Source organism: Hippopotamus amphibius, chromosome 8 (assembly GCF_030028045.1).
Source record: "Hippopotamus amphibius kiboko isolate mHipAmp2 chromosome 8, mHipAmp2.hap2, whole genome shotgun sequence".
Lineage (NCBI taxonomy): Eukaryota > Metazoa > Chordata > Mammalia > Artiodactyla > Hippopotamidae > Hippopotamus > Hippopotamus amphibius.
In genome coordinates, this window is record NC_080193.1 from 8,336,967 (window position 1) to 8,456,574 (window position 119,608).

At 47.3% G+C, this 119,608-nt stretch overlaps 2 protein-coding genes across 2 annotated transcripts; one reads left to right on the plus strand and one right to left on the minus strand.

Annotated features, from left to right (window-relative positions):
• The first annotated feature begins 1,092 nt into the window (after positions 1-1,092).
• Positions 1,093-4,522, plus strand: LHFPL7 (LHFPL tetraspan subfamily member 7). The gene is made up of 3 exons (XM_057744104.1): positions 1,093-1,293; positions 2,064-2,202; positions 4,260-4,522. Exons 1-3 carry the CDS (start codon positions 1,093-1,095, stop codon positions 4,520-4,522), a joined length of 603 nt encoding a protein of 200 aa, XP_057600087.1.
• A 6,091-nt stretch (positions 4,523-10,613) lies between these two features.
• SGSM1 (small G protein signaling modulator 1) lies at positions 10,614-94,748 on the minus strand. Its single transcript, XM_057746884.1, has 26 exons — positions 94,702-94,748; positions 94,548-94,591; positions 68,086-68,161; positions 64,968-65,130; positions 62,405-62,557; positions 59,459-59,526; positions 59,038-59,183; positions 58,774-58,905; positions 55,546-55,670; positions 50,850-50,917; positions 49,575-49,738; positions 49,313-49,445; positions 44,055-44,219; positions 42,024-42,162; positions 39,614-39,678; positions 37,553-37,698; positions 34,178-34,306; positions 28,982-29,164; positions 27,647-27,715; positions 25,704-26,291; positions 24,090-24,214; positions 21,619-21,701; positions 17,871-17,980; positions 16,455-16,551; positions 15,208-15,375; positions 10,614-12,734 (listed from the first exon to the last, which is right to left on the minus strand). Exons 1-26 carry the CDS (start codon positions 94,718-94,720, stop codon positions 12,646-12,648), a joined length of 3,447 nt encoding a protein of 1,148 aa, XP_057602867.1. The 5' UTR covers positions 94,721-94,748; the 3' UTR covers positions 10,614-12,645.
• Positions 94,749-119,608: the final 24,860 nt, after the last annotated feature.

Below are 119,608 nucleotides of genomic sequence, written 5' to 3' on the forward strand. Positions count from 1 at the left end.
CTTTTGACCCTGGGTGCCCTTGGGCCGCCTCAGCCCTTCTGGGCCTCACTTCTGACCATCAATGACAATGTTGGCTGTTAGCAAACCGCCTTCCTGCCTCAGCCTCCTCATCCAACCTCTATTATTATTTTGGTAAGACCAGACTTGAAATCAACTCGCTTTTTCATTAGAATAAATTTTAATTTTAAATGGATAACCCATGTCACGCCGAAAAATAGAAGAAAACCACCACAACAAATACAAGGAAAATCCAACCACATCCCCAAAATCTCACTAGACGCCATTATCTGCTCAAGGCTTTTTAAAAGAGGAGATTGACAGGTGATTGGGAAGTGTTTAAGACCCATTAGCTCCAACAGAAACTTTCTTCTTGATATAAAGAGAAAAATTAAAGGAGAATTGAAAACTAAACAACTCAACATTTTATGATTTAGAGACGTTTAAGGCGGGGTCCAGGTGCCCCATGACTATCCCTCAAGGGTCACCTAAAACAGCAATATATAAAACAATGCAATTTACATACACGAAAAATCCACATATACTGAACAATATCAATTTTGCAAAAATACCTCCAAACAAAAAGATACACATTAAATAACGGTCAGGGATTGGGGGGAGTTAGCTGATGTGCAGGGTGGTTGCTAGAAATACAGCATCTGTGTCTGATTTCGATAAAGGTGCCCCCTCTGTGTAGAATCAGACCTTTTGGAAAGTGCAAGGCTTGATGGGCAGAGCGAATGAATGAATGAAGGAATAAATGAATGAGTTAATGAAACATGAGAGGGGGCTTGTATGGACCGGTAATGATCATTTCCCATGAGGACTGGTTGTGTTCAAAGGTCATTTGAAGCACTAGCATTTATTCTAAAATTTGGGGTTTCGACTTCCAGAGCTCGTTAGGGAAAAGCCTCACGCCACCCCAGTTATTAACACCTCTCAGTGCATCCCAGGCTGAAGGGAGGCTAATGACCTGGGATCTGAAGACAGGACCAGATCCCTGGCTGGCAGGGTAAGGGGGACACCTTCGCCAGCCCCTGCTTCTCTCCTTCCACTAATCTTGCCCATTGTCCCCTAGGTCACGGACATTCCCTGATGGTGGGCAGTGTGGGGGCAGCTCTGGGGCTTTCCCTAACCTGCATCTCGGCCCTCAGCCTCATCTCCCCTGCCTGGTTCCAGACTACCACCTTCTCCTTTGGTGTCCTCACCTACTGCTCCTGGCCTCAGGGTGACAACTCGAACCAGAGCTGTGGGACCTTCAGGTCCCTGGATGATATTCCTGACTTTGCCTGGAAGGTGAGACGTGGGCTTTTCAATTCAGTTGGGACCTCGGGGAAGGGAGGCACTCCTAAAGCCATCAGAGCAAAAAAAGAAAAAAAAAAAAAAAAAAAAGCCAAGTTCTGGCCATCTCCCCCTTCTAACCCCTGACCCTGTAGCTGCAGAGTGGGGTCTGGCTATCTGCATTTCAGCAAACACCCAGGCTGATCCTAAAGCCAGCCTGTGCATTGCCTTCAGGACACTATACTGCCATCTGCTGGAAAAGTACTGTAATCAATATGCATTTCTGTGATGACTCCCAAATAAATGCATCTCCTAGAGTTGTGCAGTGCACAACCTGTACACACCTACCTGGTCATCCTCGATCTACGTACTGCTGGGTTTGAAAACCACAGCTAAGATGTCGAAATTCTCTGCAAATTGCCAAATTCAACAATGGGGGCAATGGGTCAGGACTCCCAGTTCAGCACCTCTAAGGAAGATTACACAGCTCTCAAAACCAATGATTACAAAGGTGCCTCTCTTGGTGACCCTGCTGTATAGCAGGTACTCAGTAAAGGGTATGGTGGTTGATCTTAATTCTGACTCTACCTCGTAATTAGCTGTGTGCCCTGAGGCAAATGACTCCAATTTCTTATACCTCTGTTTGTTTATATGTAAAACAGGGATGATAATAACAGCTCAGACCTTGTGGGGTTTTGAGGCCTCAGCAGCTGATCAGTTAAGTAGAGAGAGCACAGACTGCCCCCACCCCAGTCAACACCCTCCCGCCTTTCTCTTCCTGGCAGGTCTCAGCTGCGATGCTCCTTGGAGGCTGGCTCCTATTGGCCTTCAATGCAGTTCTCCTCCTGTCTTGGGCTTTAGCCCCCAAAGGGCTGTGCCCAAGGAGGGGCAGTGGCCCAATGCCAGGGGTGCAGGCAGCAGCAGGTGAGTCTGCTGTCACATGTAAGTGTTCCAGACATGTTTGTGGGATGAATGAATGGATGGATGAACGCGCTTGTAAGCAGAGTCTTGCCTCCTGATTGAATCTCAGAATTAAACTCTAGAATTGTAGAACAGTCCTGATCTTTTAACAAGCCAGAAATTGGGGGGTAGGGAATGGTATCCTTAACACCCTCTCTTGCCCTTATCCAAACCCGGTCCTAATAATCTGTCCTCCTTTGTTTCTCTCCCAACCATGCACTTTGCATCATTTTTATCAGGACCACCATATACACTTGAGCAGGGTGTGGACTGCACAAAGGCATCCAGCTGAGGACTGAGAGCTGCTGAAATCTAGCCCATGCTCCACTTGCCAAGCTGTGAAATTGCAAGGCTGCAACTGCCAGAAGCAATGATTTTCTCTAATTCACACATTGGCTTTGGATGATAGAGCTCAGGTCTTGATTGGAACTCTCATCCCATTAATTCTTTACCATCTCTCACCTGGATTAGAGGTGACCACCTCACTTGTCTCCCTGCTGCCACCCTTGCCCCCTAGAGTCTGTTTGCCACACCCTGGCCAGGTGGGTCCTGTTAAAACTGAAATCAGACCATGTCACTCGGACTGGCTTATCTGAGTCAATGACTTCCTGTTACCAATGAGGCTCCCTCACTGACCTCACCTCTTCCCTGCTTCGCCAGGCTCAGCATGCTCCAGCCACACTGGCTTGCTTTCTGTTGCTCATAAACACCAACCTTGTTCCCTCTGCCTGGAATCCTCTCCTCTCAAATCCTCACGTCTTGCTCCTCCAATTTCATTAAGGGTTCTGCTCCAATATCCCTGCCTCAGTGAGGGTCTTCCATGACTTCACGGTAAGGGAGCTTCCCTCTCCTTGGAGTCTGCCTCCTCTTACCTTGCTTTCTATTTTTCACAGCACTTATCTGAACTATCTTATCTGCCTGCTGGATTCTGTGCATCTCTCTCCACTAGAACATCAGTTCCATGGGAGCAAGGACATCTGCTTTGATATCACCAGCATCTAACATGGTACTTCACACATAACAGATGCTCACTAAATATCTGTTGAATCAGTGGATGGAGATACAGTCCCTGTCCTCCAATGTCTAGTGGGGGTGGGGTGTGTTAGGCAGTTGTAACTCTGTGCATATTTGGCACGATGGGGTGAGCAGAGGATGCAAGGAAAAAACTGCAAGAGGTACCTGACCCAGTGTGTAGAGGGTGTTAAAGAACGCTTCCTGGAGGAGGCATCCCTGAGATGAATCTGGAAGGATGAGTTAACCAAATGTGGAAGGAGATTTCAGGTGACGAGAACATCAGGGGCAAAGGCATGGAGACAAGACAGCAAGGCATGTGCAGGGAAGTCCAAGTGGACAAGTGTGGCTACAGGGAGGCTGGATGTCATGTGACTCTTCTGCCTGGGAGTGCCTTCAAAGGGAGGAGGTGTTTGGCTCATTTTCTTAGTATCAGTACTGCCTTTGACAGAGCCCCTAACAGTTCTGATGAATGAATGCATGGATGGAAGGGTGGGTTGGTGAATGGATGGAGTAGGGTGTGTAAGTATTTAGGTGGGTGAGCTGATGGATAGATGGATCAGTAGATATATTACTTGGATGGATGGATGAATGGATAGATGGATGGAGGGATGGGGAAATGGGTAAACTGGAATATGGATGGATGGATGGATGGAGGGAGGGATGGATGGATAGATGGATGGATGGTGGATGGGTGGATGGATGGATGGATGGATGATAGGGGGATTGGCTAAGTGGGTGGTTGGATAGATGGGTGGATAAGTGAATGGATGAGAAGTGGAGAGAATGAGTGGGTTAGAATATGGTTGAATGGATGAGTAAGTAGATGGACAGATGAGTGGAAGCCCAGTTGAGTGACAGGTGGATAAAAAGACAGATGAGCCAATAAGTAAGTGAATGAACGGATGGATGGGTGAGTGAATAGGAGGGTGGATGAGCGAGTCCTGGGATGGAAGGTCAGCCCAGAGCCCCTTGACCAACACACTGGTTTTCCTCCCTGCTGTCTCTAGCCATCACCACCATCGTGGGCCTGCTGGTTTTCCCAATCAGCTTGGCCTCCCCATTCGCCAAGGAAGCCTGCATAGCCTCCTCCATGTACCACAGTGGTCAGTGCCAGCTGGGCTGGGGCTACGTGACCGCCATCTTCAATGCAGTCCTGGCCAGCCTCCTGCCCGTGATCAGGTGGCCCTGTGTGACTGAGGCCCAGCAGATGACCATCTTCTTCTTCAGTGACACTGAGAGCATCATCCTTGTGCCAGAAATAAGCAAATAAAAATATCTGAGGAGGAGCAAAGAGAGCCCACGCTAGGGTGGTATGAAATCACCACGCACCCAGGTTCAAATCTCACCTCTCCTGCTTCCTCGCTGTGTGACTTCAGGCAAGACACTTCACTTCTCTGGACCTTGGTATATACTTCTGTAAAACGGGAGGGGAGTGTGTGAAATAATGCCTACCTTGTAGGACTGACATGAGAATTAACTTGAGATACTGTGTATAAATAAAGCCCTTAGCATGAGGTTAGGCACTAGTACTCAATAAACTTTAGCTACTATTATTCTAATCCCTACCTTACAGGACTGTGGTGAGAATAAATCTATTCACGAAAAGTGCCCGGGGCAATTCTGAATCCGTGGTCATCAAATACCACATCTTTTAATAGGTATGTGCATCTTCTCTCTCTCTTCCTTCGCTTTTTATCACTTCTCCTCTGAGAGAAGTTGAAAATTATTCATTTTCTCATCAAACATGTAGTGAGTGCCCCTTACAGATGAGAGTTGGTCCAGTCTTGGGGTGGGGATGCAGGGGCGGGGGGGGGGCGGGTCAGGCATTAAGGACCTGTCTCACCCCTCCATGCAAATAATCCCACTGATGTGGAAGCTTCACTGTTACTTGGGGCACATGCAGCCCCTCATGATCCAGTCCCAACCTCTCTCTTCAGCTTCTTTCTTGTCATCCACCCAATCCCATGCCTCTCCCTCCAGCCACACTGAATTCTGAGCCCAAAGTAGTCTCTTCGCAGCTCCACCTGTGTAAATGCTACTCTCTCCGCCAGGGATGCTGGAGTCAGTCTGTTGCTTTTGCCTATCATGACCCCTTGCCCTTCTGTTGGGAGCAGCACCACAATCTTCTCTTGGGGAACGACCCTCAGCAACTCTCTGACCACTCCAGGCTTTAGGAAGCACAAATGAGTCCTTCTAGCCAATCAAGCCCGGTCAGGATGATTGGTTGAGAGATGGGCATGGGAGCTGTATAAGCCAGCATGGAGGAGAGTGGAAGCATGAGACAGACAAAGAGGGAGCTCTAAAGACTTCATTGGAATAGCTGGATCCAGTCATGCCTGCTCCCCTACCTGCAAGAGACATGGTTCCAGGCAGCTCCAGGCTGGTATCCCTCTAGGTAGGCTGCCCCAGAAGAAACAGTGAAATGCTCTCTTCCCAGGGAAGGAATCTGATGGGCCAGGACTGAGTCATGTGCCCATCCTGGGGTGAGGGGTATGTCAGCAATCTCACTAGACTTTAACTATAGTTCTACTGTAGGAGATATATTTCCCCAGAAGGTGGGAGAAGTTGCTGGTCCTAGAATGGGGCAAGGTTGCTGGGCATTAAAAACATTCGTTGCCCAACTCTCTCTTTAGGGGATGCTTTATTATCCCCATTTCACAAAAGTGAAAACTGAAGCTCAGAGAGACAAAGTCACTTGTCCAAGGTCACACAGCTGATCAGCGGTAGAGCTGGGATTGGAATCCAGGTCTTTCAGACCCTGTGATGGAGACAAAATAACACCTGAATTTGTTATCTCTGCCCCGACACAGCTCATCAAACTCTTTCAGCTTTAAATGTTCAACTAATGTATAACAAAGGGAGTCCAACTCGAGGATGGAAGATGCCTTAGAGGACTGGGGCAGGGAGGGTGGGGGGGACTAGAGGGGGGGCGTCAAGGAAGGGAGGGAATATGGGGATATGTGTATAAAAACAGTTGATTGAACCTGGTGTACCCCCCAAAAAAAAATAATAATAAATGTTCAACTAAGAACATCTGTAAACAACATTATATTATTAGAGCGATTCTATTTGAAAACAGACCACAGAGAAGGCAGCTTGCACTCATCTTTCAGGAAAAAAACGCAATAAGGACAACAATTACTTTAAAAAAGTAATAGAACAATGGAATAAAGCAATAGAAAACCTAGGAAGCCACCACAAGGTGTCCAAATAGACTCAAAGATCAGTGGTATGTTTTAAATGTTATCAGAAGCACTTTGGGGACTTCCCTGGCAGTGCAGTGGTTAAGAATCTGCCTGCCAATGCAGGGGACACGGGTTTGATCCCTGGTCTGGGAAGATCCCACATGCCGTGGAGCAACTAAGCCCGTGCGCCACAACTACTGAGCCTGCGCTCTAGAGCCTGCAAGCCACAACTACTGAGCCCACTGTCCACAGTCTTTATTTGACAAGAGACAGAAGGATCTGTCTGTCTTATTTTCTCTTCATCATAATAGGAAGCATTCTTTGCTTGCAGGAGCACTGCACCTACCAAGGCTGGAAATCACTGTGCCCATGAGTCTGAATAAAGAAAGCCAGGAAGATACTGGAGGATTCCTGCCCAACCCCCTGATGTAATGGAAAGTCTCCACTGAACTGCATGGTTCTGTGGGTCATTCGGATTCTGCTAGGTTGATTTAGCAATGGCTTGGCAAGCTGGCACTTCACAAAGGATCAAACTGTGCTCCCTCTAGAGTCTATATCTATCCTAGGCTCAAGCTCTCAATGTGTCCAGCAGCTTAAAAGCCAGCAGCACAGAGACCCGGCAGCCTTCCCTGAGTCAGCAGAACCTGATGCTAATTACAGAGTCAGCGTGGGGTTTGCTCCTGCCAACAACGGATGGCCTCATCACACCTAACTCCAGTTGCTCTGTCACAGCCCAAGAGGGATCCCTCAAATTTAAGTATCTGTTGAAAAGGAAAGAAATCTAAACCACTTCCTCCCACTGCCCTCGACTGTACCCTTACCTCCCTTCCTCACCGGGCTGCTGGGACCTCAGGCCTCGGAGAGAAGGAGGGAGGGATGAGAAGGAAGATGAAATAGGGTGGCATACGTGGCTGCCAGTCCTTCTGAAATGGGATGGTCGGGGCCTCCCAAACTCTTTGCACAAGTGCTTCTCAATTGCCCCATGGCCTCTCCTACAAGCCAAATGGGAAGCTCGAGGTGAAAAGAAAATGGAGCGTGGTTTAGAAGGGAAACCTTAGAGCGGCCAGAGAGCCTAGACCCAGCAGTGTTGTTCTGAATGGAAACAGCATCCTTTAGGCAGGAGAGATGGTGACAGACAGTATTCACATTCATGGGACCTCATGAAACTTAAAAGCTTTTGTACAGCGAAAGAAACCATAAACAAGACTAAAAGGCAATCCTCAGAATGGGAAAAAATAATTGCCTATGAAACAACAGACAAAGGATTAACCTCCAAAATATACAAGCAGCTCATGAAGCTTAATACCAAAAAAGCAAATAACCCAATCCACAAATGGGCAGAAGACCTAAATAGACATTTCTCCAAGGAAGACATACAGATGGCCAACACACACATGAAAAGCTGCTCAACATCACTAATCATCAGAGAAATGCAAGTCAATGTGGTATCACCTCACACCGATCAGAATGGCCATCATCACAAAATCTGGAAACAACAAATGTTGGAGAGGGTGTGGAGAAAAGGGAACTCTCCTGCACTGTTGGTGGGACTGTAAGTTGGTACAGCCACTATGGAAAACAATTTGGAGGTTCCTTAAAAAACTACAAATAGAACTACCATATGATCCAGTAATCCCACTCCTGGGCAAATACCCAAAGAAAACCATAATCCCAAAAGAAACTTGTACCATAATGTTTATTGCAGCACTATTTACAATAGCCAGGACATGGAAGCAACCGAAATGCCCATCAACAAATGAATGGATAAAGAAGATGTGGCATATATACACAATGGAATATTACTCAGCTATAAAAAGGGATGAGATGGAGCTATTTGTAATGAGGTGGATAGACCTACAGTCTGTCATACAGAGTGAAGTAAGTCAGAAAGAGAAGGACAAATATTGTATGCTAACTCACATATACAGAATCTAAAAATGGTACTGATGAACTCAGTGACAAGAACAAGGACGCAGATACAGAGCAATGGACTGGAGAACTTGAGGTATGGGAGGGGGCGGGGGGTGAAGGGGAAACTGAGACGAAGCGAGAGAGTAGCACAGACATATATATACTACCAACTGTAAAATAGATAGCGAGTGGGAAGTTGTTGTATAACAAAGGGAGTCCAACTCGAGGATGGAAGATGCCTTAGAGGACTGGGGCAGGGAGGGTGGGGGGGACTCGAGGTGGGAGGAGTCAAGGAAGGGAAGGAATACGGGGATATGTGTATAAAAACAGATGATTGAACTTGGTGTACCCCCAAAAAATAATTAAAAAAAAAAAAAAAAAGAGGCCAAAAAAAAAAAAAAAAAAAAGAAGAGATGGTGACAGACAGTATTCACATGCTCGTGGCTACAAGGAAAAGAGGCAGAAGGAGGAGAGAGGAAGGAGAGGAGAGGGATAGGAGGGATGGGGGAAGGAGAAGATAAAGAAGTGGAGGAAAAGATGGAGAAGGAGGAGGAGCAGGAAGAAGAAAGGGGGGGGAGGAAGAAGCCACAGTGACAACTATGTGTGCCACACACACTGCAAAACAGAGCCCTTCTCCGTCCCTGCTTGGGTGTCACGAAAACATGCCTAGAGGCCCGAGACTCATCTTCTCACATCTATGCAAGGTGCAAATGCACGTGTTTAGGAAAATCTTTACAACAGCAAAATATTCTCTTAGGATTTTTTTCCCATAAAATATATCGCCCTTTACCGTAAGTCAACAGTGCATGTAACCGCACATTTGTACACACATAACAGGATGCTGGTGGTACCCAGGTTTGGTGGTGCCAGGCAGCTGCAGGAATAGTGGGGTCCTCCAGGAGGAGCGCCACGGGTACCAAGCTACAGCTGGAGTCGAGGAAATGAGACCAGTGGCTTCAAAGGACGGTCAGAACATCAGGACTGGTCTTTGCTCTCAGAAGCTTCTCCCAGGAAGAAGCAGACCGTCCCACTAAGAGAGCCCCATGTGGGCTGGCAAAAGACAAGTCCCCCCCTGCCCGCTGCTGTGTGGCTTCGGACTTACCTTTGCTGGCCATCTTCCAAGAAAGTGGTGACTTGGGCTCAGCCAGGCCACCAATGCCACCTGAAACTCCTCTACTTTGCTGGCTTGTTTGGAAACTAACTTTTCCTATAGAAAACCTGCAATTTTGATGTGCGCTCATTAGATTAAATCAAGGTGTGCTTCTACAGCGGAAACCAAAAGTCTCCCTTGGCCCATGGCTCAAGGCTGCTGGGGGCAGAGATCCATGCGAGGTCTCCATTGCCCAAAGACTGTGGTTCAGAATGGCAGCCATGAGTGGGAATCGTGGATATTGAGGGAGATGAGCTGATGGTTATGGAAACACTGGAGGTGAGAGAGGAGCCATCTCAGCAGTGGGGACACAGTGAAGCACCAACTTAGAGGTATACCCTCGAGTCCAATGGCTGACCATCTGGGGACCCCTCTTGTGCAAGGACCTTGGGATACATGGTAGACTGTTTACAAAAATAGACTCAATTATTTCCCTGCCTGTATTTATAACCCTTTTCAATGTCACTTATCAAAGCCACCTATCAACTGGTGGAATCTATTTCTCCATCCTTTGAATCTGAGCTCAGCCATATGACTTCTTCTGACCAAAATAATATGGTAGAAATAACTTTATGCCAATTCTAAGCCTAGGTCTTAAGAGGCATTGCACACTGTTGCTTTCTCTCTTAGAAACCACCATCATGACCATGTAAACAAGTCTAAGCTAGCCTAATGGAGGCCCAGTTTCTCCCACTGTCCTAGCCAACAGCCAGCTAACTGTCTAAAGCAGAGTTGCCTGGCTGGCCATCAGCTGACCACAGACACACAAAGAAGTCGAGCTGAGACCAGAAGGACCTCCTGGTTGAACCCAGCCCATATTTTTGGCCCACAGAATCATCACAAGCTAAATAAACAACTGTTTGAAGCCAGTAAGATTTGGGGCAGTTTGTTATGTAGCATTACTTGTGGTAACAGCTAACTGATACAAAGGATGAGACAAGATTCACCAGCCTGGACCGGGCAGCTATCATGAGAATCTGTCCCTCTTGGTGTCTGGGTCACTGAGGTGGGGTAAAGGGTGCGATGGGAGGACAGTCTTCAGAAGCAACCATTTCTTTCTTTCAAATTAAAAAGAAAATCCCCAAACACAGAAACAAAAAATAACCCAGGTTCACACATTTCTGTTTATATATATTTTCTCTCTATATAGACACAACTCTTAATAAACAGTAACAAGATATGTTGGCAACACTGAGAAAAGGAGGGCACTCCATAGATAAAACAACTCCCACACATTCGATTCAAGGACGCGAGGACACACACAACGTACAGAGACCCAAATAAACACAGTAAGCTGAATAAATAGGAGTTATTCCAAATCACAACCACGATGCTCTCTGGAACACCACGAGAGAAGGCAGAGAAGAGATCTTGTGCTGTACTTTCAGACTGGTCTGTCAAAAAATAAGTAAGAATCGGAAGGCCTAGGACCTGGGTCTTGCTAAAATAATATCCTCTGTAGTGAACAGCTGAATGGCAAAATAAACTTTTATCTGGAGGGGACTTTCATACATTTTCTCCCATCTTGGGAAGGTGGGGGACCAGGGCGAGGAGATGCAACTCCCACAGAGCATCCTTCAGAAGCAAGGGCCATCTAGTCTCATCCATCCTGCCCAGGAGACCCCACTCGGGCGGAAGTTCAGATGCAGCCAAAAGTGCTGGGTCCAAGGGAAGTGCCTTCACAAGCAGCCAGGCAGGGACTGCACCCCCTCCTGGTTTGCTCAGAACGGGAGGACTAAGGCACCCTCTGTGCGAATGCTTCAATGTATTTCACGAGTCTCTTCCCCTCTCCCAGATCCTACCTGTCATTCTTGGGAGGAGCATCCGTCCCTGACTCCCACTGTTTCTCCTGATTCGGGTACATTCTCGAAGAGAAGGGCTGGCAGGACCGCTCTCCTGGGAGGACAGGTAGGCACGGTAAACTAGCTTGCTTGGGGTCTGTTTGGGGATGGTGACCCTTTGTGTGAACACACGGAGGGGACCGTTTCCAGGCTGGGCTGTGACCCTGATGACAGTTCATTGGCTGTTGTTTTTTTTCCCCAAGGAAAACACCTGCCACACCCTACTCGGGCCAACCTCTGTCCTCCTTTCCCTCCTTTGTCCTGAGTGAGCAAGTATACTTAGGGAAAAGCCAGCCTCCCTGAACAAGTGGCTTGCACCAACACACACCTTCCAAGCTTCTGGAACACCAGACCCAATGTGTGGAAGGAGAGGCGAGGTCTTCCCTAGGAAGAGAAGAAGGGGATGTGGACTCTGCCCTCCTTGGGGGACACTGAACAGGACCTGAAAGAGGCCTATCTCATGCCTGTAGACACTTCTCGTAGATAGATACTTCTTGAAAAGAAGAAAAAAAGTCTCTCCCAGGGCCAGGTGGAGGAGAAAAAATGAGGAAAAAATTAGACAATTGGAATCCCGGACCCCAAGAGAGATGTGCAAAGGGCCCCGTGTGCCTTTTCTAAGTGGGAGAAAGTCTCAGGACACAGGTGGCTCAGGAACAAAGAACGTGGGGAGGGAGATCTACTTGCAGCCCCTCCTTCAAGCCAGTGGTTCTCAAGTGGGGCTATTTTGGCAATGTCTGGAGAAGCTCCGGATGTACAGGGGGGTGGGGAGGAGGGCGCTACTGGCATCTAGCAGGTGCGGCTCAACATCCAACAGTGCCCAGGGCAGCATCCCTCAAAAAAAGAATTAAATGTCAGCAGTGCTCTGCTCCAAGCCAACCTTCCAGCCACGTTCTGAGATATCTCCAAAGGCCCCCTTCAGAGTACAGAAGTAGCCCCACAGACCTCTCCCACACCACTTTCCAAAAAGCTCCTTCCCCAGTTGGGAGGGTTGGGAGAGAAGAAGGAGGAGACCATTCTGGGGACCATGAAAGACGTTCCCTTCACTCACACCAACCCCCAACTCCCGCAAGGGAGAAATCCCAGACTTGGGCGATCTTTGGTCAAACGGGAAAACATAAGGCTGAACTGAAGGGGCAACCCCTCGACCCCACCTGCCTGGTGGCCAAAGCTGGGGTACTTTCTCTTTGCACAGAAGTCCATGCTCGGGAACAGATGCCAGAGACCTCGCTCCGCCGGTGATTGGGAGGCGAAGCGGGCAGGACAGGCGGGCGGCGGCTCGGCTGGTGCTGCCTGGGTGACGTGGCCTTCACTTGTTCTCAATCAGGGTCTGCACCTTGTACACGAGGTCCCGGGCCAGCTTCAGGACCTGTTTGGTGTTGTGTCGCTCGGCCATTTCTGAAAGAGCAGAAGGCAAAATCTCATGAGCCTCCTCTGTGTCCATCCTTGGGATGCACGTTTAGTGCCCGGAGGGGTCTCTGGGGCATCCCCATCATCATCTGGCATGACCCCCAGAGCAGCTCTGGACGCAGAGACTCTGGGGAAGGCTTGCATCTCCAGACCTCGGTTTCCTCATCTGTAAAATGGGAACCGTAACAGCACCTACTTCACAAGGTTACTGTGAGATCAAGTGAGATGAAGTTGCCTCACAGTGTGTGTGTTCAGAAAATGTTAGCTCCCCCCACCACCCTCCTACAAACACAACGACTGGGCACCTTTTAAGAAAGCAATGCTGGCCACATGGTGCACACTTAAAAGCAGAGAAGGAAGGAAGCAACAGGAGGAGAGGGTAAGGGAGGAAGCACAAAGAATCATTTTGTCAAGAGTGATGCAAAATGATCAGCTCTTTAAAGCAGAATAATCCTGGCACTTCCCTGGCGGTCCAGTGGTTAAGACTCTGCACGGCCACCGCAGGGGGGCATGGGTTCAATCCCTGGTCGGGGAACTAAGATCCCACGTGCCGCAAGGCGTGGACAAAAACCAAAAACAAAAACAAGCAGAATAATCCTAAACTTGACAGTACTCACAAAGAAATCATTTGGTAGAAGAAAAAGACACTAAAACCATGGTCCCCAAACTGGGTGCCGAGCAACCCCAGGGTGCCACCGTGAATTCGTGGAAATTTTGAGGGAAATACAGCAATCCCCCACATCTGCTGAACACCACCGTAAGCTGCGAATGCGAGTGAGTTTGCAAATTGCATTACATTCCTATCCATGGCTTTATAGCTTTGCAAAAAGCTAGGTTGTCAGCAAGCGGTTGCTGTGGTAAAAGCAAGTATCACGTGAACATCACTGTGGAACAGGAAATGAAGGTGCTGGGGTTCAAACTGATTCCAAGATTTGAGAAGCTGTGCAAAGCCCACCAGGTGAGCACATCCATTAGTAACTGTACTTATTTAAATATAAAATAAAAGTACTATTTTCTTTTGACTTTTATGTGTTATTTTTTTCAAATGGCTACTAAGTTGTTATTACATGGGCTGGACCTCACTAGTTATGGAATGCAACTTTTGATTCAGGGTGCCACCCACCCAGAGACACCGGGGGTGCCATGAACTGGGAAAGTTTGAGAACCTCCAAGCTAAGATAGGAATTGCTTTGAATCCTCAATCACACCCTGAAACCAAAACCAACCTAGACGCTCAACCAGAAGGGATGGTTCAGTAAGTTATGAACCATCACTTGAGATATATTCTGCTGTCTTAAACAATGATTATATGGAAGATGGTTTTAAAAACATTAAGTGGAAAAAAAAATCTAGATACAACCGGATTCTGTGATGGTAACAAGATAAAAATATACATTACTTTGGGAAAGACTGGATGGAAAAAACATCTTTAAAAAATGAACCCACTAAGTGCAATGTGGTTTCCTGGACTGGATCCTGGAGCAGAAAAAGGACATTTGTTGAAACCAAGTGAAATCAAGTGAGTCTGTAGTTTAGCTGCTAGTAATATATCAGTGTTAATGTCTTCACTGTGATAAACGCGTCAAGATCAAGTAACATATTAACATTAGGGGCAGCCCGGTGAAGGGTACTGGGAACTCTCTGCAACTTTTCTCTGAATCTGAAATTATTCCAAAATAAAAAGCTTCTTTAAAAAAAAAAAAAAACTAATAATGTTTCCAGTGTAAGGTCATTTCAGGTGGCTTTTTTCTTCTTTTGCTTTTTCCAAAACTTTCTTCAGCTTAAGAAAATGTTTTCATAGTGATAGCAGTAGCAACAGCTTCTATTCATAGTGACAGCCATGGGCCGAGGACCACCTGATTGATGGACTTTATATCCCCGTGGTCTCATTTAATCCTCCTGACATCTCTGTGCGGGAGGTGTTAGTACCATTTTATCCCCAAGGACTCTGAAGCCCAGAGACGTCCAGTCACTTGCCCAAGGTCACACAGCTCCCGGGTGGCAAGGCTGGGATCAGAATCCATCTTTGTCTGATTTCAAAGACTGTGCCTTTTTTTATGCCATTTCAACTGCCTTCCTGTATTTGCTTTCCCTACACACGTCATCCCTCCGAAGCAGACACTGTTGCTCCATTTCCCAGATGAGGAAGCCAATGTTTAGAGAGGGGGGAGTGATGTGTCCATGGCACAGCTGATTCCTGGCAGCGCCAGGGTGGGCCCTTGAGCCTGACTTCAACACCCAGGCTCCTTCTGCCAGATCCCGGAGAAAAACACACGGGGATCACTCAGCATTGCAAAACGTCAAGTCACCCATTTGGAAACAGCCACAGAAACAGACAGAACCCTCCTCCATCCCCTTCATCACGCATCAATCTCAGAGACCCTCCACTCCTCCCCAGACTCTCGGAAGGTGCCCTCGAGAAGCCTGCACCCCTCAGATGAGACCCTGGTCATGTGGGTACCATTAAAAAATTTGATGATGTCTGTGAAATCCATGTTGTTCTCCAAGATGATGTCACGGTAGACCTCCACCAGCGCCAGCGCAATGAACAGGACATAGTGGGCCGAGGAGACGTGTTTGGCTGCCCAGATGGTCTCCCAGACAGAGAAGACATCATCGTAGACGAGTTCTGCCGAGACACCAACACACACACGCGCAGGGCGAGTCAGCCATTGAGCTTATGGTGCTGCTCTCCCTCAGGGAAGATTCCAGGCCAGCCGTGCTCTGTGCGTCTGTCCTGGGGCAGTGGACAGAGCTTAGGCCAGGAGACAGGCGATCTGGACACTGTCATCTGACAGAAGCCTGAGTTTCCCCCTTCTGTAGAATAGGCTATGCAAACCAGGTGGGTTGTAAGTTTCCAGCTCTGACATCCTGTAAGTGCAGATTTGATTTACACTGACCTGTCCTTGCTCCGCCCCTTGGCCAGTGTCTCCCTCTCTCCCTGCACCCTCATCTCTTTTAGCACCCATGGAGGGTATCTCCCCTTCCCCCTGCACCCAGGCAGATCTGGCTGCTGCCTCTAGGTCTAGTAAAGAGATAGAATAGAACAATGATGGAGAAGAAGGCTTCCTACGTCCAATAAACTCAGTCTGAGTCCTGGCTCCATCACTGACTAGCAAGGGGACCTTGGGCTAGTTACTTCTCCATGAGCCCTTCTCTTTCCCATCTGTAAGTGGGGTGATACTGATGGTAATAAAGAACTGAAGAAATAATACATGGAAATGGCTCAGCACAGTGCCTGGCCCTTAATAAACACCTCCATACAGGTTAGACATTATTATTAGCATCACCCCAAATTTGCATGATAGCAATGCACCATGTCCGACATCATTTCTAAGTCACTTGTGAAATATGCTTCATGGGCTTCAGAGTTCTTGGCCTCTGATAAGCAGCTTAATAGAATGGAAGGGAAATGGGCTTAGGCAGACAGAGGCAGGCTCAGGTCCTGGCTCTATTACTCCTAGCTCTGAATTTAGTTCTTCTCAGCCTTAGTTTCCTCATCTGTAAAATGGGGATGGTGACAACACCTACTGCATAGCGTCTCTGCAAGATAAGGTGGGTGAACTGATAGTCAGAACTGAACAAATGGGCATTACTCTCTTCCACGGGCTTTGTTCCAACATCCCCGAGCCTCATCTCCGTGGTTCTTTCCCCCTGAGATTCTGTTACAAAGAGTCTGGGAACAAGATCCCAGTTTGATGTCTGTACCTCGCTTGAAATCCAGCAGGAACCAGCGGTAGCAGAAGTAGAAGTGAGTGTAGTCCCCATTCTGATGCATCAACTCAAAGAGCTCTGAGTCCAGGATCTGTTAGAGGAAGGAAAGACAGACATCAGCCTCCTGGGCAAAGGCCAGACCAGAGGGACAACTGAATAAATGATGCTACATCCCCATACCAGACACCATTCAGCCCTTAACAACCAGGTGGAGTTTAAAAATGGGCAAAGGATTTGAAGTGGCAATCAACCTAGCTCAACCTAACCCTGTCATGTCCCTAAGGAAGATATGCAAATAGCCAACAAGCACATGAGCCATGTTTACCATCATTAATTAGGAAAATGCAAATCAAAACCATAATGAGATACCACTTCACGTGCACTAGGATGGCTATAATAAAAATGACAGACAACAACAAAAGTGTTGGCGAGGATGACGAGAAACTGGAACCCTTATGTGTTCTGGTGGGAATGCAAACTGGTGCAGCTGTAAAGCCACGCCTAGGTATATCCCCAAGAGAAATGAAAGCCCCCGTCCATAAAAACTCGTACATGAACGTACACAACAGCGTTATTCATAATAGCAAAAAAGTGGAAGCAACTCAAATGTTCATCAGTGGACGAATGGATACACGAAATGTGGTCTATCCATGAAATGGAATATTCGGCAATTAAAAGGAATGGTGGGCATATATATGCCATAACAGGGATGGACCTTGAAAACATGATGCTAAGCGAAAGGAGCCAGACACAAAAGGCCACATGTGGTGTGACTCCGTTTATATGAAATGTCCAGAACAGGTAACTCCATAGAGACAGGAAGTAGATTCGTGGTTGCCAGGAGCTGGGGAGAGGGATTGACATTAATGGGTGTGGGGATGGTTTCTGGGGTGGGGAACGTGTTCTGAAGTTAGACAGGGGTGATGGTTTCACACCCGTGAATATTCTAAAAACCACTAAATTGAATATTTTAAAAAGGGTGAATTTTATGGTATAGGAGTTGATCTCAGTAAAGCTCTGTGTGTGTGTGTGTGTGTGTGTGTGTGTGTGTGTGTGTGAGAGAGAGAGAGAGAGAGAGAAAGAGAAAGAAATATACTCAAATATTTCTTTGCAGAAAAGGACCAATACATTCAAGCATCCTGTTCAGGGCAAGGGCCATGTCTTGTGCATTAGTGCAGGCACAGTGCCTGGACCAAGTAAATGCTCAGTGAAAATGAATCCAGTGGCGTTGACTTGAGCTGCTGAGTGAAGGTTGAGTTGAATTGAACTTTTTAGTTTAACTCAAGTGGGCTGAGTTCAGTAGGACTGAGTTACTGCGTCCAGTTAAACTAGGCGTGGCTGTTAAGTTGGCCTGCGGTCCATTGGGCTGAGCGGGAATAAGTTATATTATTGAAAAGCACAAGGTCATACCTGGATTAGTGACCTCATGTTGGCAAAGTGCGTGTCCATGGCACCTCCGTGCGGGAAGTTCTGGTTCATCCTCTTCATGAGCTCCGTGAAGCAGCTGAAGGCAAGGGCCTCTGGGGACAGAGCACAGGAGAGACAGTCAACTGCACCACTGCCCGAGGATCCTGCGGTCCCAAAGTGATGGTCCGAGGGCCTGAGCTGGTTTACAAAGTCCGCCGCCAAATGAGAAACGTAAGGACAGTGGAGTACCCACGTATATACTATTTCAAGGAATGCTCTCCAACTAATTTCATATTCCCCACCTTAGAGGTATTGGAATATTTTATTTTAGGAAACAATGGTGACAGCATATGCCCTGTTTTCAAGATCCCTATTTGCTATAGTAAAAAGTTGACAATGTTTGATTTCCAAACTTTTTGGAAAAAACATTTCAGCAGGATTCATGAAATCCTCATGTCTGGGAACCACTGTATTAAAATAGAAGCTGTCAATACTGGAAGGGTGTTTGCAGGCATTGTGCAAAGAAAGGGTCAGACAGCATTGGGGAATGCCGCTTAGAGAGCCACTATCTATATTAAGAAAAAAAAGGCTCTGAGAAGTCCTATAATTTAAAACATCTGCTTTCTATTGTTCAACCCAGTGTTTGAAAAATGTATTTGAAAATGGTGCTTTTTTTCTCTCAACACCTAGTAACTCTGGGGGAAGTTATGAGGTTTCCCGAGGCACAGTAGGATCTCATTCATTTTTTAAAAGACTTTATTTTTCAGAACAGTTTAGATTTATGGAAAAATTGAGAAGAGTGTAGAGAGAGTTTCCATATACCCCACACCTCGTTTCCCCGTTACTAATACCTCCCATTAGTGTGGTACATTTGTTACAATTAAAGACCCACTGAAGATACATAATTAACTCAAGTGCATAGTTTTTTTTGTTTTGTTTATATCTTATGTCCTTTTTCTGTTCCAAGAACTCATCCAAGAACTATATTATATAGGGCTGTCATCTCTCCTTTGGCTCCTCTGGGCTATGTCAGTGTCTCAGGCCTTCCTTGTTTTTGATGACCTTGATGGTTATGAAGAGTATGGGATGCCTCCCTACTGGAATTTGTCTGATGTTTTTCTCATGATAAGACTGGGATGACGGGTTGTTGGGAGAAAGACCATGTGGGTTATGTGTCATTTGCAACACCTTATATGAAGGGTCTGCAGTGTCAACGTGATTGAGGATGGCTGATGACCCTGGCCACCTGACGGAGGCAGCGTTTTCAGGTTTCCCCACTGCGTATTTTCTCTCTCAACTCCCACCCCCTCTACACGGAACTTTTTGAAGAGTCGGGATTTTTACTTCCCATTTTTAAACAGTCTTATTGAGGTTTACACACCATAATGTTCACTCTTTTAAATGCATAATCCACTGGTTTTAGTATATTCATATCTGTGAACTGAAATCGCTATCTAATTTCAGAACATTTTCACCACCCTCAAGACATTCTCTCCATATCAGCAGTCATCACCTATTTCCCTCTCCCCACAGTCCCTTATCAACCACTAGCCTCTTTTCTGTCTCTATAGATTTGCCCCTTCTGGCAGCAATCTTATCTGAATGTTGCTAAAATGCCCAGCTTATCAAATGCTCTTGGAGCCAGTTTTCTTATCTTACTGGTTTCCTCATTAACAAGTTGAATACAATCTTTGTCGTGTGTGTTCATTTTATTTGTATGAGACAGTCATGTAACCTTTTGGAAATTATATTTTATCAGTTCTAAAGGTCATCCACTGAGATATTTGAAGGGATTAATCCAATGGAGACAAATTAAATCAATTGGCCTACACATCTTTTCTTGGCCTCTGAAATGAATCTTAGGTGGCAACAGAATTTTACCTTTTCTGACAATCTATAGTTCTTTTTTAATTTTTCTAGTGATATTATGGTATTTGTTTTTATTTCTGGTTTGTACACCTTCAATATGTTAGTCTGAGTTGATGGCAGCAATGACTGGGGATTTACTCTTATGGTCTGACTATGTGGTGATCTCTGCTGGACGTATAATGGCCTGGTCTCTGTTGGGTGAAAGATGACAGAGAATCCAATTTCATAGGCTTTTTTCTTTTTTTTTTTGAATCTATTTGCAACCTCAAATCAATTAGGGATTACATGCTCACTTGGAGGAAAATAACCCAAGTTTTTGAGTTTCTGGCTCACTGCTTTCGGCAATGTTTTATAGTTTTTGGTGTACAAATCTTGTACCTCTGTTAAGTTTATTCATAAGTATTTCATTCTTTCAGATGGTATCACAAATGGAATTGCTTTCCTAACTTCATTTTTAGACTGTTCACTGCAATTGTATAGAAATATAATTGGTTTTTATATAGGTCCTGTATCCTGCAACCTTGCTGAACTTGTTAATTAGTTCTAATATATTTTTGATTCTTTAGGGTTTCCTACACGCAAGATCATGTCATCTGCAAATACAGATGGTTTTACTTCCTTTCCAATCTGGGTGCCTTTTATTTCTTTTTCTTCCCTAATTGTCCAGGCTAGGGCCTTTTGTGGCAGAAGTGGACATCTTGGTCTTACTTTTGATCTTAGGCGGGAAGTGTTCAGTATTTCACCACTGAGTATGATGTTACCTGTGGGTTTTCCACAGATGACTTTTAGCATGTTGCGGAAGTTCTCTTTCATTCCCAGTTTGCTGAATGTTTTTATCATGAAAGGCTGTTGAATTTCATCAAATGACATCTCTGTCAACTGAGATGATCGTGTGATTTTTGTCCTTTATTCTACGAATGTAGTGAATTGATTGATTGAATCATACATTGATTGATTTTTATACATTGAACCATTCTTGCATTCCTGGGATAAACCCCATTTGATCGTGATATATAATCCTTTTTATATCTTCATGGATTCAATTTGCTACTGTTTTGTTGAGGATTTTTGCCTTTGACTTCATAAAGGATATTGGTCTATAGTTTTATTTTCTTGTGATGTCTTTATCTGGTATAGGTAACAGGTAGTACCAATGGGTCCTCATATAAAGACCTGCTTCGTAGGATGAGTTGGGAAGTGTTCCCTCAACTTCTCTGTTTTGGAAGAGTTTATAAACTATTGGTATTCATTCTTCAAGTGTTCGGTAGAATCTATCACCAGTGAAGCCATCTGGGTCTGAGTTTTTCTTTGTTCTCCTTCATTTTTTTAAATTAATTAATTAATTTATATATTTTTATTTTTTATTTACTGGCTGCGTTGGGTCTTCACTGCTGTGTGCAAGCTTTCTGTAGTTGCAGTAAGTGGGGGCTACTCTTCATTGCAGTGCATGGGCTTCTTATTGTGGTGGCTTCTCTTGTTGCGGAACATGGACTCTAGGTGCCTGGGCTTCAGTAGTTGCAGCGTGTGGGCTCACTAGTTGTGGCACATGGGCTTAGTTGCTCCGAGGCATGTGGGATCTTCCTGAACTCGTGTCCTCTGCATTGGCAGGAGGATTCTTAACCACTGCGCCACCAGGGAAGCCCTGTTCTCATCTATTTTTATACAAAGCCTGGCTGAGTGTTGGGCACCTGGAAATAAGTGCTAGTCAACATGGAATAAGAGAACTTTTTATTTCCCTAAGACCTTGATGTGTTCACCAGACAGGTCTTCTGAGCACCTATACTGACCCACTCCATGGAGTCACAAAGTGAGGTTAAGCCTTCTTCTCTGTAGTGGGAAAGAAACTGCATCCCCAGTCCTGGGGCAGGGAGGACACACTCACCGTCATCCAGAATGACCAGCAGTGGGGCCAGGAGGTCACACATACCCTGGACATAGCCGATCTCGATGTGCTGCCAGATGTAGCTACAAGAGAGATACAAGACGGCCAGTGATGGCACAACCTGCCTCAACAACCCACTCCTCCTTCACCTCTCCCCTGGTCTGGTCCCCCTTCTCTCACCTGGACCACTCCCTCAACTTCCTGCCTACATCCCCATCCCCAGTCTCGCTCTCTTCAAACATCCTATGCTCAGTCACCAGGATGACCTTCTTAAAGCTCAGCACAAAGAGACCACTGCATGCTTAACCACCTTCACAGGCTCCCCACTGCATGACAGGACAAGGTCCAAACTCCTTTACTGGGGGTGCAAGGCATTCATAGTTTCTTCCCAATCCCTCTTTACAATCTCACACATCACTTCCCAGTACTTCTTCCCTTCCAGCCACGCTGAGGTATTTACCTCAGTACAAATAAAACATACATTCATGGCCCTGTGCTTTTGCCCCAGCAGTTCCCTCTGCATGGAATTCCTATCTGCCCCTTAATAATAATAACTAATATTTACTGAACATTTACCATATGCCCACTCCACTATACATGTATTGTATCATTTAATTCTCAAAATACTCATATGAAAAAGTTCCTGTTATTTTCCCATTTCACAGATAAGAAGAACGAGGCACAGAGAACTAAGTGACATGCACCAAGTCATACGTCTAATAGTAAATGGTAGAGACAGGATTTGAACCCAGGTGGCCTCACTCCAGTGTATGTGCTCTTAACTTGAATGCTAAATGATTTCTTCAGTGTCTCCTCATTTTGCCAAAATCCATCTTGAAGGTCACCGCCCCTGTGAGGCCTTCCATGATTTCTCCTGGTGCCATAACTAGGTAAAAGTTAGCCTATCCTTCTCCCCCAGCTTTTTAATTTTAGGGTAGCATATCATATTAAAGTTAATTATATCTGTATTGCTTCAACTACATTCTGAGTGGCAGTAATTGCTTGAGCGACTATAAGACAGAATGGTTAAGAGGTGGTGTTTATTAATAAGAATAAGTTGGGGAAAAAAAAAAAGAATGAGTTGGGGGACTTCCCTGGCAGTCTGGGGGTAAGACTCCACACTTCCACTGCAGGGGGTGCAGGTTCCATCCCTGGTTGGGGAACTAAGATCCTGCATCCTGCGCCGTGTGGCAAAAAAAAAAAAAAAAAAAAAAAGAATGAGTTGTAACAGGGTTTGGCAAACCTTTTCTGAGAGGTCCAGATAATAAATACTTTCAGCTTTGTAGGCCCTATATTCTCTTTCTCAACTACCTAACGCTCCAGAAGCAGTCACAGATAATGTGTAAACAAATGCACATGGCTGAGTTCTAAAAAAAAACTTTATTTACAAAAGCAAGTAGTGGGCTGGATTTGGTCCACGGGCTGTAGAAATAGTTTAAAAACCCCTGAATTAGAGTAACATGGAAAGAAGTCCAGGATGTATTGTGGAGTGTAAGAAGCAAGTTGCAGAAAAATAGTTTATAATATAATCCCACGCAGGAAAAATTTTTTAAAAATTAAAACACATGTACATGCATATTATACTATATATTACATAGTATAACCATATATTATATAGTATTGTATGCTATATATTTATGTAGTTATATAGCATTATATTACATTAAATATTAATTACTATCTAAATATCAATATATTATGTGTATATTCATATTATATTATACTATATATCATGTGGTATAATTATATACTACATATGAAGCATAATTATATACTATATGTTATATAGCATAATATATATTATATAATATACTATCTATATATCTATACATATGTGTGTGTATATATATATATCTTGGGAGGGTAGTCACTAAATTGTTAGCAGTAGATTCTTCTTCTAGGTGAGTGGCACTGATGACTGGATATAAAAGGAGAAGTTTCTCTTTATACTTCATGCACTTCTGAATTCTTTGGATGATTCAGGTTTTTTTCATAAGCACGGGTTACTTTCATATATTAAGAAATAAAATATTTAGCATTTAATGAAAAGTAACAAGCAGCCCCAGATCCTAGCTTACAGAAATAAAGCCCAAATTCTAGAGCCCAGGAGACATGGGCCTGAGTTCCCATTCAGCTGCTGCCCAGGCGAGCTATGCAGTACCCTCCCCCGGGCCTCCACTTCCTCACTACCGGAGGGGATAACACTTACCTCATAGGCTTGTTGTGAGGACCAAGTGACATAACATTAGCAGAGGGCTCAGGATAGTGCCTGGTATACAGCAGGTGTTTGATAAATGCTCTCTATTATTATCATTCCCATGACTGTTACATTATTGTCAGCATGCACTGGAGTAAGATTTGAGGTGGGCATAGTGCCAGCTGCAGTGTGTGGTTCTGACTGGGCTCCCAGTAGCCCACACCGGTGCCAGCCCCTCCTGATCCCCGACAGGTCCACCCCCGCACCCAGCCACCTGCACATGATGTTCCGTAGCTTCTCCAGGTTGGCAGGTGTGAAGTACCAGTAGTTGCGGTCACACCTCTGCACGTCCTTCTCGATGCGGTGCAGGTTCACGGTGTACAGATCCAGCAGCTCGGGCTGCGGGCCCCCAGGAGGGGAGGAAAAGAACAATTACACCCTGACTCCTCACAGAGGCTGTCTTCCAGAGATTCTCTCTCCTCCCAGCCCTCTCCGGTCATCAATTAAAAATACTTCCTCTATTGAGACCAGTTAGATGTCTGACTTTATTTTTGTTGCTACTGTTTCCTGAGAGAGCCTCTTTTACTTTGCGTGATGAAAATTCTCTTTATTTTTCTCCTTTACAAAACAATACTATCCTATAAGGTGTATAGAATTATTATGTCCATTTTATAGACAAAGAAAGTAAGATTGATATTTATTTGTATATATATGTGTATATATATATATATACATACATGTGCTAATTAAAAACTAATTAAAAAACTAATTAAAAAAAGACAAAGAAATGAAAACACTTCTGGGAAAAACAAAATTTTTTGCAGGAAAGAAAAAACATGTACAAGTTACTACATGGATCATGCTTTATATTGTTATGATAATAAAAACACCAAACAGTCATTTAACTACAACTATTATAACCACAGTGGATGGATGAGGACTGGGACAGTTTCACTTGTGTGGTGAGGGGGTGGGGTGGGAAAGGAAGAAGACTGAGTCCACTTCCTCCATAGTGGGGAGTCGACACCTAATGTCTAAAACTGAAGAAAAACAAAAAAAAGATCAAGAAGTAGCAATACAAGTATATTATTTACAGGCATGAGGGTGAAGACCAGATAATTTGGGCAGGATAAGTAATTACTACTGCCTCTGGGGAGAGCTCAGTGGGCAGAAGTAGGGCAGACAACTTCCAGTTTTTGGATCTAGCCTTGTCTGACTGTTGGACTCTTCGTGATGGAAATAACAAGTTCTTTAAAAGAAAATGGATGCAGGGAATTCCCTGGCTGTCTGGTGGTTAGGACTCCACAACTTCCACTACAGGGGGCACAGGTTTGATCCCTGTTCAGAGATCCCACAAGCCATGCAGCACAGGCAAAATAAATAAAATAAAATAAAATAAAATTTAAAAAAGAAAATGGATATACATTGCTTGGCTCAGAAAACCTCCCTTTCAGTTGATGTCCTTTGCTTTGGGCTTTTTGGCAAGAAAGTAAAGCCCAATATTTAGAAGATATTGGACCTGAGTGTAAATCAAGATGCTCACCATTAAGGTTGCTACTGATCACTTTGGGCTGAGCACAAAGGACTTGATCACTAATTCTGAAACCAACTCAGGAAGGAAGGTACTAGATAGGTAGGGAAACTGAGGCTCAGAAAGATAAAGTGATGTACCTAAGCTGGGATGTGAACCCAGCACTGTCTGACTGCAAAGCCTGTGTTCTTTAAGTATTATATTACCTTCTCTCCCAAATGGGTTTGTACCATGAACCCTCTGTGATGGGGAAAAGGCAATGAACCAGTAGTCGTTCTGGATAACTGAGGTTTGTGGGACACTCCCCCTCTCCTGCAGCTGCAGATAAGCGAGTGGAGGAGAATCCTGGTAACTTACGGAGTAAGTGACACCACTGGAAGACACGGGGGACACCTCGTTGTTGGCAGACGTGGTCACAGCCAGAGAAGTGAGTGCAGGGAAGAGACTTTCCATCTCGGGCTCCTCTGAGAGGTCCTCACTGTCCACCTGGCTCTGCTTCTCCACCTCGATGCCCCTCCAGCCCTCCAGTGTGGGGCCCTCCTTTTCGGGCAGAGCCACGTCCATGCTGCCACTGACGGACATGAACTCGTCCATACTCTCATTGGCCAGGAAGTCGCTCTCCAGGCTGTCTTGCACGGCCAGCTCCTCACGGGGGACCTCGTCCCGGGAAGTGGTGGCCTCGCTGCTCTGCCCCTCATCTGCACTGCCGTCCCTGGGTCGAATCACAGGGTGGGCAGTGCGCTGGGTGTCCATGACACCGTCTTCCGTGCTCAGGCTGGGTTCTGAGTGCTCTGAGAGGCCCGAGGAGAAGTTGTGAGAGGAAGGATGGCCGGAGTCTGGGGAACAGGTGCCATTTACCAAGCTCCCGTTGGGGACCTTGGGCTGTTTCTCCTCCAACCTGCTTTCTGCCTCCACCTGCTCCACCTCGTCCACAGACTCAAAGACCTGCAGACAAGGTGCACAGAGACAGATGCATTAGGACATCTGTGGTGGCGCTGCTTCCAGCAACAACCTGCATGATCCGCCCACAGGGAACTGGTTCAGGTATGCACGTGCAGGCAGGGGAACACTACACAGTCGGTAAAAAGACCGAGGCAGAACAAGTTTTAACATATGCCTGCATTTGCAGAAAATAAAAAAGTGCACTACGTGCATGCAGAGGCATAGAATAATTCAGAAAGAGACAAGGAAGCACCGCAGTTGGCTCTGAAGAAGAATATCTTTAGCCTACAAAATTATGTGTGTCTCTCTCTGTGTGTGTGAGATATGTGCACATAATTTTTTAAAGTAAAAAAAACATTGGTTAACCACATAAGGAACAGGCTAAAACAGTATCCGTGTGGTGGACTATCATGGATCAATTTTCAAAATCAGTTAGATATGTATGAAATATTACGGAAAAGTCTCCAGGATACAGTTCGAAGATTTATTTGTAGTTCTCTGTGTCTTTAGGCCATATCCCATCAACGCAGATAGTATAAGATCATGTCCCAAGATCACCTGAAATATTTCTTCTGTGTGGTTATGTCACCAACTTGAGTTACCATTACTTTCATGTGCTTCTGGTTTTAAAGAGATTTCTTTTCGATTAAACTGCTTTCAGTCATGTAAAAAACTTACCTAACTCCAAAGTCAAAAGTAGAAAACAAAGTACATTCAGGGAAATGTAGCTTCTTTCCCTGCTCCCCTCACCCCACTTAGGTAGCCATTTGATCAGTTTCTGGTTTATCCTTCCATCGTTTTAGAAAATAGATGCCCATATACACACATATTAATATTTCCTTTGTTTATGCAAAAGGTGACATACTACGTACATTTTTTCACTTTGCTTTTTCCTCTAATATTGAGTGAGAATGGGTTAACATTTCTTTGCATTGAATGAAATGAAAGGGTATTGAACAATACATCTCATGGTGTTTTTTTGGACATTTTAAAAGATTGCTAAACATCACAATATATTACATACTGTCTATATACTTCTGTGTATGTAAACGCACACAGAAGGGTCTGGAAGGACACACAGCAAACTGAAGATAGCAATGTTATTTCTAGGGAGGGCATGTGGGGATTAGGGATGATCAAAGCCAAATTTAGGTTTCTCGGTAATATTTTAATTTTTTTAATAGGCAAAAGAGATTCATGTGTTATTCGTGTAGGTAAAACTTCAATTTTTAATGCTAGTATAAAAAGCTAGAACAGATAAACCATAAGTGACCTGTAGATGAGGGACATGCAATCCCATTATTCCAGGTTGGAGGGAGGGGGATGGGTGGGAGGGGGCGGGGCCTCCGGGAGGTCACCTGTGTGCTGCTGCTGGAGTCACTCTGCAGGCGGATATTCTGGCGGCCGGAACTGCAGCTCTGGGAGGACTGAGAGAAGAGGGGGCAGGAAGGAGTGTGGGTGAGGCTGCATCGGGGCTCAGGGTCTCCGCACTGAGCTTGGGAAGGAGTGCTGGGCTGGGAGTCAGTCAGTGCGGTCTTATCTCTGTTCCTGACTCGGGCAAGTCCCTTCTCAGGGCCTTAGATTCCCATCTGTCCAACAGAAGCGGGTGGGTGGGGCTCACTCCCTGCTCCCTGCAGCCTCCTCCGAGGCCGCACCAGCCGCTGGACCTCCACCTCCCACCCATAACCAGAGAACCCCACCTTTAACGGCTCTGCCCTTGAGGCTTCCAACTAATATTTTAGTTCAACTCAAAGGACTGGTCGTATGAATGTTCATTTCCTACTCCCTCCCTGTGTACATGCTTTTTGCCCTATAACTTCTAGTTTCCGTCTCCTCTGACGCGAGGCTTGGCCACGTGACCTGCTTCAGCCAGTGGGATGTTAGAAAACTCATAACAGGGCAAACACATAAATGCGTGTGCATTTCTGCTTTCTCTCGTTAAGATCTGCTTTCACCGCAAGAACACGGCCAGGCTAGTCTGATGGAAGATGAGATGTGAGGAGCAGGGCTGAGTCATCCCAGACAGGTGAGAGCCCAACGAAGATGAACAAAGCTTTCAGCTGGGCAGAACTACTCGTCTGGCCCACAGACTCGTCAGTAAAAGATACATGTTTACTGTTGGACGTCACCGGCTTTTGGGAGGTTGTTAGTTTTAGTGTGCCGATTGATGACTAATACGTCACTGGTGAAGGGAACTGACTTTCTTTTCAGCTCCTGCTTTGGGCTGCTAAACTGGAGATTCTGTCAGGACAGATGTGTCTGACCTGGTCACTGAACATTCCTGACATTCCAGGACATTTCTGACAATACCTGGCACACAGTAGGTACTCAACAACATTTGCTGAATAAATGAAAGGCTAACGCTGTGCTGGGCACCTTATATATACTAGCTTGTTTTGAGTTGCACACAAATCTCCCCTCTACAAATGACCATTCCCATTTCATAGATAAGGAAACTAAGGCCCAGAGGTAAAGGTGCTTCCCTGAGCCCTAGAGCTGAGACATGAAGGGGCTGGAGTTTGGAGTCTGGTCTGTCTGACTCCAAAGTCACCTTCCACTGAAAAGCCAGGGGTGAGACTCTGTCCCAAGGTCCCAGACACCCAGCCCTCAGCCTTCCTATAACAGCCTGATGGAGCAGATCCTGGCCCTTCACCACGCCCCACCCCTACTCCCTGAGGGGAGCTGTCCATCACCTCGGTGCTGATGGTGGAGTCCCGATGCAGCATCCGGTGCAGGTGACTGTCCAGGCTGGCTCCGGACGAGCATTTGGCCAGGGCGGCCGCATGGGACTCCCGCTCCCTCTGCCGCACAATCGCCTCGCAGCCCAGCCACTCAGACATGGTCTGTGCATAGCAGGCGTGCATCTGCTCGTCCACCTGCCAGGGCAGATGCATGGTCACACGGAGTGCTGGGGTCCCAGGGAGAACCAACCTAACCCGGAAGATGGGGGCTCTGACCCGGGACCCTGAGCCCTAGAAATGCCCATCCAACATTCATGGAGTTAACGTCCATTAGATGTTAACTGAGCACCTACTATGTGCCAGGTACTGGCTAGGCCCCGGGGATATACAAAAGTGAAGAAGGCAACTTCTTTCTTTCCATTTTCCCCTCCTCCCTTCCTATTCTCCTTCTTTTATTCATTCATTCATACACTTATTTATTTGTTGACAACCTATTCTGTGCCAGGCAGTATATTAAGGCTCGATGATACTAAAGTGAGCAGACTATTTCTTCCCTTCTTTATTACCTTCTTTTCTTCTTTCTTCATTCATTCACTCACTCGTTCATCTAATTTGATAAGTACCTACTATGTGCTAGGCACCAACCTAGGCACATAAAATACAAGGTGAGCAAGATGTCCCATCTGTCCATCTCTCCAGTCACTCAACGCACTTACCAGGGGCTTCCCAGGTGCCCAGCACGGGGGTAGGTGCTGAGAACACAAAGATGAATGAAAGTGACCCTTTCCCTTACTTACAGCAATGGCTTCAGAGAAGGGCCACAGTTTTCTAGTGTTTTCCTTGTGGGATTTCAACAGAGAAGAGGGGACCCTTACTTCATTTCTGTGTTGCACAGCCCAGGTAACTGAGGTTCTGAATCTGCCAGACCTCTGGGCCCAAGTAGGGCAGACAAGCTGAGAGAAGGGTGCGAGGGGGCAGGAAGGAGAAGAGGGAGGGCAGGGAACCTGCCCCGTGCCGGGGTTGGGAGGGGTAGGGCGTCCTTTAGCTAGTCAGGACTTCCAGAGAGAGGCTCCGGGTCCACCCTGCCCAAGCCTGTCATGGTCTGCTCCCTCCCACTGACCTCCTGAAGACTCCTCCAAGCCCCCCTCCCCGTTCCCACTGACATCCTGGGCTAGGCTTCCAGGACCCCTCACCCAGATGAGGGCTGCCTGCTTGTCCCACCCTGGCCCCTCCTGTCCATCTCCCACTCGGCAGTCTTACTCCTGTTTCCTCTCCAACCCCACCTCTCAATGCTGCCCCCACCCTCCTCATCCTTTATGTCCCAGCTTGCCCAGGTCCGCACGGCCTCCCACCCCTCCACACACAAATGCACACAGACACACACACATTGCATCACGCAGATGTCTCTCTTCCTAAAAGCCTTCCTCAGTCTCCTCGCCTGGAAAGCAACCCCTTCAGAGAATTCAGGTAGCCTTCTGCCTGGTGCCTCCTTTGCACTCTTACAGCCCCTGAGTTTGCCTCCATCTGATTTTTCATGAACCACCTAAACTGGCAAAGACTTTGTCTAATGCACCTGTGGGTTCCCAGTCCCGAGCACAGGGCCTGTCACACGGGAATCCTCATGCTGGCACTGAGGTCATTTTACACAGTTCACGGCACTGCTTCAGCATCAGGAACCACAGTGTGAGAAAGTCTCCACGTTCACCTTTTCTGATTACGAGGAAGGCCAGTCTGGTGCTACTGTGTCTTTAATCCATCCTTAATACTCTATAATCTCCCTTCTTAACAAAGAGAGAGAGACCTCAGGCAGCCTGTGACATCTAGGTAGAACTGAATTATATCATTTTGTCACATTCTGTTTATTTTTTAAGTTTCCTTCTACTTTGGCAAGTCATATTGGTTTTCCATTGATGGCAGGGATATAAAATACCTTTTTAACAAGTAAGTTATATAAATGTTTAAGTGAATCAATTCAAAGACAAATATTTAGTAAACTGTAGCACAGACGGTACACAGGCACAGCATAAAATATCACCGGGTTTTGAAAACTCAGTATGAATAAAAGAGTGTAAAATATCTCACTAATAATTTTTATATTGATTACATGCTGAAATGGTAATATGTTGGACGTACTGAGTTAAATAAAATACGGTATTAAAATTAATTTCATCCTGATAAAATGACATAGAAACACACACACACACACACACACAGGAGTGGATACAAAAACTAATGAAATCCTAGACTGTATTGTAGCAATGTTAATGTGCTGCTTTTTTGTTTTTTTGTGGGTTTTTTTGGCTGTGCAGCTTGTGGGATCTTAGTTCCCTGGCCAGGGATTGAACCCAGGGCCCTGGCAGTGAGAGTGCCAAGTCCTAACTAATGGACTGCCAAAGAATTCCCTTAATGTGCTGGTTTTGATAATACACTATATAGAAAAGTTCCACAAGATGTTTCCACTGAGGGAAGCTGGGTGATGGGCACATAGGACCTCTGCATCACAACTTTTGCAACTTTGTGTGAACTTAAAATCATGTTAAAATTAAAAGTTTAAAAATATTAATTGCATGCTTCTTTTTACTTTTTAAAATGTGACTACTAAAACATTTAAAATTCCACATGTGCTACAGTAATGAAGACTGTATGGTATGAGCTGAAGATTACTGATTATAGTGTGGCATTAGATCAATGGGACAGAATAAAGGATCTAATATGCCCCACAGATTTTCTTCTCCTTCACTTTTTTTTAACTGAGGTATAGTCGATCTGCAATATTACATAAGTTTCAAGGGTCCAACACAGCGAGTCACAATTTTTAAAGGTTATACTCCATTCATGGTTATTATAAAATATAGGCTGTATTCCCTGTGCTGGACAATATGTCCTTGCAGCTTATTTATTTCATGCACAGTAGTGTGTCCCTCTTAATCCCCTACCTCTATCTTGCCCCTCCCCCCTCCCTCTTCCCACTGTTAACAGCTAGTTTGTTTTCTATATCTGTGAGTCTCTTTTTTGTTTCATTCACTAGTTTATTTTTTAGATTCCAAGTATAAGTGATATCATACTGTATTGGTCCTTCTCTGCCTGACTTACTTCACTGAACATAATACCCTCCAAGTCCATCCATGTTGTTGCAAATGTATGCCCAGATGATTTTTGACAAAGATGCAGAAGCAATTCAGTGGAGGAAGGATGGCCTTTTCAACAAATGGTGCTGAAGCAATTGGACATCCAGAGGCAAAAAATAAAACAAAACAAACAAAAACTCTTGACTTGAATGACACACCATATCCAGAAATGAACTCAAAACGGATCATTGATATTTTAGGAAGAAACAGGAGAAAAAGTCTTCAGGATGTGGGGCTAAGCAAAAAATTATTAGACTTGACACCAGAAGCACAATCCATCAGAGAGAAAATTGATACACTGAACCTCCTCAAAAATCTAAAAATTTGTTCTGCAAAAGACCCTGTTAAGAAGACAAAAAGACAAGGTACAGACTGGGAGAAAATATTTGCAAGCAACATATCTGACAGAGAATTAATATCTAGAGCATACAAAGGACTCCCAAACGCAACAGTAAAAACAAATGAAACAATTCAACAAGAAAATGAACAGAAACCACGATCTGACATTTCACTGAAGATTCACAGACAGCAAGTGAGCACGTGAAAAGATGTCAAACTAAGTGTGAACTACCGTTGGACCCAGCAACTGCATTCGAGCATTTATTCCAGAGAAACGACACCTTACGTTCACATGGAAACCTGTACATGAAGACTCGCTACAGCTTTATTTGTAATTGCCAAAAAACTGGAGACAACGCGCCCATCCATCAACAGGTGGAGAACTAAATGCGGTGCATCCAGATCATGGACACTACTCGGCTGTATAAAGGAGTCAACAATTGATACGTGCAGCGACTTGGACGAACCTCTAGAGATTTACACTGAGCAGAAAAAGTCAGTCCCCAAAGGTCATATACTGTACGATTCCAGTTCTACAACATTCTTGAAATGACAAAGTTAAAGAAATAGAGAACAGAGCAGTGGTTGCCAGGGGTTAGGGATGGGAGGCAGTGGGAGGGAGGTGGGTGTGGCTATAAAAGGACATGAGGACCCTGGTAGCTCGGGAAATGTTCAGTATGGTGACTGTGGCGGTGATACACACACGCACACATGATACAATGGTGGAAAACTAAACAGACACACACATGTGAGTACAAGTGAAATGGGAAGTCTGATTAAGATTGAGATATACACACACGTACACACACACACACTTATATGTATAAGGATATACTATACAGCATATGGAATACAGCCAATATTTTACAATAACTATAAATGGAGTATAATCTATACACATTTTGAATCACTATGTTGAACACCTAAAACTAATATTGTTAATAAACTATGTCTTAATTAAAATATATACATATTTATTATAAACAACAAAAAAGAAATGCAATAAAATATGGACTTTAACTTAAAAATAAAGATTGATATGTTGGCAGTATATCCATGTCAATGTCAATACTCTGGCTATGATATTATATCATAGTTTTGCAAGAAGTTACCATTGGGGGCAGTTGGATAAAGGATGAGATGTCTCTGCGTTATTTCTTACAAATGCATGTGAATCTATCACCTCAAAATAAACAAAAGTTATTCAAAGAAATGACATCTGCGTGCAGAGAATGGACTGGAGAACTCGAGGTTTGGGAGGGGGGCGGGGGGTGAAGGGGAAGCTGAGACGAAGCGAGAGAGTGGCACAGACACATATATACTACCAACTGTAAAACAGATAGCCAGTGGGAAGTTGTTGTATAACAAAGGGAGTTCAACTAGAGGATGGAAGATGCCTTAGAGGACTGGGACGGGGAGAATGGGGGAGGACTCGAGGGAGGGTGGTGGGGGAGTCAAGGGAGGCAGGGAATACGGGGATATGTGTATAAAAACAGATGACTGAACTTGGTGTACTCCCCAAAAAATAATAAATAAATAAATAAAATTAAAAAAAAAAAAAAAGAAATGACATCTGCGGTGTGCGTTGTGTTTCTATTGGGCGGCGCTGCCCTCAAGCCTCCTGGCTCCCCCAATCTCCCTGCCCCACCTTGGTCCACCACGGGACCAGAGCTCCCCCAGCCCCACAGTACCTGGCTCTTCTTGTTGCCAAAGACCCCACTGCCCATCAGGGGTAACCAACCTCCTTCCTCTGTGTTTCTGTCATCCCAAACTGGTAGTGGCCCAGGAGGAAAGGCCACACGGCTTTGCGGATCTCTGGCTGGATGCCCCCGTAGTAGATGAGTCGCAGGAGCTCCTGCTCCTCGTAACTCTGTGGTAGGTGGTGGGGAAGCAAAGGATTTCGTCAATGGAAAATCAGGGGATGGACTCTGTGACCCAGCGGTCCCCCTTCTCAGGCCTAGCCCTCGGTGGTCATGCTGTGAACAAGCAAAGCCACATGGACCCAGATATACTTCGTGGAATCATACGATAAAGCAAAACCCCACTTGCCCACCAATAGGGGAATGCTGCATCCCTACATGGGAACAGCACACAGAGAGTAAAAACGGCAGGAGGTACATTTGTGAGAACTTACACAAAGGGATGTTCAGAAAAAACAAGATGCATGATAGGACTAGGGTGAACCCATTTTTGTAAAAAACAAAACCAAAACCAAAGGGCCACAATATAATGAATGAACATTTCTACTTAATTTTTAGTCAGTTTTGTATCCTGTGCTTATTGGGGAATATTATCTTGGAGGTATTAATCTTGATTCAGCACTAAGAAAATTCTTTTAAAGCAAATTAAACCAATAAGGAACCATTTCCAGCTGGTTCTTCATTCACCAATAGCTTTTGTGCACACTAGGATGACTTTAGCAACTGCTTGCTGTGCTGTGGAGTAGATTTCTTCTCCTTTTCTAAAATTCATTTTCAGGCAAAGACTTTGCAGGTACAATTTGTCAAGCAGTTGAACTGGGGGACCAGTGGGTCCTATCTCTGTATTCGTGTGTGTGTGTGTGTGTACATGTGCATGCGCACGGAAAGTGCCAATGACTGCCGGAAGGCTACTGTGAAGGGCACTGGGGTCCTGTTTCCTCCCACCTCTTTACTTCACATTGTAAAATTAAAAGCATATTTCACATCTTAACACTAGTCTTAAATGTACCCAATCACAATGGCAAAATCAGCCATTTTGTTCTTTTGGGGAATTTTGATCCATATTGTGTTGATGGCCTTATCAACACTGTTTGAAAATCAAGGAACTACTGGGGACTGAGGCTGTGAACACTTCATCAAAACTCCGTTTCTCTTCTCCCGGAGTCCACAGCTGGACTCCATTTCCCAGCCTCCCTTGCATGTAGGTGTGGTCATGTGACTGGGTTCTGGCCAATAGGATGTGAGAGGATGTGAGGTAATCCACTTCCTGGCCAGGGCTTTAAAGAAGCAGGTGTACTCCCTTTGCACTCTCCCATTTCCCCTCTGTTGGCTGGAAGCAGATGACCATAAGACCCTGGAGAACTGGGGGATGGGCACACAAGACTGAAAGACCCCTGAACCTCTAGAGGGAGGAGAGATGCCCACCCACCAGGAATGCCCACCCAGGACTGTTAAGTGAGCAAGAAATACACCTCTGTGGTGTCAAGCAACTAAAGCAGAGAGGACTGTGTGTTACTACAGCCCAGGCCACCCTGACTCCATGATGTAATGAAGCAGGTGTGAAAGGGCTGCAGGAGCGTTAGATGAAAAATATTCATTTTTGACTACTGTTTCAGCCAATCTGTCCTTAGAATAGTGCCTTCCAGATTGGGGAGATCATTAGGAGCGTTTGGAGAACTTTCAAAATATAAATTCCTGGGCTCTGCTCTTAGAGGCGCTCAATCAGTAAAGCTGGAGTGAAGCCCAGAAATCTAAAACTCTTTTGAATTCCTCAGGAAATGTGCACTCACTCTCATGGACCACCAGGGATTATGAATGCCATAACCTTTCTTAGAAAGGTATCTATTTAAATTTAAAATTGATGTCAATAAGTTTTATTTCTAGGAATCTACCCTCAATATAAGAGAAGTAGTACAGAAAGGTATATGCTTATAAAGGTGTTGAGTGCAGCACTGTTTGAAACAATTTAAAGAAAAAGGAATAGCCCAGATGTTCATCATTAGAGAAAGATTTGACTAAATTATGGTCCACCCATATGTGAGGTACTATGGTTCTAACATTCAGTATTTCACCTAGAGACCTAAAAGATGTCCTTGATATAAAAGTAAGTTGGTCACTTAAAATACAAACATAATGTCAACTTATTCAAAAGACGAGTTTCAGCTATACCTATATAGATATATCTGTGGATGTATAAGTATAGGAAATGTATAGCGGGGCTACACCAAACTGATACAATTCATTAATTCAGGGGATCAGAACTAGGAGGTGTAGCAGAGAGATGCTATTAAAAAACTTAAAAAAAAATCTGTACACCTGCATTCTTCATTCTTTGAATTGTTACAGTAAGAAGGCATTCCTCCTGTAATTTAGAAAAACAACTATTTCCGGCAAAAAAGGAAAACCACCCTCCTGCTTGACTAGGTTTGGGAATCGGTTTGTTTTTCCCACTGAGTCCCCTGGCATCCGCAGATTAATACACAGAACAGCACCTTCCCCCAACATGGGGAAGCCAGGCGGACCCAGATGCTCACCAGCTTGGCCCTTCCCAGGGCCTGGGAGAAAGCCACCTAGCTGACGGAGCCACTAAATTCACCCAGCATGGAGGAAACGGGTATCTCCTCCATGTGCCTGCTCTTGGGAGCAAACTAGTATTTCTCAAAGTGGATTCGGCCTGTCACCATAGGTGGTACTTTTCCAACAAAGGTCCCTGTGGCCACATACATGGGAAGGAATGTTCCATATGCTCTCCCACACTCCCCCAATTTCCTGAGTGTGACAAGCATCTCAGCATAGCCAAGTCTCTGACAAGTCCTGCAGGATACACAAAGCTGTATAATCTTGTTTCCCAAATTCTTTCACTATGAAACTTCTTTCACACACAAACATTTCCCTTCCAGGGATATTTGTATTCTAATAAGAAAAGCTTAGAAATCTATCTCCAGGTGAAACAGTTAATGGTAGAATTCTCAGGCCCTAAGACAAAGATGAGAGGAAAGAGTTTCAAATAGTGATGGGGTTTTCTTGGTCCGGCTGTCTCCCTCTCACTTAGCTACTCTTATTATTTTAAGTAGCCAACTGGACTGTAAATTCCTCTGGCTGGGAAGTCACAGCACGTCCTACAGGACCAAGCATACACCTGATGCTTAAGAAATGCTTACTGATTCTTTACTCCTTCCAGGCAAACATACGTATTTTCCACCCTCCCTGATTCTCATCCCAAAGGGCAGAAGCAGGCTACGGGTGCTGGAGCTCTCAAGGGACCTTCAATTTGTGTATGGAGAACCCAAGGATGCCACAACATATGAGTCCCCACAGCAGGTGGGTCTGTTCCTCAGATGATATGAGGTCCCCCCATAGTCTCTGGCCCCTCAAAGTCTCTGCCCCACGGCAGGCCAATCCAGGCCAAGCCTTACTGTGCTGTCCTGAAGGTACTGCTCCCAGATCCTGGCCGTCAGCCCATGTCCAGCATCGCACGGCAAGTCTGGGGACACGATCATGTGATTGACCAGGGCTGACAGATGGGTCCTCACGGTGGACAGGTGTCTGCAGTAGGCAAGCCCTGCCAGGAAGGGAGGGTAAGTGTCATTGTCCACCATCCGACAACCCCCTCCTTGTCTCACAGAGTCTCCAAAGAACTGTCCTACTTGCCATCTGGTTGGACCCTCTTGACCACCAAATTCTCATCATCCCCCTTTTCCAGGTAAAGAAGGCGAGGCTCGGAGGGGCGAAGTCACTTGCTGGCTTAACTGCTTAATATAGCCCTGTGACCCTGGAGAAGCCATGTCACCTTTCTCAGCCTCGGTCGGGGTGATGCCACTTCCTCTGCTGGAAACCGAGGCATCTATTTCACAGGCTGGAGGCAGGAAGGGGCCAGTGACTCCACGGGCTCACTGTGCCTTGGGGCACCTCCAATCCACACCAAGAGAAAGAGAATGGGAGAGGCGGACAACTCTCTTCAAACTGCAGCTAGATAAAGAAGGCCCTGGCAAGGCAGGAGCTGGGGAGATGCTGAGGGCACTGGTTTGCTTTCAAAGACGGCCCTGCACCCTTAGAGCAATGTCCACCAACTTGCCACCCTTCCTCTGCTCCACCCTGGGTGCCTGGCCCACAGGAAGTGCTCAGCAAATGCTGGCCTGTGTTTGCTTTGACCATGCCCATTCCTTCTGGCTACTGACTCCCAACTCATCCTCAAGTCCCAGAGAGGACCCTGGACCATCTGGGGCCTGAGAACTCACCCCTACCAGCAACAGGGGTAATCATAATAACGGAGATGAGGATGATGTGATAGCTGACACTTATGTAGGGCACTCACTCTGTCCCAGGGAGCTGTACCCAGACCTTACATAACTTAGTTGATTCTCACTGCAACCCTATGAAGCAGATACTCTTACTATGCCCATCTTACAGACGGGGAAACTGAGGCACAGTCTGCATGCATCACTTGCCCAGGTCATGTTGCTAGGCGTGGAGCTGGGATCTGAACACAGGCCATCTGGCTCCAGAACCTGGGCTCTCAACCACCATCAGGGAGGAGCCACATAATGTGACAACATCAACACCCATCTCGACCCCCACCCCTTCTTCCAGGAAGCTCTACCATTGTGGTTTCATAAAGACTCACCCAATGCCTTCTCCACGCCAGGCCCTGCATTAGGCACTGGGGATGGGTAGTAACAGAATGAGCAAAAACCTTGATCTTGGGGAGCTCACGCTTTTCCTGTCTCTTCAGGCCGATATGACCTGCACTGTTTTTTTCGCAGGCCCATGCAGGATGTAGTAACACTTTTCTAGAATTCCTGAAAATACACACGTTTTGTCTTCCCCATCTAGGTTGTGAGGCAGGGGAGATAAAACCTGCTAAGAATCAAAACAGCAGAGTGGAGAAAAACAGAGCCTTTGCTACCAGGAAGGCCTGGGTTTGAGTCCCAGCTCTGTTGCTGTGTTAACTGTGTGACCCTGAGCAAGTCACTTTGCCTCTCTGTGCCTCAGTTTTCTCACCTGTTAACTGGGAATAATCAGAGCACGTATATTATGAATTTAGTTTTTAAGTTCTTGGAAAGGGATCAGGCCATCTTACTCTTTTGTCTCTGCCTTTCGGAGAAGAAAATTGACATTTATTGAGCACCAACTGCATGTAATGCTAGGTGCTAGGGGCTTGATACATGCTTCCCATTCAGTCCTGAAAACAAACCCTCTAAGGTGGGCATTGGAGGTACAATGGTGATTAAACCAAACCCCTTCCAGCAAGGACCCCCATTGTTCACTGCCTTCTCTTAGGACCAAGGAGAGATTTTATGCCCAATCTGTAAATGAGGAAATTGAGGCTCACAAAGGTTAATATAACTTCACCAAAACTAAATGTCTAGGAAACAGAGGCGCAGAGCCAGGCTCCTTGCCCTGATATTGCTGGCATGCAGGAGGCATTGAATAAATGCTCCCAGGAGACCACAGTGACAAATAAGGCCAATACGCACATCCATAGAAGGCTCTGGAAAGAATCTGGTACTTCATATTGTCACAGAGAAGCTTCAAGGGAGCCCTGCAGGAGGAGGAAAAGGAAGACACTTAGTACAGACCCACACATGGCCCAGGTTTGCTGGAGAGGAGCATAATTCACTGTCTCTAGGGAGCAGATTAAAACCAGCCAGTGGGGTAGACTGGGGGTATTGTTTCTACCCACATAGCATCACTGCCCCTTCTTCTGCTATCAGCTTGGGAGTTACCACCTCCCCAATTCTGTCCCTATGGTTTGGGTGGAGCTGATTGTACCCAGTACATGACTCAGCTTGGAGCCACAGTGATTGGGTCAGAGGGGGTCACATGATCCAACCTGTGCCAATGAGAATCAGCCCTGGGACTTTTGTTGGAACTACTGAAAAACAGATACTCTTCTCTGCTTGAGTTCCTAAGCCAGTGGGATATAGCAGCTGCTGGAATCCATTTTACTATTGCACAGGAAGGGGTTGCCTGAGAATGAAACCATCATAGAGACAAGCAGACCCAAGAGCCGAAGAAACAGATATTCCTGTGTGGAGAATCTGGATCCAGCCATGCCTGAAGCCAGCCCGCTTCTGGCTGTCTCAGTTCCGTCAACAGATTTTCATTTGCACCAGTTTGAAGTGGGTTTCTTTTACCAGCAGAAAGTGTTCTGACTTCTCAAGTGACCCAGCTGTACCAACGTGGAGCCAGACTGGGATTCAGACTCTGGCTGATTGCAAAGGAGGTAATTCCTCAGAGTTTCTCCTTGCGTGGGAATTTGGTGGCGGGGTGGGGTGGGGGTGGGGAGCTGTTTTGGCTGAAAGAAGGCCTCAGAATTGATGGAGAAAACAGAACTGCCGAAGGCAGCATTGTGCATTCTTGGAGAAAACAGAGTAGAGGCATATTACACCCATTAAAAACTCAGGGAGACTGGGAAGGAGGCATGGCTAAATTCCTCCCATTACGCACATGGAGGCATTAAACATTAAAGTCACCTTCTTTGTGCCCTCAGGCTGGTGAGGCTTGGCTTCCTCAGGTTACAGAAGGACAGCATCACACTGATAGCTGCCCCACAGTGGCCTCAGCTGTCTGCAAGGTGGTGAGTTCCCCATCACTACAGGTGAGGGAGCAGATGCTGTGAGAGGGGGTGCTAGGTTAGAACGGCATTTGTCAATGGTCTATGGACCATCAGCCAGAGGATCACTTGGGGTTTCTCCAGCATGTGGATTCCCAGGCCCTGCACAGACCTACTCAATCATCAGCTCCAGGAAGTGGTCCAGGAAGCACTATGTGATCCACAAAGTGATTCTGATGCATATTAAAATGTGAGCATCTCTGGTCATTTCAGTGCTTCTCAGGCTTAAAAGTAACACACGTGATCTTGGGACCTTGTTAAATGCTGATTCAGCCTTAGTAGGTCTGGGATGAAGGGCAGAGAATCTGCTCGGGTGGTGATGCTACTGGTCCACAGACCACACACTGAAAGCCAGGAATTATACAGCTTAATTCAATGCTGACCCCCATTTACACTCCTAGGACTGAAGACCGGACCACCCACTGGGACAGAGGCCCGGCAAGGGAAAAAGAATTCCATTCTCCAAAGCCAGGCCAGGCTGCATCTGTGGCAGACATGACCAGTCTCGTGAATGGGTTGGGTAGTTCCAAGGAGACAAAGCCCCGTGAGCAAAGAGAGAGATGATCTGGGGGCTTAACTTTATGCAATAAATTACAAAGTGTCATTTACTGAACATCCCCACGTGCCAGGTACACACGCTGGCCACTCTAAACCATGATGTGATCTGGCCTTACAACAGCGACACAACGTAAGCTGTTGGAAGAGCAAACTGAGGCATGTTTGGTTGTCATTAAGTGATATTTCTGGTTTCTGTCCTCCAGGAGCATGGTAGGACACGCTTCCTGGTCCCTTGTAGGTGCGGCCAAGGAGGCGTGAGTGAGAATGATAAGTGTTGCATGCGGGCTGGAGCGTTTAACCATTGGATTGACCCCATCCAGCGCTCCCTTTCCCTTGATCACTGTGATTTGCAATATTCAAGATGGTGGTGGCTCCATCCGCCAGGCCCTTTAATGTGGAGAAAGCAGAGCCCCCAGCTGACCCACGATAAACACACAGCATGAATGTACATGCCAAACAATCCTTTGTTGTAATGAGCCACTGAGATTTTTAGGACTGTTTGTTACAGCAACAGAAACTTTTTTTATCCTGATCGATATATGTAAGGAAGCTTCGACAGCTAGGACTTCACAAGGCTAGGATTTAACCCAGACGTGGATGACTCTATAGCCTACGTTCATTCCTCTGAATGCAGTGCAGGGCAGGAAATAGGCATCTGCAAATCTGTCGTCAATCCTCCTGCTCCCTCCATCCACAGCCCAAGCTCCTCGTACCTCTCATGGTTGCAGCCATTGGTTGAGACACCATCAGCTGAACCACTCTGTGAGCAGGATGAGCAGGAGGACTTCCGGGGGCTGGGTTGCCATAGGGATGGCAGGTTGCTCACGGAGTCATCCATCAGGTCCTGGGGGACTGTGGTGGGTAGAAGGGGCAGAGGAAGAGCCCTGGTGAAGCCTATGTGGGTCACAGAAACCTCACCCCACAGCAAGCAGCCCACGCCCAAACCAGCACAGGGATAGGGAAAGACCCTGAATGCCACAGTAGGAAACAGCGACCCCAACCATTGTCCGATCCAGGTCCTTGAGCCCATCCGAGCCGATGAAAGCCACCACCGAGAGCTTGGGCCCCCAGCAGATGGGCAGAGCTGATGAAAGCTGAAGAGACGGAAGGAGAACAGACAGCAAGAGATCAGAGCCAAGGAAACAGGCCCAATCCCAGAGCAGGAGGCCAAGCCTCACCATGTTGTCATTCAGTTGTCCTCACAGGAGGCTGGCAGGAAGAAAGGGGAGCCTGCTGGGGACTTCTGGGGGAGGCTGATGGCCTCGAGTCCCCAGAGGTGGGTCTCATGGGGAGCTCCTGGTGGTGAGATGTAAGGGAGCCTGACTCAACAGATGAGGCAGGGCACCCAATAGCAAGGGGACCCAGTGGAGTCTGATGAGGGTGCCTGCACTGTCCATGGTGCTGGGCCTATAGTGGCTCTACCAAGAGAGCCTCAAACAGGTTGGCAACCCCCCAGAATCATGTGGGGGGCTTGTTAAAAAGCCTGAATCCCACCCTGACCTACTGAATTAGAGTCTCCTGGAGGTAGAGCCCTTGAGTCTGTATTTCAAAAACAGTTTTGATGTAGCAGCCACGTTTGAGAACCAAGAGGGCGCAGATGCTCTCCTAACTCTTGACCGCTAGTGATTCCTGATCAACTGCTCCCAAGGATACAGCACTTCTAGTTTCCCTTACTGTTTTCTTTCCCAGCTCCATGGAAACCACAGCACCTGCAATGGCTGCAGAACAAACATACCAGTGACCCAGGCATTACAATTTCTACAGTTAATTTCCTGACTTCTTGGTGCAAAAAAGTTATTTTCTCTAGGACAGGGCTTGGTAAATATTTTCTGTAAAGGGCCAGGCAGAAAATATTTCAGGGTTTGTAAGCCATTTGGTCACTTTTATAACCACTCAAATCTGCTGTCATAGTGCAAAAGTAGCCAAAACCAAAATGCAGACAAATGAGCATGGGTATGTTCTAATAAAACTTCATTTATGGACACTGTAATGTGAATTTCATATCATTTTCACATGTCACAAAATATCACTCTTCTTTTGATTTTTTTTTCAATTATTTAAAAATGTAAACACCGTTCTTAGTTCATGGGCTCTACAGAATGAGACTGGATTTGGCTTGTGGGCCACAGTTTGCCAAGCCCTGCTGCTTTAGGAAATTAAGATGGGTACACATTTTGCCCCACAAGCCATGCCTCCTCAAGGATGACTGGTAATACCTGGCTTCTTCCCTTGGGCTCTAAGGGGAGGGGAGCTGTGGACCCAGCAACAATAGTCACTAGAGCTCCCTAGCGGACAGCGTCTGCCCCCACCCACTGACAGAACGGAGAGCTGCCTGCAGAATGAGGTTCTTGGGGCCACCGAAAGTGGCTTTTTACCCTACTCCTCCCCATGCAGACTCACCAATGAACTGGCTAAGAAAGACCAGTAAGCCCGCATAAAATGTTCTAGAAAAAGTCCCTGATATTCTAGAAACGTCTCAGCCAATCTCAGGGAAGCACTGATCAGTTTTGCACAGGTGTGGCAAGCGTGCCTCCACCTCCAGCCTCCCCCACCCTGCAGACATCACCAATGGATCCCTCTGCTACTGAACCCACAACACTCCAAGCTGCATCCCGCAGCATGGAGGCAGGACATTGTGAGGGCATCAGTTTTTCTCCAGCCTCCACCTCCCTCGGGACCAAGACTCAAATGACAACATGGCAGAGGCCGCCGGCACCCAGAGGTGGGGGGAGCCCAGACATTACTAGGGGGCTGTGGCTTCAGGCTCGACGTGGGGATGGTGGTGTCCCATCTGGTTTGCGCCCACCAACTGCCCCTGGCCACCACTAACACGGACCGGCCCGCAGGAACCACCGTCCAGGCAGGGCCCACGAAGACAGGGGAAGTGCTGCCCAAGGCGTTGGAAGCAACTTAAGAGACAAAATAAAAAGCACTGGTGAAATGGAAAGTCTGAGGTGGGTGGAACACTGAAAAGGCAAGAACCAGTTCCCTGGGGCTGGAATCCTTCCCCTGTCCTGCTCCGCATAGTTCCCAGGAATTGTGTCTGATTTGAGGAAGAAAGAATGCTGGTATCTATAAAGTGCCTACTATGTGCTGGGTGCCATGCTATGCAGGGAACTGCCGTATCCCTAACAACCCTGTAAGGGATGCATTTCTCTTCCTATTTTGCAGAAGAGAAAACTGAGGCTCAGAATGGTGACATGTTACTCACCCAAAGCCTTACCAGGTAGTCACTGGCACAACTGGTCTTTTTGACTAAAGACCCCCCTTCTCTTCCCAATAAGAACAGCTGTCACTTTCCAAGCTCAAGTCCTATCATTATCCCCTTTTACAGATTAGAAGACTGAGGCACAGAGAGTTTAAGCAGCATGCCCAAGACTACCCAGCTAATAAGTGGTGAAGCCGGGATTCCAACCCAAAGGATCAGACCCCCGAGATCCTATTCATACTCTCAGCTGTTTTCCTATTGGCTGTTGTATCCCCAAACCATCCTTGCCCTAGACCAGCGGTTCTCAACTGGGGTGATGCTGGCCTCCCAAGGGACACTTGGTGATGTCTGGAGACATTTTTAGTTGTCACGACTTGAGAGCTAGATGTTACGAGCCTCTAGTGAGTAGAGGCCAGGGGTGCTACTCAACATCCAACTTAATACATAAGACACTCCTCTCCCCCCCCCACACACAATTATTCAGCCCAAAATATCAACAGTGCAGAGGCTGAGAAACCCCGCACTGGGCAGGTGCTGTCAATACGAATGCAATGTGAGCTGCAAACATAATTTAAACATTATGGTACAAGTTTCTTTTGGGATTATGGTTTTCTTCGGGTATATGCCCAGGAGTGGGATGACTGGATCATATGGTAATTCTATTTGTAGTTTTTTAAGGAACCTCCAAATTGTTTTCCATAGTGGCTGTACCAACTTACAGTCCCACCAACAGTGCAGGAGAGTTCCCTTTTCTCCAAGAACAAGGATGCAGATACAGAGAATGGACTGGAGAACTCGAGGTATGGGAGGGGGCGGGGGGTGAAGGGGAAACTGAGACGAAGCGAGAGAGGAGCACAGACATATATATACTACCAACTGTAAAATAGTCAGTGGGAAGTTATTGTATAACAAAGGGAGTCCAACTCGAGGATGGACGATGCCTTAGAGGACTGGGGCGGGGAGGGTGGGGGGGACTCGAGGTGGGGGGAGTCGGGGAGGGGAGGGAATGCGGGGATATGTGTATAAAAACAGATGATTGAACCTGGTGTACCCCCCAAAAAATAAAAAAACAAAAACAAAAAAAACCATAATTTAAAATTTCCTAGTAGCGACATTAAAAGGATAAGAAGAAACAGATGAAATCAATCAGCAGTATGTGCTGTTTAACCCAATATACCCCAAATGTTATCTTTTTTTTTTTTTTTTTTTTGCCACACCATGTGGCATATGGGATCTCAGTTCCCCGACCAGGGTTGACCAGGGATCGAACCCGCACCCCCTGCAGTGGAAGTGCAGAGTCTTAACCACTGGACCGCTGGGGAGGTCCCACCAAATGTTATTTTAATGTAGAATCAACATAAAATTATTAATGAGATATTTTACATTATTTTTCTTGGTACAAAATCTTCAAAATCCAGTGTGCATCATACACTTACAATTTGGACTAGCCCCATTTCAAGTGCTCAAGACCACATGTGGCTCGCGCCTCCCATGCCAGACAGTACAGAGACCGTCTTGGCGACAAAGAAGTCTGGAAATGCCCTTCTCTGACTGTGAACCCGCCTAAATGCCTGAGAACTTGTCTTTGCCTCCTCTTCGCATGAGGAGCAGGCACAGAGCCAGGTGGTGGAGACAGGGGTGAGAAGACACAGAAAGGGAGTTTAGAACCATCTGTAGCCACATCTTCCCTTCCACAGGGGGAAACTCCTCTCTTATTATTTAAGGCAGGCATCTGCAAACTTTTTCTACAAAATGTCAGATAGTAAATATTTTTGGCTTTGTGGCCATGCAGTCTCCATTTGAACTATTCAACTTTGCAGCTGTGGCTTTTCAAGCAGCCACAGACCATGTGTAAATGGATGGGTGTGGCCGTGTTCCAATAACACTTTATTCACAAAAACAAGCAGTGGGCCGAAGCTGGCCCACAGGAAGGGGTTTGCTGATTTCGGATTTAGGCACTTCTTTAGAAAGGACTTTATAGGCCCTGCAAGGTGAAAATCATAACATGATTGTTTTGTTAACTCTGTGAGGCTCAGGGTCTTAAGAAAATCAACCATGGATGGGGGGGGTCACCATGTCCATGTGGGCTGAACCTGACCTTGAGGATGAAGGAAGTGAAACCACAATGCCCTCCCTTACCCGTCCAACAAAACCATCTGCATGGGGTGGTTGTGAGAGTCACAAGCTCTGGAGCCAGACCAGCTGGGTTCAAATGCCAGCCATGCCAAGGATTAGCTGTGCAACCCTGGACCAGTTTCTTAACCTTTCTGCGCCTCAGTTTCCTCCTCTGAAAAATGGAGAATGGTGATGACAACGGTACCTGCCTGGGAGGGCTGTGGTGAGGATTAAGTGAATTAACACACGGAGACAGCACAGAAGTAGGCTTGGCGCACAGGGGCACTTAGCACATGAGACCCACCATCGCTCACAGGGGATGTGTCACACTAGGTGCTTGATGTGTCCTTGTGCTGATTTCTAAGAATATGATCCTGGGTGGGGGTGCTGTTAGCCCCATTCTACAGATGAGGAAATGAGGCCTAGAGAGGGCCCGTCACTTGGCCACACTGCAGAGGCAGACTCTGAGGTAGTGATGTGTTCTTTTCTTTTCTAAACTAGCAGTTCTCATCCGGGGGCAATTTTGCCCCCAGAGGACACTTGGTAACGTCTGGAGACACTTCTGGTTGTCACCACGCGGTGCTGGTGGTGGTGGCGGAATTACGACTTGGCATCTAGTCAGTGGAGACCAGATGCCAAGTTGTAACCAACCACAAAGAATTATTCCATCCGAAATGTCAGTGGTGCCCTGTTTTAAATACACCGTCTTGGTTGGGGTTTCCTTAAAGGCAGACGAGGATTCAAGTGCAAGTTGGGAGATGTTCCCAAGAAGCACAGGTAGGGGAGAGGTGAAGGGACACGGGAAGGGAAGGGTGAAAGAGTAACACGTCAGTCACCACGTAAGTTACCATTATGGGCAACTGGTGCTTGACGTCGTGGGGGACCTCTAGGACACGTGCAGAACACACGCTTCCGAGTGTTCTCACTCGAGGGGTGAGGGAGCTGGGGCATTTACACACCAGCGCCTGCCGGTCACTGGCTGAGGGCTGCTCCGGGAGGCACTGATTGTAACCCACCCCACCCACGGGCAGAAGGAACCCTGGTGGCTGGGGAAACCCTCAGGCAAAGAGACACCAAGGCTGGCAGCTGGCAGTGGAGCTGCCTGCGCAGAGGGTGTGGGTGGGCACAGCGAGCGTCTGTTCCCCTGACACACGCGGGGCCACGACAGGCTAACGTGGATATTCGCCAAACAAGTACGGCATTCAGCACCCAGCCTGGCTCCCAACAAGAGCCTGCAGGGGATTTGCTGGATGAGGCCCTGGGGCGCAGGCTGCCTGGGAAGGCAGCCCCAGGGCGCTGGCGCCTCTGATGAATCAGCTCTCTGAGGTGGCTGGGCGAGCCGCGGTACCGCGGAGAGGCTGGCACGGCTCCAGACCCTGATCCTGGGTGGGAAGGGGTATGGCGATACACTTCAGGGCACTCTATGGCTCTTAATGACACAGGAACGCGAGGCTCTGCTCCTAACTGGCCACTGAGGAATACACGTGAAAACACAGGCTGACCCAAGATCGTACCACCCAGCCTGCCGCACATCCCAGCTCCGACAGCAATGGATGTGAGCTGGAGCGTTAAGCGGCCTGGCACGATTCGTCCAACCCCGCCAGGGAGGACGTCTCCTTTCAAGAGAGCCTCTCACTGCCCAGCCGTGGTCGCTTAAGCAAAGGGAATCTCAGAGCCATTATCCATCAAATGGGAACAACAGGGCCGCAGAGGGTGAAATATTTAAAGTGAGGTTTATAGAAAGAACCTATAACTTATTACTGATTTGTTTAACAGACATCCACACAGAGCTTAACAAATGCCAGGCCTCCTTCTGAGAACTTTTCAAATAGTAATTCATTTACTCGTCACCACAGCCCTCTGCTAACGATGACCTTCAGAGCAACAGTTTCCATTCACTGAGCATCTGCTTCACGGCAGCCACCACGCAAACCGTAGGGCACATGTTATAATGTCATGTGCCAGTGCCTAGGGCTTCCCGTTCCCTCTGCTGGCTTTTACTTATTTATTTGTCTATTTATTTACAGCCGCACCCCGCCGCTTGCTGGATCTTAGTTCCCTGACTAGGGATTGAACCTGCACCCTCGGCAGTGAAAATGCAGAGTCCTAATCACTGGACCGCCAGGAAAGTGCCCCCCGCCTCTGCTGTCTTGACAACCATTTATTGAGGGCCTACCGTATGTGATGCCTCATTCTATGGGCTTTACATTGACCAGCTTATTATCTCATTGAATCCTTACAACAATATATTGAAGTAGAACAATAATAATAACAACTTCACAGCATGTGAATGTTTCTGTGACGAGTGCTTTATCTCAACTGATCCTGGCAAGAGTCCTATGAAACAGGTGATATGAACATCCCCATTTTACAGATGAGGAAACCGAGGCACAGAGGGATGAAGTGACTTGCTCAAATTCAACCAGGATTCCAGGGCCCATGTCACTGCCACTACCCCATGCCACCTCGCACCCAGGGGTATCTTGATTAGCAAAGTAGAGAGTGGTTATTCGTTTTCATCTGGGTAAAATCAAGGCTGCCAAGATCCCAACTTCCTGATCCAGGTCTCCCTGCTGGCCCCGAAATACACATCTCTTGTCCCCTAGTTCCGCATGGCTGAAGCCAATTTCAGGACCAGCTAACAGGTGGATCCCTGGGTGCAGGGCCAGGGCAGCTTACCAAATTCAGACTGCATGCCAGGGTAGATGATCCTGAACACGTAATCTGTGGCCTCCTCGTCTTCCTTGTCTGAAGACGTGGACTCGGACGAACCCTGAGGGCTTCGCTTGCGCAGTTTGGGAAATACTTTGCCCTGAAAGAACACGTCCCAGTGCATGGTGGCTGGGACTCACCTGTCCCTGCAACCTGCATGGCCCGAGGGGCCCCACGGGACGTGCCCGAGCCCACGCAGCCATACCAGGGCCCCCCCACGAGCACTCACCTTCCCCCGCTGCGACCAGAGCGGCGGGTCCAGCTGCCCGTGAGGGAGCAGCCCATTCTCCAGGCACGAGAGGAACTGCAGGAGGTGCCCCCCCTTGGGGAAGCGGAAGGGCGGCCTCTGGATCCCGTCCTGGCTGACCAACACCACCGTCCCGCCGCTGTCCACTGCCACCGCAAGCCGGGCAGAGGAGACCCAGCAGGAAGTCACTATGAGACAGGGTGATGGGCCCCACCAGGCACGCCCGGCCAGACCCGGCGGTCCTGCTCCAAGGCCCTGGGAAAGGCCCGGGCAGAAGGTCGGGGGCAGCTGCCGCCCCCGCTGAGTCCCCCTCATCCCACCCACCATGGTCATCAACTGGGGAACTACAGGACGAGGTCAAGAAGAAGGTGGTTGGTCTCCCCACAGTCACTCACCGAAGGAAAAAGATGCCCCCAAACACTCGATGCCCCTCAAACACCCTCTACAAATTGACCTGACCTAGTTTTGTATGGAGGCTTTCAGACAGACCCATTTTCAGGGCAGTAATGGACTCTTGCCAGCATGTGTTAAGCATTTAGGGCATACGTGCATCGCACGTTAAAGGCACTGTCTTATTGTAATACTCAAAAGAGCCCTAGGAGGCATATCTATTACTGTCTATTTTGTAAATGATAAAACTGAGGCTCAGAGAGGTTCTGTAACTTGCCCAAGGTCACACAGCTGGTGAGCAGCAGGGCCTGGATCTGAACCCAGGTCTGTCCCATTAAATAACTTAAACCACTGTGTTTTGTGCCTTGGTGAGGTACAGATTCCTTTCTTAATAAAGCAGGACGGTCCTCTGCTTATTCAGAATACACCTTCTTTGAGCTACACCGGGAGAATTCTAGTTATAAATCTTTGATTTTCAGAACACTGACTTTGGAGGGACAAAGGCCTGGGTTCGAGACCAGACTAGGGAGCTTAGGAAGTATATTTTTGTGCCCTGCTGCTTCCTCACCTCTAAAATGGGAATGATGGGCTCCTACCACTGGGTTGTCTCAATGATTAAATAACAAGCGTGTGAATAGTGAGAACTGTGCTTGACACATGGGCTTAATGCTGAGCCCTTAACAAATGCCATTTGATCCTCACAACCCCATGAGTTGATGCTGTTACAATCCCCATTTTACAGATGGGAAAACTGAGGCTCCGAGAGGTGAAGCCTCAGTTGTTGAGGCTGCACAGGTAATAAGGGGTTGAGGCAGGCAGGGGACCCAGGAGGAATACCCCAGCCCCATGCTCGCCCGCAGTCCCTACCTTGCTGGTGGCAATGCAGGTAGACAATCTCCTCCAGGCGGATGGTCATGGCGTAGTCCCAGTAGACGCTGGAAGGGGAGGGAGGGTCAGGCTTGCAGGATGTCTGCCCAACTCACCATGGGGAACCCCACACCCATGCGCTCCTCCACCCTCCTCACCAGGACTGCCTACCCCAAACATCCATGTCCCCGGTCTCCCCAGACTCTCTCTCTCCTTCTTCTGATTCCAGTATCCCAATTTTCCAAGGAACCCCCGCCCCCCCCCCCCCCACATTTCTCTAACCCCAGTCCATGGGGTTAAAGCTGACCTCTCCCACCCTCCCCACACTGAGGACTCCAAGAATGGGCACCTGACCCTGGCTTGGCCAATCAGCACATGACACTGTTTCAGCCACTGTGATTGCTTCAGGGATGGCCCCATGATGCAAGCAGAACCAGTGAGACTCAGTTATTGGATTTATGCTAGAAATCTCTGGGAAAGAGATGCTCCTTTCTGCTAGGAAATTAGTGGTAAGGATGATAGAAGTCTGGAGATATAGAGGCCCATGGTAAGAAAAAGCCTGGCTGTGAACGCAGTCAACAGTCAGGAAAGTACAGCCAAGAGATGGAAAGAGTTCAGATCCTCATTTGAGTCCCTGGATCCAGCCATGCCTGAAGCCACCACCCCTGGATTTTTCAGTTCATGTGAGACAATGCTTAAGGCAGTTTGAGTTTGGTTTTCTGTCACCAGCATCTAAGGTAAGAGTCTTGACTAACTGCAGCCACTCAACAGCCACAGGTCTCAGCAGTGAGACTTGAAGGACTCCATGAACCTGTTTCCTCCTCTATAAAATGGGGCTGATAATAATATCCATTGCGTCGTGTTGCCATGAGGATTAAATGGAATCACATATTTGAAGGTCTCAACACAGTACTCGTGCATGAAAAAGTACTTGGTAAGTGGTCCCTGTGATGATATGCTTAAGGTTTTCCATTTCCAGCTCAACACCTACTGCTGTCTTGAAACAGACTGCCTTTCCCCTCAGAACACAGTGGACAGCGGGGGCCACAGGAGTGCACTGTTCAAGTTTCCTTCAGATCTTGCTGTGGGGAGCAGAGCTGACCAACAGCTTCAGAGACCACCCCTGTGGATCCACCACCACGTCTATGCCAAGGTCACACTTCCCTTGGGCTGCTCTTAATTAGGACCGAGCACATGGTGTGACAGTGTGAGTCCAATCTTGTGGGCCAGGAGACTCCTCCAACAGTCAACTTTAGCCCAGGGATTCCTAAGTGATCTGGCCAAGTGTTCTTAGAACTGCACTGCGTCCGAGATTCTTCATGACCAGTCTTCCTTTCTGTCCCCACCCCTTCCCAGTGATCTGAGCAGCTTCTCCACCTGCCGGCCTCCTCCTGCTCCCCACTTTTATCCTTTGCAGGTGCTTTCCCCATTATGTCTCTCCTGCATGTCTAATCCTGTCTCAGTGTCTGCTTCTTGGAGGACACAAACCAACACAGGTGTCAAGGTCGGTAGGGTTCAAATCCCACTTCTGCCACCTACACTGAGCCAGTCTCTCCCCCTCTCTGGGCCTCAGTTTCCTCAGATTGAAACAAGGAAGTTGGAATATAAGCTCTCCAAGGGCCCTTCCCACACTGGTCTATACCAGAATCAGCCTCGCCAGGATCCATGGAGTGACTGTTGCAGGATGGTCAAGTACACAGGCGTTTTTCCAAGCAGGAGCCTCCTCTGAGCCTCTCACAAGCCAAGTCTCAGTCAGGAGGTCCTTCCCTGGGCTCCCACACCAGGCCCATCACACAGGACTGCAACTGCCTGTTTTCTCCTCTGTCTCTCCAAGCAGTGCTGAACTCCTAGAGAGGGGCTGGGTTTTTTGTTCACTTCTGCAAAATGCTTAGAGAACGTCCATGATGAATGGTAAATGCTGGATCCCGGAATGCCCAGGAAACACAGCAACTCTCCAACTACCACCGATGGCAGCGGGGAGGAGCTCTGTGGCCACAGTTCCTTTGGATCCGTCTAAATTAACACCAACAGCCCTCACGACCAGGATGCCTTTTCAGCTGCCAGGCTTCCTGCTAAGGGCTTTATATGCATTTTCTTATTGACTCTTCCCTGTACGCCTCTTCAGAGGTTCCATTAGCACATCCCCATTTTACAGATGAACAAAACTGAGGCTCAGGGAGGTGAAGTTGATGATCCAAGGTCACAACTGGGAAGGAACAAGAGTTGAGTTTCTGTTTTCGTTTTACTCGTTCTAACAGCTTATAGAGTGGAATTACTGGGTCATGTAGCAAGGGTATGTTACAAGAAACTTCCAAACTGGTTTGTAAAGTGGTTGGACCATCAGCTGTGTATGAGGGTTCCAGCTGCTCCATATGGCAGGGCTGGGATTTGAGCCAAGTCTGGGCTGACGCCAGGGACCAAACATCCACCTTTCTGGTGATATTTCCTCTCAGACATCAAGAAATCCAGCTGGGGAGTTATGATGCTGGTTGTGTAAGAGGGAAGGCTGGCTGGGAAAAGAGGAAAGAGGTCCTGAACCTCCTCAGACAAGGACCATCCTTTTTATTTTCATTGTTCTTTGATCCCCGGGGGGATGCCGGAGCCCTTGGGTTCCCCCCTTTCCCACACGGACACCCACATTTCTGACCCCTGGCTCACAGACGTTCCAGGGAGCCTCAGTTCCAGGCAAGGATAACAAGGATAGACGGGGGTTCAGAGCCCAGGTCTGGGGAAGTCCCCAACCCCATCAGCAGCGACCTTCGAAGTGCAGATTCAGCGGGAGCTAAATACTGAAGCACTTCCAATGTGCCTGTCCACAGAGGAAAAGGTGATGCAGAAGCAGAGCCCCCAGTGATCTGAGCTGGAGGGGAGGGGCTTGGCAACCAAGGGATCCAACGCCTTTTCCAAAACATGAGCGTCAAAAGTTTCCTGCCCACACAATCCTGGGCTTGGGTCCAACCAGCAAACAGGGTCCTTGTGTAGTGGAAAGCTTTGATGTTTGGCGGAAGACACTTCAATGTTTAGGAGCCCCCGCAGACCCTTGGAGAACCCTTCATGTTTTGGAGAGCTCATCCTGTGCAACCCCTTCATTTGCTAGGAGGGGGAAGCTGAGGCCCAGAAGAGGGGAGCGACGTACCCCAGGTCACCCAACGAGGTGAGCGCTGAGCAAGGACTTGGTCCCATCACAATCATTTATTCATTGCTTATTCCTTGTCTCTTCCACTACAACGTAAATACAGAGGAAGCTCTGAAAAGATCGGTTTTCCTCTCCTTCGGTGCATCTGCTATCTCTCTAGGACCAGGCACAGTGTCTAGCACACACTAGGTGCTCAGTTAACATTTGGTGCATGAATCCAGATCCCCTGACTTCCCTGCTTTGTTTCACAAAGATTATTTGATATCTAAAGGGGGAGACAGCCGGACCACCAGTAGGTACAGATTCATTATGATTTTGTAAATGCTAAGAAGGAGATTCGGGGCTCCGTGTGATCTGAACTCAGCTGGGAGGTCAGGGAAGGCCTGATATGGAGGTTTCAGATGAATAAGCTGATATAAAGTTCACGGGCAAGAGCATCTCTTCGTCTCCCACACTGCTCCCCCCAGAGGGTTTTTCCACCCGAAACTCGGAGCCTGGCTGGAGCTGAATTATCTGGCCCAGCCGAGGACTGACCATCTCTGCGGACAGATGGTGACCCTTGCCCAGGAAGTGATCAGCTTAGAGAATGATATTAATCACACCAAAGCCTGGCGTTAACCACACTGAGGCTTAACATTACGCAGAAGACAATGATACTTCTCTGGTCACTGCCCTTGAAAAGAGTCCCTATTTTATATATACATATACACATATTATATATATATATACATATATATTATATATACATACACATTTATATATATAAATACATATATATAAATACATATTTATATTTACAAAAATGTATCTATATATATATTTATAGATGAAATCCTGTAATCCCTGTTTGCTGCTACAGAATAACATGCAGGGCAGAGGGGATGAGGGGATGGCCGTTAGGGCTGCGTGATGAGTAGTTGAGTTCTGTCTATTTTTATGTTAGAAATTCCTCATAATCAAAAGTTTTGAAGAAATCAAGAACATGTACAATGATAAGAGAACTCGATGTGGACTCTGAGAAGCAAAACCCGTCGTTCCTCCTCCCCACCAGCAGCCAAGACTCCCCCAGCTGAAACCACGGGGCTGGCTGCACCTCTGCACGGTGGCGTCCCCGTGTTTCTCCCAAACTTTCCCTAACTGTGTCGCGACACAGGGGATCGCAGGCAGGGAATCCCTGGCCCCTGGGTCTCTTTGGAGCGTGTCTCCAAGGCCTCTGCTGGGTCTTATAACTCACAACCAACGCCTCTGGCCTTCTTTTCTCATTGAGTGATGGGTAAGGTGGCAGGAGACCAGGGAGTATTTGCCATTTGCAGGCTTACGAGATCTTTGTCACGATTTCTCTCCCCAGGTGGTGTTTGTTCAGGACATTGCCTAATTCCCACACCTTAAGATTCTTCCAGTCGGTTCCCAGATCCTCAGAGTTGCCCACGAGCCCTCAGCTGTAGGGAGGCTGGACCGAGCGGCTGTAGCAACCAGAGGAGGTCGGGGCGGGGGCACGGCACAAGGGACAGGGCACAAACGTCCCTGTGCTGAGGCGAGGGGAGGGACCCGGTACCCTACCTCTTCTCGTAGTCCAGGTCCCCCACGGACCCATTCATCAGCTGGTTGGGTGTCCACTTCAAGGTCATGACGTCAGCTGTCTGGTGCAGGGATAGGTACCCTGGCACAGCCTCCATGTCATCCCTCTGCAGAGAGAAGAGGACTCAGGCCTGGTCATAGTGCCGGCATCCCAGTGGACACGGGCCCTGGCCTATGTGACTCAAGGACACGCAACCAGAACTAAATGGCTGGCTCATTCCCTCCAAGGCCATGTCCATTTAGCAGACCCTGAACCTCCCTCCAGGTGGCCTGCTAAGCAAACCCTTCTCAACCACCAGGATGGGTTTGATCCCACAGAGTCCAGTTGTAAAAGCCGCCCACCCCACCCTTTCAGGTGGTTCAGGAGCCCTGATGCAAGGGTGGGATTGGGGGGGGTGTCTTTAGAACCAGGAAGGGGGCTCTGTCTTTTCAACGACACCATTTCCAAAACAGAAGGCATGTATCTACCACCACTGTGGCCCGTCTTAAGGGAGAAAGAGATGGCAGCTGAGTTCTGTTCCACAGATATTACCCAGAACCCGCCCCCTCCCCTCCAAACAACCCCTCCATACTCCTGGCCCAGCAGTCCCATCCTCCGCCTTCCCAATATGTCTGCAGGGCTTCTCACCTGCCCTGCTTTATCCCAGGTGTGCAGTGGTGGAGGGGGCTGTCTCCAAGCCTCACACGTAAGAGGCCGCCCTCCTCCTCCCACATTCACCCCCACAACAGACAACGAACATGTACGGAGCACTGAGGGTGTACCGAGCACGGCTCCACTCCATAAATATCACCTCAACCACACACACCAGCAACCCCCGGAGGAAGTATCCTCGCCGTATGTCACTGATTCTAAGATGCACAACTGTTTTTCACACTTTAGTGCACCTGAAACGGGGGTGCCTGTTACAGTCAGCGGCATCTTACAACTGGGACGCAGTGGTTCCTGCCTGATCTCGTGCAAACTGCATCACAGCTGTTTATACTGCTGTTCCTTCCATGACGTTTTGTGCAATGGTTGTTTCACCACATGCGGAATACAGGTGCTTTTTAAAAATGTCTTCAAAAAGCTTGGACTGTGATGTGATTGGAAAAGTGGCGGTGTGCGTGGGAAGGCTGGGCACGGAGCAGCAGGGTGCTAGTGTGATGCTGGTGCAGCAGACACACCAGGCACCCTGCAGGGAGGCCCACAATTCCAGGTTTTCTTGTACAACAACCAAGTGCACGTGCTTGGAGAAAAGGCGGTACCTCCCGTGCTCTGGATCAGAGGTGGGCAAGCTTCCTCTGCAAAGGGTCAGGTAGGGAATAATTTTGGTTTTGTGAGCTATACTGGTTCTTGCTGCAACCACTCAACTCTGCCATTATAGTGTGAAAGCAGCCATATACAATATATAAACTAATGTGCATGGTTGCATTCCAATAAAACTTTATTTCCAGAAACAGGTGGGTATCTATATCTATATCTATATCTGAACCACTTTGCTGGACATCTGAAGCTAGCACAACATTGTAAGTCAACTATATTTCAATAAAAATTGTAAAAAAAAAAAAAAGAGTAATAAAGTAACAGGAAGAACATAAATAGTAAAAAACAAACAAACAAAAAACGCAAAAAGACCAGGTGGACGGCTGCATCTGGCCCACAAGCTATAATCTGTTGACCCTTCCTCTTGATGGAATAGAAAATTATATTGATGGACAAATAAGGGCAGAGACGACTCTGAGTAAAAAGTGATACAGAAGAAAACTGGAATCCTGAAACGTGAAGGTGGTTTGGGGATTCTCTTAACGAACGTATTTCTATTTTCCCTTTGCGTACTTATAAGAATAATGTATGATTTTACAAAAAACTATTTCTAAATAAGTCTCAAAGATCTGTTTCCAAAAGTGTAAAATTTCCAAGTACTGAGAAAACACTGTATATAATTTAATAGCATTTTAAATTCCCTGATGGTCATGTTAAAAAACTGTGCATCTTGGGACTTCCCTGGCGGTCCAGTGGTTAAGACTCCACACTTCCACTGCAGGGGCACAGGTTCGATCCCTTGTCAGGGAACTAAGGACCCGCATGCCCCACAGCGCACCCAAAAAAAAAAAAAAAATCGTGCACTTTAAATTCATGGCTTCTGAGGTCTGAGGAAATAGGGTCTTACGCCCATTGAGATGGGAACACGGAGGCTCAGAGGGAGAAGTGACTTGCTCAGGGTCACCCAGTGGTGGCAGCTGTGACCGCAGAGCTGGCCTGGCTGACAGCTCTCCCTCTTCTTCCTCTGGATGAGCCCGAACACCACACTGATCCCAACGGCCCAGGGAGGGGACAGCAAAGGAGATATCACATGGGGGTAGGGCCTCCATGTGCCTTGCTCACCACCCAGCCCTGGGGCTGCACCCAGGGCTGGGGCACAGGGGGTGACGGTAAGTGGCACAGACCCTGAATTCAAATCGTGATTCTGCCCCTTATTTCCCCCGCCCCCCTATTCCCTCAGTGTTATCTACCATGATAAGATAATGTGCTTCAGATGGTTGTTGTGAGGTTTAAAGGAGTTAATACAGTTAAAAACACTTAGCACAGAGCCTGATGCATAGGAAGTGCTCCATAAATATTAGCTGTGAAGATATCCTGTCTTGGTATCCTAAGCATCTAGCGCACAGCAGGTTCAGCATAAATGAATGAACTGAATAAGTGACAACAGCAGGGAATGATAGACAGATGGGTGGACAGGTGGATGGATAAATGGATTGGAAAACAAATGGATGGATAGATTAATGATGGGTAGATGGATGGATGAATGGATGGATATAATGATGGGTGGATGGACGGATGGAGTTGATGGGTAGATGGATGGATGGAGTTGATGACGGGTAGATGGGTGGATGGATGGGTGGGTGGATGCGTGGATAAAATACAAGCAGATGGATAAAGAAATGGTGGGTGGATGCATGGATAGAAGGATGGGTGAATATAGAAACTGGAAGACAGTTGACTAGCTGGCTGGGATATTGACGGATGGACGGATGGATGGATGGATAGAAGGAAATGTCCTGTGGATGAACAGATGAAGTGATGGAGATACTGGCAGATGAATGAATAGATGGGTGAGTGGGTGGATGGATGGATAGATGGATGAGCAATCTGGAGCCAGAGGGAACTCCTCCTCTGTAACCTGGAGCCAGACCCCCAGTGGAAGAGCTGGGCCCAAGATGAACTCTCACCGGCTGAACCAGAACGTTGTTCTTGCCATACAGCAGGGTGGCCCGGGAGTTCTGGTGTAGGGACTCTACATAGTCACGGGCGGAGAGGGACGGCCGGTCGTCCATGCTGCCACTCGAATGTCTTTTCTGGATCTGGCAATGTGCAGGGAGGTGGCGGATGAGGCCTGGAGTGACCACCAGGGTCCCAGTCCACTCCCCACCTCCATGCTAAGTCCAGAACTCAGCCGGACTCCCTTCCTGGGCCCCACCATCCACCCCACTCACGCAGAGGGCCGGACGCTTGGTGGGCGAGTCCTGTCGCAGGTGAGAGCTGTGGATGCGGTGCCTCTGGACGAGCTCATCGGCCGAGGGGTCCGTCCAGAAGTGATCAGAAGTCTTCATCTTGGTGTACTCCAGGGCACAGGGCCCCACTGTGGAGCAGACGGGGGCTGGGAACCCATCGCCCCGGAAAGTCCGCCCTCCTTTCTCCCACCAGATAGACCACTTATTTCACCACCCCTCCCCTCCAGGTGCTGGGATGCCCCAGGGTCCTGCTAAAGAGAGACCAGTGCAAGACCCTGAAAGCAGGAGGCAGGGAGCAGTTTTGACGGGGGAGGCTGGAGAGAGGCGGGAGAGGCCCTTAGGAGGCGCCCCCTCAAGCCAAGACCAGAGGTCCAGATGAAGCTCAGAGCACTGGACCACTTACCCAACAAAGATGCAAGGATGGGGCCGTCCACGGGGTCCATCAGGAGAGCCTCCTTCTCATAATACTTACTAGCAAGAGGAAAGGACATGCAGGTTTGGATGGTGACCGGCAGAGGGCACACAATTGACCACAGCCTCACGGTTAAGAGCAGACGGGCTGGGTTCAGTGCCCCTCTGGTCACCCAGCTACCTCTGTGAGCCTCAGCTGGCCCATCTGTAAAATGGGGATAATAATAATACATCTCACAGAGCTGCCTAAGGACGTTTGAGAGAGACAACAGGTGTAAGGCACTTTGCACGGTGCTTGGCTGTAACTGCTTAATACACGGCTGTGATAAAGCTTTACTGAGCGTATCAGGAATAACCATTAGACGGCTGCCGAGGCCTGGCTGGTGCTGCGCTTCTCCTGCATCTTCCATTTCAGACAGGAAGTCACTTAAAGGCTCAGGTGATGTCTGCCCTTCTAATATTATTGAGGCAATAAAATGCTTTTTAGCTGTGGTGTGTCCCCCAAAGCTGTACGAACAGGCCTTCCTATCCAGATATCTAATGCAGGTGATGCTGGACTGACACACTCAGAAACACCCCCTGGCCTCTGACTCGTCAAAATAACATGCGATGCTGTCAGTACAATGTTTGTGCTGAGTGGTTTTGGATTTTGTTTGAGTTGTGTACTGGTCTCTAATCCTTTGCAAACTCATACAGTCTAGAAATTAAAAGAACTTCAGAATTGGAAAAGACCTTGTTCTGACCTCCTGAGGGATCTCAGGCCTAGAGAAGGTAAGTGACCTTCTGGAGGTCACACAGCAGGTGGATCTGTGTGACCTCTAGAACATAGGATCTGGAGTCAGACAGACTGAGTGGGAGCCCAGCCTGGCCACTCCTTCCCTTGCTGTGTGTCCCTGGGCAGATGACTACCCTCTCTGAGCTTTGGTGTTCTTAGCTGTAAAATGGGAAGAATGACAGAACTCACCCGCCCAGGGTTGCTGGGAGGAGTAAATGTCCAACTGTATGTATTACGTTCCGTAACCAGGAAGTTCTCACTAAAGGTGGCAACGTCATTGTAATTCTACCCCAAAGAAATCTTCAATCAACCAGAATATTGTCTGAGGCAGAATGACACGCCCTGGACACGCTCAACATCAAGTTTATACATTTTGGTGTCAGATCTGAAGCGAACACTTCGAGACACCTTCCAGTCCACCACTCAGTTTCTTTTCCAAAAATCAGCACAGTTATGAGATCATAACCTGGAAATAATGCCTTAAAATAGCAGGCAGGTTGAAAGCAAGATGTGATTACAGAGGGTAGTCCCAGGGAGTTTCTTCGGGGTGATGGGTTTCTTTGGAACAGTTCTATAGCCTGACTGTGGTGTTGGTTTTATGAAATTATGCGTGTGTTAAAATTTCATGGAATTATACAGCAAAAAAAGAGTGTAGTTGGGTTAAAAGTATTGTGCTAATGGCAATTTGCTGGTTTTGAGACTTGTACTACAGTTGTGTAGGGTGTTAACCCTGAGGGTAGGCAAGAATCCTCTACACTACTGTTCAGTTCTGTGTGAATCTAAAATTCAAAACACAGCATTAATGAAGAAACAGTAGGTTGCGATTGCTGCTCAAATAACTTACTAAATAAATATGACCAACTTTTTCAGCCGGAAAACACAAGGTCATATGCCAAAGGCAGTGACTACAGAGACCTTGGACCCATAACAAGGCAAGGGGTCAACCTGAGCTAGGAGAGAAGATGTAAAGGGATTGTTATAATTTACTAGAGGGTGAAGAGGTTACCTGGAGCTCCAGAGCCTGAATTTCTTTCAGTTCCTCTCCTGCCTCCGGGCCTTTGCACCTGCTGTTCCCTCTGCTGGGAATACGCTTCTCCACCCCCTTTCTCTGGTTAATGCCCACACGCCCCTCAAATTGAAGCTTAACTGTCCCATCTTCCGGGACCCCTTCCCTGATCACCCAGAGGAAATTAAATACCACCTCCCTGTCTTGGCACACGCATCACAAACTATCACAATTACTATTTGCCTGTTTTCCCTGCTACAGTGCGAGATTCATGAGGGGAAGGATTTTGCTCTGTACTTTTATATTTTCCTAGCAAATGGGCAAAGAATAAAAGATGGGATTAATGATACCCACTGCGTGTGAGGATGTGGCAAAATAGGAATTTTCACTTACTGAAAGATGGAAAGATTCTCAGATACATTTCTTTCTTGCTTCCATCCTCTCTCTCTCTTGCTGGAAAGGGGTGCTGGCCACAAGGAGTCTCAGATCATAGATCCTTTACTAGCTCCCCACTGCTCTCTTCATAATATCCAGGCTCTTTGACATGACAGGCAAGACCATGTATCCCCAACATCTAGGTTAGTGCCTGGCACATGGTAGATGCTCATTAAACATTTATTGGATGAATGAATGGATGCATGGTTGAATGCCTGCCAAGAGAACTTATACTATGAAACCTTTACACCAGGTCAACCTGAGCTAGGAGAGAAAAAGTAAAAAATACCCCTAAGCATTTCCAAAATGCTGTGTACTCACTAACTCCTTTTCTCACCTCTTCTCCAGAGTGGCAGCAATTTCCACCCCGTTCCATTCACCAAAAGAGACAACAGAAGCACAGAGAAGCTACGTGACTCTTCTGGGGCCACACAGTGAATAGACTGCGGGCTTAATTCGTGGGAAAAGAAACATCTCTAAGATTGCAAGATCCTTATTCCCCACCCCAATTCCGAGGACCCTGCATTCTATTAAGCACCGGAATCTTCCCGAGGTTGTAAGCTAGGGTTAGTTCAGAGTCAAACATCCAAAGGTTTCACTTTCAAATCAAGTGTATATCAAAAGGGCAAAGAGAAAGCAGCTTTGTGCGAGAGGATGCAATTCCCAAGGTGGCCAGTAGGCAGAGTCAGAGTGCACCCAGGTGTCTGTTCTTTTCCGCTCACCTGCTGTTTTCCACAAGGTAATGAACGATTCTGTCCAGGACCTTCTCAAACAAGGCTGTGCGGATCCACAGGTGTTTGATGGCGAGTGGGGACAGGTTGGGCAGTTTTGGCAGCTTTCGCACATTCTCCTGGAGGCCCTGGATCTGGTTTCGCCTTCAAGACCAGTAAAGGAAGATAATAGATATTCACAAAAGAGGAAATCTAACAGGATCAGTACGCAAACTGGAACGCGTCCAACTTCTCTAAGAAATCAAGGAATGGCAGTTAGAACAATGAGAGCCTGTATTGCTCCTGGAGAATGGGAAAAGAGTTGAAAAAATAATACCGAGTGGGTGTGAAGATGTGGTAAAACTGACACTTTCATGCACTGCTGGTGGGTGAGCCAGATTCTCACACTGAAATTTCTCTGTCTCTGTCTCTCTCTCTGTTGGAAAGGAGTGCAGGCCAAGAAGAGTCTTGGATTATAGATCTTTTGGTGGCTCCTTATTGCTCTGGAGAAGCAAGCTTTCTAACGTGACAGGCAGGGCGCTCCATGACCTCGTCCCTGTTCGCCTCTCCAGCCACATCCTTACCACTCCCTGCCTCTGACCCCACGATCCAGCCAGACAGAGATATCTGCGGATCCCTGAGGCTGCCAAGCTCTCATCTGAGGACTCTCTGTGAGCTGCTGCTTCCTCCTGGCTTCCCTCCCCACCCTATTCCCTGGTTGACCCCTTCTCACTCTTGAGGTCTCAGCAAGGGCACCTCCTACAGGAAGCCCTCTTGCAGCAGCCAAAGCTGAGGAGGGGCCCCCTCCCCTGTGTTCCCTCAACCTTTGCAGCTTAGCTTCCTGCTCACTTCTCTGTCTTCCCCTCCACACAGTAACCTCGAGGGCATGGACTATGCAAATCAACTGCTTTTTAAGTAAAATATTGAGAGTCTACCATGTGGCGAGCCTTGGCCCTCTTTCACGGCTGTATCTCCAGGACCCAGCACAATGCCTGGCATATACGAGGGGCCCTGTATATATGTCCATGAATGAATGACTGCACAAATGAATGAAGGAGCCCCTGGAAAGGACATCTCTCATTCCTCCATTAGAAAGTCATTCCCAATGTTATGGAAGGTCCATGGAAATCCATCCCTTTAAGAAGTTATCAGAGGGCTTCCTAGGTGGTGCAGTGGTTAAGAATCTGCCTGCCAATGCAGGGGACACGGGTTTGATCCCTGCTCCAGGAAGATCCCACATGCCACGGAGCAACTAAGCCCGTGAGCCACAACTACTGAGCCGGCATGCTGTAACTACTGAAGCCCACGTGCCTAGAGCCCAAGCACCACATCAGAGAGTAGCCCCCACTCGCCACAACTAGAGAAAGCCTGCATGCAGCAAGGAAGACCCAACACTGCCAATAAATAAATGAATGAATAAATAAATAAATTTATAAAAAAAAAAAAGAAGTTATCAGCAAACGCTTGGGAATTTAGCAGATGGATTGGAAGGCACCTAAAGACCAGGTGGCTGAGAAGTCAGATTACAAATGTGAGTTGGCAAGGCCAAATTCAGAGCCCCACCCATCACACAGTTCTGGCCAGCAGCCCTGGGCTGGCAGGGCCTGAAGGGCAAGGAAAGGGCCATTTCTCATCCAGTGAAGTGGAGGAACCGCTCACGGCAGAGAGGGCAAATGCATAACATGCATGCCTCTCTCTCCCTTCTCTTGCCTGGAACAGACATGGCTAATCAATCCACACACTCTTTCCCGTGAAGCCAACTCACAGCTCCAGAATCTTTCACAACACAGTTCTCTGGGCAGCCACTAGGACCAACTGGGGTTGAAACCTATTTGCCACCCCTGACCAGGCTCCAGGTTGGGGGTTTGGCTGTGCAGTCAGGATCCTGGGGGTGGATCCGGTGGAAGGCACTCGTGTACACTCTACACTGAGCATCCCCCAGTGTACACAAGCAGCCACTAAGACAATGTCCCCTTCCATAGCTGCTTCACTGTGCGCATCTGGTCCACTCAGACAGAGACCACGTTGGTTACATTAAACTTTGATCTTCCTGCATTTGGCACAGGCTTGGCTCACAGCAGGCACTTATTCATTCTACAGTTGTTTCTTGGGCATTTCCCAGATGCTAAGCAGTGTCCCAGACACGGGGGACCTACTGGGGAAGAGCACAGGTGCAGCTGCCGGCCCTCGGGGGGTGCAGAGTCAAATGGGGGAGACAGACAGCAATCCCGTTAACAGGAAACGAACGAATGAATCATTACAGGTGCTGATAACAGCTGGGGAGACAATAAACACGGTGATATCAAAGAGAAATGGGGTGAGGGCTGGAATTTACCATTAATCAGGAGAAGGCCTGAGGATGACAAGGAACCCGCCATGGAGGATGAGGGGTGGGAACTGGGCGGAGGGTACAGCATGTATAAAGGACCTGCGGTGTGAAAGAATCTGGCGGGTTTGAGGAGCAGAATGGAGAATGGAGAGGGTGCTGAGAGGTGCAGGCTCTCACAGAGCCCGGGAAGGAGCACAGGCTGTCCTCTGGGGGTCCCCTAGCCTGTGGCCCGTGCTCAGCACTCACGCGCTCTCGATCAGCTGCTCCAGGTCCTGCACCTTGCGGCTCAGCTCCTCTGCCGGCGGGAAGCTCTTGCCCACTTTCATGAAGAGAGCTGCGATCTTGTTGCTGCGCAGGAAGCCAGCCGCCCGCCTCCGCAGTCCATGCAGGACGCAGGCCTCCACAGCCGCTGTGGGGACACGACGGTCAGCAGGCCCTGCCCACGCTCCCCGGAGCCCAGCCTGGCTCTGAGCTGCAGCCACACACGGGTGCCTTGAAGATCCTGGGCCCCCAGAATCACAAATTTCGTGACAGCATCATGGCAAAAAGCATGCATGCCTCTCCACCATCCAGGCCCCCAAAAGGGAGCAAGGGGGCTTAGCGGTGAACCCACATTTACTGCCCAAGGTCAGATCATCTCCGTTCACATTCTCTCCTGGTCGCTAAGCGGCTGTGTGATGGGGGGGGGGGGGGCGATTACTTCCCTTCCCTGTGCCTCAGTTTCCTCATCTGTAAAACGGGGATGGTATGGACATTAACCTCATGATGCTGCTGTTAGGATGAGGTGGAAACAGTGCATGGAAAGCACTTTGCACAGAGCCTGGCACACAGTGTGTGCTTTACGAATGGTAGCTATCACTCCTGTCAATGAGGGAGGGGAGCCTGGTCCACGTGACTGCTGAGCTTTACGTGGGTTAGAGAATCACACTGTTGTCATCACTGGTGTGACTACAGTAACCGCTACCATTATGGATCTCATTCGATCTCTGCCACAGCCAGGCAGGAAGGAACAGCATCCCCACTTTTCAGATGTGGAAGCTGAGGCTCCCAGAGGTGAAGCTGAGGCTCCCAGAGGTGAACTGAATTTGCAGGGCCACCCAGTAAGTAAGTGATGGAGCTCGGATTCAAACCCACGTCTGAGCCCAAAGGTGTGCTCACAACACCTGTGCTCATGCAGGGCCTTTGAAGAGAGGATTCAGTCCTCATCTTCCCATTTTTGTGTTTCCCCTGGAGGCACTGCCCAGCCCTCCTCAAACAAGGGACCTGGGGTGTAGGCTGGGCTGTACCACTAACTTGCTGCGTGACCGCAGGCAAGTAACTTTCCCTCTGGGGTCCTTGGTGCTCCCTTCTAAGAAACAGACCCTGTGCATGCCATTCTGACGGCCCCTATCTCATCTCTGATACTTTCAGCAGCCTTTCCTTATCTTCTTATTTTCTGTCCTACACAGCAGACTGGGAGCTCACTCTGGTGTGCACTAGGCACATAATCAATATTTATGGGAAAACATGAGTTTATAATAAGAGCTACTCCTTGTTGGGCACCTACTAGGTGTCAGACCAGTGATAAGGTTTACATTTCCCAATCCCTGTGGCGGAACCCATGAAGCAAGCGTTCTAGTTACATCATTTTAAGGAGGAGGACACCTGCCCTCCCAGGGTTAAGAGCCTGGCCAAGGTCATGCCACGCGCAGGGAGAAATACTGAGAAGCGCTGGTTTAATCGCTTGTCTTGTTTGTGTCGTTGTTGTTGGCAGTGACTTGGCTTTGAAGCACTGTTCACATATCGCTTAACCTGTTCACGGTTTAAAACATGCAGGTTGGTGATCCCTAAAATATCTCCATTTTTGCTTACACACCCAGGACTTTTATTTGTTTATACTGATTAAGTTCATGACCCATCCTGGCTTGGTAGACATCATTCCACTCTTTCTGACAATGGCTCATAAGGAACAATGGACAGAGGAAACCTCAGGGACATCCTTCTGGCCTCATTTAGCGCCAGCAGATTTCTCTCACCCCCAAACTCTGATCAGAGTAAGAGGATTATTATGATTTTTATCACCCTTTAGTCTTCTAAGTCTTTACTAGGTAGATACACTAGTGCGTCCTGAAATAGACATGCATATTATGTTTTTTGCAGATAAAAATGTCCGGAAGAAAAAAGAAAGCCGGAGATATCTATCTATACTTATACATAGAGATATATTTTCCCCAAAAATGTATGTGTGTGTATATATATCTGCATGCATATACATATATTTTTATATACATAAAACAAATTTCTGGGACTTCCCTGGTGGTCCAGTGGTTAAGATTTGGCGCTTTCACTGCCGTGCGCCCAGGTTTGATCCCTGCTCGGGGAAGTAAAACCCCACAAGCCAAGAGCCATGGCCAAAATATACATAATTTATATTTATATTCATAATTTATGTGCGTGTGTATATATATATTTATTTAAGTGTATATCACCTAAAAAAATAAGATCTTGCCCAAGGTCATCCAACAAAGAAGTGGCAGAGGTGGGATTTGAACAGAGGTGGGCTGCCAAGGGGCAGAACTGATGTCAGTGGTCTCCCAGGTCACGGCATGCACTCGGCCGGTTGCGGGCCTATGGGTGGTGTCCCCAGCCATCTGGAAGGAAGCTGATGGGCCCCTCCACAGGGCAAAGAGCGTGAGAGGGGCATTACAGCTTGTCCTCCATTATGAGACACTCCAATCGTGAAATAAAAAGGTTTGGGGGGAGAAGAAAAGAAACACTCCCACGTATACGTACACACTGCTTACACACTGAATCCTGACTTCAGGCACACGTAAGACACGTGTCTGTAGCCACTGTGAACGTACAGTAAGAACCTGGCAGCGATCTGGAACCCTGTGGGCCTCGCAGGTTCAAGGAGAGACGTCTGAGTCACGCTCTGAGCCTGCCTCCTTTGCTGAGCCAGCTGGAAGCGATCCCTCGGGACGTGTCCATGGCTCTTGAGACCTTATTATTTTTTTTAAGTCCCCATCCATCCTCTCTCTTCACCTGGATGAGGAAAGGATGTGGAGCCCATCCCTCAGATGCAAGACCCCTGGGCGCCTGGGGTGGGGTTGGCGTGAATGGAGCCCACAGGAGGGAAGGCATCCCTGTGTCAGCCATGATTACCTTTTCCTGGGGCACAGATGTCATTTTTAATTTCTTCTCTAATCTTTTCTCCACTTCCAAATTCCCTAATGGAGTCCCTTCGGAATCCGAAAATAACTTTGCAGTCAAAAAGCAAAAGAATGACGTGAGAACCTTTGCTCAAAGAAAGACGCCACATCCCCAAGGCAGCCCACAGAGAAAAAAAAAAGCCACTTTTCAAAGCCACGGGCCACTGACTCACCACAGAAAGAGATGATGTGGCTGCTGTCTTCATGGACAAACTTGCGCGTGACGGCCTCCTCCATGATCTGCTTCACCTGGAAGGCAGAGGCACCAGAGGGGAAGACCAAACCCCCCCGGGATGCAGATACCCCAGAGGGCCGCATCACCCCCACGGCGTTCTCAGGCCGCTTGGGATGTTCCGGTAACTGCTTTCTTACTGCACCCTCCCAGCCGCGTTTTCTGCAGGGCTGAGGTCCGTGGCCTCTGGTAACCCCACTCTTCACACTGAACTGAATTATTTTTTCAGGCTCTTTGCACCGTGGGCTTCTTCTGAGGTGTCACATGAAATGTCATCTCCTCCCTGTCCACGTAATCTCAGGCATCCTACCTCCAACTCCATCCATCCCCTCTTATGGTTCCTTCAGAGTACTTCCCGCCCTATGTGTTTGTTTACTCTCTGTCTCCATCTTCTAGAATAGAATTTCCCCAAGGGCAGGGCCTCATCTGCCTTGTTCACTGCGGTATCCATGGAGCCTAGAACAGTGCCTGCTGCATAGTAGGTCTCTGTAACTATTTTCTAAGTGAGTGAATGAATGAATGAATGAATGAAACGGGTATATAAGAAAAAAAAACCATTAAGGTGTAGTACGAAAAATCAGCCCTGGAATCCTGGAGACTGTGGCTCAAATCCATGCTCAGGTATCCACCAGCTGGATTTGTGATTTTATTTTGGGAAACAGAGGCTCAGCAATGCGTAGAAACTCACCCGAAAGGTAGAGCTGGCCCAGAGTGGAGACAGAATTCAAGCTGGGTCTGACTCCCCAGGCTGTGTGCTTTTCATACTACATTCACTCATTCAACAATTATTTATTGAATACCTGTGACGTGTGCCAGGTACCAGAGACACAGCGCTGAAAGGGCAGTCATGCCTCTGCTCGAGGAGGTGACCCTTGGGGGGCCTGAACGCCTTTCTTCTTTGCTGGATTCTGGGATCCCACTGTTCCCAGAGTCACTGTACTACTTTAGCAAAGCGTTTCTCCTCTCTAGGGCCTCAGTTTGCCCACTTGAGGTTGAGGAGGTCAGAAGAGATGATCCTAAAGCCCAGTCCAAGCTCTGCATTACTGGGGCTGTGATGTGAGGGTCCTGAATCCACCCCTCTTGATGGGCCCCTACTCCCTTTCTGGCTGCCCTGTGTCCCACCCAGACTCAGCCTGGCCAGCCCATCCACGCACCCATTTGAGAGCAGTCTCAGGCTCTCAATGCCCTTCTTTCCCATCCTTCTGGTTGCTTCCTGGAGGGAAAGACAGAGCCCAAAGCATCCTTGGCCACGCTCTCCGGAAAAACACATGGCAGTGCCCATCTGAGAGCTGGCACACCACCTCCGCCCCACAAAACCAAGTCAGCACCCGCCTCGTGAACAGCTCCCAACCTCCGAGCCCAGCAAGCTCCAAGCCGGGCTTTGCCAGCATTTCAAAGTCTGAAAACTATCTAACCAAGCCTGTGGAACTGGCCCCATTTACAAATGGGGAAAGCAAGCTCGGGAAGATGAACTAGCCCACCCAAGATCACACAGCAAGGAGGTGGCAGAGCTGGCATTCCAAGTTATAACAGTGCTTCTCATCTCGGCTCCAGCTCACATCCTGGCCCCTCCAGCTAACAGCTATATTTCCTCAAGCAAATCGCATCACCTCTCTGAACCTTAGCTTTCTCACTGGGTAAAGGGCTGGTAGGAACAGCGCCTACAAGAGGCAAGGGGAGGACTGCACAAGGTAATGTACACCACGTGCTGAGCGCAGAGCCTGGAGCTCAGTGTGCCTGCGATACGCGTTAGCGGCATGCAGGTCATCACCCTGCCTAGAACCTCACACTGGGCCTTCTTTCCCACTGCACTGGTCCTGGCTGAAACATCACCTGTGCAGATGAAAGTTCCTGGCTTGGGGTCCCCCAGTGGCTGCTTTTGTGACATCCATCAGATTTCTGATGATTTTGTCGGCACCTGTCCCCCCTGCCAAGCTGTGTACCCCACGAGGGCAAGCACTCCGTGTCTCCCTGCTTAACAACTGTGGTTCCAGCACACAGTAGGTGCTCAGTAAAGTTCTGTTTGGGGAATGAATGGCCTGAAGGATCATGATTGACTTCTGCTCTGGGAGAGTATTTTAGTTGAAAAAAATAAAACGTTCTTTTCACTATAATCATGGGTAAACAGAGCAGCAGCACAACGATCCCTGGAGCAAACAAAGGCACAGAGAGGTGGAGTAACCTGCCCAGGGTCACACAGCTGGTGAGGAGTGGATTCAGGGCTTGGACCCAGGTTTGTTCAGGGCTTGACTCCAGAGGTCGAGCTCCTTCTACGACATGCCGTTAAGCCCACATGGCCTCACGGCATTTGTCACCCTCTCTGCCCTCCTCAGCTACCTGTCTCCCTCTTTCCTTTGCTCCCAGCACCCAAACTTGGACACCTTTTGGGAACAGAGGCAGAGAGAGTGAGTTCAGGCCAAACAGTGGATGACAGTGGACTGTCAGGGAGGCATGGGGGTGGGTGTCCAGGCAGCCGGATCAGGAGTACTTTCAAAAGCTCAGTGAGTAATCAAGAGCTAAGAGCTGCGAGCCAGACACACCTGTGTTTAAATCCTGGCTCAGCTACTTACTAGCTGTGGGACCTTGGGCAAATTCCTTTACCTAGCTCCAACTTCTAGAGGGTCATTGTACTGACTCTTCTGGCTCTGCTGTCAAAATACACCCAGAGTCCAACCATTTCTCACCCCCTCCACCAGCACTGCCCTGGTGCAAGTGATCCTGGTCCAAGTCACACCCCTCCTGGATTGACACTGTAACCTCTCACTGGAGTCTCCCTGCTCACTTAACACGTCCAGAAGGATCTTGTTAAAAGGTAAGTCAACAGAACAACCAGACAGAAGATAATGAAATCGAGGACTTGAACAACATTATAGACCAACTGGACCTAACAGACACACAGAACTACCCACCCAATTGCAGAATACACACTTTCCTCAAGTGCACATAGAATAGTCTTCAGGGCTTCCCTGGTGGCGCAGTGGTTGAGAATCTGCCTGCCAATGCAGGGGACACTGGTTCAACCCCTGCTCCAGGAAGATCCTACGTGCCGAGGAGCAACTAAGCCTGTGTGCCACAAATATTGAGCCTGCACTTTAGAGCCCGTGAGCCACAACTATTGAGCCCATGTGCCACAGCTACTGAAGCCCATGCGCCTAGAGCCCGTGCTCCGCAACAAGAGAAGCCACGGCAATGAGGAGCCCGCACACCACAATGAAGAGTAGCCCCCACTCGCTGCAACTAGAGAAAGCCCGCGCACAGCAACGAAGACCCAACACAGCCAATAAATAAATATATAAATAAATAAATAATAAATAAATAAACTTAAAAACTGTCTTCAGATTAGAGCATGTGTTAGGACGCAAAACAAATCTTAATAAATTTAAAAAGTTTGAAAGCAAAGTATCTCTTCTGATCATAATGGAATGAAGCTAGAAATCAGTAGCAGAAGGAAAACTGGGAAATCCAGAAATAAATGGAAATTTAGACACACTCTTAAACAAGGAGTCAAAGAAGAAATCACAAGAAAAATCAGCAAGTGTCTTGAGACAAGAGAAAATGAAAACAACATGCAAAAATTTATGGGATGCAATGGAAGCAGGGCTAAGAGGGAATTTTATAGTCGGAAATGCTTATGTTAAGAGCAGAAAGATCCCAAATCAGCGGTCTCACTTTACACCGTGACGAACTATAAAAGGAAAATAAACTAAACCCAAAGCTAGCAGAGGAAACTCAAGATTGGAGATAAACAAAATAAAGAACAGAAAAACAACAGAAAAAAATTAACAAAAGCAAGAGCTGGTTCAAACAATCAGCAAAATTGACATACCTTTAAGCTGGATTGACTAAGAGAAAAGGAGAGAAGACTCAAATAATTGAAACCAGCATTGAAAGAGGGGACATTACAACAGATGCCACAGAAATAAAAAGGACTAAAAGAGGATACTACGAACAATTGGATACCAACTGACTGAATAACCTAAAGTAAATGGGTAAATTCCTAAAACACAATCTAAATTCCTGAAACACAATCTAAAACCTACCAACAAAGAAAAGTCAGAACCAGATGGCTTCCGTGGTGTATTTTACCAAACACCCAGAGAAGAATTAACACCAATCCTTCTCAAACTTGTCCCCCAAAAATTAAATAGGAGGGAACATCTTCAAACTCATTCTGTGAGGCCAGCACTACCTTGAAACCAAAACCAAACAAAGGTACTACACAAAAACTACACACCATCTTCAATGAATGTTGATGCCAAATTCTCAACGAGATACTAGCAGACAGAATGCAGCAGCTTCTAAAAAGACTGTACACCATGACCAAGTGTAATTTATTGCTGGAATGCAAGGATGATTCAACATACAAAAATCAATGTAGCACCATATTAACATAACAAAGGAAAAACACCATATGACCATCTCAGTTGATGCAGAAAAAGCATTTGACAAAAGTTGACACTGTTTCACGATAAAAGCACTCAACAAACTAGAAACGGAAAGAAACTACCTCAGCATAATAAAGGCCATACAGGCATCCCGCATTTTATTGTGCTGTGTTTTACTGTGCTTCACAGATACTCTGCTTTTTACAAACTGAAGGTTTGTGGTAACCCTGTGTTGTCAGATGATGGTTAGCATTTTTTAGCAATAAACTATTTCTAAATTAAGGTATGTACATTGTTTTTTTTAGACGTAATGCTACTGCATACTGAACAGACTACAGCATAGTGTAAACATAAACACATGCACTGGGAAACAAACAAACAAAATGCACGGGATTCATTTTACATTTGCTTTATTGTGGTGGTCTGGGACCAAACCTGCATTATCTCCGAGTCAAGCCTGTATATGAAAAGCCCAGAGCTACCATCATACTCAGCGGTGAAAGACCGAAAAAGCTTTTCCTCTAAGTTCAGGAACAAAATAAAGGTGCCTGCTTTTACGTTTTCTATTTAACATAGCACTGGAAGTCAGCCAGATAAATCAGGCAAGAAAAGAAACAAGAGGGATTCACACTGGAAAAGGAGGAAAATTCTTTCTTTCCCCAGATGACAAGATCTTATATTTAGATATTATACACATAGAGAGAGGTTTGTATGCCCACGTTCATAGCAATGTTATTCACAGCAGCCAAAAGTTGGAAGCAAACTCAGGGTCCATTGTGCTGGATGATGGTTAAACAAGATGCAGTCTATACATACAATGGAGTGTTATTCAGCCTTAAAAAGGAAGGAAATTCTGACACATGCTACAACATGGCTTCACCCTTGAGCATATTATGCTAAGTGAAATAAGCCAGACATGAAGAGGCAGATACTACAGGATTCCACTTATATGAGGTCCCTACAGTAGCCAAGTGCATAGAGAGAGAAAGTAGAATGGGGCTGCCAGGGGGCTGGAGCGGGGGAGGGAAAATGGGGAGTTTGTGTTTCACGGGTACAGAATTTCTCTTTTGCAAGATAAAAAGAGTTCTAGATACTGGCTACACAATAATGTAAACATACGTAACACTACTGAACTTAAAAATGGTGAAGGATGTAAATTTTCCATTCCGTGTATTTTACCACAATTTTAAGAAGCACGTATGTGTTAATGTAGTACAAACAAATGAATACTTTTTGGCTAGAAGAAAACGGTAAGTTCAACCACCATCCCTCTGGTGCTCAGAGCCCTCCTGTGGCTCCCATCTCACCTGGAGGGACAGCCCAAGTCCTCACGATGGCCCACAAGGCCCCACGTGACCTGGCTCCATCACTGTCCCCTCAGCCTCCTCCCCCAGAGGGCCCGTCACTCACTCCACACACCCCGTCTCCTTGCTGTTTGCCCGACTCAGAGGGCACAGTCCCATCTCATGGCCTCTGCATCTGCTGTTCCCTTTACCGAATGCTCCCTAGAAACCTACATGGTTCAGTTCTTCGCTCAGACGTCACCATCCTTGATCACCCTATTTAAAATCTCAACCCCGCGCCAGCCAACACTCAACATACCCCTTATCTGCTTATTTCTCTCCATAGTCTTCATCGCCCCAGCACGCTATGCATTTTGCTTATTTCGTTCTTGGCATCTCTTGACTTCCTGAACCACATGCTCTAAGAGGTCAGAAATTCCGTGTATGTCATTCACCGCCCTATTCTTAAGACCTAGAAGAGCACGTAGCAGGCACTCAATAGTATCTGCTGGAAGAATGCACACCTCCTACAAGGAGGTTTAAATGAGGAAGTATAGGTAAAGCACTTAGCATAATGCCTGGTACACAGCAGGTGCTCAACAAACAGTAACATTTAAATAATGATGGCCATGACCTCTTTGCTGCCCAGGAACAAGTCGAATCTGGTCCAGGCATCCCATGTTCCTGCTAGCAAATACATGCATGCAGGTGAAACCAAGTTAAAACCAACCACATGTATGCAGGTGAAACCAAGTTAAAACCAACCACATGTATGCAGGTGAAACCAAGCTAAAAAGAAAAAACAAAACGAACCTTGCAGGGGAAACGCGGCCACCAAGGGCAGCCTGCAGGGAGCGAGGAGGGCATCATAAGCAGGTGGCTGCAGCAAGCAAGTACTAGTGAGTCCTGAGTGTGCAAAGCTCTCTCCTGCCTGCCTCGCCTCACGGCATCATCACGAGAACGTCACAGTAACACCCTCTCCATTTACAGAGGAGGAAACTGAGATGCAGGAGGGAGGACACTCCTTGCAATGGGCTGTTCAGGTTCCTCCAAAACGCATACACTGACGTCCTAACTTGCACGGAGGTGGGATTAGGAGGTGGGGCCCCTGATTTATAGCCGGTCTGCCACAAGCATTAATACAAGGAACAACCTGAGATTTGCAATTGGGACCTGAAAGTGGGGGGCCAGTCTTGTGGGACGGAGCCCTTGACCTGTGGGATGGAATGCCATCTCTGACGGATGGTGTCAGAACTGAGTGAATCGTAGGACGCTCAGAGGGCGTCGGGGGATTGTGTGCTGTGCAGAAAACCCACAGTCTGATGTCAGGAGTGTTGTGCGGGGACAGGTGAGAGCAAAGGAGAAACCCAGAGGAGGGGCGTGCAGCTCACCAACCCGGCACAGGCACGTTTGGCTCTGCTGGGCTGGTGTACTTTGCAGCAGCAGGAACAGCTCTGGGGGTGGCTGGGGTGGAGTGCCAAAGCACGAGCGCCCCATTTCAGGGCAGACCTGAGTTCCTTTCAGAGGGCCAGCCAGCCCGCACTTAAGCAGTTCGAAGCCCTCCTGCCAACATCCTCCTGGTCCTCAGAGGCGGCCATCTGTCACCCTCTGCAGTGGCTCTGAGGTGGGGGGCCGTGCTCCCCCCCGCCTCCTCCCCCACAGTTAGCACAGAGACCGCCAGGCCCCACCAGCTCCCTCTACAAAAGGAGGCTGTGGGCGTCCTCAGGACGCATGAACAGTCCTTCAGCTTTAACTTCTGGCTCTGCTACCAACGAGCAGGGGCCCTTAGGCGGGCACCACTCCTCAGGGCCATGGTTTACCCCCCTGGCCTCAAAGGCCCGCCCGGGATGCCTCAACCTCTTTCCATTCCTTTTCCTGGTCACCTGCTTTCCAATCCTATAAACGGTCGCCTCCCCCAATGCTATGGGCTCAACTGTGCTCCACCCCCGCCCCCCACCAAACTCATATGTCGAAATCCTATCTATCCCTTCAGACCTCAGAATGTGACGGTATTTGGAGATGAGATCGTTACAGGGTGACTGAGTTAAAATCAGGACATTCGAGTGAGCCCAAATCTGCTACCATCTGGGGGTGCTTATAAGAAGGGGAAATTTGAACATGGACAGTCACAGAGGCAAGACCACGGGACGATGCAGGGAGGAGACAGCCATCAACAGCCGAGGGGAGAGAACCGGAACAGACCCTCCTTCCCAAGGCCCTCAGAAGGAACCAATCCTGCCAACACCTTGACCTTGGACTTCCAGCCTCTAGAACGGTGAAGAAATAAGTTTCTGTTGTTTAAGCCACTGAGTGTGTGGTACCTTGTCATGGCAGCCCGAGCAGACTAATACATCTGCCGTCTTCCCCTCTCTCTCCTCCCCCCAACTCCCCGGCCCCCGGAAGGCCTGGAGCATCCCTAACCATCGCATGTAGCCGATAACACGGACATAGGGCAAGCAGGATGGGGCCTGGGGGGCTTTAACTTCTCCATGTTGCAGGATGGCCTGGCCAAGCAGAATTAAGATTCAGAGGTCGACTGGTGGCAAAACCCTGGGCAGGTGTCTTTACTGGGGGTTCTGTGTGCTTGAGTGATTGTAAGAGGGCTTTCTGGTTTGGGGCTGGAGAGGAAGGAAGAGTATGGGGTACAGAGGCCATGGGACTCAGGGATGGGGAGAAGAGGGCAGCGGGGGCCATGAGAAGGTTCTGATGATGTGGCAGGTGCCGCAAGGCACCACTCAGATCGCATGAGGACCGGAGGCTGCCAGCTGCTGGGACAGCTGCTGTCCCTTAGGAAACAGGGTCACCTCAGCCGCAGAGAGAGCCTCCCCCAAGGTCTCAGTCCTTCCCGGGGTGGCCCATCCAATGAATGATGCATGTGGGGTGTGCTGATCCAGCATCCCTGCTCTCACACGGGACAGCTCTGAAGGGCCATCCCAGCTCTGCACGGGGCTGGCTGAGGCTTCCACGGAGACCACGTCGTGACCCAACTTCTCCCTCCGCCCGCTCCTGCTTCTCCGCCTCACCTCCCCTGATGCTGCCCCAAGAGCGTGCGCTCATAGACCTCCTGCATCCTGACCTCCACCTCAGCAATGACCTCGGATCAACGTGTCTGGACGGCAATCTACAGAGACAAATTGCAAACGATACAAACGCAGGTGAATCCATCTGGGCAGGTGGCAGGAGAACCAGCCCTTGGATACTGAGTTCAAGGTGGGGAGAGCTGCAGGGATGGAGTCAGAGAGTCCTGCCCTGGAGGGGCCCTTAGTCAAAAAAGCCACAAGCTAAGAAGGTGCAAGGGAAGTACGATGGGGACCAGCAGAGCTGCTCTGGGTGGGGCCCAGCAGCACCAGCACCAGCACCTGCATGGAACTGGGTAGAGATACAAATGCTCAGCCCACCCCAGACCTACTGGGTCAGAAACTCTGGGGTGGTTATCAAGCCCTCCAGGTGATCTCATTCGCCCTCAGACTGCAGTCAAGGATCTAAAGGGATGGAAAAGGAGAGAGGGAAAGAGTAGGGAAGGATGGGGGAGGATGTAAAACAAGGAGCTGCCCTCAAATCCTTAAGAAAGAGACATAGCAGTCACAGCTCTGTCCGGGGTCCCTCCCCACACAGCATCCCCCCCCCCCCACCTTCTGATAATCTCTCCTTCCCTCTCTGGTCAGGCCAGAGGCAGTACCGGTTCCTGGCTCCCCAATGTTACCACCATGGGGTGCTGCATCCTTCCCATGGTCTCCCAGCATCCTTCCCTCGCCTTAGTCCACAACTCTTTATTAAATTCACCTTAATGTACTCGGTTTGGGGGAACCACCTGCTTCCTACTGGCACCCTGACCACACACACGCATCGTCTCAAGTCCGAAATCTGCACAGCAGAGAAGGTTGTCTGCTTACAGCTGTGGATCCTGAAACTCAGAAAGGGTAACCTCGCTCTTGAGGTCACACAGCTGGGAAGCTGGCTGCACGGGAGAAGCCTGTGGCTGTCTGGCTTCAGGCTTCTTGTCCTGGGGTTGGATCTGGGGCGGGGTGGGTGATGGAGGGGAGAACATGGCACCGAGGGTGTTCTCAGCCTGAATGAGGGGTTTCAGCAAGTGAGAGCCCTCCCCAACTTCGCTGGCTCTCAGCCGTGGGCTAGAACATCTCCCCAGAAGTTAATAACAGGCTGACAGCTGGAGGCCAGGAGAGGAAATTAAAAGGCAATGCTGTGGGAGCCTCCCCCAGAAGGTCACAGAGAGTCTTGCAGAAGAGGACATGGTCTCGCCACTCCTGCGAGGGAGGGACCCATCCCTGAGGACAGATCAGCACTGTGGGCGGGGGAAGAGGGTCTGGCAGCCGCGGAAGACTTCCGAAATTCAGCTCAACCACCTGCCCCCCTCAGACCCACAGACATGGCCTTGAACTTGGTCCACTTTGGAGGCAGACAGATTTGAAGGACTGTGGGGCGCTTCAGAGACAGTGGTGGTGGCAGGGTGGCATCCTAGCTCCTTGTGGTCTGTGTGATTTTTCTAAGCTTTGGCCCAGGAATCACACCCCATTTAGGCAGCACAGAGGCAGTGACCGTGGTTGGTGCCACTCTGGAGCCACACAGACCTGCATTCCCATCCCAGCTCGGCCACTCATGTCCTGTGTGAGCTTGGTCAAGTCACACCCCTGCTGGCACCTCAGTTTTCTCAAATGTAAAGTGGAACCTATCACCCCACAGGGCTGTGCTGAGAATCAGACGTGATGTGACTGGTGAAAGGACAGGCTGGGCTAACACACAGTAGGAGCTTTATGATGCTAAAGCTTACGCTCACTTTCTGGGGGGACTTGCTATGTTCCGGGGACTGTTTGTAAGCACAACCTTAATGAGGTCATTTCCCAAGTTGTTCCCATTTTATAGACAGGGAAACTGACACACACAAAAAGATTAGCTAACCTGACCCAGGTCATGCAGACATGGCAGGACTCAGACCCAGGGCCTCTGTTCTAATAAACACTGTCTCTCACTGCAGAAGCTGGAAGCCACGGTGAACCAAATGCTTCTGTTATTCTCCTTTTGTCTTGTCATTCCGCTTTTGCTATTAAAGAGAATGTTACTAAGTGCCAGGTGATCTGTATGAAATGTCTGATTTAATCCTCAAGGCAGAGTTATCCCCATTTTAAAGATTGATAAAGTGAGGCACAGAGAGTTTATACAACTTGCCTAAAGGTCACACAGCCAGGACTTCAACCCAGGTCTGTCTGCTGGCCTGACCTGGAGCCCTGCCTCCAGCCCTGCCCAGTCCTGCGTCGGCCCCTCTGAAATCCCAAGGGGCTGAGTACCCTGTGAGGAGGGACTCCTCAGTGTCTCCCAACTCGGAGATGGGAGGCCCTGACCTACGCGTCCAAAAACCTGGGTCACCTGGAGGTGAGTCTGCCAACGACATCCTACTGTGGGGACCCTTCAGAGGCAGAGGGGCCTCAGAGGTCACAGCGGTCAGGAAGCTGTGATCCCTCTGCAGCTCCATCCCGAGGAGTCCTCCCACATCGGCTTGCATTCCTCCAACGACGAGGAGTCACTCCGTCTGAAAACAGCTCATCAGCTCTAAGGACAGGACGTCAGGAGGCACTTGAGAGGGACTAGAAGGTGCAGTCACTGACCTGGGGTCCAATCCTCGGCCACTCATGGCCCACGTGATGCTGGACGAGCTCCCCCATCGGTAAAATGGGGTGGATGTCTTAGCACCCCTACCTCACAGGGGTAACGGGAGGCTTGCGTGAGACTGTGGAGACAGCGCCTGGCACACAGTAGGGATTCTACAAACCACAGCAAGTCTTGAGAGGACAGGGACGGTCAGGTTCACTGCCTGGCCCACGGTGGATCTTCTTGAGGATTAGTTAGTGAGGTCGACGGCCGATCGCTAAGGGGCCCTGTCAGCTCTATCCGCCAACCCCAACTTCCTCTGGCCGTGGCCCGGCCCCACCCCTCCACGGCAGGCCTCGCCCCACCCCACCTCCAGCCCCACCCTGCAGCCATTCAGAAATAGGCCCTCCCCGCCCCATCCCTCCCTCCCTCCACCTGCAAATATTTAAACAGCATAAAAGGAGGATTAATCTCAGGTGGGAGGCAGGGAGATCCGGACCAATCTGCAAGGCCGGAAGCGGGGCTCCTGGGGGACCCCCGGCAGGCCCTGTCCCTCTCCTCCTTATACCTGCCGCTGGCCCACACCCAGGCACCTGCGTGTTGCCCACCTGGAACCCTGCCAGGTTCCAAATCAACTTGCTCCTCCTCCCTGCCTCTCCACACTGTGCTGTGTTCATCCCCTCTCATCCCTGGGCAGGGATCACATGGCCTGGTATGCAGGGCTGTCATAAGGATTAAGGAACATACACAGGCAGGGGGCCTCAAATGAGACCCAGGACACAGTAGGCACGGAATAAAGGGAGGCACTTTAGTGACGTGAGTAAGAACATGAGCTTGGGAGCCACCAAGCCTGGGTCACGCTCCAGCTCTTCTGTTACCTGGGGAACCTCAGGCCTCAGTTTCCCCATCTGTGAAATGGGGATGATGTTCGCACCACCTCACAGGGCTGCTATATGAGGATTCCACAGACAAAACAGGCAAGGCATCCAGAACCCTGTCTAAAACAGAGCCTCGCGCGCGGCACCGCAGAACTTGCCACGGCCGATCGTCATTCAGGGTCCATTTCTCCCAAGTAAAGCCTGAGCCCCTAGGACAGTCCTAGACAACAGTTCAGTATATACGTGGTGATCACTCTGATTATATTACTAACACCAATACCAGCATCCAATGCTTATGGAGCTGGGTTCCAGGCAGTGTCCTAAGCCCCTCTGACACCTGATCTCATCTGCTGTGTGTAAGGCTGGGGTCAGCAAACGTCTTCTGTAATGAGTCAGACAATAAGCATTCCAGGCTTTAGGATAGGAGTGCCATATCAAATACAAGGGGCTCGGTAAAATCTAAATTTCAGATCAATAAGAAATATATATATATATTTAGTGTGAGTATGTCCCAAATAGTGAATGGTGCGTACTTTTACTAAAACATTACTGTTTCCCTGAAATTCACATTTAATTGGACATTCTGAATTTTCAGTTGCTAAATCTGGCAAATCTCTTTTTTACGCCACCTATAGTCTAAATCACAGAATCTCTTTTGTTTTTACAACTCTTTGTAACGTAAACAGCACTCTTAGCTCAAGAGCAGCGCACAAACAGGCTACATTTGGGCCCTGGGGACCCCTGGTTTAAAGCACCCAGCACAGTGCCTGGGGCACGCAGTAGGCCTAAATAAACCAGCAGAGCTGCCACCTGCTTCGCGGAGGCCTGCGAGCATCCGCCCCCCAGCTGGGGTCTCAGGCGGTAGGTGCCTGGCGGTGCAGGCAAGTGACGCTCAGGCAGCCTCAGCTTCTGAGATGGAGGCCCCCAGGCAGCCTGACTCTTACGTCTGCAAGAAACTCACAGTGGAGAGGACCATTAAATTAGGATGCCTGGAGGGCCTTCGAGGTGGTTTTAAAAATAACTCTTAGCACGTGGGGAAAGTGGGGAGAAAAGGAGGGTGATTCAGAAGCTCCCTCAACAATGAACAGGGTGAGGGGCGTGAGCGGTGGATGGGCCGGACCACTCGGCAGGTACCCTGGATGCTGAGAACAAGATGCAGACGCCTTAGGAGGCCAGTATTTCCAGCCCTACCTCGAACCACTGACCCTTGGACGGAGGTCCCCGAAGGCAACACGATGGGCTCACCGCCACGCCTTTGCCCACGTGGTACCTTCTGTCCGATGCCCCTCCATGTATGCCCCCGCTGGCTAACTGCAACTCGGGCTTCAGCCCAGGTGGGCCCTCCTCCCTGGGAGCCAATTCTTGGACTCTCCACACCCCAAGCAGGGATACATGTCTCTTCCATGTTCTGCTAACACCTGCCTCCCAGCATGTATCACATGAACCAGAACAGCTGCTCATCTCAACGTTCATAGAGCACCTTCTGTGTGTCTGGCATCAGGTGGCAAGCAGACAGAGCCCCGTCCCCATGCAGGCCACAGGCCGGCGAGGTGGAAAGACATCAATGAAGTCACACCAATGGGTACATAATGATGAGGTGAGACCAATACTCTGCACCGAAAGAACTTGGTTCTATGAGAACGAATAACAAGGAAACTGGGTGGGTGGGGAGGTCAGGGAAGCCTTCCTGGAGGAGGTGATGCTCAAGGTCGGAAGTAAAAATAGAAATGAACTCTCTGGGCTTCGGGTGCGCCAACTCTAAAGCACAATGAAGAAACTTCCTCCTGCTACTGCCCCCACAGAGGCGCTCAAAGGAAGGAACAGATGTACGGACAGTATGGCAGGGAAAAGCACTACATGGAAATAGCTGGCGGCTCTGTATTTTTTAGTTTGTCATGGGCGAGGCACGCAGGAGGTGAGGGTTGGGAGGGGCTGGAACAGGGCTAATGGGCGGGGGAGGGGGAGGGGACAGGAATAGTTTGGGACGCTCCAAAGCACGGACACAGACGTGGGGGCTGGAAGGGACCGCCCTGCAAGCTGTGACTGTTTCCATGGTGTGGCCCCACCTTCTCTTCCTGCCAAATCCTGTCCCTTCCCAGTCACACGTGCACTCCTTCTGTGTGAGCCACGGGACTCCCACCACCTGACCTTCGCTTCCACAGTCCCCTGCACCTAACACCCCCACTGACTCCAAACTCCATCTCCAGCTCTGGGAAAAGCACCCAACACTCCAAAACCAGGTAACATGACCTTCTCCTCACTCCCTCCTGAGACCCACCCTCAAGGTGACGTGATGCCCCCCCCACCACCACTTTTCCCAGCTCCTAGAGTAACACCCACGGTACAGCCATGAGCACTGGACTCTGGAATCAAACTTCCAGAATTCAGACCCCAGCTCACACCCGCATGATCTCAGGCACGCCGTGTCCCTTCTCTGAGCCTCAGCATTCCCATCAGTAAAAGGGTTGCTATTCATATTAGTGCCCTGTTACTATCTGTGTTAGACATTAGTATTGCCTCACAGGCATAAGATGATACCTTTCGTGGCAATATTTCTCGGATCTGTCTCTGAAGGCAAAAGAAAGAAAAGCAAAAATAAACAAATGGGACCTAATTAAACTTAAAAGCTTTTGCGCAGCAAGGAAAATCACTGACAAAACAAAAAGACAGCCCATGGGATAGGAGAAAATATTTGCAAATGATATGACCGATAAAGGGTTAATATCCAAAATATATATAAACAGCTCAGACAACTCAATATAAAGCATTAAACACAACAGCAGCCACACAGTAGGTGCTTTATGCATTTGTTTTATGTAAGAACAACCAGTATTTATTTATAAAGTACTCACTGTGTGCCTGGCACTGTGTTTATGGGGTTTATCTCATCCAGTCCTCACCGTAATTTGGAGAAACGGGTACAAGTACCCTCCCCATTTTACCGACAAAGAAACTGAGTCTTGATGAGATTAAACGACGTCCCAAGAGCACAAGGTTTTCAAAGGGCAGGGCAGGAATTCAAACTCATGACTGCCTGCTCTGAACCGAGCCTGGCACACAGTACCTTCATTCACTCATTCAACAGACACCTACGGATGTTTCCCACAAGCTTGGTGGGCACTTTACATGCGTGAGCCCAAAGATTCACGATAATATAGGTGTCACTGCTATTACTCTCATTTTTCCAATGAAGCAGTGGACCTGGGAAGGACAAAGATCAACTGGCCTATGAAGAGGCTGGGATCGAATCCAGGTCTCCTGCTCCAGAGTCCCAGGTCATGGTGGGGACCCCACCAGCCAGGTGGCCAATGTGCTGGCCCCCTCAGTCCAGTGCAGCCCAATGTCACAGTCATAGCCAGGGTCCAGTGGCACCTGCCAGCTCCACCGCTGCCCCAGCCCTCACCTTTCATCACCCACCTCTCCCAGCTCAGCTGGTGCCTTACAGCTCCCTCTCTCTGCTACACATCCATTTGTGAAGGAGAATGGTAGCCACAAAAAGAAATGTCCAAGCCGAAATGCTTATTACTAAATGAAATAAGCCAATCTGAAAAGGCAACATACTGTATAACGCCACCTGTATGACATTTTGGAAAAAGCAAAACTATGGAGACAGTAAAAAGACTGGTGGTTGCCAGGGGCTGGGGAGAGAGAGGGATGAATAGGTAGAGCGCAGAGTATTTTAGGGCAGTGGAACCATTCTGTGTGATACTATAATGGCGGACACATGTCCTTATTGACCCCTAATTTAACTATGAACCTGGGTGATAATGTGTCAGTGTAGGTTCATCCACTGTAACAAACGTCCCACTCTGGTGGCGGGATCCGTGGTGAGGAAGGCTGTGCATGTGCGGGGGTGGGAGCATAAGGAAAATCTCTGTACTTTTCATTTAATTTTTATTGTGAACCTAAACTGCTCTAAAAAATAAGGTCTATTAAAAAAAAAAGTCTTTACCTCATTCTGCCACTCATGGAGGATGTCAGCAGGGGTCCCAGCTTTTGGGCAACCAGGCTGAGTCTCCTGGCTGAGGGGCTCCTCCACGCCCTCAGCCTGTGTGGCCAGCAGGGGTCTGGCACTAGGACCTCAGCAACCACTGGGAATGGATCAGCGCTTCCTTTTCCGGACTCTTTCTTACCTGCAGTTCCAGGACGGCTGTGCCCCACCCTCCCGCCCACATCCTTCCGTCCTGCCTGCCACATCCAGGCAGGTAAGGAAGGCAAAGCCACGGGTTGTCCTTCTGCAGACCCGTCCGAGTGACGGGAGTGAGTGGAGAAATACTAATGAAGAGGTGGCACGCGGCTCTTCAGAGGGTTAGAAAAACCCTCCCTCCATTCCTCACTCCTAACCACCCGCGGCTGTGGGGCTTGCAGGAGAAGCACATGCCTCTCCCGGGCTGCTGCCAACCCGGCCCCAGTTAATAGTTTACTGACATGCTATAAACAGGCACCGGGCATTGTTTCCGAAGAGTAGGAGGACCGGCCAGCCAGCGGGGGCCTGGAAGGAAGGGTGTTCGGGGGCTAAGACGGGGGTTCCCACCAATGGGCCTGTCATCGCTGCCCTGCACGAGTGCCCCAGACACCCCTTGACAAGGAGTCGTCCCCAGTGCCTGATTCTAAGAGCATTCACCCAGAGACATCTTGGCCAAAAGGTCCCTCTGGCTAATACTCCCACACAGAGTCACGGATGGAGACAGAGGAGCCTTGAAGACACTCCCCTGGCTGCCTCCCCATCCCCAGGGGAAAAGGGCCTGCGTGTTTCACATTCTCAGCCCACACCCTGGACACCTGCCAGCTTTCTCCAGGGTGCTCTGCCCACGGTGTGTGGCAGCTCCCCTGGCAACATGCCCCGTTTCCACAGTCCCACGGGCCTCACGGATGAGGAAGGCACCCACGGACTCCAGAGGGTGCCGAGATTCTCTGGAAGGCTGCCTAAACTTTGGGGGTCTGGGCGGCTGCAGGAAAGTAAGAAACTGAATTCCCAGATGGCTCACACGCAGGGTGGACCAGAAAATGGACTAACCACCTCCAGCCAACCTTAGGAGGAAAAGCAGTGAGATCCCATGTCTAAGGGTTGGGTTAGCATCCTGGTTCTTACTGGCTCTATGACCTTGGGCAAGTCACTTCATTTCCTCTGTGCTTCAGTTTACTCATCTGTAAAATGGGAAAATAAACAGGACCTACCCCTCTGAGGTACAGGTAGGTCCTATTTATTGAGGATTTTTTTTTAAGATTAAATATGTTAACAGATATAAAACACTTAGCACAACATCTAGAACATGAAAGAACTTTCTGGACATGCTCCACCTCTGTATTGTCCAATATGGAATCACTAGCCACATGGTGCTACTGAGCACTTGAAACATGCTTAGTGTGGTTGAGGAACAGTACTTTAAATTTAACTTTACTTGATGTAAATGTAAATAGGCACACGTGACTAGCAGCTCACACTGGACAGTGCAGGTCTGGAATACAGTAGGTGCCCAATAAATGCTCATGATGATTATTATTAGGGATTGTTATTACTATCAGAAGACTCACTGGGTTAGAAATTAGGAGACACCATTTCATTTCTGAGCACGTGGAGGTCGGGAAACTGTACCATATTCATCTTTGTATCCCAGCATCTCACAGGGTAGTTGTTTTCGTTTTGTTTTGTTTTGTTTGTTTTGTTTTTTACTCCTTGAAAGGTTTATTTAAACCATATTAAAGGACACCCACTGTATCGGGGTATTTGGATTGTGGATCCTTTACAGGTCCTAAGGATAATGGACGATACCCTCTCCATACAACAAGTACAAAGTGTTTGCACAATTTCAGGGTTTTGCACACCCCAGAGTAGAAGTCTCTGATCTGGCAGACACCTGCACACAGTAGGGCCCCAGGCAGCGCTTGGGATCACAGCCAGGCATGGAGCATCAGCGTGGCCACTTCCACTGCTGGGGGCTGCGCTCCAAACGCAGCGCCCCCAGGCTGCCGAGGTGGACGGCTGTGGTTTGTTGGCCTGGTTTCCATCTCCCTGTCTGGTCATTTCACCTTGACTCTCCTCTGGGTCCCCTCCTTTACTCTCACAGGGTTGACCAATCAGAGCAATCTGTCCCACAGCCACTGGTACAAAAGGAACACATGACCCAGGCTGGTCCAATGAGATCTAATCCTAAGACTTCTGCTAGAACCATGGGGAAGGGGAAGCTCTGTTTCCGTTGATGCCAAGCTGGCAGATTGTGCCCTGAGAGCAGCTGGGCAACACTCTACATCCCCACAGAGCAAGACAGAGCATAAAGCTTACACAGAGAAAAGCAGCACAGAGAGACGAAGAGAGACAGTCCTGATGACATCACTGGAACCCCTGGATACAGCCGTACCTAAAGCTGGATCACTCCAAGCTTCCCAAACCCTTGAACCAATAGATCCATTTCTTAGCCTCTCTTTCCCTTTCTGCTTTATATTTTATATATTTATTTATTGTTTTAACTAGTTTTGTTAGCAAGTTATCATCCAACTTAAAATGGATGGGGCTGGCTAAAATACCTGTGTGATCTTACTTAGTCTGGTTTCTTAACCTCTCTGAGCTTCAATCTCCTCATCGGTAAAGAGGAACTGCTATTTGTACCTACTCTATAAGAAGTATATATATATAATCCTTGCTTTGTGGATTAAATGAGACAGAGTAAAGCACTTAGAGTACTGTTTAATAAATGGTAGTGGTAAAGATGTCTTTATGAAAAACAAAAAAGAACAAAAAAAGAAGAAAAGATAGCTGCTCTAATTCTAACTTTCTATTTCAACGTAAGTCACTACACAACAATAATCAGAGGAGAATCCATTCAATGCCCCAAGTATCACCAAGTCCCTTGATCTCGTGGGGCTTCAGTTATCTGATTTTTGTACGGGGTCTACTGCAAAAGGACCTGATACTGTCCTTCACAAACACCCAGAATCTGAGTTCCTTCCAGATCTTGTGAAGAAAAAGCACAAAAACCTGTTCACCTCCTATCTTCTCGTACCACTAAAAGAAAGAAAAATACGCCCCCTCCCATGGGAGCTCAGCCTTCCTAGCCGCCTCGCCCAGGGGGTCACAGCAGCTAAGCGGCAGGGCCAGCTGGCTCATGAGGGTTTCTGACCTCCTGAGGCTGAGGAATTGCCTCCACGGGAGGCCGACGAGCAGTTGGACGCAGAGGGGAGCTACAGCCGCCCACCCCAGGATGGCCACGTGGTCAGTCAAGACTCAGCCTGCTGGACTCCAGCTCAAGGGCTCAGTCCCTCCGGATCTCCCTCCCAGTCCACAGCAGCACTCCTGTGGCCCCGGCACCCCCAGCCCCGGGCTTACCCAAGGAGACCAGCATCCCACACGGAGGACATCTGCAACAGGACCAGAAAGGGCAGCGAAATGTCCTTCTGCAAACGAGTTCTAGCTCACTCTTAACTGCGTGAGCCAAGCACTGTGCCTGGTCCTGCCACAAACACCACTGAACCCCTGCATGACAGCACAACACAGCAGTAGATGATGCCCTGACCATCTGATCCAGGAGGGAACTCAAGCCACAGAGCTTCCCTCAGCTCCTAAACGGCAGGGCTGCGACCTGAACTCAGGGCTGTCTGGTTCCAAAGCTTGGCCTTATCCCCAACTCCACACCCTCAGCGTAGCTCATAACCACATTGGTTTTGGCTCCAGAGTCATACAGAGCAGGGTTCTGGAGCCAGACCCCCAAGCTGACAGTCTCCGTGACCTCAGGCGAGTTAGTAGCCATCTCTGGGCGTCAATAGCCTTCTCTAGTAGAAAGTATGTTTTATCCAGTTGATGTGGCGCTGAGATACTTAAATGAAGTCACTCATATAAAATGCTCAGTAAATGCTGTTTAAAAAAAAACTTTACCCCATTTGAATGGCTTTAGTCGAGCCCTTGTTTTCCTTGAGTGAAGGCTCCCCAAAAGTCTTATCAGCTGCTGAGTTTAATAAATCTTAAATACAGACGTGGCAAATTCAGAGTAGAAAAAACACGGGAGAGACTTGGCTCTCGGAAAGTGATGCCGGCCAAATTAGATGGCTCCAGGTTCTTAGAATCCCTGAGCTGTCCGACCTTGTCCACTTAGAAAGCAGAAGGAGACAGGGAGAAGAGACCCCACTAGGAGGCCACAATCGTTAGGGGCAGCTTTGGGACAAGTACTTGGGTGTCCTCACCTCCCATCCTGGGGTCTGCAGCCAACAACTGTGGGCCCAGGTGGATGGAAACGCCCTTTCCCATCCGCAGATCAGCAGCAAAAGCTATCACCCTCTGCCAGAGCCCCTCAGGAGATGACTGCAGAGGGGACCCAGCCAGACTGCACAGAAGACATATCTGAACAGGAAAGCCAGGGGTCCCTCCTGCCACCCCCGTCAAGTGGAACCCAAGCCCACCACTATCAAAAGCTCCCGGAAGCTGCATTGACAGAGATATGCAAAAAGCATGAAACCGGGCCATGTGCGGATATAGCTGCATTATTCATGAGAATTTCTGCTGTCTCAAGCCTGAAAACACGACACACACGAACTGGTTTGAGTCAACCCTGCCAGCATCAGAGAGCCCCAAAATATCCCACCCAGTATTCCTGCCTTCGCTCATTAGATCGGCGAGTGTTTTTGGAACCTACACCAGGCCCAGCAGGAGTGTGGGGCTGTGATTTCCCACCCAAGAATGGAAAGCTCGGAAAGAACAAGACAGGAGTGTCCTCTCTTACCCAATGACTTTGTATCCTCATTTGATCCCCACCACGGATGGCCCGCCCTGCAGCCATAACACAGGTGAATTCACGGTCCCCTCGTGCTTAAAATCCCGCATGGCTCCCATCTCACTCAAGAGTGAAAGCCAAAGTTTCCGAGGGCCGCAGGCCCTGCCCAATCAGCCTCCCTCCCGTTCCTTCTCTGACTTCATCTCCTCCTCCTTCATTCTTTTTCCCTTGTTCCAGCCTCACTGGCCTCCTTGCTATTCACTGTTCCCCACTCAAGGCCTTTGCGTATGCTGTTCCCTCTGTCAGCCACACCCTTCCCGCAGATGTCTGCCAGGGAGGACTCTGCTCAGTGTCACCCCATCAGAGAGGCCATCCCTGAGCACCCCCACTGGAGCACCCTTCCCATCACTCTCCACCACCTTTCCGGATTTATTTTCCGCACAGCTCCTGTCACTTCTAACACATGTTCATTGTGTATCTACCTGTTCCCCAACTAGACTATATGCTTCATGAAAGCACGTGAGCAGGGATGTTGCTTTGTTCACTTCTCAACCTGCAGTTCCTACAACAGCGCCTGGCACATGGTAGATGCTCAATAGATATTTGTGGAAAGAAGAGAGGAAATTTTCTTCTAAGAACTGGCAGATAGGGTCCATCCTGGCCCCTGCTATCGGCAGAAACTTCCTGAAGTACAACTCTAAGCATGACCGTCCCCTATTCATAAATCTTCTTCAGCTCCACACCCTCTCTCCCCTGCCCCATCTATCTAATGGAGCAAAGGCAGCAGCCTGGCACCCGCAGCTGTGCACAAGCTGGGACCAATGGACCTTTCCTGACTCATCTTCCCCTACCCACATCTGAACCCAAGCCTGCTGCCAGGGACTCTGCTGGAGCTTATAAGTCCCTACCTCTGCCCTCTGTGAAGCAGGGGAATTCAGCAGAACGAGGGCTGTCGTGAAGAGTGAAGGAGGCGGCATTCGGGGAGCACCCAGCACAGCAGTGCTATCCTGAGCTAGATACTTCCTTCTGATGGGGGCTGTCCTGCGCTTTGCAGGAAGTTGAGCAGTATCGCTGGTCTCTTCCACTAGATGCCAGTAGCACCCCCAGCTATGACAAGCAAAAATGTCTCCAGACGTTGCCAGATGTCCCCCTGGGGTACAGCTGACAGATTTAGCAATATATACTTATCCTAAAAAAATTATTCATTGTTTATCTGAAATTCAAATTTAACTATGTGACCTTTATGTTATCTGGCAATCCTACCTGGGAGGCAAAATTGTCCTCCCTCCTTCACTAAGAGCCACTGAATTAGAGTGACGACACCACGGGGTCCTAGTACTAACATCAGCTGTTTCCCTCTCGATTTCCTCCAGCCTTCTCAGCACATCCCATCCGGCTCCCCTATCACGATCGCCACTCAGGCGCTGGGAGGCTCAGCTCCCCAAACAAGCCCAGCTCCGCCGCTGGGATGATGGCTCCCCAGGACAGCCCTGGCACCAGCTCCAGTGTGCAGAGCTAAACGCAGCTTCCTCCCCAGCACCCACCTCATCCCCCTGCCTCTTTCCCGGGGTCTCTCCTCCGGCCCCACAAGCCTTCTCCCCTCCAATTAAGAGGCCTCCCAGACCCAGCCCAGAGGCAGGAAAACAAGGCAGTTAGTCACTTTGCTTCCGTTATCAACTCGAGTCACGTGGCTGGCTCCTTTAATGGCAGTCGTCATGGCAATGGGAAGCCAGTCCCTGCTGCTCTGGGAACCAAAACAAAATTAAGGGGTGGAGGCGGGGAGGGAAGAGGAGGGGAGGGCTAAGCGAGCCAGGAAGGAGCCAGGATAGAATCCCTTGGATTTAACTGGAGGAAATTATGCTGAGGCCAGCCTGTCCCCAGCTTTCCCTGGGTGGCGGTGGGGAGATAGGAAAAAAAAAAAGGATTCCTGCCCTAGACTAACAAGGTGGGTGTTTTCACATGGTTTATCCTGACAGGTGAGTAATTTTCACCCGCATTATGAATAAACTGAAACCCAGACACATGTGAAGGTAAAGACACATGCTTGTCCAAGTTGTACAATCGACAAGCGATCAGTTACAGCTCCATTCTCTTCTTTCCATATCCCTCTTGTCTCCCCCACTCCTCTCCTCTTTCTCTTAGGATAGGACCACATGCTCTGCCCCCTCTGCACGCGGCACCATGCTCCTTTCTCTCTGCACTCCAGCCACTTCTGAGTCCTCCCATCCCTCGTTTGTGGCGCTCCCTCCAGCCACAAAGTCTTTGCGTGTGCAAGTTCCCTCTGCCAGGAGTGATTTTCCTCTGTCTCTTGCTACCTCATACCTTCACCTAAAAAGCCTACTTATCCTTCGCACATCTTATTAACCACCACTTCCTCCACGAAGCCCTCCTGAGCCACCTGCACGCAGTTACATCTCCCTGTTAAGTGTTCTTGTGATGCCAAGTACTTCTCCTTCAGACCTCGGTGCATGGCCTGCAATTTTCCTTTTAATTACATGTGGATGTCTGTCACGGTCTGTCCGCTGTACTGGAATGTCAGCCCCTAGAGGGCAGGGCTGATCTCGTTCACTGTGGGATCCACAGAGCCCAGCCAAGTCAGCCCTAGACAGAGCTTCCAGCCCCACAGGCTCTGCTAGTCTTTGTGGCTTCAGTGGCTCAAAGACTGCAGACCTGCCTGGCTTATCTACAGAGACTGACTGTTAACCCACCCCTTCCAGAAAGAAGGATGGGAGGTGCCTTTGGGAGAGGTTGCTACGGGCAGGGATGTGGTTCTGAACTCAGAGGGTGGAGAGAAGGAAGACCTGACTCGATTCCCAGTTTTCTAAGCAAAGAGCTCCCCTTCACCATTCCACTGGAGATGCTCTCCAAAGAGGCAGGCAGAGGAAAGAAAGGAGAGAGGAGGTCAGCTTTGGGATGGGGGCATGGATTTGTCACCATGCCCTTGGGGGGCACCCATGCTGAAGAGCGGGCTCACAGCAGAAGACTGCTCCGCTCTACTGGTTCTGTGCCCTTGAAACATCATGTACTCTCTCTGGGCCAGTTTTCTCATCTGTACAACAGAAATTACACTACCCACACATGCTGAGATTGCGGAGCTGTGTAGATGTGGATGGGCATGTTGTGATTTAGGGGTAAGAGCCTGGCTCTGATGCTGGACAGGCCTGGGAGATAAGTCCCTTCTGGGCCATGTGCTCTTGAGGAGGAATTCACTCCTCCTCTCTGAGCCTCAGCTTCCTTGTCTGAAAATGGGGACAGCCTCACTCAATTCATAAAATTACTGTGCACACAAGAGATGGCACAGAGTAGCCCCCAATAAGTGGAAGCACTGATTACTAACATGATGTGCCCCCCCAAAATGCAAAATTTAGAAACAGCCATCAACTTGTGACTATAAATCCTGCCTTCTGATTGCAGATCGGGGTCAATGGGCACGCGAGGTCCTTTGCCACAACTTGCAAGGTTCTGCCTCTGCACCCCCCCGCCCAGGCATCAAGCAGGATGCCAAGAGGTGCCTCTGACCAGGAGATGGCCTCGGCCTCGAGCCAGGCAGAAAGCTCATCCCAACTCAGCTGCTCCCAGGAGAGAGAATGCAGCCCCAGACGGCTGGGCACCAAGGGGGACAGTCCCCCACAGCCTGGCCAATAACCCAAACTAGACTGGCACGGATGGGACCTCCAAGGACACTGGACCAATGCTTCCTCCTCCAGATATGGAAACTGAGACCCTTAGAGGGGAAGGAACTCTTCCAGGGCAGAGCTGGGTTCAGGGCCCCAGCTGGAGGTCTACCCAGAGCCGGGGAAGCCCTCCCTCCAAGATGTTCACGAGCTCTTCTGCCTGTAGGTCCCCTCCCTACCCCCGTCCTTCGTTGAACCAGCCAAGCATTTCCTTAAAAACACAGCCATTCCAGGTGAAAACATCTGGGGAGCACATACTACATTAGGTTTAATTAAACGATGAACAAAAAAATTGCAGGTTTTTAACCTGAAGGCTTTTCTGATTTGTTTCTCCCCTGAAACAATCAGAATATGCAGGTCTTAATGGAAAGAGGGTCTAGACAAAAGCTTTCTTCAGGTCCCCACAGGGGTCTCTACAAGGCATGAGTTGAAAAGCTCTGGGCTTTTCAGAGGGATTGCATGTAGCCTGTATGTCTCCTTATTCAGGAAGGCTAGGATGTGCAACCAGCCTAGAGCTGATTCTTTTAGCAACAATGGGACACGCCACACACAGAGACAGACACACAGACACACGCCCACGCTCCCCGAGGGGGGAAAGGCAGCAACAGGTCCCAGCCTCCAGGCTGCCCTTGGTGGCTCTCTGCCACCGTGCGGACAGGGGCTTCTTGACGGTCGGCACTGTTACCACGTACTGACACCCTCAACACACACAGAGGCACGGGAATCGGGCCAGCCCCCAAGGTCTGCGGCCATTCCTGGCCTAGGGCTGAGCACTCAGGATGCAGATGGGAGGTAGACTTGGCAGCGATGGGGTCTCAGGTGGAGGGATGCAGGGTGACAAGAGGAGGGTGATACACACACACACACACACACACACACACAGTCACAGCCTCACTCATTCAGAGATTCCTGCGGCACACAGACACACACCATCATCACAAAAACAGATAAACACACAGACACATGGATGCATGTATACATAGAAATACACTTAGATACCTCCAGGCAGATGCACAGATGTTCTCAGATACATGTACTCACAGCTACATATCCTCACACACACAGGCGTGTGCATGTGTGTATACACACACACAAACACACGCAGTCCAGGTACCTAAATGTTTCCCCAGGCGCCCATCACTCTAGATTCTCCCGCTCGGCAAGAAGTCATGAACTATGAAGCCAAAGGCTAGACCGGGCTCCCGCCTAACCCCAGGGAGGGTGAAGGGGCAGAGGGGCAGCAGAACCATGACTAATTCTCACCCTCCTGTGAGGGTGGGGTGGGAGTGGGGGCGTCAGGGGACCCTGCAGGCACACGTGCCCACATATGGAGTAACCCACTGACCTGGGACTCTCAGGGAGGGGGTCCCCTGGCTCCCGCGGGGAGGGGGGGGGGCTCCAAGGACTGCGAATGTAGAGGAGGGGTAGGTGGGAGGCTTTATATTCCCGAAGTGAATTTCTCCCCTTTCCGGAAGCCTGGTGCTCCCGCGGCAGCCCCATCCAGCCCTCCCCACCCCCAACATGCCCTGTCAGCCCCCCACCCCCCCGCAGGTGCTTTCCTCACCTTGGAGAGGCCCACCAACCTGCTCTTTCACAAGAGGGGGTCCTACCCAGACACATCCAGGTGTGCCCCCCGCCTGGAGGACCCCCCCACAGCAGTCGCCCCGGTGCACGCCATAAAAACACCTAGAGCCCCCCCCCATACTCCCAGCCCTAAACTTGCCCGTTTCTAGCCCTGTGGGGTCAGCACCCACCCAGGGCAGCCCCACAGCCCAGGGGGCCACTCCTCCTCCGGAGCCGCTTTCACGCGGTGGCCGCGGGGGCCCCCTGCCCTGGGGGTCGTGCCACCCACCTCCCCGCCCCCGCCCGGCGCTCACCTCCTTCTTGACGGTGCGCAGCAACCTCTGCCGGGTCTCCGCCTCTGTGGGGTGACACGGGGGGCGCTCGGTCAGCCGAGGGCTGGGCGCCGGGGTGAGGGGTGAGGGGCCGCCCTCCCGCCGCCCCCGCGCCCCGCGCCCCGCGCGCCCTTACCCGCCGGCCCCGAAGCCATGGCTGCGCGCGCTGCGATCCGAGTCCGGGCGGCGGCGGCGGCGGCTCCCGGGCACTCGGCTCAGCTGCTGCAGCCGCGGTGGGGCGGGGCGGGGCGAGCGCCGAGTGACGGTCCAGGCGCCCGACGTCAGGCCCCGCCCTCCCGGGAGCCACGCCGGGCCGCCCAGGTCCTCGCAGAGGCACCTCCCCGTCCGACGCGCGCGCGCGCACACACACACACACTCACACACACACACGCACTCACACACACACACACACGCACGCACTCACACACACGCACACACACTCTCACACACACACACGCACTCACACACACACACACACACACACACACTCACACACACACACACACGCCCCCGCGCATCCCGCGCATCCCGCGCCTGGGCCTCCCTCCCGAAGGACCCCAACCCTCCGTGCCCACCCCGCTTCTATGGGGCCGGGAAGGACAGCATCATGCATTCAAGGTCTGCTGTGTGCCAGGCTCGGAAGTGGCGGGAGACGATGGGGCTACTTACCAACATGCTCCTAGCCTCAGTTTTCTCAACTTTAAAATGGGCATAGGATGGGACTTCCCTGGTGGCGCGGTGGTTAAAAATCCGCCTGCCAGTGCAAAGGACCACGGTTTCTTTGGGGAAGATCCCACATGCCATGGAGCCCGTGAGCCACAGCTTTTGAGCCCATGGGCTGCAACTACTGAAGCTGCCTCCCTAGAGCCCCTTGCTCCACAACAAGAGAAACCACCGCAAGGAGAAGACCACGCACCGCAAGGAAGAGTAGCCTAGCCCCCCATCCCCCCCCCACTGCAACTAGGAAAAGCCAGCGCAACAACGAAGACCCAACGCAGCCAACAAATAAAATAAAATAGAGTATGATCACCTCATAGGAATAATATGAGACTTAAATGATGTATTGAATGCAAGGCACTTAACACACACCTAGGAAAAAAAGGCCAGCAACCAAAAAAGAGAGCTGTGCTGCCACTATTATCATTATTATTAGTTATTATTACTATTATTACAGGCATACCTCGTTTTATTGTCCTTTGCTTTTTTTTATTTTTAAAACTTTATCATGCACATTTTCAAACATTTCTAAAAGTAGAGAGAATAGCATAATAAACCTGACTTACCCATCTCCAGTTATTGATATATGACCAATCTCTTCTTTTTTATACCTCATTTGTGTCCTACCCTCTGACACCAGATCGTTTCATCTATAACTATTTCACTGTGTATTTCTGAAATATAAGAACTCTTTTTGTTTACAACACAACCTCAATATCATTATCAGACCTGAAAAATTAACACTGAATTCTTAATATCAACAAATACCAGTCAGTGTTCATATTTTCCCAATCACTTCACAGATTTCAGTCTATTTTCAACTAAAGTATTGCTTATATCTTATACCCTTTACTGCACTTTGCAGATATTGTGGGTTTTGTTTTGTTTTTATAAATGGAAAGTTCGTGGCAACCCTGCATTAAGCAAGTCTATAAGTGCTATTTTCCCAATAGCATTTCCTTGCTTTGTGTCTCTATCACATTTTGGTAATTCTCACAATAGTTTCAAACCCTCCACCAGCAAAAAGATTGACTCCTCGATGAAGGCTTGGATGACGGTTAGCATTTTTTTTAGCAATACAGTATTTTAAAATTAAGATATGTACCTTTTTTTTTAAGATATAATGCTATTTCACACTTAATGGACTACCGTATAGTGTAAACATAACTTTTATAAGCACTGGGAAACAAATATTTGTGTGACTTGCTTTATTTTGCTATTCATGCTTTTTTTGTGATGGTCTGGAACTGAACCCACCATATCTTTGAGGTATGCTGGTATTATTAAGAGTCTTCCAAGATCCACTGGTTCTCCATTCAGGAGATGCCAGGCCTTGAGGGGCTCCCTCCCCCACAGGCAGGTCACTGGGAGAGGTGCCCAATAGGGGTACCTTTCAGCCAGGATCTCCAGGGCTGGGCAGGCAATGTGCTCTTTGGGACCAAGTTTCTGACTGCATCCACCCAGGATGCATCTCAGATCTATGTTTATTGAGCACCTACTATGTGCCAGGTTACTGTGCTGGGGATACTGAAGTGAGTAAGGCAGACAAAAAGCCTGCCTTTGTGGGGCTTAGGGAATAGACAACAAAATAAATAAGCAGATGATATAGTATGTTGGAAGTTTCTGGAGGAAAATAAAGTAGGCAAAGCAGAGGGAGGGCCCAGATGGGTGGGGTTTATATTTTGAAGTGGGGTAGCTGAGGGAGGCTCCACTGAAGAGGTGTCATTTGAGCAAAGAGGAAAAGGAGTAGCCTGTGGGGGATTTCTAGAGGAAGAGCATTCCAGGCAAAGGGAACAGCAAGTGCAAAGGCCCTGAGGTGGGTGTGCACCCACTGAGTGTGATGACAAGCTCAGAGGCCAGTGGGGCTGGAGTGCCATAGACAAGTAGCACAGTGGTGGACCAAGGTCCTGGAAGGCCTTGAAGTCCACTTTAGGATTTGTATCCTGCCCCCGAGGACCCCCGCTAATCAGCCTTCCTTTCAGAAGGACTGAGGACAGCTCAGAGTGTGCCCTTTCCCTGCAGTCATGGATCCACCGTCCCCTCTTTTCTATTTTCTATGCCCCGAGAAGGAGAAACAGTTGCTTGTAAGAAAAGAAAAAAAAAAGTAACACAGCAAGTAAACAGCAGTCAGAATTCTGACCTCAGGGCTCAAGAGATTGATCCAGTGGTTCTATCCTTGACAGTGCCCCCTAAGATAACCTGGGTCCTTTAGAAAAGTAGGGTGCCCAGGCCCCACTTTGGGGAGCCATTTCTCAAAACCCATGTTTTTCCTTCTCCTACCAAGCATTAGGCATGGCAAAGTGACCTGTGCTGGTCCTTCCTTGAAAACCTGGAACTTTTCGTCCAAAAAAGGACTTGGTGAAGCTTGCTTTAATAGCAACAGGAAGATGGGCATCTATGGGGCCTGGGTTTGCTCAGGTGTCTGAACCAGGAGGTTGGCTCTCTCCACCGCACTTGGACCACTCACCACTAGGGGCGCCATCACCGAAGATCAGCTTGGAAAGAGTCGGACTCTCCCTGAGGCCAGAGCAGGAAATCTTTCCTGGGTCCCAAAGCCCTCCTCAGCGTCTGAGCATCCCACCATCCGGCTCAGGCTACCCAGCCTTTGTCTCATACCTGTGCTGCTGACTATCGGTGTAGCTGCCGGAATCCGCGAGAAAGGCCTGTTTCTCCTGCGGTGTCCCTTTGGCGCCCTCTACTGAGAAAACTCAGCATCGCGCTCAGTATGAACGAGACAGTCTTAAGCAGTCCTGCCTATTATAGGGGAGCCTCCCTTGGACTCTGGGAATGCCCGTTTTTCTTCCAATTTGTTGCCATCTGCTTAAGGTAGCCAAAGTCAGCTTCTGTGGCTTATGGCCAAAGACCCCCGAACACATCCATTCACTATGGAAGAATGAATTTGGAGTTGAAAAGCGATACACTGATCACTGGTTCAATGGCATGACCTCATTGGGAAGTCACTGACCTAGAGTTTTCTCCTTACTTGCAGTTGAAAACACCTTGCTGATAAAATCATTATGTAATGTGTTCCTCTGTTTCCATGAACAAAAAGATTGACCTGCTCTTTCACTTAAAAAATGAACATTTCTCTATGTCAATAAATATAGACCTAGATCATTGCAGGTACATGAAAGAGCAGGTACAAAGGCCCTGGGGTGGGAATGAGCATGCCTAGACAAAGAGGAGAATGGATGTGGTGGAGACTGTAACACAGTGAGTACTTAAGGCTCCTCCAGTCCATAACTCCCTAAAAAAACCAAGGAGAGTCTTGACTTCCTTCTTACCTTCTCATCTCACGTTCTATCCATCAGCAAGCCTTTTAAATTTACTGTGGTAATATTCACATAACAGTCACCATTCTAACCATTTTAAAGTGGACAATTCAGTGACATTTAGTACATTCACAGTGGGGTGAAGCCATCATCACTCTCTAGTTCCAGAACACTTCTTCACCTCAAAAGGAAACCTTATACCGATTAAGCAGTCACTCCCATTTCCCCCTTCCCCCAACTTTTGGCAACCATTAGTCTGCTTTTTGTACCTATGAGTTTGCTTATTCTGGGGATTTCATGTAAATTAAATGATCCAATACGTAGGCTTTGTGTCCAGCTTCTTTGACATACCATAATATTTTTGAGGTTCATCCATGTTGTAGCATGTATCACTACTTCACTCCTTTTCATGGCTTAAGAATGTATATTCCATTTTATGGACATACCACAGTTTGTTTCTCCATTCATAGTTGATGGAAATTTGGATTGTTTCTACCTTTCGGCTGTTGTGAATAGTGCCGCTATGAATAGTGCTGTACACTTCGGTCTACAAGATTTTATGTGGATAAATATTTTTAGTTAACTTGGGTATATACCTAGGAGTGTAATTGCTAGGTGCTATAGACTTGAGTGTTTATGGTCCCCTCAAATTTATATGTTGACACCTAATCCCCAATGTGACAGTATTTGGAGGTGGGGCCTTCTGGAGGTGATTAGGTCAGGGGGATGGGAGCCCTCATGAATGGGATTAGTGCCCTTACAAAAGACCCCAGAGAGCTCTCTGGCCTCTTCCACCATGGGAGGACACAGCAAGATAGACATCTATGAATCAAGCATTGGGCTATCACCAGACACTGAATCTGCCAGTGCCTTGATCTTGGACTTTCTAGCCTTCAGAACTGTAGGAAATAAATTTCTATTGTTTATAAGCCACCCAGTCTATGGTATTTTGTTATGAGTCCAAACTAAGACCTGGGTCATAGGGTCATTCTATGCTTAACATTTTTTAAGGAACCTCCGTATTCTTCTCCATACTGACTGTACCATTTGGTATTCCTACCAGCAATGTACAAGGATTTCAATTTTCTCACATCCTTGCCAAAACTTATTTTCCTTTTTAAAAATTATAGTCATCTTAGTGGGTGTGAAGTGGTATCTGATTGTGATTTTGACTTGCATTTCCCTCATGACTAATGATGTTGAATATCTTTTCATACGCTTGTGAGCTATTTGTATAACTTTTTTGGAGAAGTTTTATTCTAGTCTTCTGCTCATTTTAAATTGAATTGTCTTTTTGTTGGTAAGTTGTATGAATTCTTTACGTATTCTGGATACTAGACTCTTATTACATACGTGATTTGCAAATATTTTCTCCCATTTTGTGGGCTATCTTTTTTCTTTCTTGATAGCAGCCTACTGGGATAGTGCCAAAAAAGTCTTAAATTTTTATAAAGTCCAGTTTCTGTATTTTTGATTTTGTTGCTTGTGATTTAAAAAAAAATTTTTTTTTGTCCACACCACATAGCATGTGGAATCTTAGTTCCCCAATCAGGGATCAAACCCTTGACCCCTGCATTGGAAACACAGAGTCTTAAACACTGGACTGCCAGGGAAGTCCCAGTTGCTTGTGATTTTGATGCCATATCTAAGAAACCATATCCAAAACTAAGGTTATGCCTATTTGCCCCTATGTTTTCTTCTTTTTTATAGGTACAGCTCTTATATTTAATTCTCCAAACCATTTTGAGTTAATTTTTATATACAGTGTGAGGTAAGGGTCCAACTTCATTTACATGTGGATATCTAGTTGTCCCAGTACCCTATGTTCAAGAAAATATTGTTTTTAAAAATAGAACTACCATATGATCCAGCAATCCCACTCCTGGGCATATACCCAGAGAACACCATAATTCAAAAGGATACATGCACTCCAGTGTTCATTGTAGCACTATTTACAATAGCCAGGACATGGAAGCAACCTAAATGTCCATCAACAGAGGACTGGATAAAGAAGGTGTTGTACATATATACAGTGGGATATTACTCAGCCATAAAAAAGAACAAAATAATGCCATTTACAGCAACATAGATGGACCTGGAGATTGTCATACTGAGTGAAGTAAGTCAGACAGAGAAGGACAAATATCGTATGATATCACTTATGTAGAATTTTCTAACAAGAATTTTTTTTTAACAGACTACAAACTTGTCAGTTTCTGCCCCTCCAGGTTATGACTATTTTCTTCTAGTGATTTCTAGCTTAAGGATTTTTTTACTGTGGTGAAACAAAAGTAAAGCTTACTCTCAACCATTTAAGTGTACAATTCAGTAGCATTATTACATTAACTTGTGCAACCATCACTTTTTAAAACTTTCATCGCTGGAAACAGAAACAATTAAGTGCACACTAATTTTCTGTTCCTCTTCCTCCCAGCCCTTGGTAATCTGTGCCTCTATGAATCTGCCTAGATATTTCATATAAATGAAGTCCTTTTCTGTTATATATACATGTAACATTTTGTTTATCCATCTGTTAAGACACATGGCTTGTTTCCTCTCTGGCTGTTGTGAATAATGATACAATAAACTCTGGCACACAATGTTTCTGAATCAAGGAACAGAACTACTGGGTCATATGGTGAATTCCATATTTGGCTTTTTGAGGAGCTGCTCCCCTTCTTCCATAGAAACTGCACCACTTTAACAAGGTACAGGGTTCCAATTTCTCCATATTCTCGTTTGTTTCCATTTTGGATTAGATTTTGGACTACCAGGTACGAAGTGGTATATCTCACCGTGAGTGTCATTTTGTTTCCCTCATGACAACTAATATCATGTAAGGATTTTTATAATTTTTAAAATGTCTTAAAGTGTTTTTAAATGAGTTACAAAATAGGTTTATTGTAGAATTTTTTAGACTCTAATGTAGAATTTTAAAAAATGGTACAAATGAACTTATTTACAAAATAGAAATAGAGCTATGGTTGTAGAAGACAATCTTATGGCTACTAGGGGGAAACGGGGTGATGGGGATTGACACAGACATATACACACTACTATATATAAAATAGATAACTAATAAGGACCTACTGTATAGAACAGGGAACTCTACTCAATACTATGTAATGACCTATATGGGAAAACAGTCTAAAAAAGAGTGGATATATGTATATGTATAATTGATTCACTGTGCTGTACAACAGAAATAACAGAACACTGTAAATCAATAATACTCCAATTAGAAAAAAAAAAGAAACTATTATTTCTCCATTGGAATGGTCTTGGCAGCCTCTTGAAAACCAACTGATCATAGATGTATGGTCTCCTTTCTGGGTCCCCAGTTTTATGCAGTTGATCTATATAGCTATCCTTATTCCAGCACCTCAGTTTTTATAACTGCAAGGAAGTGTGAATCTTCCAATTTTGTTCTTTGTAAAGATTGTTTTGGCTCTCTGGGGACTCTTGATATCCCATACAAATTTTTGGATCCGTTTTTTCACGTCTGCAAAAATGGCACTGGGATTTTCCTAAGAATTGTATTGGATCTGTAGACAGTTTGGGGGAGCATTGCTGTAGTTTATGAAGTGGTTTCATAGTCATCACTTGATCCTCCTGTTGTCCTTACAAAGTCAAGGTTACATTCAGTGTGCTTCCCATTCTACACACAAGGAAACTGAGGTCAGTGAGATGGAGTAACAAAGCCCAAGGTCTGACTGCCAGGAGGCGGCAGAGCCAGGGCGTGAAAAGCAGAAGGAGTAACACATGCAGGGGTCACAGGTGACAACCAGTATGATATATTTGGGGAACTACATGTTGGTCAGTAAATTGAACCCTGGGGTATAGAATATCGGGGTGGCTGAGAAAGCTCTGGGCTCCACTAAGGGAGGCAGCATCACATAGTGGTTAAGACCACAGTCTCTGGTCACACACAAGACTGAATTTCAACTCAGCTACTTACCAGCTGTGTGATCTTGATCATGTTCCTTAACCTTCCTGAACTTCAGTTTCCACATTTATAAGATGGGGGCAATAACGGTCAATATAAGCTTGTCCTGAGAATGAAACGGATGCCAAAGGCTATTCCTGGCACACAGAAAACGCTCAAGAATTAATAGTCTCCAGTCTCCAGTCTCCAGACTTCAAAGTCTGATTGGCTTAGCCTAGCCAGTGAGCTGACTCTATCCTGGGTCATGGGACCCTATCAGCTCCAATCAGCTGTAGCCAGAGGGCTGAAGTTATTTGGTGTGAACATTGTTATGGAAGCAGAATGAAGAGTATGTAGCTCAGGGCATGTGCCTATGATGAGGCCTAAAGAAGGTGGGAGAGAAAAGTGTTCCAGACGGTCTTCAAGGGCTCCAGGATGTTCTCGTTCCTGTGCTGCAGACATTGCCTTCTGAACACCATTCCTTATCCTCTAAGCCTCATTTTTCTCATCTATAAAATGGGAGAGGTGTTAATTCTACTTGTCTATCTATCTCCCAGTGCTCCTGTGAGGATAAGAATCAAATGACATCATGTTTATGGAGACTCTTGGTGTACATGCCATGTAAGTACATACAATCGTTAATTTACCAAAGTGATGAAATTATTTTATCGAGTGCTAAAGCAGATCTTAGTCAAGGCTCTTGGGACAGAAAAGATACTTACTCTGAGTCACTTAAGTTGATGGAAAGATATGGGGGGCAGTCTGATAGAAAAAAAAGGACAAGCCAAAGAGCATCTCTGGCTGTGTGAAGGTTATTGATTTTCTGTGTGCAGCTCCGTTCTCTTTGTCTTCCCACACTAATGTATGAGAAGGAGACCTACTTTGAAGTGTGTACTCTTTCCAGCAGTGTGTTTTTGTTTTTTGTTTTTTCTGTACTGTGCAGCATGTGGGATCTTAGTTCCCCAACCAGGGACTGAACCCGTGTCTGTGCCCCCTCCACTGGGAGCACTGGATCACTAGGGAAGTCCCTCCAGCAGTGTGCTTTTTAAAAAATCATTATGAACAGTTACCTCTTCATAAAATAGAAAATAATAATGTTAATAATAAAGGTGATAGGGTAGGGTTACAGCAGGAATTGGAAGTACTGGCCTGTTTTGTGAATTTTGCCTCCTTGTGAATCAGCTACTTCTCCAGGAAGCCTTGGTTTCCTCTTTTAGAGTGTGGCATTAGAAACCAAGATCTGGGCACGAGGTGTCTTCTGCCTGGCCTCATTCTGCCTCCTTCTCTTCACACTCCCTTCAAGGTCCTGGGTTTCCACTTTCCTGGAGGAATGCACAGGTGAGAGATAAATTTGTGTTAGAAATGAAGACAGAGCAGAAGCAAGGCTTGGGACACAGGAACCTGAACTCTGGTTGCTTCTCAAGCAAACTGTTCTTTCAGGTCGGCTTTTGCTTCCTAGACCCCAGAGGTGTGGCTCCTGAACCAGAGGAAAGTGAGCTGGGGGATGGCCCGACAGCTCTGTGTCCAGCAAAGCCTGGGCAGGTGATGCGGGGACCCTAATGACAAGGCTGCTTCTCACTGTGTCCTCGGCAGAAGCACGGCCACTGGTAGCAAAGGCCAGAGTCTGCATCTCAGCACAGCCTTGCCTTTGGTGTCACCAGGTTCTCTGCTGCTGGGGCACATCTCCAGGTTCTGACTTAAGGGAAGGGCAGTCGTGCCAGCAAACACAGGGTTATCCTCAGTGCCGGGTCCCATGGTCACTGTGGAGGTATCCTACTCTTCCCCACAGCAGCTTGTGGTTCTCGGGGACCTACTCTCTTCTGCTGTAATACTGAATGAGGCAAAGGGGCTGCTTATACCTGGGGCAGATCTGCAAAAAAACCCCAAAAAACAAAACAAAACAAAAAAACAAAAGAAGAAGCATCACATAAACAATAACCTCCTCACCAGGGGACCCATATCACTGATGCTTGGATGTACCTCCGTCATGGCTTATTTTTAGGCAATCCTCCCTGCCCCCATCATCCCATAGAAAATAGGGAGTCCTTAAGAATTCTTGGGCTGAAAGAGTTCTCTCAGCAACTTAGTTTTGAAGCTCAAAAGACAACGTGGGGAAGCTACGTGTGCCTTAAAAGATCTAATTAATGTGATTTTTGGAGGCTTACACAGGTGACCCTGTGAAATCAGGAAGACAAATGGTAAGGAAATGAAACTCAAATTGAACAATTATTCCTAGGAAGATGGCCTTACACCTGCACATACGGGTAGTGTTGTACAAAAGTGGTTTTATTGTCATTTGGAAGAGGAATCCAACAGTGATATTGTGGGGACCACAAATATCCACCTACAGGATTAACTTTTTTTTAAATGTCTTAATGCCACGCAAATGCCTTGCTGTGGTTGATCACAAACTCCTGATTCAAAAAGGCCTGTTTTTCTTTCCAATAGAAAACAATCTGAAAAAAAAGAAAAGATTTTCTGTATGTATAACTGAATCACTTTGCTGTATACCTGAAACGAGCACAACATTGTAAATGAACTATACATTAATTTTTCAAAAAAGGTAAAAAATACATACACATAAAAATGCTAATAACCTATCATGAAAACCTATAGTTTTCCGTTATCCTAATTTCTTGTGAAATTGGTCAGAAGTTTGTATATTCCTTCAATATGTTAGGGTTTACTCCTCTTCTTAACTTGTCAAGTAATCCAAGAGCCTAATCATTGATTCTATTTGAAATTTCTCTCTTCCCCTTCTTCACAAATTATTGCTTTTGGTATGATACAAAAATTTTTTGGTTATAGTTCTCATTGTTTGGTGCATTTATAATTATATATGCCACATTACTAATTGTATTCCACTTGGACTGGGTTACCAACAGAATTATACAAGCTTGAATTTCCTAACTGAACATCATAGCTTCTTCATCAAGGGAAATGGTCCCTGATCTTGAAGATTTGGGGCCTGAAAATTGGAGGGGAACAGGTATTGGATAGGAAAAAAAAATTTTTTTTATGATGCACCATGTGGCTTGCCAGATCTTAGACCAGGAATTGAACCTGTGCCCTTGGCAGTGAAAGCACAGAGTCCTAACCACTGGAGCGCTAGGGAATTCCTGAAAAATTTAAAGTTTGGTTGCTAAGGACACAAAAAACAACCACACATCCACTGTCTCCATCACTTCATAAAAGAAAAACCATCTTAACACCTAATGGATAGGAAGGACCTAGTTTCACACCAAAAAGAAAAAAAGCCTTCCCCGGGCAGGGGGGCAGCTGGTGTTTGTACACTGACAATTTCATTACAGAAATCTCTGCCCCTAGCTTTTGGATTTGAATCTTGTCTCTGATACTTCCTAGCTGTGTGACTTTGGGTAAGCAACTTTGCCTCTCTGTGCCTCACTGTCTCCTTCTCCTGGGTGGCAGTGAGGATCAAATGATGTAACCTATGGAAAGCCCTTACTACAGAGGCTGATGTGGATTTTTCGTCGCCGATACTCAAGGGGGACAACAGCGCCACCTAGTGGCTCTTCATCCCAGGTACACACGAGCTGCTTCTATGGAGGCATCCACGTAGGCGGTGAGCGGGAACGCTGTGTAGTGGTCAAGGCTGAGGGAGAAAAGCCACAAATATTCATGGAATTATAAGGTTGGATTCTCACTTTATGCCATATACAAAAGTGGATTCAAAACTGATCAAATATCTAAACGTAGAGCTAAATCTATAAAACTCGAAGAAGAAAGAGCAAAATCTACATGACATTGCGTTGGCAATGACTTCTTGGATGTGACACCAAAAGCACAGGCAACAAAATAAAAATAGGTAAATGGACGACTTCAAAATTAAAAACTTATGTGCATCAAAGGACACCATCAACAGAGTGAAAAAGGCAACCCCCAGGGAATGGAGAAAAGATTTGCAAATCATTCATAAAGCTGTTAATATTCAGGCACTATGAGGAACTCTTATACTCCAGTAACAAAAAAACTAAGGTCACAATTCAACAATGGGCAAAAGAGTTGCATAAATGTATTTTCAAAAATGTATACCGTTGGCCAAGAAGCATGTGAAAAGATTGTCAACATTACTAATCAGCGAAATGCAAATCAAAACTACAATGAGGGGGGGAGTCAAGGAAGGGAGGGAGTACGGGGATATGTGTATAAAAACAGATGATTGAACTTGGTGTACCCCCCAAAAAATAATAAATAAATAAATAAATAAAATTTTAAAAAAAACTACAATGAGGTGCGGCTTCACATCCATCAGAATGGTTACCACTGAAGAAACAAAACACAAGTGTTGGTGAGGATGTGGAGAAATCCAGCCCACGTTGGAAACTTTGTGCACTGTTGGTGGGAATGTAAAATGCTGCGGCCACTCTGCAAAACAGTGTGGTGGTTACTAAAAAAATTAAAATAGAATTACCTCATGACCCAGCAACTTCTCTTCAGGGTGTATACCCCAAAGAATTGAAAGCAAGATCTCAAAAAGATATTTGTACACCCATGTTCATAGCAGTATCAATTAGTGTAGGTAATCCATGGAAGCAACTTCTGTATCCATCGACAGAAGAATGAATGAAGAAAATGTTTTATATATATACACACACATACACACACACACACAATGGAATAATATTCAGTTGGACACAATGAAAGTTCCAGGTCATTCTAAGGAAATTGTTCCATCCAAGTATCAAATGGGTTTCTAAACTTATAACCCATCGCATGCTCAAAGTCATGCCTCATTTTAATTGGCCTCCTATTTGGCCCATGACTTTCTTGCACAGACTTATTTTACTATAACTTGTAATGGACTTGCTTGGTTGTTCTTGACATAACAAGCATTATGTGTTCTCCTTATTTTCAAGATTCCCAGTCACAACTTCTTTTTTTAATTTATTTTTTCTTGAAGTATAGTTGACTTACATTGCTCTGTTAATTTCTGCTGTGCAGCAGAGTGATTCGGTTTTATACATATATACATTCTTTTTCATGTTCTTTTCCATTATGGTTTATCACAGGATATTGAATACAGTTCCTTGTGCTGTACAGTAGGACCTTGTTGTTTATCTATTCCATATGTAATAGTTTGCATCTACTAACCCCAAACTCACAGTCCATCCTTTCCTCCACCCCTCTTCCCCTTGGCAACCGCAAGTCTGTTCTCTATGTCTGTGAGTCTGTTTCTGTTTCATAGATAGGTTCATTTGTGCTGTATTTTAGATTTCACATATAAGTGATATCATATGGTATTTGTCTTTCACTTTCTGACTTCACTTAGTATGATAATCTCTAGTTGCATCCAGGTTGCTGCAAATGGCATTATTTCTTTCTTTTTATGGCTGAATAGTATTCCATTGTATATATGTACCACATCTTCTTTATCCGTTTATCTGTCAATGAACATTTACTCTGTTTCCATGTCTTGGCTATTGTGAATAGTGCTGCTATGAACACAAGGTTGCATTTATCATTTTGAATTATAGTTTTGTCCAGATATATGCCCAGGAGTGGGACTGCTGGATCATATGGTCATTCTATTTTTCATTTTCTGAGGAACCTCCATACTATTTTCCATAGTGGCTGCACCAACTTATTAATACATTGCAACCAACAGCGTAGGTGGGTTCCCTTTTCTCTACACCCTTTTCAGCATTTGTTACTTGTAGATTTTTTAATAATGGCCATTCTGACCGATATGATGTGGTACCTGACTCTATTGTAATTTTGACGTGCATTTCTCTAATAATTAGTGATGTTGAGCATCTTATCATGTGCCTATTGGCCATCTGTATGTCTTCTTTGGAGAAATGGTTTTAGGTCTTCTGCCCATTTTTCAATTGGGCTGTTTGTTTTTTTGTTTGTTTGTTTGTTGTATGAACTGTTTGTATATTTTGGAAATTAAGCCTTTGTCAGTTGCATCATTTGCAAATATTTTCTCCCATTCCATAGATTGTTTTTTTCATTTTGTTTATGGTTCTCAGTCATAACTTCTTAATCATAGCATTTCTTATGCTAAATCCACTTTCTTTGCAAAAACTCTTTTCTTGGGGCTCCTTGAATTCTTGCTCTAACTTGGACCATGTACTTACCAGTCCTGCTGAAAATGTATCATCCTCCAATTTTTTTTAAATAATTGCACTGCTAGGTTAGGTCCACAGTGCTACTGGTCTTCAGTGGTGCCTCTCCTAGAGATATCTCTTTTTTGAAAGTTTCAGGTATGTATGGGTTAACATCTTTTCTAGGTTTAGATGAATATACATGCCTACACATAATTTATTTTCAGAATGTGGTATTATTATTATATAATTATGTAAGTGTTTTGTTCTGCTCAACCATTTTTCAAAGCCAGTAATAGAGCTCTTTCATGCTTTTCAATAGCTGCATAGTATGCAATGTGCTGTTATTTGCTTACCCATGCCCCTGGTGATGGAAATTTGGGTTGCCCACATTTTTTTCCACCAGGAATCTTTCTACAATGAAAATTCTCATACATGTATTTTTTCCTATGTGTACTAGTACTACTACATAATAGATGCCTACAAGTAGGATTTTTTGACTCATAGGTTATGGGAATTTTAAAATTAATAAAGACTGCCCAATTTCCCTGTTTGAGATTATTCAACTTCATATGCTTACCAACAGTTTTAGAGAGTGAGTATTTCCCATATTCTCACCAATGAGACATTTTTCATATTAAAATTTTTTTTTGGCCAGTCTGTAATGCAAGAACTATATCTCATTGCCCTGTTTTTATTTTTCCTGCTTCCTGGTAGCATGTGCTATTACATCTCTATGTCTGTGTTTGGGGTGTAGGCGAAATCCTAGTTACCTCCAAACAGGTCCAGCCCAAGTGACAGTTCTGTTGTGAAGTCTTTCTTGGTCTCTTAGGCAATCCTATCCTCTTCCTAGTAGTCTATGATGATGGTATAGACTCACCTCTGAGTTGTACTGTAAAAGAAATTTTTTTTGGATGAAGCCCATTTCCTAATCCCTTATTTCTTTATTCACTGGCGCTTTGCACGTACTAGGTGTAAAGTATTGTTTGTTTGAATGACTAAAGGTAATCTCTTAGGTTCCTTGTAGCTCTAGTGATTTGTGTGCTGTGTTTCCATTGCCCAAGACTTGTACACAGTTTCAATTTTAGAAAGCAAAGAACCCATATTTGAAAATGAGCAGAGAATCATTTCTCATTACTCACATGTGCATCAGAAATGGATTTTGTTATCAGGGAGATTCTTAAGACAACCAGGCTGGACACGAGAAAGAGCATGATGGCAAAGTACAGATAGTTTACTCCAAAGACAATCTTGGGACGGTCACTGGCAGTCAAGCATCTCCCCACTCCATAGGCAACCTCTGTGATCACACAAATGAGGCCAACCACAAGTCCAGTGACTAGACTCCAGAAACCCCCCGCAAAAGAAACAAAAACAAAATTAGGTTTTAAAAAAGATGAGAAGCTTATTTCGGTACGTCATAATTATTATCCTGCCTATTTTCTCAGCTAAGGGCCGAAAAAGGCTAACCTTGAACACAAGGTAACAAAATCCCGGGCAGTTGCAAATACGTTTCGTGGGAAGTGTTGCTCTCCGTGGTCCTGAAATGTCAGTGTGCTGTTGATTCTCCCACCCCAGGACGCTACTGTCTACCCTGATCCAAGCTGAGGTTTTCCTTAACTTTTATATATTTAAAAGCTGGTGACTTATTTTCAGAGTAAGAGAAGCTTATCCTGTATGGACTCACGGAAAAATATACCAGGATATGGTCTTGATTCAAAGGAAAAGTCCTGTGATGCCGCTTACGTACCAGTCAAAAGGTACAACGATGATGTGAAGCCAATCCTGTCCCTGCCAGCCTCAGGAAGTGACTGCTGCTGATGTAAATGGCAGAGAGAGAGGTGCCCATCTGGAATCCAAGAGAGCAAATGAGGATCAAGGTTGGAAAGAACCAAAACCGATATCTTGAAAATAGGAAATTGATGGTATTTCAATCACTACTCCTTAGGGGACGGTTTGGCAAGCTATGGCCCTTGGACAAAATCCAATCCTTTACCTGCTTTTATATAGCCTGTAAGCTAAGACTGTTTTTTTTATATTTCTGAATGTTTAGAAGACATCTAAAGAAGAACATTTTGTGAAATATGAAAATGCTATGAAATTTAAATTCAGTTTCCATAAATAAAGTTTTTTGGGGGTCACAGTCATGCTCATTGTTTAAGGTGACTCCTTTTGTGCTGCAATGGCAGAGTTCTGTCATTGTGACTTTGTATGGCCTGCTAGGCCCAACATATTTAGAATCTGCTCCTTTACAGAAAAAGCTTGCTGACCCATGCCCTAGGGAAATGTTGACCTATCTATCTCCATTCTCTGAGTTGAGCCTGTCCTTGGCCAAGAACTTCCAGAATGGATGTCATAGAAAATGGAGGAGTAGAGTGTTTAAGAAACCGATCTCTCCTCTGAAACAACTGCAAACTGGCAAAAATTAATCAGATCAAGGGTTTTTTTTTTTTTTTTTTTTTAACTCTGGAATCTAATCCAAAATTTTAGACACCCAAGAGGCTGCTTAATGAAGGAAAGGGCACCTGAATTTCGGTGAGAGTGTGTTGTGACATCTGCGTTCACCTATTTCCTCCCATTCTCTAGTGCAGTGGTGGTGGTGGCTTTGGGGGATGGAAAGCTGTGTTCCTGGTGTGGTTGGCTGGTGGCAGTTCGTTAATACAAACCTTGCTCCTAACACACTGTGGCTGTGGATTTTGACCTATCTGGTGTCTGGAGATGAAGGAGCCAGAAAGGATTCAGGAGAGCCAGGGTTGAGGGTCTCTCATGGAACAGGTAAGATTCCTGATCAAGGAACTGTATCCATTGAAAGTGAGGTTAACTATGCATTTCATGTTTTCAAAAGTTGCATGTTTTACTGGACCAGGTAGTCTGGCTGGGCTTCATATGGCATATAAGGACCATGGCGGCCCTTGTAGGAAAGGGAAGTGGCTTTACAACCAGGGCTGGGTCAGAGGTTCTGAATCAACCTAAAAGCATATGCTAGTGATTCCCACAACTAAGAGCCCATGACCCATGGATCACAGCCTACAAGAAGTTAGACGTAAATTCTGAGCACTTGTACTTGCATTTGTGCCCAATCTGAATCTTCTGATGTTTATGTTGACCATTTGGTAATGCCCAGGGGTCCCGGATCATTCTGGAGGCTTAAGATGCCTCAGTGTAACCAAGCAGGACCCTACGGTCCTTTCCAGGACAGATCCCTCTCCCATATCCTCTGCTTTAGCTTCTCTCTAAAGTACCCAGATAACAGTACCTGATGCATGTTTCCTGAGTTGGTTTTGTTGTTGTTGTTTGTTTGTTTGTTGGCCACAGTGCACGGCTTGTGGGAATCTTAGCTCCCTGGACCAGGTCAGGGATTGAACCCAGGCCCACAGCGGTGAAAGCTGTCCAGTCTTAACCACTGGACCGCCAGGGAATTCCCCTATTTCCTGAGTTTTTCAGATGTTAAAACCACCACCAAGTGGAAAAAATTAACTACCTGATGATCATAAGCATGTAGCCCCCAAAACTTCTGGTGCCTAAGGGTTGATTGCTACCAACCAATCAGAATTGTGCATGAACTGATTACATACCCTGAGACGCCCCTCCCTCACCTGGCCTTTTAAAATGCTCTGCTGAGTGAAGTAAGTCAGAAAGAGTAAAACAGATATGGTATATTAACCCATATGTGTTTCTAGAAAATGGTACAGATGAACCTATTTTGCAAGGCAGGAATAGAAACGCAGATGCAGAGAACGGATGTGTGGACACAGGGAGGGGGGAAGGAGAGGGTGAGTTGAATTGGGAAATTAGGTTTGACATAAATACAATACCATGTGTAAAATAGATAGCTAGTGGGCACCGGCTGTATAGCACAGGGAGCTCAGCTTGGTGCTCTGTGATAAGCTAGATGGGTGGGATGGAGGGCGGGGAGGGAGGCCCACGAGGGAGGGGATATATGTATACATATAGCTGACTCACTTCACCGTACAGTAGAAATAACACAACATTGTAAAGCAATTATACTCCAATGAAAAATAAATTAATTAAAAATAAAATAAAATAAAATGCTCTGCTGAAACCCTTCTGGGAGTTCAGGGTTTTATAGCACCACCTGCCTTTACAATAAACACTGCATTTTCCTTCACGACAACCTGGTGTCAGTAGGTTGGCTTCACTGTACAAGGGTGAGCAGACCCAAGTTTGGTTTGGTACCATCATGAACTAGTGCTCAGAGCCACCAAAGAGCCCACTTGGAAGAATATCAACGTCTATGACAGGCAAGACAGTCTTGTCATCCATTTCGTCCCAAAGAAAGAACCACTTGCACCCCAAATAAGGAGTCCACTGCAGTGCAGAACTCACCTAGAGCAAGGCCATTGCCACTCGCAGAATCCTGCATTTTTTATCTGTCAATGTATCTCCATCTCGTAAGGCACTTCCACCTGATCGTGACAACACCTTTTTATGACAACCTTATCTTTATGACCATGATCACTGCTCAAGATGCCTAAAGACTTAAGGGCTGTGATCACAGGACCTGTGGAGAGGTGGATCTCAGTCTAATTCTTACAGTGTTTATGTAGAGTGATGCTGATTCGAGAGGAAGGACACCTCCCAGGAGATACATTTTTCTCACACCATGAGACAAAATCAAATTCTGAGGCTGTGAGTGAAAGTCAGCCCTGTGAGCAAGGTTGGCCTGGACAAATACATGCCGATTTGGTTTTGTTCCAGGAGCCGTGGGGTAGCTTTTGCAGTCACACCATGGAAGCCAGAATTCAAATGTGAGGAGTAAAAGGCTAAGAATGGACCACATAGGGAAGAAGAGAAGGTAATTATGAACTAATAAGTAAACTATATTTATTATGGTTTATATTAAATGAAACTATCTTTGTAGAGACATGGATAGACCTGGAGACTGTCATACAGAGTGAGTCAGAAGTGAGTCAAAGAGAAAAGCAAATATCGTATATTAACACATATATGCGGAATATAGAAAAATGGTACAAATCAACCAGTTTGCAAGGCAGAAATAGAGACACAGATGTAGAGAACAAACATATGGACACCAAGTGGGGAAAGCGGGGGCGGGGGGGGGGGAATGAATTGGGAGACTGGGATTGCCATATATACATTACTAATAAGAAAAATATATCAAACTGTACACTTTAAATATATGCAGGTTATTGTATGTCAACTGTATCTCAATAAAAGTTCTTAAAAAAAAATGAAACTATCTTTCCGTCTTTCATTCAACTGGTGCCTTGGTCCCTCCTGCTGACTGAAAAAAATGCACAACCTAAAAGTTGAGAATTATATTTTATTCAGTGGACTTACTGAAGATTTAAGCCTGGGATACAGCCTCTCAGAAAGCTTTGAGGGACTGTTCCAAAGAGCTAAGTGAGGAGTCAAGATACACAGGAGTTTTTGCAAAAAAACAAAAAAAAAACGAAAAAACCAACCAACCAAAAAAAAGACCAAAAACAAACAAAAAAAAACAAAATAAAAAACGCATAGCTGAACATCAAAAGCAGACATCTCAAGTTAATAATTTCAGTGCTTTCTAGGGTCTGTGAAGATGCAAGAGTCTGGGCTCATTGAAATTATCCCTTTGATATGTACCTTAATTATCTAGGGCCAGTATCCTGTTTTTCTCCATCCTGAATTCCCCTCAGGGTGCACCACTGGGGCGGCTGCAGTGACTGATGGCTTTATGGCTGCAAGATCCTCTGCTTACTGAAACGGCAGGCGAGATTCTTGGTTCAAACTCCCTTTGGGGAAAGCATTCCTATCCTCAGGTTTCTACTTCAAAGAGCAAAATTCCAGGGCTCATGGACTCTGAGAATCACCATCACACACTTTTAGACTGATTCGCTGATTGTCAGAACTTCTCACCCAGTCCCCCACCCCCTGCCCTGCTTGTAGAGCCAAAGAAGATGGCATACAGTCAACAAGCATCTGTAAGGATGGCTAACACCTCCAATACAGTACGTCCCCTGCATACAAATGTGTTCCGTTCTGAGGGCATATCCATAAGTCCTATTTGTTTGCAAGGCCAACAAAGTTAGCCTAGGTACCCAACTAATACAAGTGGCTATATAGTGCTGTACTGTAATAGGTTTATAATAGTTTTCACACATATAATACATAAGAAACAAACAAATGAAAAAATATGTTTAATCTTGTAGTACAGACCTTGAAAAGTACAGTAGTAAGTATGACAGCCGGCATACAGGGGCTGGCATCGAGTGAACAGGCAAGAGGAGTGACTGACTGGAGGGGGGAGAGGAGATGGGATGTGGTAGAGCTGATGGATGGTCGGCGATAGGAGACGGAGGGCGAGCTGCAGTGTCACTCATGCCCTACGCTGATGGCACAGGTTCTGGTTCCTTGCTGGGTTCAATTCTACCTACCCTCGTAAAAAAAATGATCCAGTGATGTCTGGGTAGCAACTGCTTTTTTTCTCATCATAGATGACACGGTAGTGCCGGAATGCATCCTGAATGGCTGCTACAACCTTCATATGTTCAGGTCCTGTGCCTCAAAAACGAGCAGTGCAAAACTAAAACTAAAACAAAAAACAAACAAACAAACAAAAAAACGAACAGTGCCTCCTCAAATAAAGAAAATCCCCTCACCATCCCCTGTGTCATGAATCTCTTCAGTTCTTCAGTTACTTCTTCCTCTTGTCTCTCTTTGTCCTTTCTCTGGGCCTCCAGTTCCATCGGGTCTTCGCCACACGTTCGCATCTTTGAAAGCTCACAACTAGAAGGTTTATCTGTAGGGGACTTATTGTAATTAAGGGGCATGCAAATCACAATGAACTATCACCTCAAAACCATTAGGATGTCCACACTGTATGTATATACCACATTTTAGAAAGTCTACTCATCTGTTGATGGAGATTTAGGGTGCTTCTACCTCCTGGCTGTTATGGACAATGCTACAACGATCATGGGTATGCAAATCTCTTTTGAGACCTTAGTTTTAATATTTTTGCATATATACCCACGACTGGGTTTACTAGATAAATGCTAATTCTATTTGTAATTTCTTGAGGAACTGTCATATGGTTTTCCACAGTGGCTACACCATTTCACCCCCTACCAACAGCACATAAAGCTTCCAGTTTCTCCATGTCCTCACCAGTACTTATTTTCTGGTTTTCAGGGTAAACCCCCTCCACCTTAGAGGTCTCATTATGAGCTGGACCCCACTCTGCCTACTCACCTTGTTGCAGAAAAAAACTGATCCCACGAGAAACCAAGCACAAGACTCGGAGAGTTGGAGAACTCAGGTTTATTGAGCTGGCGGACCCAGACGAGCGAACGCTCCAAAATTCTGGGGCCCCGTTTCAGGGGAGTCTTCTCCTTATATAGGTTAAAACAAACAGCTATAATTGGTACAGACTGATTGGCTGGAAAATACTATAGGTCATGGGCAGTTACAAAGCGCAGAAGTTGCCAGGGGTTACACACATAGTAGGGGGTCCTAACAGGAACTTGTAGGAGCCGGACATTCCATTTCTATCAGGACTAAGGTCACAATTTGCATTCTCACATTGGTTGCAGGTTGAAGTTAATGGTCACTTAACAAGTCTATGTGCAAAGGGTCTCAAACAAAGGCTTGGGGTGGGTGACTGAGAGCGAGACATTCTTCCCTTATCTGATCACTCTTAGTCATTCATTTTACTGTTTAACTGAGAGTGACGAGCAGGCCTTTGCAAGATAGAGAGTAAACAATTACAAGTATGGAAGTTTCAATTTCCTCATCAAACTCAGGTATCCAACTGGCCACCTCCAGAGGCTAAGCAAAGGCACCCACCTCAGCATCCCAGTCTCCAGCAGTTAAATTATTCTGGTGGGCAGTTCATTATCTTTCAGAAGTCTCATGGGGTCATTCATAATTGAATTCACAGTACCACACCAGGCTATTCTCAGTTGTGCATCTAGTCAAGAGCCCGTTTTGTTACCGAACCAAATTCAGGTCTAGTCGCCAGGGCACAGTAAAGCCAACCTACTAACACCGGGTTGTGAAGAAAAGTGCAACATTTATTTCAGGCCACCAAGCAAGGAGTCCAAGGCAGCTAGTGCTGAAAACACTAGAACTCCCCACGAGTATCAGCAAAGCATTTTGAAGGCAAGGGGAGGGAGAGGCATTCCAAGGTATGTGACTAGCTCGTGTGTCATTTTTTGATTGGTTGATGGTGAGTTAATGTTGCCAGAGCTGCTCCAGGTGTTTGATCACAACTCTCCAACCCCTTACCTTTAGCAGGAGTTAACATAAATCTTTAAATTAAAGATGCAGAGATAAGAAAGAAAGCTGCAAACAAACAAACAAACAAAAACCAGATGGAACCAATAACCAGCTGGGACCAAGATGGAGAGGAATCTGACCTCCAACAGAACCTGATTCTCCTTATGTGCTGATTTTACTATATTAGCATATTAAATAACACACCTACCAGTGGCCAGGACCAGACACTAAGGACCAAAAAAAGAATGAAAAGGGGGTGACACCCCACTCCCTTGGAAGAAGCCCTGCCCCTTCCCCAGTAGACTAATGCACATACCTCCTCATCATTAGCTTCAGTCCTCCTCCCTTAGTCTTTACTGCTTAAAACTAAATCACTCGAGGACTGGGGAGGGGAGGGTGGGGGGGACTCGAGGGGGGGAGTCAAGGAAGGGAGGGAATACGGGGATATGTGTATAAAAACAGATGATTGAACTTGGTGTACCCCCCCAAAAATAATAATAAATAAATAAATAAATAAATAAAATAAATAAATTAATTAAAAAACAAAACAAAAAAACTAAATCACTCTCCCAGTGTGGGCAAGAAGTTGATCTGTGAACTTAGTTCCCACTTCTCCATTCTTTGGCCAAGGAATAAAGCCTGTGCTGTGTCAATCTCAGCTTCAGTTTCCTTATTTGCCTTGTGGATGAAAATATTGCCTGCCCTATCGGTAGACAAAGGATGTTGCCACCATCAAGCCACTTCAACTGCCCCCCACACCCCCCAGCAAGCCCTGTGGGAACTGAGGATGGAAACAAACAGGCTGCCCGTGGCCAAGCCCTCAGCCACTGCAGCCACCCCCAAAGGTGCACCCAGTGAGGCCTCAGATTGCGAAAGATCAGGATACCAACCCTAGATAGCTAAGGTGCATATCAAAGGAATGACTTCAAAGAGCCCAGACTCTTGCATCTTCCTCTACATAGAAAAGAGCTAAATTCATTAAGTTGAGGTGTCTGGTTTCCTTTAATTAACAGTAATCTTTTGATGTTCTGACTGCCTTTTTTATTTTTTTTGCAAAAACTCCTATAGATCCGGGTTCCTCCCTTTCCTCTTGGGAGCAGTCCCCCAGAGCGATCTGAGAGGCTGCCTCCTGGGCTTGAAGTCCTCAGAAGATCTGCCAAATAAAACGTGATTCTCAACTTTTAGGTTGCGCTTCTTTTTTTCAGTCTGCAGCCTACTCGAACACACGTGGAAAAAGAACCCTCCCCCAAGGCAGAGAGCTTTGGCCAGGCTGGGGACCCAGCAGGGTCCAGAGGACTTAATTCGGTAACAGTAACAGGATAGAGTCACAAGGGTTAACATTATCAATCCTCAGGCTCTGGTGGCTAGGAGCTCAGAGTCAAGTAGTTAATTCCTTCCACTTGGTAGAGGAGAGAGGTGTTAGCACCTGAAAAACAACTCAGGAAATATGCACCAGATGCTATTATCTAGGTACTTCAGAGAAGAGCTAAAGCAGAGGATACGGGGAGAGGTCTGTCCCAGGAAGGCCCCCAAAGGGTCCTGCTCAGTTACAGGTATGGTCATTAGTTATGAGTCCCAAATACCATGAAGAGGTGGTACGCACAGAAAGACGCGTTCCCCTGTAACCAATGCAGGTTCAAGAAATATTTACTAAAAACCTGCTACACCTGAATACTGGACTGTGTCCACAAATGATGTCTGGCAGTGTCTCATCCAATCCAACATTCTCAAGAGTTTTCCCCTCTCGTTGTCTTTTCTTCTCCCTGCACCCTCTCTCCTGAGTTACCCTCCACGAGACAAGCCAGAATCTTAAACAAACCAGAACACACAGTAGGCATGCCCACTACCCAGACGGCATACAGGGCAGGTTTCGACGGCAGTACTCTGGACACCCACAAGCATCTTCCTTGAAATCACTTACGAACACAAGGATATTCCAGGGAAATCTTAGCGAGGACTCTGCAACTTGGGGGAACTAAATCAACATTTACATTCAATACAACTTTAAATTATTAGGACAAGGGAATTTGTTATAGTCTAGAGCTCAATGCAACGATTCTGAAGTTCATTTGAAAAAATACATTTAAAGGAACAGCCAGGAATTTTTGAGCACCTAGTACATATAGACTTTTTTTAGTCTTTAATCATTTCAAGATATAGCAAACAAAATATTGTTACTGGGGCACCCTGGACAGTGCAGAATTGAGTTTATGTTTAGAGCATGCACACAGGTTTCTGTAGAATAACAATGAAATTTCAAAGCAGTGAGTAATGTGAGGAACAACCAAGTGTCAGATAATCATCTTATAATTCAAATGGGTATTCAGTGTGCATCCAGGATTTAAATGCAAAACAATGCAACTATAAAAATATTAAAAGAAAGAATTAGTGATTTAAAATATCTTTTAACTGGCAAAGCCAAAGAATGACAGAAACCTGGAAGCAATGAACAAAAAGATTGATACAACAAAGACCATTTCCAAAAATGACCTCCGACAGTTAGCTTACAAAGCACTGCAAATCCCCTTCTAGGGATCTGTACCAAGGATACAACTAGGGATGAGCCCTGGTTTGACTCCAAAGACAGTCACAGCAGCTGCGACTTAGTCATATTGGCAACAGCAGGGATTTAGTTCAAGTACCAAATGCTAAGGATGTAAGTTTCTGGAGTTCCCAGTGCACATCATGTGGTAAAGTCACCCGGCAGGTTAATCCAGGGACAGCTGATGAGTGGGATCAGGAGGGCCCAAGGTAGGCAGAGCTGCCCCCCCACCCCACTGACACTGGGAGCATCTCTTAATTTGCCAGGTGCAGCTTAGA

Bases quoted from the DNA above. Each gene is read 5' to 3' on its own strand.
- LHFPL7 (XM_057744104.1), top strand. From the start codon at position 1,093: ATGGTGGGCAGTGTGGGGGCAGCTCTGGGGCTTTCCCTAACCTGCATC. The intron at 1,294-2,063 runs GTGAGACGTGGG...TCTTCCTGGCAG, and splicing joins TTCCTGACTTTGCCTGGAAG to GTCTCAGCTGCGATGCTCCT. The intron at 2,203-4,259 runs GTGAGTCTGCTG...TGCTGTCTCTAG, and splicing joins AGGGGTGCAGGCAGCAGCAG to CCATCACCACCATCGTGGGC.
- SGSM1 (XM_057746884.1), bottom strand. The intron at 37,699-39,613 runs GTGCGTATTGGC...CCTTCCTGGCAG, and splicing joins TTCCAGAGCCTTCTATGGAT to GGCTTGCCTACTGCAGACAC. The intron at 29,165-34,177 runs GTTGGTTACCCC...CTGCCCTGGCAG, and splicing joins CAGAAACACAGAGGAAGGAG to GTGGACGAGCAGATGCACGC.